The sequence below is a fragment of the Geotrypetes seraphini genome, chromosome 10, assembly GCF_902459505.1.
Source record: "Geotrypetes seraphini chromosome 10, aGeoSer1.1, whole genome shotgun sequence".
NCBI lineage: Eukaryota > Metazoa > Chordata > Amphibia > Gymnophiona > Dermophiidae > Geotrypetes > Geotrypetes seraphini.
The window spans coordinates 56,770,709-56,888,225 of record NC_047093.1 but is presented as its reverse complement, the minus strand read 5'-3'; the positions used below and the strand labels follow the sequence as shown (position 1 = coordinate 56,888,225).

The 117,517-nt window shown below is 42.3% G+C and overlaps 2 protein-coding genes across 2 annotated transcripts; both read left to right on the top strand.

Annotated features, from left to right (window-relative positions):
- The first annotated feature begins 3,917 nt into the window (after window positions 1–3,917).
- SURF6 (surfeit 6) lies at window positions 3,918–16,630 on the top strand. Its single transcript, XM_033960508.1, has 5 exons — window positions 3,918–4,001; window positions 6,390–6,485; window positions 8,761–8,928; window positions 10,012–10,097; window positions 15,754–16,630. Exons 2-5 carry the CDS (start codon window positions 6,392–6,394, stop codon window positions 16,426–16,428), a joined length of 1,023 nt encoding a protein of 340 aa, XP_033816399.1. The 5' UTR covers window positions 3,918–4,001; window positions 6,390–6,391; the 3' UTR covers window positions 16,429–16,630.
- LOC117367697 (histo-blood group ABO system transferase 1-like) lies at window positions 8,888–52,920 on the top strand. The gene is made up of 5 exons (XM_033960509.1): window positions 8,888–8,928; window positions 10,012–10,097; window positions 24,578–24,613; window positions 40,841–40,975; window positions 51,803–52,920. Exons 2-5 carry the CDS (start codon window positions 10,069–10,071, stop codon window positions 52,482–52,484), a joined length of 882 nt encoding a protein of 293 aa, XP_033816400.1. The 5' UTR covers window positions 8,888–8,928; window positions 10,012–10,068; the 3' UTR covers window positions 52,485–52,920.
- Window positions 52,921–117,517: the final 64,597 nt, after the last annotated feature.

Below are 117,517 nucleotides of genomic sequence, written 5' to 3'. Positions count from 1 at the left end.
ATATCTGTAAGACATTAGCTTGTGATATAATGAGCACTAGGCTGTAAAAAGTCCCAGACTCTGAAAAAACAACAGCACTGAAGACTTCCGCTAAGAAGAAACTGGCAGGCCCAGCAGAACCCAGTAACCTAGTAGAAAGATTCTATAGATATGGTAATGAACTTTATCATGGGGCTCATAGTAGAGAATGACATGGGGACAAATTTGTCCCCATCCCTGCAGGAACTCAATTTCTCCATCCTGTCCCCATTCCAGCAAGCTCTGCCTTAACCACACAAGCCTCGAATACTTATGATTTTAAAGTGTTTGAGGCTTGTGTGGTTAAGGCAGAGCTTGCAGGAATGGGGCAGGGACAGGAAAAGAACTTGTGGGGATGGGGAAAAATTTGTCCCAGTGTCATTCTCTAGCTCATAGTTCCACTGGTAGTCCTATTCCTCCCTATATTACCCTACTGCATTAGTTGTCAACTCAGTCCTTGGGACACACCAAGCTAGTCTGGTTTTCAAGATATCTATAATGAATAAATATGAGAGAGATTTGCATGCAAATTTATCTCATGCATATTCATTGTGGGTATCCTGAAATCCCAGCTTGTTAGGTGTGTTCTCAAGACTGCTGAGAACTCTTTCCTACTGTATGCATGCATTCTTCTAGACTAGAACATTGCTTCTCAACCCAGTCATGGGACACAGCTAACTAGTCAAGATTTCAAATTTGCATATAATTGGAGCAGGGCATATAAATTTATCTCATGCTTATTCACCATAAGGATCTAGAGAATCAGACTAGCTTGGTGTGTTCCAAGGACCAAGTTGAGAATCACTAGATACACTTTTCCAGATGGCACATTCTTGCACCAAGTTCCAAATTGGAGTCATTTGAGTAGCTGCCACCTTTTTTTCCATCCTCCAACAACTCTGTCTTTTGCTCATCGGCCATATCAAAAATCTACACTATAGACCCAAGGTTTGGGATTAATACAGATTTGTATCATGTAAGCTTACTCTATACCACAGTACACTAATTTCCTAGTGTTGACCCTTAAGAACCTGTGCTAATTTTCAGCACAGATTTTTTTTTTATTCCTGTAGTTTTGTTGCTTCATCTTTTGAATGTGCTCTTAATAAGTGCAGAAGTTTGAACAAGCTTGATAGCCTTTATATCGGTAGGCTTTTCTTCCTCACCTCTGGCTTAAGGAAAGGCCTTACACTCAATCTAAGAATGAATAAACAAATTTTGGGGAGGAGAGTATGTGTTCAATCTTTAGAGTAGGTGTTCTCAACCTAGTCTTTGTAGTACACAGTCAAGCCCAACACTAGGAAATTAGCTTACTACCTTAACTGCATGCCTATCTATCTAATACATGGTGGTTAGGTATGTGTCCTGAGGATTGGATTGGATGTAAGCACACTGGAGAATTTAGACATAAATAGAAGAGCACTAGCAGTGACCATGCTGTGGTGATGCATGCCCAAGGAGCAGGTTCTGCTTCTTGGAGCGAGATCATGAATGGTAGGAGGTTTTACTTTTTACTTTTCTCCACGGTGCTGTTGATGGACATGTGGAGGGGCATAATCAAAAGATACGTCTAAGTCCTATTCGGAAGTATGGCACTAGATGCCCAAAGTCAACAGCGGGAAAATGTCCATTCTTGAAAAATACATCTAAAAAATGTTTTTATTTTTTTTTTTGAGAATCGTCTATCTGGACATCCAGCCTATTGTTCATCCAGATCACCAGGTCATCTGTCTTTATTCCACATTCTCAACCAAAATTTCATCCCAAATGCCCAGAACAAGACCTTTTGGATGTGGGAGGGGCCAGCATTGTGATGGCACTGTTGTGAACGTCACAAAAAGGCTACCACATAAACATCTCACCAGATCTCCCTTATAGGTTATGGTGAGCCCCCCAAAAAACCCCCACTATACCCATGTGTCTACAACCCCAGTAACTTATGGCTGCTGGAGCCACCTACATGGCAGTACAATAGGGTTTTTGGTGGGTACACATGTTAGAGTGGCTTATGGGCCTGGGTCTTCCTCTCTGTGGTTCACTAGCCCATCCCCCAGACTATTTAAGAGACCCGTGTGCAGCTCTATTAGGCTTTCCTATACTAGGTGCTGATGTTCTGGAGATAGGTATCTACGTTTTTATTCCAATCTTTGTGGGAGGTGAGGGGGGTCAATGAACACTGGGGAAGTGTGTGGCGGTCTTTACTTTGTCTCTGCAGTGATTATCTGGCCACTTTGGATACTTTTTGGGCACTTGTAACTGTTTTTACATCGTCTAACTCACAATGTATAAGTTCTAATATAACATCCCTGCAGGTGATTAAGTCTAGGCCAACCCACATCCCACCCCATCCATTCTTTCAAACACGCTCCTTTCAGCTCTGGGTGCATAGCAGAATTCAGAGGCCTAAAACGTTTGATTATGTCTTTTAGGTCATCCAAGTGACAACTTGGGAGGGTTTTAGACATGAGCCCCATGGTATTCTCATCTGGTGGAGTCATAGACCAGCTTGTAAGACGGTGTTTAGGCACAAACAAGTAGGCCTAAACATAATTAGTATTGGATACCAGAATTCTAGAGGAAATAACATTGATTTTACAAAAAATTAATATTGCTTTATTGAACTGTTGAGCGTTAAAAAAACAAAAACCAAAATCGTTAATCTCAGACTTGCTTAAAGGAGCATAATATTCACATCCTGGTCTTGACAGAGATGTGGTTAAGATCTGGGGAGGACCACTATCTATTGGTTTCTATACTCCCAGGTTACAGTTATATTTCATACTCCAGGAGTTTAAAGAAAGGAGGAGGATTAGCTTTAATCTTCACACATTACAACTAGAGGAGATCTCGGTTGCTTCTTTCCAGTATATAAAATATTATAGGGAAAGTTGGTCAGTACTCAATTAATTTGCCTTTTTTTGATTTTCACTATGCACTGGGTCTACCTGGGGCAACTTGGGACATTGCTTGTCAAACATTGGCAGACTTGGTTGTAACCTTCCCTAAAATAGTGATCCTAGGTACGGTAACTAATTTGCATCTTGAGGACAATTCCAATTCACGTGAGAGATATTTTAATTAATTTCTATTAGATTTAGATTTGAAATAGTGAGTATCTGGCCCCACACATATTGGTGATCAAACTTTGGATTTAATAATGTCCCCCCTGCATGTTTATATTGAAGTAAGGAAGTAATGGCCACGGTCAAAGATCACTGTATAGTTTCAGGGATTTTTGAGCACTAATGCAGAGATAATATAACCTGACAAGTTAGAGATAATACTGTATAACCTGACTAGGAAAGTTAGAGATTGGAATAAAATCAATCTGGATAACCTCCCTCCTCTGGCATCCTTGTTTAATGAGGATTTCTAGACATGGGGAGTTGAGGGTGCCACCTTCCCTGCGCCACTACTGGAAACTAGAGGAATAGCAGCTATGGTAATAAAATATGTTGGATCCTGCCCTCAGGCTGAACTATAATCTGTGCAGGAACAATAACTGCCACCAACAGAGCCTGGCATTTTACTGTTACTATTATTATTTGATAAATTATTTCTGTACCACTAGCCGATTATCTTTATGCTTTATGCTCATATTCAGCGGTTTCATTAATTTAAATTGCTACATTCAGTCTCGATAAAGTGATGTTTGCCCATTAGTTTATTTTAAAGCATGGAAACAGAATAAAAACAAAAAGAAGATATACTTTTTTATTGGACCAACTTAATCCATATAAGTAAAGTTGTTACCATGCATACAAGGTAAATGGCAGATTAGGCGAATCTCCATGCACAAGACTATGCATGCGTTTTGGAGGCGGTACCCAGACGTCTTGGAGGACCCTGGGTACGTACTACGTAGTTAGTCACTGACTAGGAGGCTCCTAAACTCTCGCGGGAATTTCTCCGACGCAACTTCCTGTTTCCAGCAAGGCGGACGAGAGTTTGAGTTAGAGGGGACTGGCGGTGGGCGACCTCAAGTAAGTTTTACGGTAGGATGGGAAAGGAGGGGTACCAGATCTCGGACAGGGAGATGACAGACTACGGGGAGGGGAGACCGGTCCTCCGGCGTCCGAATGACGAGTCGCGCTCGCATGTGAGGGCAACCGAACGCGTATGATTTGGTATTTCTTCTTTCATCGAATCGTATTTTTCACTTAACGTGCGATTTACTGTGTAGCAACTGTTAGTATACAGTCACACTAAGGTGTTTTGCAGTAATATAAGTTACCATAATAAAGTGTGCACTCAGTACTTTTTGTATTAGGGAGTATGCATGGTATGGGTGGACAATGGGTGTGAAATGCATGTGGCAGTTAATGTACTCAGTGGCATAGTAAGGGAAGGAGGCGCCCGGGGCAGTGGCATTCAGCATTGCCCTGGTGTTTCCCCTCCTCCTCCCTCCCCGACAAAGCAGAGCTAATGCAGAACCATTTATTGCCTCCTAAATAACCACCATATTCTTTCTAGGCTGCCCAAATTTGGACACAGATCCCAGAGTGCACCTAAACTAAAAGGGATGGGATTTGATATACTGCCTTTCTGGGTTTATAATAGATACATGAAGGTAGATAAAGGCCAAATGGCCCATCCAGTATGCCCATCCACAGCATCCTTTCTCCCTAAGAGATTCCACGTGCCTGTCCCATGCTTCCTTGAATTCAGACACAGTCTTTGTCTCCACCACCTCTATAGCGAAACTATTCCACACATCTACCACCCTTTCTGTAAAAAATATATTTCTTTAGGTTATTCCTGAGCCTATCACCTCTTAACTTCACCTTATGCCCTCTCATTCAAATGAAAGAGATTTGCCTCATGCGCATTTGTCATGTAGGTATTTAAACATCTCTATCATATCTCCCCTCTCATATTGAGATCTTTAAATCTGCCTCTATATGCCTTACAATGAAGACCACCAATCATTTTAGTAGCCTTCCTCTGGACTGACTCCATCCTGTTTATATCTTTTTGAAGGTGCCTTCTTTAGAATTGTACACAATATTCTAAATGAGGTCTTGCCAGAGTCTATACAGGGGCATTAATGCCTCCTTTTTCCTATACCTCTTCCTATGCACCCTATCATCCTTCTAGCTTTCATCTTTGCCTTTTCAACCTGTTTGGCTACCTTAAGATCATCACATACAATCGCACCCAAGTCCTGCTCTTCTTGTCATGCACAAAAGTTCTTCACCCTCTAAACCAGTGTTCTTCAACCTTTTTACACCTAAGGACCAACAGAAATAAAATAGTTATTATGTGGACCAGCGGTTGAAGAACACTGGGCTAAGTCGTGGGCCAGACCCCGCTGATCTCCACCCAATCTCCACACCAGACCCCGCCCCTGCCCCCATAATAGTACTAATTGTAACACTATTTTTTCCATTCATTTTTCACAGATACACAATATAATCTTATTAACAACACAACACAAAGCACACTGATAGAAGATGTAAATTCTCAAAATTGACATAATTCAATCACTAAATTCAAAAATAAAATTATTCCCCCTTACCTTTGTTGTCTCCCTCCCTCCATGCTATGCCTTGCCTTCTGGCCTGCTCCCGCCTGGCCATTTTATGCCGCCCCCTGTGTTATCTTCAGGCCTGCTCCCTCTTCCTTACTGATGCAGACAGCAGCTCCTTGCGCGTCCCGTGCCTCATTTGGAAGCCTTCCCTCTGACATTGCAACGTCAGAGAGAAGGCTTCCAGTTCAGGCGCAAGACGCGCATAGGAGCCACTGTCTGTGGCTTTGTGCACTGAATCAGTCAGGAAGAGGGAGCTGGCTCGAAGATAACGGCGCATCGATCGCACCGTGGACTGGCAGTTGAAGAACTCTGTTTTGGGCCTGATGCACGTGCTGGCCCTGTGGACCAGCAGGAAATTTCTGTGGACCGGCACCGGTCCACGGACCAGTGGTTGAAGAACACTGCTCTAAACTATACTGTTCCCTCAGAGTTTTTGCATTTCTTAGCATAAAATCGTAGTTGTTAATGGTAGTGTGTTCCATAAAGTGGTGCAGTGGCATCTTGCTTTTTAAGATCATTAAATTAATGCTTAATGGTCCTTCCTTGCCTGAAGTAATTCTTTGCAAACATGATATATGAAAGTCCAATGCAGATACTAAAGGGTAATTTATTACATTTTTACCTGTTCTTCTATTTTGTTTCTATTTTAAAATAGACAGATGCTTTCAACCTGTTGTGTAGTGCTATCCTGGCTGAAACCAACTGTTTGTACAACTAGACTTGTCTCCTACAATTGGAAGTTCTTGCTGACTCCAATCGTTCTTTTGTGGACATTGGGATTAGGAACGCTGGGGCACGCACATACCGTGGTTTCCCTCTCTTTTCTGTTCCTGTATCTAAGGGATGGCCAGTCTAGTAGCCAAAGACTCCTATTTCCAGAGCCTGGCCAAGAAAGTGTGTGCCCAGCAAAATCAGGAGCCAAGAAAAAGAAGACTAGGTAACTTTTTTTTCTTCTTAGTATGAAATTAATACATATGCCAGTTTTTAAAATCATAAAAAAGAACACTTTCTTTGTAATTTCTAGGTAACATTCCAGTGGATATTTATTTAGGGTTAACGTGTCATAAGTCACTACAGATTTGTTAGTTTGGCGATCTAGGGAGAGCGTCTCCTACTGGGCCAGTAAGTAAGAAGCTGCAACTCACCTAACATAACTTAGGCTGTCTGTAAGAGACTACACTACAATACTATATACTGAAGACATAGACAACCAATCACATTCAAACCTAAGTGGTGTTCTTCAGCAGTAACATAGTCACATGTATACAATTTCTGGTTATATATCACTACAAAGTTTAGAACAAAGAAGGATAAGCACTCGCACAACAGGACAGGGGAGTGAGGAGTACCCAAGGGCAGACGCTTCCTCCAGAGGACGTACACCCTCCCTCTCAGCCCTTTTCTTTCTCATTTTCTATCTTTATTATTTGTCAGTGTCACCAGTTCTATTTGCATCTCACAGAAGTTACCACATTCCTTCTCTTGCCCATCCTGTTTAAACAAGTTGTCCTATCAATTAGATCTTGCTACCCCCCTCTTGACTGGCTCTTCATGTTTCACTTCTTTGTTCTATTTTATACCATGGATATTTGGATATTTGCATTTCTGCATGTACACACAGGCCCGGATTCTGTATAGGATGATTGCTGGCAGGAGGGTGCCCAACCTCTCCTGCCAGAGGATGCCCCCCGATCGCCGACAGGAGGGTGCCTGTCCAGCCAGCCAACGATTAAAGGTTAGTGGGGGTCTGCGGGGGGGGGGGTGTTAGTGCGGGTACGGAGGGGGGCGTCCTCCAGCAGGAGGGGTTGGGCACCTTCCTGCCGGCGATCGTGCGCGTGGGCGGACTTCCGGCAGGATGGGTGGGGCACCTTCCTGCCGGCAATCGAAGGCGTCAAGGGCATCCTCCGGCAGGAGGAGTTGGGCACCCTCCTGCCAGCGATTGGGAGGCATTGGGGGGGCATCCTCCGGTAGGAGGGGTTGGGCACCCTTCTGCCAGCAATCATCGGGGGAGGGGGGGGGACAGGCGGCCGCTATACTTATCACGGCAGGGAGATCCTTTGCCGCGATAAGTATAGCAGCCACGTCTTACAATGTAGGCCAGCATTTTGCTGGCCAACTTGTAAGTGTCTCCCGCTCTACTAGGAAGACAAGTAGGGCCGCCTAAGGCGAGCTTAGGCGGTCTTATGGGCCTCCCTAGGCTCCCGGAGGCGCCTTCAATATAGGTGGCCTGCCTGGTGAGCATTTTTTTTTTTTTTAACTGCGTCCCAATTAGCTGATTAGACAGCTGTAGGACGCCTACAGCTGCCTAAAATCAGAACGCATTTTGCAGAATCCGGGCCTCAGAACTCAGCACATTTACCAAATAATCCAAATAGTAAATTGAGTCAACCTGTAAATCACAGCTCCTGTTTGCACAATAATTTTGCCAGAAAGCCTTATATTATAAAATGTGTGACCTCCACTTAATCAGTTTGGGCATGTGTGTGATTTTTTTGCAGGGGTAATTTTTATAAAGGTTTTTACCACATGCAAAGTCGGTTTTGTGTGTGGAAAAGGTTTGTAATAAGTTTGTGCATAGACCTCCCTGGGGTCCTAGTTTTGAGCAGTGGAGCTGCAATATATGTATGTATTTTATAAAATATGCACATTTAGATTGATTTTGGAGCAGGTGTAAATATGTGTCTGCATTTTTTGCACTACTAGAGCTGGTTCTCAAAGCCTTTTTTTTTGTGGCACATAGGCATCTTTTTATAAAATTATTCCTTATTGGACCCTTTTACTAAAGCTTAATGCACGCTAACTGACATTAGCATGTGCTGAGTGCCAAATGGCCCATAAGTATAAAATAGGATGTGCAGCATTTAGTGCTTGTTAAACGTTACTAAAATATTACTAAAAGGTCTAATTCAGCCAGTCTGAGTATTTGATTCAAGTTTTCCTGCTGTATGAATGCCTAAGATATTAAATACAACATTTAAACTTGGTTTTGGTGTCTTTAAAAAATAAGTGTTCTAAATATTTGTGGTAAAAATCATACATATGCAAGGATATATAATATTAGGACCCTCAAGCTTGGGAATTATAGTAATGTTGATCAGTGTTTTGATGGACTGTGGTTGGAAAGATTTCATTAATTCACTGATAAAATATTTTCATGGGCAGTGGAGATCTGCTGGAGACCCTGATTGCTCTCTGCTGTTAATATCTGTCAGCTTTGAAAACCAGTGGGTCTGATCAGTTTGCACAGAAGAAAAAGAAACCAAGAAAGCGATCAGAGAAAATAAAATTGCACCATGATCTACAGCTAACATCATATTTGAATACTCCACGAGCAAGGCCTGCCTTGGGGAAGGAGAGCAAAGACCAGCCAAGTGCTACAGGTGAGAATGGTTGAATTTGATTTAGGTGTGCTGAACAGATTGGGACTAGGTTCCATTCAAGACTATTGCACACTTTAGATTCTCCACATCATCTGGACTACCTCCAGGCCAGAGCCAGCGTGTTTTTAAGTACATGTGCAGGCTGTTCTGCCCAGGCTATCTTATGAGACACAGGAATACTTGCACTTTAGCCTGAAGCAATGACTTCAGGTGGCTTTGAGCCTCCCCCTGTGCAGGAAAGTGGTGGTGGGGGATTGCACATCTGTTTCTCATACTGGTCCGGCTGCCTGATTGGATAGAAAAAAGTTAGTAGAGCCAGTGATGTCAAAGGCTGTGGAATTTAGCACCTTTTATTACCAGTGCCCTGACTGCAGGACTGGTTCAACATATGAACTAGGTGAGTGCTGGTGACATCTCAGGCCAGCATCTTTCCCTCTCTTCCTACCCACTATGGCGCTGGAAGCTTAGGAATCAGGATTACACCCCTATAAAGAAGAAACAAGTATTTTCCATGTGTGCAGAATAGGAAAGAGTTGTCTTTTGGTTCATTTTTAAAAACTAGACTGGAGGGTGGAGGAAAAAAAACATATTTAAAACATTTTAATAGAAATTTTTGGGCTGGTGTATGGAATGAACAGCATTAAAACTAGACTGGAAAATTTTAAATTCCAGGAAATAGTACCCTGTCTTCATGTCCTGTTGTCCCTTCAGCCTTCTAATTATTGTAAGCTGCAGGAGCTGCTGCTTTAGGAAACAAACACTGTGATTGAATTTTGAGAATCACGCATGTATCTCGGAGTGACAGTGTATGCCAGATGACGATATAGTGGTAAGTATGTCCCAATTTCCCAGAAGTGTGGCAGCAGCAAAGCATTGTATAAGATCAAAAAGGGTCAAAATTATCTCTCTATCTGCTCCTGGGGGGAAAAAACCCCCCAGTTCAGGTACATCTTTCAGAAGTAACAGTCTTGATCAAGTTTAGTGTCTTGAGTAGGAGTATGCCAGGTAAATTTTTAGGTTCAACTCCTTACATGAGTTAAACATATGTTTTCCTACTGTTCATCACTTGTATTTCTCTTTTAGAAAGAAAGATTGAAACTGATTCCTTTATTGCTGTGGATCTCCTTCGTGAAAGGTTGCATGAAAAAATCCAGGAAACAAGAAGCCAGGTACTGTCCAGACACTAGTAACCCATCATATGATAAAATCTCTTGCTGGGTGGAAAGTCACTGGATAAAAGTTCAGGCTACTAATGATAAAAGGCTGCTCTATGGACTTCAGGAATTGAAGTACACTTCTCCCTCCGTATCCACGGGGATTAGGGGCAGAGCTGGCCCGTGAATATTAAAAAAACCTCGAATAATATTTGGGCCAGTTCTGCCTCTAACCTCCGCTTCCCCCTGGCTATTTTAAGCCCTGTAAGCCCCCCCCCTTAAGCCTTACCTGGTGTTCTAGCAGGTTTTTGGGGCAGGAGCGATCTTCCCATGCTCCTGCCCCGTGCAGATCGCTCACAGGAAATGGCTGCCTTGAGCTCCCCTAGTCTCTTGAGCCATTTCCTGCGAGCGATCTGCACGGGGCAGGAGCGTGGGAAGATCGCTTCTGTCCTGAAAACCCGCTAGACCACCAGGTAAGGCTCATGGGGGGGCTTAAAATAGCCCAAAAAATTTAAATGGGTTTTTTGGTTTAAAATCGCAAATAATCGAATCTGCGGATGCTGAAACCGCAGATTCGGAGGGGGAAGTGTATTCCTCAAATATAAAATTTTTATTCCAAAGTGTTTTGCAAGGGCAACTAAACATAGAGCTGCCACCTTATATGTGCAACTGGTGATTTATCGACTACCTGTAAATCAATAAAATAATTTTATACCTCTCCAGTGGTATTTATTTAAGTACTTGAAGAAGGACACTTGAAAGGGTCCAGAGAAGAGCAACTAAAATGATTAAGGGGTTGGAAAAGTTGTTATACATCGAGAGATTAGAGAAACTGGGCCTCTTCTCCCTTGAAAAGAGGAGACTGAGAGGGGACATGATTGAAACGTTCAAGATAATGAAGGGAATAGACTTAGTAGATAAAGACAGGTTGTTCACCCTCTCCAAGGTAAGGAGAACGAGAGGGCACTCTCTAAATTTAAAAGGGGATAAATTCCATATAAATGTAAGAAAGTTCTTTTTCACCCAGAGAGTGGTGGAAAACTGGAACGCTCTTCCGGAGGCAGTTATAGGGGAAAACACCTTCCAAGGATTCAAGACAAAGTTAGACAAGTTCCTGCTAGATCAGAACGTATGCAGGTAAGGCTAGACTCAGTTTAGGGCTCTGGTCCTTTACCTAAGGGCCGCCGTGGGAGTGGACTGCTGGGTACGATGGACCACTGGTCTGACCCAGCAGTGGCAATTCTTATTGTCTTAGAAGTGGGCTAGTTTTGGAGAACATCATATCTTTTATGGTGGAAAGGCAATTAGAGTCCATTATGCAGAACAGTGATCAGAAGCTTAATTTTAGTCATAGAGAGTTAAGAACATAAAAATTGCTGCTGCTGGTCAGACCCGTAGTCCATCATGCCCAGCAGTCCGCTCACACGGCGGCCCTCTGATCAAAGACCAGCGCCCTAACTGAGTCTAGTCTAAGTTCTCCAGGGATCTTGTTTTTCTCACTGTTTAATGTTTATTTCCAGCTTTTGGGGGTTTTGCTGCAGAAATTTGGGGTGTCATTTTGGGGGCAATTATATGAGGTAGATGGCACGTGCATGAAAGGCGTCAATAATTGACAGCTAGGTGCCTATGTGCATTAGGCGATGTTTTATTCCATATTGCAAGGGGGGAACATCTGCATAGCTGGGCCATGGGTGCGTGTTCCAGGTATTCTCCTAGTTTACAGAATACTATAAATTAGGCACCTCACTTGACACACCTAAGCACACAAACTTACACATGCCATTGACATGACATAAGAGGACATGCCTACACATGGGCACACCAGAAATAATAATAATAATAATAATTAATTTTTTTTGTATACCTCCATACCTGGGGAGTTCTAGGCGGTTCACATCAGTACTGACCTTGCACTAATATTTTTTTTTTTGTTCAATAGATTTTTATTACATTTTTCCAGAAAAGTAACATCATACAGGTTATGTAATATACAGCCAATTCACACAAAAATCTACATAAAAGTATACCATTTGGAAATGGCAAGTAAGAAAAACACAACTGATATACATAATCAACAATGCTCATCATTCTAAAGCTGCTCCCATATGTTTAGTCAAGCAGTATCCCTTTATCCCTCCCCTCCCCCACCCTCCCTTAAAGTTATCTCCTAGCATTACGTAGAAATCAAAACAGTCAACCATATATATATTGGTTCTCATTCCCCACAATAATATTCCTCCCTCCCCCATCTCACTCTGTCCATTAGCAACCAATTTTTTGTAAAATCAATACCCATTCTTTATTCGGTTTCTCATAGAGTCCTTTGCACTTAGCCGATACACATTCCAGGTGGACCAGAAGTTTTAAACATGCTGTCCACTCTACCATGGATGGCTCTACTGTATCTTTCCAATGTTGTGCAATTACATTACATTACATTGTACTTATAGACCGCTTAGCCATTAGTTCAACACGGTTTACAAAAGATTACTAACAATGGTCACAATGGGAGAAATAAAGTAAGTTAAGTAGTCAGATATTTTGTAAAAAGATAGGTCTTCAGTTGTGTTCTAAACTGTTCATAAGAATAAGCTGTAAGCAGGAATGTTCGGAATTCTTTATCATGAAGAGCTGCTTGGGATGCTAACGTGTGGTTTAGAAATTTCTTACTTTTGCAGCCCTGAACAGAAGGAGAGAAACAAGGGATGAGTTTTTCTGCTATGTCCATAAGAAACTAAAGAAAATCTGTTAACCAAGTAAAAAGGAGCTGTACCATAAAGAGCCTTGTAACAGAAACACCTCAGCTTAAACAACACCCGAGCCTCCATAGGCAGCCAATTTAGCTCACAATAAAAGGGGTGATATGATCATATTTCTTCAAGCTTTAAATCATTCTAACCGCTGTGTTTTGTATTAATACAAGTCTTGCTAGTTCTTTCTTGGTAATTGTCAAATAAATATTACAATATTCAAGAAGACTCGGTAATAGCGGTTGAACCAATAATCTAAAGGCAGTAAATTCAAAATAAGCTCTAATGGTTTGTAGCTTCCATAAAGTAAAATAGCTCTTAAGTACCACTGCATCTATCTGGGACTTCATAGTAAGGTGCTGATCTAAGATCACTCCCAGTATCTTAATTGTTAGATGGATTGTATAAGAAATTGAATTTATACTAATGGAGGATTCAAAAGAGACTTCCCTGGAAAATGCCACGAAAAACTTAGTTTTGTCTGAATTGAGCTTAAGCTTAAATTGTTTCATCCATGTATTCATCTGAAACATTACGGTTCAATTTTAGCAGTGATCTGTGCTAATATTCTATAACAGAATCTTGGCAGCAACATGCATAATTGGCAGTAAGTGCATGGCATTGGAGCATCTAGACTGTGGCGCTGTTTATAGAATTTTTTTATATATACACAAGATGATATTCAGCTGGTGATAGTAATGGAGAGTGATCTTGAAAGTGGGGTGTTTGAATGTTTGGAGGCAGTTAACTTTTGTTTGGAAAGTATTGATTTAATGGTAGATATAGAGGAGACCAGTTTATGTTTTGGGGAGTTACAATAAAATGGATTTTGCATGCAGAAGAGCATGGTTTTGTGGGTAGATTCATAGCTTGCTGGGGTAATTTTGAACAAATATTTTGTTGGGCAGGCCTAATTAAGTAAGATTATGTAGAATGCACTTCACCGGCTACATTTAACGCATGGAGAGATTTCAACCAAACTTGGTATACATATCTCTTACTATCTGGGAAAAAATACTGTGAGGGTGGGAAGAGGGTCACACACACAGATACATCCGATAGATAGATAGATAGATAGATAGATAGATAGATAGATGGAGCTGCTTTGACCAATTGTGTGAAGTTTGGAGAATGATGTCACATAGTCATTTAATAGTATATGTTCCAGCATAACTCTGAAATGCATGGAGAGATTTCAGCCAAACTTGGTATACATATCACTTACTATCCGGGGAATAATAATGGGGGTTGGAAGAGGGTGACACAGTCATTTAAAAGTATATAAGGAAGTGCAGGTGTGGTGTGGTGAAGCCTAAACAGAAAGTAAAAACTGAAAATTTGTGTGATGTTAATCCTCAAATGAATCCTCAAGGGAATTTGAAAGTAAACATAATTGTCAAATACTTCCCGTTTTACCAGGCGTAATCACTAAATACAAGTCTATCGATACCGGAAGATTGGGATAAATAAATATCCGGGCAATGCTGGGTGATAGCTAGTTCATTATAAATTTGCTGGTGAAGTTGGGATGTACACTATAAATTGTTCACAGTGTGGCTGCCAGACTATTGACTGGAACACTGGCTCTCAGATAGAGGGAGATTCTTATTTAAATTTAGTGCTCTCATTTATAGTATTCAAGGAATGGGGATGGGATATGATATACTGCTTTTCTATGGTTACAGTCAGTGATTTCCATATTATTATATACAAGTACTTATTTTGTACCTGGAGCAAATGGAGGGCTAAGTGGCTTGCCCAGAGCCACAGGAAGCTGTAATGGGAATTGAACCCAGTTCCCTTGGTTTTCAGGCCACTGGGTACCGCTTTACGATATTTTCAGGGCCAGCTCCTTGTTATCCCTACAGAGAGGGGAATGTGGAAATAAAGATGCAAAGATAGGGCTAGACAATTGGAATGGGTTTCAGGTAGACCTGAGAGAGATGTCATCTCTTAGGGGTCCTTTTATTAAGCTGTGATAAAAAGTGGTCTTAGTGCCAAAGCAATAAAAATGGCTTTTTTTGTATATTTTGCATTAATCACGCATGTTGCCATTAGCATGTGACATTAGTATGTGGTGAGATCGTGAGCATAACACTGTCATTCTATGAAGATTCAAGCAAGTGGTTTCAACTGCAAAATATCTCAGTCCTCAATTATTTTAAACCTCAACAGCGAGTTGTCATTCTAAGGAAGTTTTTTAGCCAATGATGTGGAGGTGGTGGTTTGAGCTTGAGCTCTGCCAATAAAACCTGAGGCTTTTTCTTCCATTTGAGCAGACTCTCAGCTGCCTTTAAGTGGAGTTTTTTTGCACTACTTCATTAAAAGTTTAACCCACGAGTACTTTCCACAACTCATTCGTAGCCAATAAAGGCTCACATAGTATTCATATGCTAACCAGTTAAAGTGTGGTAAATACGACTGCACACACTGATTAGCACAGGAACATCTACTCTCCTCCCCCTATGTGCCCCTAAGAATAAAAATTTTAAACTTTAGCTTTGGAATTGATAGGATGCCCGAGTGTGTCCTGTGGTATGCCACTTAAGTGTGCGTTAATGCCTAATACAACGTGGTAAAAGGTCCCCTTAACATTCTAGAAAGAACTGAAGACCTTTTTCCTGGGAGTAGGGGAGGGTTTAAATGGAAGAATTTTTTACTGTTTACTGTCTTTTTTTTGTGTGTGTGTGATCTATATTTTTAAGCTACTGCGTAAAACCATCGTCTTGGCTCACACCATTCAAGATGGTATATAAACACTTGCACAAAGAAAAGTAAGTTTTAAACTAGACCTGGGTGATAGAAAATGGAAAGAGGCAATTTACCCTTTCCTGCTGCTTGAATATAAATCTTTTATACTGAATTCTTATTATTTTGCCTTAGATTAAACCTGTGATTTTTTTTTTCTCTTCTGTGGTAAGAGCACCTCCAAAGGACTATTGCCTGAAGAACTGGAAAAGAGAAGACAGCGGAGAAAGCAGGAACGAGAGAGGAAGAAACGTAAAAGGAAGAAGCTGAGAGAAGGGCTGGCAGAGTGCAGTGAAGTGGAAACTAGCAAGACATTAGAGTCACCATATGAGAAGAAAAAGGCAGCTCAAGGCAATGACCAGGGATCATTTGTCTTCAACAGGATAGAAGTCCATGATCAGAAGGAGCTGAACCAGGCTGTAAAGAAGAAGCAGAAGAAACAAAGCCTGAAGGGTAACCTGACTCCTCTTACAGGAAAGAACTTTAAGCAGCTGCTCAGCAGGCTGGAAGCAAGAAAAAGCAAACTGGAGGACCTGAAAGCCAAGGATGGGAAAAAAGCCCAGGAGCTAGAGAACAAAATGAAATGGACAAATGTCTTATACAAGGCGGAAGGCGTCAAAATTAAAGACAATGAAGATCTGCTGAAGGCAGCACTAAAGCGAAAGGAGAAGCACCGGGAGCAACGGCAGAAGCAGTGGGAGAAGCGAACTGAGCAAACAGTGGAGAAAATGCAAAAGCGTCAAGACAAGAGGAAAAGAAACATCCAGAAGAAGAAGAAGAACAAAGTGGAGCGAAAGAAGGAGAGAGCTCGGAAAAAGGGTCGTATTCTGCCCGATGACTTAAAGTAGATACATGAATGAACCAAGATTCCAATTCCAGAACAAATTGAATGAAGCATGATTCCAATTCCAGAACAAATAGAAAGATATCATGTTAAGAAATATTTTTTTAAATTATCTTTTTCTAATGGAGCATTTTAATAATGTTAATACCAGGTTCTCAAGCATCGCATTGTTTTTCAAAAATAAAATGGGTGGTCTGTGGTCATAAGCGTGACATCTCTAGATCTGCACGATAGGCTTCACTTAGATGTAAAAGGTATACAACAGTTTTTTTCAGAGAAGCTGGACATAGGGAGGGAGAGAGAAATATTGGACATGGTGGGAGAGGTGTGAGGTATAGATGCATGGGGAAGAGAGATAAGAGGAAGAAATGATGGATGTGGTGGTGGAGAGGGAACAGTGGGGTGGATAAAGAACGAAAGTGTAAACCTATCTTTTCTTTCTATTTAAACTACAGTACTTTTTATTTTGAGGACTGTATCTTTAATGTTTTTGTAGACTGTACTATACAGGATCCAAGTTGCATAGAAATTCAACTTTAAGAACGGTTTTTAAAAAAAACGGAACTCGTTCTTAAGCTAGGGACTGCCTGTAATAGTAGTAGTCATATCCATCATACATACTCCCACTCTTCCTTCTAGAATACCTTCAATTACAGACTCTAGAATTACCCAAAGTATATACTCTTAACCTTCCTCTATAATGTAACATAGGAGCAATGGTCTATCTTACTGCTCTTTTGAAGAGCCTGGATTTCAAATTTTGCCATTTCCCTCATTCTATATTCCCACTCTGGGGACACCCAGTAGTGTAATATAGTTTTTATCCCAGGACAAGCAGGCAGGTATTCTCACAAGTGGGTGATGTGATCCAACGGAGCCCCGATGCGGACCCCTCACAAGCAGTCTTGCTTGAAGAAACTCGAAGTGATTCTGATGACGGATGTCAGCCTATACAGTTGTGGAGCACATTGTGAGGGACATCTGCTGCAGGGACATTGGTCCTCCTCACAGAGGAAAGGGTCAATCAGCTGGTTGAAGCTGAGAGCCATACACCTGGCGCTGCAGGTGCTTGGAAGCTCACTGCAAGACAAAGCGGTATGAGTTTTCTCAGACAATGCAATGGCGGTAGCTTATGTTAATCAGCAGGTGGTGCCAAGAGTGCTCCACTATGCTCGGAGGCCCAAATGTTGTTTCAGTGGGTGGAGACCCATCTGTTGGCTCAGTGGCACATGTAGTGGAACTAGACAGTGTGCAAGCAGATTTTCTCAGCTGGCAGACTCTAGATCCTACCACTCTTACCCACTGCACCATGTGTCTCCTGCGTACCTCTTGAAATGTTTGCCGGTATGAGAAGCATCTTCCACCTGCTGCTCGCAACAGCATTGGGTCCCTTCTGATGGCACTTCCTAGTGGAAGATGCTGCTCATGCTGGTGAACATTCCAAGAGGGGGCAGAACATTCCAAGGGGGGTGGAGAGCCGCTGTGAAGACGGCACCCGTGGCAGTCCGCCCCCTCCCCTTACTTTGTCACTGTTAAGGACTCATGCAGTAACTTTTTATAATGGCCACATGCCAATGGTAAAAATAGCACATGGCTATTAATTTGGAAAATGGGAAAAACAGCCATTTTGTGGCTGCAACACAAGGAGCCTTAGTGCACGGGAAAGACAAGTGTAAGAGGCACGCTAAGGCCACTTTTGCGATGGCTTTAATAAAAGGGTAATGTATCACACAATACAAAGGAAAAAACAACCCCATGTGCAGGAAATGAGAGTGAAAAAGGAGTGGGGAAGGGACACACAGTCAAACCGGTGTGAGGACAATCATTTTATTAAAATATCATATATTCATATTATATATATGTGTCATGTACATAAGATACGGCAGGCATAAAATCATAACAGGTATAAAAATAGATAAACTGAATTCCAACATGGTCCGTGTTTCAGCAAAGGTAGCCTTCCTCAGGGGTATATAAAATGGAAGCCTATAAAAACAGAACAGCAAAATAAACCATAAACAAATATACAGTCTGGACACACGTATAATTAGACTAAATAATATAAATAATGTGAAGCATGTATATACTAAAATACCAAAATATGCAGATGGATGGCAATATAAACATAGAAATATATAAATAAATACACGATTACACCGTTAAATAATGAAGCATACATAAAACATGTGAATACAGATGCTGCACAAACATGTATATAGTGAACCCAAGCACAATACCGGATAGAGCTTTGGATTCTTGCCTAGAAATAGCTAAGAAGAAAATATTTAAAAAAAATTTAAATTGAATCAGGTTGGGCAGACTGGATGGACCATTCGGGTTTTTATCTGCCATCATGTACTATGTTACCATGCTAATATGGATATAGCAAACATTTATCAATGTGGATGAATACAAATGGAAAACAAAAAAGGAAAAGAAACCAAACCTAACCAGTAGATGGTGCCAGATTACTACTAATCAAAGAAGACTGCTGAAACAATAAAAAGAAACACGAAGGAACAAAAACTGTGCAAACGTAAAAAATGTCAGCTCAAATAAACCAAAAAAGAAAGGAAAAAATATATGAAGATAAAATAAGGCTGTAGAAAACAAAACTCAGGAAGATAAAAAGATAAAAAGAAATGTAAAATACCTTTCAAAGTCTGCTATCTTACACGGTGCCAAAAAGAACTCTGTGCCTAAGGAAGCATTTAAATTAAGCCAGATTACAAGCAGGCTAATTAAAAACTGAGTAAAAGCTAAAAAATCATGCTAAAGCATCGTAATTTAAGGGCATGAAGTTAAAAAAATCACAATTTAAGGGCATGAAGCAGCATCCAGAGTAAAATAAACAGATGACTTACCGATGCTGATAAGAACGCTGCAAAATACCATCTAGAATTAGACTACCCAAGACACAAATAAGAAGCCCACCAGAAGACTAGCTTGTTCAAACAGTAGAACACAGTAGGAAAAGAATCAGAAGTGAGTCAGGCGATACATACAATTCTCCAATGAACAGTCCCACATTTACTACCGTTGTAAGTTTGCCATCTAATCAGGATTCGGTGATTAGACTACAGGCCAATCAAGCATCAGTAGCTGATGGTCCAGCGGTGGGCAGGACAGGAGGAATCCCTTCCATCTCCTGTCCCAGCCAATTTGAAGAATTTTTATCTCCCTCCAGCCTCCCCCACGTACCTTTAGTATCCCTGGTGGTCCAGTGGTGAATCGCGACAGGAGCGACTTTCCTTCACTCCTACCCAAGCAGAGCTGCTAGCTGATTGTCTGCCGCGAATCCTCATAGTTCTGCCTAAGTTGCGCACACATTGGACATGTTCTATAAACTTGTACATAACTTATATCTATGCCCATGATCCACTCTTAACCATTCGTCCTTTTCAGCATCCACACCAGAACTGACACATAACTTTTATAGAGTTGTGCCTACCAAGTTACATGTGTAACTTCCAATTAAAGTCAATGATGTGTTGATTGTCTGTCAATTATCAGCACCAGTTAGGCCTGTTATTCAATTAAGGGCTAGATTCACTAAGGGCACGGATCTGATCCTATCCTTGTCCGGGGGGCTGATTCACGAATCGCCCTCATCAGAATCACACCCCCAACTGCCTGTCTGGATCGCTCTATAGCGATTCCAATGCATACGCTGACCATCTGTAGATGGTCTGTGCATGCGCTGGCAATCCGGGCCCGGCAGAGGAATTTTTTTTTTCTTTTTTTCCACTTTTTTGGAGCCTATGGTTTTTACCTGCTTTAAGCCCATGGGTTAAAACCATGGGCTTGCACTGCAGGGATCGGGGCAGGCAGGAGTTTCTGTCAATGAGTGAAAATAAGAACAAAGGAATAGATAAAACAGTGCTTATAGCAGCAAATAAAGTAAAAAATAAAGATGTTAAAAGCAGCAATAAAGGACTAGCTAAATGAGCCTTAGGCAGAACTGGAAGCAAAAGATAGCTGCTTTTCATTTAATTGGACGATGGAAGGCAAAGTTGAATTATTACATACTTACCATAATCGGGGCAGGCAGGAGATTGGGTCAAGCAGATCGGGGCTGACAGGGCAGAGAGCAGGGCGGCAGAAGGCAGGGCAATCAGAAAGGGCTTGAGCGACTGGTCCTCAGCAGTCGCTTGTTTGTGATCGGTGTTGCAGGGTTTTGGTTAGTGAATCGCGTCCCTGCCTACTTTGCATGCCGTTCCCCTCATTTGCATGCGCAGATCGGAGGATGGTCGGCAGAGAGGTAAGTGAATCGGGCCGGAGGGAAATCGGGTCGCAAAGGGGTCGCAAACCAATCGGTACACGATCGGTTTGCTTAGTGAATCTAGCCCTAAGTTGTGTGTGCACATCAGCTACGTGCACCCATGTATGCTCACAACTTTAGGTGCCATTTATAGAGTTTGGGGGATAATTCCAAAAATGTTTGGTAGTTCAACAATAAACTAAAGGTGAGCAGATCTGAACTCTGATAACTTACCAAAATATTAAGAGGCAAATCATTTTTATGGCTTCTAGTAACCATAGGATTTCTGTTACAGTGCTGCAAAACATCACTTAGCCAATAGGAATAGGTTGAACTAGCGAGGTTAGGGCTGATTGGGAGCACTGGGGTTTTTTTTTTTTTTTGGCAACTATCTTCCATGTTATAAAACTTATTAGTAATTTCCATTTGTTTTCTTCTTAGTATATTTCCTGGGGTTTTGTTTTGGAAATGCTATTGCTTTTATATTATGAGATTACCTTTTTCTTTGTTGTTTTTGTAATCTCAATCTCAATAATTCAATAATGATATAATTGATAAAAAGATTTTTTACCAATTTTCTCAAAATGGATATATCGCAAAAGTAGAAAAGGTTCAGAGAAAGCTGACAAAATAATAAAGGGGATGGAATTAGTGGCTTACTAAGGGAGGGGGGAGAGACAGAGGGTGGACCACCCCAGGTGCCATCTTTGCAGGGGGTGCCAGAACCTCTCCTCCTTTCCGCCCCCCTTGCGTGCCTCCTTAAATGTTCACCGGCATAAGCAGTATCTTCCATTTGCTGCTCACGCTGGCCTCGGCTTCCTTCTGATGTCACTTCTTGATCATGGGACCAGGACATGACATCAGAAGGGTGCTGAGGCCATTGCAAGCAGCAGGTAGAAGATCCTGCTTGTGCTGGTGAACATTTCAAGAGGTATGCGGAGGGGGGGGGGCGCTCAAGTAGTGGAAGAGTGGGGGGTGATCAAGCATTAGGAAAGAGTTGGGGGGCACACGGTGCAGTGATGCATGGCACCACCACCCTGGGAGCTAACCTCTTTCGCTACACCACTGGATGTAATGACTCCATTAGGAAGAAAAGTTAAACAGGATATGAATCTTCAGCTTGGAAAAGCGATGGTTGAGAGAGGTTTATGATAGAGAATTATAAAATCATGAATGGGGTGGAATGGTTGAATAAGGATTAGTCATTTTACCTTTCATACAGCACCAGAACAAGGCAACTGAATGAAAACACGTGTTAGTATGTTCTCATACTCTACCTGATTTAAGTTGTGGAATCTGTTGCCAGAGGATTTGGTCAAGATGATTTAATAAAAAATATTATCCAGATAGACTAAGGGGAAACATTGATTTTCTTAGCCCATTTCCAAGGATAAGTAATCTACTTTTTGGGAATTCAGTATCAGAGGCAAGATGCTAGGCTTAATGAACCTTGGTCTGATTCAGCAACTAATGTTCTTAGGTTTTAGTCAAGCCGCCCTCCCCCAACTTCCCTCCTTAACGCATCAGCAGGCTCATAATCAAAAAACATAGACATCCAAAAAGCATCCAAAAATCGGTACTTGGAGGTCCTAATCACAAGGATATCCAAGTGCCGATAATCAAAACCATATTTCTCTATGTCTAACAAGGTGTTCCAGCCTCTGTATGTTCAGAGCACAAATGGGCATAGTTGAGGCATGTGATAAGAACATAAGAACATAAGAAATGCCTCTGCTGGGTCAGACCTGAGGTCCATCGTGCCCAGCAGTCCGCTCACGCGGTGGCCCAACAGGACTAGGACCTGTGCAGTAATCCTCTATCTATACCCCTCTATCCCCTTTTCCAGCAGGAAATTGTCCAATTCCTTCTTGAACCCCAGCATTCCAGGTGTCCACCACACGCTGGGTAAAGAAGAACTTCCTAGCATTCGTTTTGAATCTGTCCCCTTTCAACTTTTCCGAATGTCCTCTTGTTCTTTTATTATTTGAAAGTTTGAAGAATCTGTCCCTCTCTACTCTCTCTATGCCCTTCATGATCTTGTAAGTCTCTATCATATCCCCTCTAAGTCTTCTCTTCTCCAGGGAAAAAGAGTCCCAGTTTTTCCAATCTCTCAGCGTATGAAAGGTTTTCCATCCCTTTTATCAGATGCGTCACTCTCCTCTGAACCCTCTCGAGTATTGCCATATCCTTCTTAAGGTAGGGCGACCAATATTGGACGCAGTACTCCTGATGCGGACGCACCATCGCTCGATACAATGGCAAGATAACTTCTTTCGTTCTGGTTGTAATACTCTTTTTGATGATGCCTAGCATTCTATTTGCCTTCTTAGCAGCCGCTGCGCACTGTGCCGTCGGCTTCATTGTCAAGTCCACCATTACCCCCAGGTCCCTTTCTTGGGTACTCTCATTTAAAAACATCCCTCCCATCATATAGTTGTACCTCAGGTTTCTGTTTCCCACATGTAATACTTTACATTTCTCAACATTGAACTTGGGGGATGGGTGGGCTTTGGGCAGTCTCAAGGGTGGGTTAGACATGGACGTCTTGCAGCAATAATCAAACATTTATTTATTTCATTTGTTTTCTTTCCGGGTGGCCCCAAAGAGCTCAGAACGGGTTACAGATTTAACATACATAATTTCCATACAAGTTTAGGATACAAGTTTTTATCCTAACGATACATACTAGGGTCTAATATTAATATACATAATATACAGTTTACTGGTCACAATTTGCTATAGTTATCCTTTTAGTGCAAGGTTTTCAGTACAAGTTTGATCCTAATTGAGACATCCTGGATGTAACTTATACGTTTGGAACTAGACCTGTTTTATAAGGAAGTGTCACAAAGGTTGGCCCAAACTGACCAGATGACCACTGCATGCATCAAGGTCAAACACCCCCACACTCCCCCAGTGCTCACTGACCCCCTTCCACCACACATAAATGAAAAGAAAAAGGTACATATCTGTCTCTAAAACAGCAGCATCTGGTATGGGGAAGCTTAGCAGAGCTGCACACAGGTGTCTTAAGTAGCCTGATGGGTGGGCTAATGAACCATAGAGAGAAAGATCAAGGTCTATAAGCCATTCTAACTACTACATCTATGGTAGAACGTGTGAGCCCACCCAGTATACTGCTATAAGTGCTATTGGGGTGGTACACAAGAGAGTATAGTAGGTTTTGGGGGGCTCACCCTAAATTATAAGGGGGTTATGATGAGATATACAATTGGCACCCTTTATGTGAAGTTCACAGCAGTGCCATCTGAGGTGTCCTTTTGCTGTGTTGGATGTCTCTGTGGCCAGTCCATTACTACGCTGGCCCCACCCACATCCAAATGGTCATGATTAGGACATTTTCAACCTGGATGTTTTTCTGATCGAAAATGGGGTATAAAGTTAGATGGTCTGGCGGCCTAGATGTCCCGGTGCCCAAGACATTTAAGTAGACTATTAAAATATATATATTTATATTTGGACATCCAGTAAGCAGTTTGCCATTCGAAAAAGGCCATTTTTATACCTCCAAACCTTGGATGTTTAGCTGGAAATGTCCAAGTTGGACTTAGACTGGGTTTTATTTTTTTTAAATGCCCCTCAAATCTTTTCAGAATTTTTGTCAGTCATTTAATTTTTTTTTTTTTAATTATTTAAAGTTATTTTTGGAAACTGCTTAATAGTTTTGCATTTAGCACTATATAAGATTAATAACATTTTATAGAATTAGTTTGGCAATTTTATAGAATTAGTTTGACAAATATATCACGTACATTCTTTCACACTGAAACAAATATCTTTTCTTACCCATCTTATCTTCTCTTTTATTTATTTCTTTCAAAACTGCTTTTCAGAAACTCTATTTCCATCTAATTGCCTTTCTCCTTTTTAGAATGAAGTTTTCCCAGCCGGAGGTCATGAACCCACCGTAAGTATGTTTTTCAGCTTCTAGGGTGATAAACAGGCGGATGCCTCCTAGAGGAGTCCTTTGTTTGTTATCTGTGTGCAACCAGCCATATGTGGGTAGATGTGTATTAAATAAAGAAGCACCATGAACAAAAAACAGAGGAAGAAAGGAATGCCTTAGGAGCCACATAGTGTACATTGAACTTTTTTTAGAGTAATACCCCAACATAACCTTGTTTCGACAGGGGGGCGTTGCTTGGCAGCTTAACATGTCGGACGCATAATCGCTTCTCCTCTCAACTTCGTGTGTCCTTTGCTGGTAAAATAGAGTTGTGGTTTCCTTTTTCTGATGAAAACATTGAACAGAGTACAAGGAAAAGTGAAGAGTGGAGTATGTTAAAAGGAGAAAGATTAATAACATTCCCTGAGGCACTTGTGGCAGAGAACCGTGGAAGATGAAGCAGTTAAGTGAAATCATTAGTGGCTACATTTGAACAGTGATTCTCCAAAAGGATATTGGGGAAAAGGAAAAAGGACAAAAAAAGCTAATGTTGGCAGTTTTCTGAAAAGTAATGTGGTCAACTAGGGGGAAGGTTTAAATAAAGAAATACGATCTAGCCTGCCTAGTGAGCCGTTGAAGTTATAACGGAAGAGTGTAATAAACAGTGGTTGAACCAGAATAGCTCATCTCCTGAGGGGGAAGAAGAAAAGAGGAAAAAAATGGCAGCTATTGTGGAGGTTTAAGCACGTAAATGCTGTTTGTTATGAATCTACAAATTACATTACATTAGTGATTTCTATTCCGCCGTTACCTTGCGGTTCAAGGCGGATTACAAAAAGGATCTATCTGGCCATTTCCAGAGGAATTATAGAATAGTTAGGGAGTAGTCAACTTGGTTCATAGGGACAAAGTAGTTCTTGTGGCGTTAGGTTGTTTTAGAGAGTGAGGAGGCGTTAGGTTGGTTTCGATTGTTGGGTATCAGGGATTTATTAAATAGTATGGTTTTTATTTCTTTTCTAAATGTTCTGTAGTCAAGGGTTGTTATCAGAAAAGTAGAGAGTTGGTGGTCTAATCTAGCTGCTTGTATGGCCAGGAGGCCATTATACAGTTTTTTCCATTTGACTTCTCTGATTGGGGGGTATATGAATGGAGCATGGGTTCTCCTTTGTCTGGTTGAGGTGGTTCGGATTAGATGGTTGTTTAGGTATATTGGGCTGTTTCCATTCATGGTTTTAAATAGAAGACAGTAGAACTTGAATTGTATTCTTGCTTGAATTGGTAGCCAGTGTGAGTGGAGATACGCCTCGGTGATGTGGTCATGTTTTCTCAGAGAGTAGATGAGCCTCAGGGCTGTGTTCTGGATTGTTTGCAGTTGTTTAATCATGGTTGCGGGGCAGGGTAGATAGAGAATGTTACAATAGTCTAGTAGACCCAGCATTAGGGCTTGAACTAGGATCCGGAGTTGAGTTTTGTCGAAGAATTTTTGCACTTGTCTTAGGTTTCTCATGATTGCAAAGGATTTCTGTATTATTTTGTTGATTTGTGGTTGCATGGTACAGCACCTGTCAATCGTCACTCCCAGTAGTTTTAGAGTGGTTTGCATGGGGAATGTGGTTGAGTTGATTACTAGGTTTGTAATGGATGGTGTCTTATCGTTTTCTAGGAGAATGAATTTTGTTTTTTCTGAGTTTAGTTTCAGTTTGTGGTCTTTCATCCAAGATGTTATTGTTTCTAATGTTTTATGTATAGTGTCTGTCATGGACGGTTTTAGTTGATCAAAAGGGAGAAGAATGGTGATATCGTCTGCATAGCTGTAGGAGATTATGTTTGATTTATCTAGACAGGTGCCGAGGGACACGATGTAGAGGTTGAAGAGTGTGGAGGATAAAGGGGATCCCTGAGGTACACCACAGGGGTTGGACCAGGGTTCTGACTTTTCGTTGCTTGATTTTACTCTGTAGGATCTAGTCTTTAAGAATCCTTGGAACCATATGTGCACTTTATCAGTGATACCAATTGCATCCAGAATTTGTAGAAGAATGTTATGGTCAACCAGATCAAACGCTGTGGATAGATCTAGTTGTATGAGGAATATTTTTTTTTCTGTACTGAGATGTTGTCTAGCTGTGTCCAGGAGGGATCCTAATAGTGTTTCAGTGCTATAATTGGTTCTGAAGCCAGATTGTGTATGGTGGAGTATGTTGGTGATCTTCTAGATAGTCAGTGAGGAATTTGGCTACTAGGCCTTCCATGATTTTGACATAAAATGGTATTGATGCTATGGGTCTGTAGTTGGAAGGTTGATATGTTACTCCTTTAGGGTCTTTTAGGATTATTCTGGCAGCTGGACAAGCTGTGGGAAGAAGGCAGTAAACTGTCAGCTTTAAATAATAACGGAAAGCAAAGAGACAGTTTCGTCAGAAAAGATCTTCCTATTTTCTGTTCTGAATTTAATAAAAGATCGTTGACAAAGAATATATAGTCAATAAACACGGAGCAGGAAAGGAAAAGAAGGAAACCTAAAGAAGCAAAACTGTATTTGAATTTATTAACGGCTGCATTTCAACAGTTTTAGAAGTCAGTAGGCAGAAGGATATACTGACAGTTTTATAAGTAACTAGTTATTAAGCCCGTTACATTAACGGGTGCTAGAATACTGTTCACCCTCTATGTTGCCCCTTCCATTCACTGCCCTCTCTTCTCTTTCCATCCAGTGTCCGCCCCCTCTCTCTCTGTTCCATATGGCCTTTCTCCATCTCCTCTTTCCTTTTCCCTTGGTCTGGCATACCTTCCTCCTTCCCTCCATGCCCTGCCATCTGTTCTTCCCTCCAAGCCATTCTCTCCCCCTCTGCTCACTTTCCTCCTTCAACTACTTCATCGGGCAACAGCAGCATTCACAATTCATTGCTGTTGCTGGCTTCAGGTATTCCTCTCTGGCGAGTCCTGTGTTCATGAAAACAGGAAGTAGGCAGGACCAGCCAGAGAGGAAGGCCTGAAGCCGCAACAGCAGCGAATTGTAAACGCTGCTGCTGCCTGAAGCACCCAAGGCAGACGCTTCTCTCCCCTCCCAGCCCAACCCCCGCTGACTCTGCGACCCTCCCGGCAAGATGACTTTAATAACAAACCTCCCTCCAGCGTTGGCAGCCGCAGCACGCTAAACAGGCTGGTTCGCGGCTTTCTTCTGCCATTGAGTCTCTCTGTCGCATCATTGATGACATCATTAGTGACGCGGCAGAGGGACTCAACTGCAGGAGAAACTCGCGAAGCAGCCTGTTTAACGTGCTGCGGCTGCCAACGCTGGAGGGAGGTTTGTACCGGTATGTGCAGAAGCGATATGTCTCTCCCCCTCCAGTACCTATGCAGCACTTTGCTGCGGCGCATCCTCCCATCCTGAGTCGGCCACAGCGCTCGAGTCTGTTTCTCCCGCTTTGTCTAGCCGCCGCATATGCACTCTGGCCACGGACCTACAGGTCACGGATCAGGGATTACAGATCACGCAGGTCTGAGTGCGCATGCGCGGCTAGCGTTTTATTATATAGGATATACTGAAACTAGCTTTATAGCCCATTACATTAATGGGTGCTAGAATATGTGTGTGTGTATCTGTCTTTATTTCTTTCTCTCTCTGTCTCCTTAGCTGCTTTCTGTATTTCTGTCTTTCTTTCTTTTGGCTGTCCACCATCACCCCTTGCGTGCTCCCCCTGTCCATTCTCCCCTTCCTTTTATCTCCCCTGTGTCCACCACCACCCCTTCACTGCTCCCCTTATCCAGCAGCAGCCCTTCTCCCTTTGTTTTACCTTCCCCCTATCCATCAGCACCTCTTCATGCTCCCCCTGTCCAGCAGTAGGCCTTCCTTCCTTTTTTCCCCCCTGTCCATCAGCACTTCTTCCTGCTCCCCCTGTCCAGCAGTAGGCCTTCCTTCCTTTCCCCCCCCCGTCCATCAGCACCTCTTCGTGCTCCCCCTGTCCAGCAGTAGGCCTCCCTTCCTTTTTCCCCCCCTGTCCATCAGCACCTCTTCCTGCTCCCCCGTTCAGCAGTAGGCCTCCCTTCCTTTTTTCTCCCCCTGTCCATCAGCACCTCTTCCTGCTCTCCCTGTCCAGCAGTAGGCTTCCCTTTATTTTTCCCCCCCTGTCCATCAGCACCTCTTTGTGCTCCCCCTGTCCAGCAGTAGGCCTCCCTTTCTCCCCCCCTTTCTCTATCCCCCCAACAGTCCAGCATCTCCCTTCTCTTTATCTCCCATCAACCAAGCATCTCCCCTCTGTCTCCTCCTGTCAGCCTCTGCCATTCGCCATCTGGTCGAGCCGCTGCCGATAGGCGGTGTCCAGCTCCGGCGCGTTGCTCAAAGGCACAGCAGCGGGAGCAGCACCACCAGCAGCAGCGCCGCCATCTCCGCTTCCGGACACTGCGGGAGCCCTTCTCAAGGGGGCGGGACAGGCTGCTGATGAGCTTCGGGGGCTGCTGCTGTTAGCCCTGGCAGAGACAGAGCGGCCAAGCTGAGCTGGCGGCAGTGCCAGCGGCACTCTTTCTCTCAGCGGGCCGGGCCAGAAAAGGAGGAGAGTTACGGTTGGGTGCAGTCCGTCTGTTGTATGGTGACGTATAAGCGCGCATGTGCACTTTTGTGGCCACATCGCGATGGATCAGGGAACACGGCTTTAGATTGCGCATGCGCGCTTACCATTTTATTATTATAGATTGAAGTTATGAGTGGAAATTTGAATTTACCTGCCTTAGTTCCGTTGAAGAAATAACGGAAGTGCTGAAAGTGATACAGTGAAGTGCATCTCCGGAAGGGTAGAGAGGAGGAGAAAAGGGGATAAAAAGCAAAGGAAAATTACAGATAAATAAATATATTAGCCACATCTTGAGTTTTATTTTACATACTGGATAAACTGGAAATGTAGGCAAAGTTTACTGTCAGCTTTGAAAATTAATGGAAAGTCTAAGAAAAATTGAAGAGAACCGCTGAAAAGTGCCATAGTTAAATAAGTTTAATGTTTCTTTGGAGAGAGAAATAGAGTATTCTGATATACTGACAAGATTTGGAAAGACAGAATTAGCTGTTACTTTTAAGTTTCAAATGGAAATGGAGTGTATTATTATACTGATCTGAATTTTTAAACATTCACTGAGAGTGAAGGAGTAAGGAAAGGAAAAGGAAAAGGGAAAAACATATAAAGCAAAATGGTAGTTAATAGCAAGAGTGGGAAAGATCTACATCTCATCAAGCTAAAATGGATGCAGCAAGTATTAGTGGTAATGCAAAAAGGCTGAAGGCAGATCCTCCGACTCCTTCTAGGGTTCCACTTCCAAGAGATGATTTATTGAAAGATACAAACATAATTACAGAGCTTAGAGACATCATGCTAAAAGAGAGAGAGAGAGGAGATGGCTAATTTGGCCAAACAAATGGAGATGGCAAATGCCAGAACTGCTCAGCTTGAGAAGAGAGTGGATAAAGCGGAAGTAATACTACAACAATGTCAGAAAGACCATAATACAGTACAAGGTCTTGTAAGTCAGATTGAAGATCTGGAGAATAGATCCAGATGGAATAATTTGAGAATTCTGGGGTTACCGAAGGGGATGGAAGGGAAAAATGCAGTGGCTTTTCTTGAAGGTTTAGTACCAAAACTAGTACCTTTAAGCCCCAAATTTAATCTAGAAATCGAACGGGCCCACAGAATTCCTGACAAATTAACTGGAAAAGGATATCAGCGTCCTTTAATATTTAGAGTGTTGCGTTTTTACAAGGCAATTGAAATCTTGAGCCTTGCTAAAGTTACCAGAGAATTATCCTACAAAGAATCAAAACTACATATTGTCCCAGATTTTGCAAAAAATACAGCTAACAAGCACAAACAATTTCTACAACTTCAACCAAAGCTTAGGGAACTGAGGCTAAATATGGCCTCTTGTACCCAGCTGTGATGCGGGTTACACTTGATAATAAAACAACACAGTTTGAAGACCCAGCTAAGCTGGTGGAGTTTTTGGAACAACAAAAAGAACCTATGTCTATCTAGATCTTGGAAATGCCATATAGATAAGTATACAATGCGGAAATATTTTAATGACTTTTGTTTGGAATAAGAAGTAAAGAAGGAAGAGGAAAAGAGGAAATAAGAGAAAGAAAAGGAAAAGGGGAAAAATCAATACCATGGTGAATTTGAAGAAAGTTCAGTGTTTATATATGGTATTCTTATTGGTTTCACAACTGTTTGAGGTCATGAAGGAAAATTGTTGTGCTACCATAATTAGATGAATTTCAACATGGAAATACTTTGAAGCACATAAATTCAAGAAGTAACTGGATTGATTTGCAAAATCTGGAATTTTAACAAGAATGAATTTAATTCAATTGCCTAGACTTATTAGTAAAATAGTTATTGACTGGTTTTATATCATACAACAATAGAATGGTTTGTTATATTCTTTCTTACGACTTGGATAAGTTCAATATGATTTGATGATTTATTATGGTTTTAGTTATATGTTTAACATTGAATTTTTTTTAAAGTGCTTAATTTATTCTATATTTGATGATCAAAATGTCAAGTTGTCATTATATGTTATATTAGTTCATTAGGTTTGAGGATACCGGGATGAGTCATTTACAATAAGTCTTTATGTATCTTAGTATATTTAGAGATGGTATATAATTATCTATTTATTTATTTATTTATTAAAAATGAATAAAAGGGGTATAAGGGTGAGTGATATGATTGATTTAGTTACTTGGTAATTAAGAAGGGATAGTTGATAGAGGATGAAGGGGCATATATTCTTCGTAAGTTTTTCTATTCCTGTTTGTGTAAAAAGGAACTGCTGAAACAGTTATCATTGTGCCAAGAAACCACAAGGCCTTTTCTTTTTGTGTTCTGAGCTCTGTGTCCCCATTTTGTTCTGTTTTGATAAGAAACATTTGTTACAAAAGAAACATTGCTAGACCTTAGACAAGACAGTATTATATGCTATAATGGAAACTTCCCACTATTCCTCCCCTTATGTTTGCTACCTTTTTCTAGTTGCTTTTATGTATCCTGTTACCAAATATGGTCTTTCCTACAGTCATATGTTGAAAAAACTGACCCATGTGAAATGCTATATATATGTTACAGTACGCTGAATAAAGGAGATATATCCCTTGGCATATTGGCATATGCGTTTGTGTGTGTATGTGACAGCTGGACAGCAGAACGAGGCTAATACAAATTGGGACCTGGTCGTTTCAGAGGGAAAGAGATATTAATGTAAAACTGATTTTTAGGAAATGGGGTTCTTTCTTATATCAATTATATAATTTAATTTTTTAAAATATATAATTAATTTGTTCTTTTCAAAATAACACTAAATAATAGGCTTGTCTTAAAGGTATAGATGAATATGTATAGGTTTATTTTTATAATTTTTGGAAGAATACAATATGTATGATCCTTGTGATAAAATAAGTTAAAAAAGGGAACTTTTTACATATAGGACACCTAGAGGGGTTGTATTGTAAATCCACATAAGTGCTTCCAAGCAGGCATTTTGTGTAAAAGGGAGGGTGAAGGAGAGAGGGGGGGGGGGGTTATTTTTGTGTGGAGTTATTTTTATGGGGGGAAGGGTTGGGGTGTATGGTGGGGGGGAGGGAATGGATGTGTAATAGGATTGGTAGCTTAATGCGGATACAATTTATTTTAAGATTGCTAGAATGATACCGTATAGTTAAATAACACTACGTCTCTGAAAATATATTCATCAAATGTCAATGGTCTCAATCACCCTATTAAGAGAAATAAAACATTATCTTTTCTGAAAAGACAGGGGGCGGATATATATTTTATTCAAGAAACTCATTTATCTGCAATAGAACAAAGAAGAGAATTGGGTCAAACATTGTTTTTATGCCTCTGCTGTAGGGAAAAAAGCTGGAGTTGCTATCTTGGTACATAAAAAGTGTTTGGCCACGTTCAACATAATATCTATGGATCCCTTGGGAAGATGGATTCAAGTGAAAATGAGCTCAGGGAAAGATACCTTGTTGCTGTTTAATATTATGTGACAGGGAAGCTCCTGTCACCAGTTTAAACCCGGTTTTAAACCCTGCCATGCAAAGGGCTGCCCCTATTCCTAAGCCCAGGAAGCTGCCCAATAACCCTGTTCCTATCACGAAGAGCCAACAGGCAGGGCAAGGCAGAGAGAGAAGGGCAGAAACCACAATATCTGGTTTAGGGCACTATAATTCCTTTTATAACTCCTTGGGCAGTTCTCCAGTAAAGCCTCTAGTAAAGAAAACTAGCCCAGGAAGGGTTAAGGAAAGGGGCGGAGCTTACAGGCAAGACGAACCCAGAGGGAGAGTGGGAACGAGCCTGCAGCATAAAACCAGCACACCTGGGAACACTCAGGGGAACTCAGGAACTGCTAGAGAGAGACGTGCCGTGCAGAGCAGGAAGGAGCCAGCTAGGAGTTCTCTTTCCCAGTCCAGGGCTAAGGAACCGGCTGTCTTACAGCCCTCCCGAACTAACAAACTTCTGGCTCTTAGGCAGAAGCTCAAGGGAGGAGAAAGGCTTCCAGAGCAGGGCTGGCCAGTAACGGGCCCTGAAGGGAATTCCTATCCAGCCTCAGAGAGCGGAGAGTCCCTAATGGAGATAGAGGGAGAGGTCTCTGAAGGCAGTGAAATGGATTGCAGTCTAGCAGCCTGGGATCTCCTATCTAATCACAGTCAATAAGGTATGAATGGGGGAGGGGAATGAAAGTTAACGTATTTCTGTGCAGAGTTCTTTCTCCCTTAGGCAGGACTGTAAGGAAGTGTGAATGAGTCAATTAGAGCCCGAGAGATAGGCCGTGCAGAGAGAGAGTGAAGGAGGTGGGAACCCTAATTAACTTCCCAGAGAAGCCTGAACGGGAATTCAGTGATCTGACATTACATAACCCTGAATAGGGGAACTTTTGGGAGGGGACTTACACCAGTCAGAAAAGGGTGGATGGTTCCCCAGCCCCTACCCAGGAGCATAAGGGTAGTGGGGGCATTTTACTTCAGGAGGGTCAGGTGGGAAAAGCTTCCTGAAGTATCCTCAGGCACAATTAGTAAAACTGAAGAGAAAACGTTTTTGTTTATTTTGGCTTATCTGCCTGAGTAACAGGCTGGACTGTATGATAAAAGAGAAGCATTGTGGATGTGCTGTTTGTTTTAAGTCCACTCAGCCAAGAGGGACTACTGGAGCCCCAGTGCCTTGAACTGGGGATAATAAAGAGGAAAATTTGAACTTTACCAAGAAAGCAGTGTATGCTAATTATTCTACTGAAATTATCCAGCGGGAGTCCTCCAGGGAGCGCTCCGTCCTACGCCTGGGGCGGGAGCCGGGTTGCCAGCGCTAGGCTTATCCCTGGCCCCCGCCACAATATATATGCATCTAATTCGAATCAGGCGGAATTCTTTAAGAATCTTTAACAGTTGATTTTACCATCATCTGCCTCCAATTTAGTATTGGCAGGGGACTTTAATGCAGTAATAGATCCAATACTGGATAAAAAACCTAGTAAAATATTAAAATCGCTAGGTTTGGATAATTTGGTAAAATCTTGTGGTTTAAAAGATATTTGGAGGATTCTTCATTTCAATGATTGGGAATTTTCATTTTGCTCCCATGTTCATAAATCATTCTCAAGAATTGATTATATGTTTATATCAAATAATTTAGTTCAGCAGGTAAAAAAGGCAACCATAGATCCAATTATTTTATCTGATCATGGGAGTTTCTGGATCGAATGTGATATAGATGGACAAGAAAATAATAGACCTGTTTGGAGATTCAATAATGCAATGCTGGCAGATTACAACTTTATAGAGGAATTTCAATTGAAAATGAATGAATTTTTTCAGATCAATGCTTCAGAAGAAATCTCTATAGAAACATTATGGGATGCCTTTAAGGCTACCATGAGAGGACACATAATTTTGTATTCAGCATATATTAGAAAACAATTAAATAAAGACTTTCTTATCTTGGAACAAAATATTAAGGATTTGGAGTTAAAGTTGAAATCAAATTGGAAACAAAATACTTTTCAAGCCCTTCTAAAAGCAAAATATAGGTATAATGAGATTTCTTCCCAGTTGGCCAGGAAAGAGTTGGTATCTCATAAAGCTTTGTATTATGGAAACTTGAATAAAGCGAGAAGATTATTGACTAATTATCTTAAAGCAAAAAAAGAAAAGTAAACATTGTGGCTATTGCGGATGAGAATAAAGTAATTCAATCTCAAATTGGAAATATTTTTAAACAATTTTTGAACTTTTATAAAAGCTTGTATTCTGAGCATTATTCAACTAAAGAGGAAGAGGGTTTAGAGTTTCTACAGTTGATTAAGGGGCCTAAAATTCCCGATCATATGAAAGGAAGCCTCGAGACACCTTTTTCACAAAAAGAAATACAAATAGCATTGAAATTCCTTAGAGTTGGATCCGCTCCAGGGGGTGATGGATATACGGTAAAGTTTTATAAATCCTTTCAGATTACTTTGTTACCTTATCTATTAAATTTATATCAGGATCAACTGACTAAAAGTTGTATTACAGGTATATAAGAACATAAGAATTGCCATCTCCGGATCAGACCCTGGGTCCATCAAGTCCGGTGATCCGCACTCGCGGAGGCCCCACCAGGTGTACCCTGGCCTAGTTTTAGTCCCCCATATCACCGTATGCTTCTCAAGGGAGATGTGCATCTAATTTACCCTTACCCATATCACTCTATGCCACTCTTAAGGAGATGTGCATCTAGTTTACCCTTAAATCCTAGAACGGTGGATTCTGCAATTACTTCCTCTGGGAGAGCATTCCAGGTGTCCACCACTCGCTGTGTGAAACAGAACTTCCTGATATTCGTCCTGGACCTGTCCCCCCTCAGCTTCAATTTATGTCCTCTTGTCCGTGTCACATCGGACATTGTAAATAACTTCTTCCCCTGCTCTATTTTGTCAAATCCTTTCAGTATTTTGAAAGTCTCTATCAGATCTCCTCGCAGTCTCCTCTTCTCAAGGGAGAACAACCCCAGTCTCCTAAGTTGTTCCTCGTAGTTTAGGTTCTCCATACCTTTCACTAGCTTCGTTGCTTGTCTCTGCACCCTCTCTAGCAGTTTTATATCCTTCTTTAGGTATGGAGACCAATGCTGGATGCAGTATTCCAGGTGCGGTCTGACCATGGCTCTGTAGAGCGGTATTATAACTTTCTCTGATCTACTTGTAATTCCCTTCTTTATCATGCCTAGCATTCTATTTGCTTTCTTCGCCGCCGCCGCAAATTGCGCCGACGGTTTCAGGGTCCTATCTATCATTACACCCAGGTCCTTTTCCTGTTCGGTCTTTCCCAGAGTTACACCTGACATACTATACTTATGTTCTTTGTTTTTTCTGCCTAAATGCATCACTTTGCTTTTTTCCACATTAAACTTCATCTGCCATTTATCTGCCCACTTCTCCAATTGTCTGCTATCTGATTGCCCGACATAGCTTTGTGTCGTCTGCAAACTTGATGATTTCACTGGATGTTCCTTTTTCTAGGTCATTTATGAAAATATTAAATAAGATGGGTCCAAGTACCGAGCCCTGGGGTACTTTTTCTCATTCTGAGAACTTCCCATTTATGCCCACTCTCTGTTTTCTGTTCTCTAGCCATTTGCCTATCCATCTTAGTATATCTCCCTCTCTTCCATGGCCTTGTAGTTTTCTGAGAAGTCTTTCATGTGGAACCTGAATGAAGTTACATTTAGGTTAGGAAGGATATAAAGAGGTTGAAGAGAGTAGGAGAGAGTGGTGAGCCTTGAGGAACTTCACAGGGGTTGGACCAGGGTTCTGATTTAAGATCGTTTGTCTTTACTCTATACGTTCTAGATTTAGGGAATCCTTGGAACCAGTTGTATACCCTGCCTGAGATCCCTATGGCTTCAAGTATCTGTAGTAGAATGGTGTGGTCAACCAGATCGAATGCTGCAGAGAGATCAAGTTGAATTATCAGCATCCTTCTGCCTTTGCTGAGAAGCTGTCTTACTGTGTCTAGTAGGGTTACTAGTAGAGTCTCTGTGCTGTGGTTGGATCTGAACCCCGACTGAGAGGAGTGAAGAAGATTGTGGTCTTCCAGGTAGTTAGTGAAGTATTGTGCTGCTAGACTTTCTATTAGTTTGACATATATTGGTATTGAAGCGATGGGTCTGTAGTTAGCAGGGTTATCTATAAGGCCTTTGTGGTCTTTCACAATTAGGGTGATTATGATTTCTCCTAGGTGCTGAGGGAATTATCCTTCTGTGAGTGTAATTTGGATCCATTGCATGAGGCTAGCTCTAAATTTGGGGGTGGTGTTTGTTATCAGATAAGTGGGACAGTTTGTTATCAGATAAGTGGGACAGATAAGTGGGAAAGGGGACAGGTTTAGAACAAACGCTAGGAAGTACTTTTTCACTCAGAGGGTGGTAGATACATGGAACGCGCTTCCAGAGGCTGTTGTAGACAAGAAAATACTAAATGGATTCAAAGAAGGTTTGGATAGATTCCTAGAAGAAAAAGGGATTGGGGGGTACAGATAGGTATAGACCATTGCTCAGGCAATGGGCCTGATGGGCCGCCGCGGGAGCGGACCGCTGAGCAGGATGGACCTATGGTCTGCCTCAGCAGAGGCAACTTCTTATGTTCTTATGTTCTTATGTAGTTGTTCGAGTCGCATGAGGCTTGGCTGTATTTTTTGTAGAGTCGATTCATGTCAGTCCAGTGTACTACTGGAAAGTCGGTCCAAGTCCTGTCTGCTGCAATGGCTTCTCCTATTGTGGGGTTTGTTATTATTTCGTCGAGGTGGATTCGTGTGTTATTGAAGGTAGTCCTGATCATAGTAATCTTGTGTTTGAAGTAGTCTGCAAGTTGGGTGGCTGTAGGTGGGTGCTTTCCTTGAGCTGCTAGGTAAGGTTTGGTGTCAGTAAGGTTTTTTTTACTAGATTGAATAGTTTTTTAGAGTCTGGAGACTCCAATCCTACTAGTTTGGAGTAGTAAGCTTTTCTTTTTTCCTTGAGTTTGATCTTGTATTGTTTGATTAGGCTTCTCCATGCTATTTTGGATTGATCTTGGTTATTTTTTTCCAGTTTCTTTCCAGTTGTCTGCAGTGCCTTTTGAGTTGGAGAAGTTCGGAGTCGAACCATTTGTCAGATTGTCTACAGATTTTGTGTTTTGATTTTATTGGTGCTAACTCATTCAGGATTGATTCGCTTAGTGATCGCCATTGGGGTATGAATTCTTTGGGGTCTATGGATTCGATTGCGGGGTCTGTTTTGTCCCATAATGAGGTTGGTTCGATTTTTGGACGGGTTTTGATGGGGGATTTGTGGGGTTTATGTTTATAATTACATTGTGCCCAGTTGATGTTGAAGGTGTATTTATAATGATCTGACCAGAGGGAGAGGTGCCATGTCCCGTTTGAGAAGTGAATTTCAGGTGCGTGAGAATGTTGGGTCATATAAGCAGCAATATCTAGTTGATGTCCTTTTTCGTGTGTGGGTTGAGGGTTGAGAATTTGGTAGGCTAGTGCTTTGAGGTACGCGAGTATACTTTCAACTTGATTGGAGGTATGGTCTTCAAGGTGGAGGTTTATGTCTCCTAGGAGCAAGTTGTAGGTTGACGTTAGAGAATTCTGGAAGATGAAGTCTTCAAGTGAATGTTTTGTAGCGTTCCATTTGCCTGGGGCAATATAGCAGAGAATGCAGGTTATGGTGTCTTTGAGTGTGTCGTCGGATAGTTGGCAGGCTAAAAGATCCAGATAGGGGGTAGTGTATTTGTCTAGAACTTTTATGTTGAGTTTGTTTTTGGCTAGGATGGCCAGTCCTCCCCCTCGCTTTTTTTCTCGGCAGATCAGCTCTACTTTGTACCCCTTAGGGCAGAATTCTGTTATGCAAGGGTCTGAGTCAGAGATTAACCAGGTTTCAGCTAGGAATAGGCAACCTAGTTGTTCTTTGACTATCCAGTCCTTTATTAGGTCTGCCTTTGGGCCGTTCGATCTTATGTTCATATACGCACAGGCTATTGAGGTGTATGTTGTATTGTGTTAGGAGTAACATTTTGGGTAGAGGAGGCTTCTTGGCTGAGGATGGTTGTTGTGAGCTGTTGTTCTTGGCTTAGGAGGTGGTCTTTTTCCCCAGTTGGGGGGGATGCTTTTATAGGTGAAAGTTGTGCAGTCTATCAGATTTCTGGATGGTTGGGTTTTTCTGTATAGTTGGAAATGTCTGTTGGATTCAGTCAAAATTGGGATGGGGGAGAAATGGTACCCGGCTGTTTTCCAGTTTGTTAGGAACAGGAAGAATAGTAGGAGGGCGAGCATGAGTTTTGTTGTGCTGGGTGTCATTGTGATTGTAAGTGGGGGACAGTTCTTCCTCAGATTGAGATCTGTATGCTGGGGTGGGGACCCTTGGAAGGGCTAGGTCTTTGGTATGGCTAGGTCTGGGATTTTGGAAGGGCTAGGACTTTAATGGGGATTGGTTGGAGTGAGATGTAGGCGCTTTGGATGGATTGCTGCTGTGCAGTTAATGTGAGTACAAGCATGGAAGTGGATTGGTGGTGTTGGGCCTGATGTGGCTTTTGGCTTTTGAGTTTAAGACTTGAAAGGAGAAGAGCAGAAGTTGTCTCCTTACCTCTCAGCTCTTCTGATGGTGTTGCGATTGGGTTTTCTTGAGAGATTCAGTGCAAGTTGGTGAGTCTGCTGTTGGGGAGATTCACGTTAAGTTGTACAGCGTCTTATGTCTCTTCGCACAGTCGCTTCGCAAAGGTGCGTGCTAAGGCGCACGTGCCTTTGTCATGCGCCTTCGTTGGCATGCCGAACGGCAGCGTGCCATTGTCACTGTGAACTTTGAGCAGGATCCCCTGCTAGTTCTGGGGGAGGGGCGGAGCAGTGCTCCCACGCTCCGTTGCTGGCCCCGAAGTAGTGTTGGTTTCGGTGTGGTTCTGAAGTCTCTGAGCAGGATCCCCTGCTAGTTCTGTGGGAGGGGCGGAGCAGTGCTCCCATGCTCTGTTGCTGGCCCCGAAGTAGTGCTGGTTTTGGTGTGGCTCTGAGGTCTCTTTAAATGATGATATGGTATTTAGTCATCTACATCTACCATGGAATGGATCATTTGACCTAATGCCTTTCTGCTTCTATTAACTGTTGAACTTTGATCTGATATGAGCCTCAGCACCCAGAGGTTGTGGGTTCAAACACACGCCGCTCCTTGTGACCCTGGGCAGGTCAATCCCCCCATTGCCCCAGGTATGTTAGATAGATTGTGAGCCTGCCAGGACAGAGAGGGAAAACTGCTTGAGTACCTGAATAAATGCATGTAAACCGTTCTGAGCTCCCCTGGGAGAACGGTATAGAAAACGGAATAAATAAATAAATAAATGATGATTTGGTACTTTGTCATCTATCGTGGAATGCCTTTCTGCTTCTTTATCAGTTCAAATTTGATCTGATATGCCTATATATGCTGATTTGGTGTATTGAAATCTATCATGGGGGGGATGTTAATGTAGTTGTCCAGTTGTCTGTTTACATGTATGGACATCATAGGGAGCACATGATATTATGTATGCAATATGTAAACTGCTGTTGCTGTGATCTCTGACAAAGAAAATGAGGAGGGATGTTATCAACGTAAGCTACTGTTAAGATAGGTTATTTTACTGCAAGTCCTGCTATTATAGCGCAGGATCTCATTGTATAAAATGGGACCTGTGCTAAAATAGCATGACTTGTAGTAAAATAAAAACAAACAAACGTCCAACAGGACAAAAATCCACGGGTTCAAAATCACACCAAAAACAGTGGGAACGGACAATGAACACTCCACCAAAAATCAAGAATGTGAAAAAACCCCTTGTTTATTCCAAAAAAAAGGACAAACAACTGTGGACCCGACATAATACTGTGGTTCGGCAAATCAAAACGCCTGCATCAGGGGTCATTGTAGTGTTGTAATACAAGGCTGGGTCAATCAAACGCAAAAAAAAGTCAAGCGCTGAAAAGCTATCAAAGGTTTTTTTTTACATTCTTGACTTTTGGTGGAGTGTTCATTGTCCGTTCCCATGTGGTAAAATAAACCATCTTAACGTTAGCCCACATTGATGACTCTCGCTGAATTACTTTAAAATAAGTTATTTTCTTCAGTGCAGTTTTATATGGATTATTGCTGTTGTTTAATAATATGTAATTGCTGTAGTACAATGAAGCTAAAGATGAAATATCTCTCTGCCCTCCAGGAGAACAGATGTTCTTGTCATGACACCATGGTTTGTGCCAATAGTTTGGGATGGAACATTCAACATTAATCTCTTGAACCAGCAATTCAAGCTAAGAGATGTCAAAATTGGACTGACAGTATTTGCCATTAAAAAGTAAGTCCTCCAGAAAATCAAAATATATACCAGCACTGTTAGTTCTGTATGGCATGGACGGAACAATGTGAGTCAGCAACACAAGAGGATGTTGAAGAGACTAGAGTAAGAGAATCCATAGGGAACAGATTCTGCCTCTCTGTTCCATCTTTGCACTTTTATCTCTGCAGTTCTGTGTGGCAGCCTAAGTGCAAATTCTGCCGTGAAGGTCATGGACTTCTGTGATATATAGCTGAGAAGTCTAGCTTCATATGATAATCTGAGGTCTCAGAGTCCCTTTGTCAATCTCAGTGGTAAACAGAAAATACGTAGCTATAGATGTCAATTAATTATTGACTAGCAACTAGATTGTAAGTGTGTTTGTTAATTTATCTAACATCAAAACAAAACTGCTACTTCAGTTGTACCATTGATATCATCAGCAAACAGTGGTTGTCTCAATTATTCAATATATAGGCTTGCAAATGGTATAATATAACCAAAATATTCGTATTTCTTGTATGGACCTTCAGACCACCTAATGGGTACACACCCCAGGCTATTATACTCTTCGTCAGTCCAACTTTATTCAAATTTTATTTGTTTTTATTTTAAATTATGGTCATTTTAAAATCAGCACAACATCACTTAGCTGTAGCTTATAGTGATGCTCTTTAATCTTCACCCCTCCCGACATGCATGTTTCACACACAGAAATTTTCTTCAGGGTTTTAAAATGACCATAATTTAAAATAAAAATAAAAACAAATAAAATTTGAATAAAGTTGAACTGACGAAGAGTATAACAGCCTGGGGTGTGTACCCATTAGGTGGTCTGAAGGTCCATACAAGAAATACGAATATTTTGGTTATATTATACCATATGCAAGCCTATTTATTGAATAATTGAGACAACCACTGTTTGCTGTTAATTTATCTAAACATTTGCATACCTTTGCAGCATAGACAGCAGCTGGATGAGAACCCCTGGAGCTAGGGTTCAAATCCAGCTGATGCTCCTTGTGACTCTGGACAGTTCTCTCACTCACCTTTCACTGCCTCAGGTACAAACTAATGCATAAAGTGAGTAATGTACAAAGCCTGCACAAGACCTGAGCACTAGCACAATTTTGTATGTAGAAAAGGGGTTTTGTGCACAAGCTACCCTGCTCACAGCATATTTCAAACTGTGGTAATAAAGGGTAATTAACCGTCTGCACAATGTGCTGCGGCGGCAAAAAGGGCAAACAGAATGCTAGGAATGATAAAGAAGGGGATCACGAACAGATCGAAGGAGGTTATCATGTCGCAGTACCAGGCCATGGTGTGCCCTCACTTGGAGTACTGAGTCCAGCACTGGTCGTTATACATGAAGAAGGACATGGTACTACTCGAAAGGGTCCAGAGAAGAGCGACTAAAATGGTTAAGGGGCTGGAGGAGTTGCCGTACAGTGAGAGATTGGAGAAACTGGGCCTCTTCTCCCTTGAAAAGAGGAGACTGAGAGGGGACATGATTGAAACATTCAAAATACTGAAGGGAATAGACTTAGTAGATAAAGACAGGTTGTTCACACTCTCCAAGGTAGGGTGAACGAAAGGGCACTCTCTAAAGTTGAAAGGGGATAGCTTCCGTACAAACTTAAGGAAGTTCTTCTTCACCCAGAGAGTAGTGGAGAGCTGGAATGCTCTTCCGGAGTCTGATGTAGGGGAAAACACCCTCCAGGGTTTCAAGACTAAGCTGGACAAGTTCCTGCTAAACTAGGACGTACACAGGTGAGGCTGGACTCATTTTAGAGCACTGGTCTTTGACTTGGGGGCTGCCGCGTGAGCGGACTGCTGGGCACGATGGACAACAGGTCTGACCCAGCAGTGGCAATTCTTATGTTCTTATGAGAGGAGAAATGTGAACTGTGTATTTTTGGGAACAATCTGTATGTTGTTTTGATTGTATTTTAGATCATATTGTTTTAGTTTGATATTATATGTAATTATGTATGTTTATCTTGTTACCCACCTTGGGAAAGGCTGGATTTATATAAATAGCCCATAACAAATAATTAACTATTCAGTGCAGAAGCAGAGAAGTGTGCAGAAGAGTGAAAAGCTGAATATAACACTGGGATTAGCCACCATGAGAACGGGCTACTAGGCTTGATGGACCAGTGGTCTGACCCAGTAAGACTATTCTTATGTTCTTATCTTAACATCGAATCAGAGGAAGAGTAGAGGACCCGCAACTTTTTTCTGGCTTCAGGTGATCTGAGGTAAAGTGCTGCTTTTCACATCAGATCACTGATTCCCACTGAAGGCCCACAAATGACCCCCATCGGGGTCCCACATCCCTGATATCTAAACCAAAAAATTAATAGTGCTCTAGTGCAGTGGTTCCCAACCCTGTCCTGGAGGAACACCAGGCCAATTGGGTTTTCAGGCTAGCCCTAATGAATATGCATGAAGCAAATTTGCATGCCTATCACTTCCATCATATGCAAATCTCTCTCATGCATATTCATTAGGGCTAGCCTGAAAACCCGATTGGCCTGGTGTTCCTCCAGGACAGGGTTGGGAATCACTGCTCTAGTGGACCCTTTCCTTCGACCCCTGACCTCCTCCTTCCTCCATTTCCCCCAACACTAAATAAAATCCATGGTGGGTTAGTGGCTCCTGAACTCCCCAGACCCCCTCCACTGGCATCCTTGAACTTGGGGGACAGGACCAGTGCCCACTGGAATACACTGCATGAGTCTTCTTAACAAGGAAATTTTTGTCTTCTTTGACAAAAATTCCCTTGTTTTGCAGAAACAGGAGCTAGTGGGCATCACTTTTCCTTTCCAAATCACGATGCACGGGAGGAGTCTGGGAGGAGTCGGTATCCACTAAACCATCATGGATTTTATTTGGGTGTTAGGATGTAGGGGTCAGAGGAGGGGAAGGGATCCATTAGATCAACATGGATTTTTTGTTTTGTCAGTGGGTAAGGTTCAGGAGGGGCAAGGGAGTAGAGGGTGTCCACTAGATCACCAGGGATTTTTTTGAATGTTGATGGGGGATTGGGGGCCCACAAGAGAGGAGGTGTTCCATAAGATGACAATAATTTTTTTGGTTTGGGTGTCAGGGTGGGGACTGGAGGTCTATGGAAGAGGACCACTAGACCATCAGGGATTTGGGGAGAGGGGGTTGGGTCAAAATAGAGATGTAGAATCTAGCAGGATTTTTTTCCCCAATGTTTCCTTTCCTGTCAGTATATTAGATCATCCCCACATTTGTACTGACAGAAAGGGAGGCATTTTACTTTAATGCAGCAAACATCTGTATATTACAGTGGCAGTGTGTGCTTTTTTATCTGACATTGTACACTTAACACAGTTGCAATGTGCATTGTAGGAATGTCCCACAATAAACACACATGCAATCTTAGAGTCGAGAGGAGATGCTCCAAATGAATGGTCTCTCCCTCTTTTTATTGAGAATCATATCTCCATTAATTACTTAGTTAATGCTCTACAAGGTTATAATTTCATAATGCATTTACAGTGAGGATTAAACCATTGTTTATCTATATCATGTGTGTCTCAAAGCTACTAACTCACGTGACATATGAATACATAATAACAGTTATAATAAAGCGATTCCCAATGTGTACCTTTCTGATATGTCTCAAATCTTACTATTATAATAAACTCCTTAGTGATTGCCAAAAGGTGCTTCAAAAGATACAAAAAAAGGCAAGAATGTCAATACGGACTCTATGAGTGTGTTAAACAGTCACTCCCTACTAATAAACAGTACCACTTAAATACGGACTCTGTGCTTTTCTGTTGATCAGGTGACGTCATGCACAGTTTTGAATTCTTTATTTCAAGATGGTGATAACAGCGTGGACTCCTCTGAGTTTGTTACGGCCAAAAATAATTGGTGTAGCCTGCAGTGTGAGCTCATTAAATTGGAATTACACAGTATGTCCCTTGTTGAGTATATTAAGAACCATTACATCCCTCGTGGTTTAAGAGTTTCTAAGCCCCCCGGTATGTTTACTAATAAGGAGGCGTTTTTGCATAAATGGGCGGCGATCCTGAATAAGTGCTCACTAGACCTGATGGTTTTGCTGGTGGACACTATTCGGGAAGCGTCTCAGGAAGTGAATCAACAAGCAGAGGTGTTACATACCAAACTAACTACTGATTCTATTATGACACCTTTGTACACCCAGAATTTACCCGAAATTCGGGCATCTCTAGAGCAATACCGCATCAAAATCAAAGCGGGTAAAGTAAAAAAATTTCATAGGGATGCTAATGACTATGCTAACGGACAGGTTTACAAATGGATGTCTACTGTGGATCCTAGCAAGGGGGGTTCATTTAATACCTTAAACACTGAAGATAGCTCTTCTATGAGTGACTCTAGTGCGTCGGGTGCCCGCTCTGGTGCTTCGTGTTTTTTGGGGCGGGGCAGCAGGGCTGGCCGAAGACGTGGCAGGGGGCGCCGGGGTTTATCCGACCGAAATCAGGGGTACGGATACAACCCCGGTGCAGAGTCCAATCAACCGGTTACACGTCTCCAAGCTTCGAGAGGAGGTCAGCAGGTTTAACCGCGTCTTCTCCAGGCATTATTGACGCTAGTTCTACTAATGAGGGGTCCGCTGTTATCAACATTTCTGGTTTTGATCTTTCTTTGGCACAAATTCAGGTATTAAACAAGGGTCTTACTTTTGTTCCTACCACCAATTTTGATTTGTTTACTGCACACAGAGACATTGCTCGGTTTGTGAGGAACCTTCAAATAAAATTGTTCTTTGCTGATAAAATTAATACCAGCGATGGTTCTTTGTTCCGGGCAAAGTCTCATTGGGTCCCACCAGGGAATATGGACCCCCATATCAGAGTGTTTAGGGATTTGATGTTCAGGGATATTGACCATATGGCGTCTGCTGGTAATTCCCGGAGGTATTCCAATTTAACCCGGGTCCAGTATCAGGCGCTTCAAGCGCTTAGAGCAGATCCTACCCTTGACATCAAACCCGCCGACAAGGGAGGGGCCATTGTTGTACAATCTATTACTCAGTACCAGTCTCAAGTACAAGCCCATATCACTAATACGGCATGGTATAGAAGGCTGGAGTCTGACCCCTCCCTTGTTTTACAGGCTGATATTGCCAAAGCGGTTCAAACTGCATTTGAAAAAAACATGATTACCAAAACTGAGGCGAAATTTCTCATACAGACCCCCACTCGCATTCCTCATTTGTATACTGTCCCCAAGATACATAAATCTTTGCACAACCCTCCGGGCAGGCCCATCGTGTCTTTACGCGGGACTGTCCTGGAGCCGTTGTCCAAGATGGTAGACCACTTTCTTAAACCTCAGGTGGTCAAAGCCAAATCGTTTATTTGGGATACCACCCATTTTTTAAAATGTATCAGAGCCCTTGAAGTCCAGTCTAATGATCTTTTGGTAGTCATGGATCTTGAAGCACTTTATAGCAACATCCCTCAGGCAGAGGCTTTAAAGATAGTGGACAAGAATTTGTCTGCTTTACCCATTGACAATAGAATACCTGCTTCTTTTTTGCAGATTTTATCTACATTTGTTCTGCAACGGAATTTTTTTGAAGCCCAAGGAGAGTTTTATTTACAGACACACGGGGTAGCTATGGGTACTGCCATGGCTCCCAGTGTTGCTAACCTGTATGTGTCCAACTTTGAGGAGGGTTATCCATCCAGTTGGATGTCTGCCATTTCGGTGTGTCTCCGTTTCATCGATGATGTGTTTTTAATCTGGACGGACTCCTTGGCTCGTTTTCATTTGTTTTTGGATTGGCTCAATTCAGTGGACACTCATTTGAAGTTTACTGCTACTACAAGTGTTTCTTCAGTGACTTATCTGGATACTGTGGTGACTAAAAATGCGGGGAAATTAAGCACGTCTGTGTTCAGAAAAGCGACCGACCGGAATACCTATTTACATTTCACTAGTTGTCATCCTTCTAGACTCAAACAGGCTATTCCGGTCGGTCAATTTCTTAGAATCCGCCGAATTTGTTCGTCTCTGGCCGAATTCAAAACACAGGCCAGAGATTTATCTCAACGTTTCCTGGAAAGAGGATATCCGGAGTGGACTATAAGATGGGCATATTTACTTGCCCGTCATGCCAATCCTGAATTACTGCTCAATCCTGCTCAGCGTTCCAATCCGGAACGTCCAGTATGTGTGGTATCTTATTCCCCTCGGGCTCAACAAATGGCTGCCCTTATCAGACAACACTGGCAGGTCATGAGTTTCCACTCCATCTTTCAGGAACCCCCCCTCATAGCATTCTCGCGTCCCAGGAATCTGAAAAATTTGTTGTCTACTCATGTCATCAATAGTAGCTCTGGTTCTCATCTTCCTTGTGGACATTGTTCTATGTGTTCTAACACCATCAGTGCGTCTGGCTGGCATGATCCTCATACTCACAGGGATTTTCCATTAAGGAGTCACACCACTTGTGAATCACGGTGGGTGGTGTATATCATTAACTGTCCGGTGTGAGTTATCTTATGTAGGACGCACTTGCAGAATGATTAAAACCAGGCTAACGGAACACAAGAGTAGACTCCATCAGGCTGTTGAGTCAGCTCCCATGGTCTCCCATTGTTTACAAGCGGGCCATGAGTTCCAACATTTAACATGGATGGTGTTGGAACAGATTCCTGAGACCTATAGAGGGGACAGAATGATACAGCTTCAATTGCGAGAACAATATTGGATTTTCCAGCTGGGCACTGTCATACCGGGGGGTCTCAATGAATGTATGGAATGGAACACCATTGTTTGAGTTTTGGAGACCCCTCCTTGTTTTTTTCGTTTTTATTGATTGAAAGTGTTTGACATCACTTTGGATCTGCTTTTAAGCTCGGGGAGTTGCCTTTGCGGGCCCTCCTTCTTTTCTCCCAGTTGGTATCGCTCCTGCTGCATGATCCTGATGAAGGGTTCCACCCGAAACCGGTTGATCCTATGACTATTCTGGTCTTCTGTTGTTGTCATTACCTTCATTTTGGCTCGTTTTAAAAGCTAAGTTGGCTGCGGTTTCATGTTGTATCTTGGGGATCAGGCTGGGTAGGACTCTATGAGTGGGTTTTCAGTTTGTTCACCCTCTCACTAGTTCACTGTTTGTGATTTATTTATTATCATTATCATTTGGCACTGTTGATTTTGCACACTAGGGACGCCCGATGATGGTGTGCAGGCGGGGTGATTCACCTCCGTCTTTGTAAGTGGAAGCGCTGGAGTTTGTTCTCCCGTCGCTAACAACCTCACACTGAGAGCGTCCCTTCTTTGAATTGATATTTAGTATTTAAGTGGTACTGTTTATTAGTAGGGAGTGACTGTTTAACACACTCATAGAGTCCATTTTGACATTCTTGCCTTTTTTTGTATCTTTCAAATCTTACTATGGCATGTGACAGTCCAAAGATTATAATGCATGCTTCTTAAGCTCTCTTGATTAGCCTTGCTCAGGCAAAGTCTGATAGTTGCCCATATAAGGGATGCTTAAACAAGATAAGAGAAAAAGGCTAAATGTATGTCTGGTTAATATATAGCAAGAGTCAGGGAGGGGGGAATGCCTCAGCCTTCTGCTCAAGGTGCAACCTTTGTCCTTGCTTAGAATGTATACGTGGCAGGAGGGAGAGGGAGAGGAAATGAGAAACAGGGCCTCAGAACCAAACCCAGGTCTGGATCCACACACAGGCCCAGATCCGCACACAGGGCCTAGGTCGGTGTGCCGACCTGGCCTGCGTTCAGAACCACCTGCATGTTAACCTTGCCTGTGTTCTGATGCCCTGGATCAGAACTTATAAGATCTCCATCCCTACAGTGCATGCTCGTTCTTTGTATTGGGAATGCTGTTCCCTCTAAACCAGTGGGCTCAAACTCAAACCCTTTGCAGGGCCACATTTTGGATTTGTAGGTACTTGGAGGGCCGCAGAAAAAATAGTTAATGTCTTATTAAAGAAATGACAACTCTGATTGAGGTAAGTACCTACAAATCCAAAATGTGGCCCTGCAAAGGGTTTGAGTTTGAGCCCACTGGTTTAGAGGGAACAGTATTCCCAATACAAAGAACAAGCATGCACATTGCAACCTGAAATTATCAGAAGCAATTAAGGAAAGATTTATAAACTATAGTTAAAGAAGTTAAACATGCAGAAAGTTAAAGAAGTGTAACATGTAGAAAGTGAAAAACTATTAAAGTATCAACTGCAAGAGACAAGATTTTGGACCAACTATTTTGAGGCCCTTGGTATTATAAAGAATGATTCTTTATGGAAAACTTGTGCCTTAAGTGTCCGGCAGTCGTGTCCGCAACCGCCTTCAGCTCTCGCTTCCCTTACCAGACACACGCACAAGCTGCACTGCCTCCAATGGTTACCTTACGTTCTGGAACGTTTCCCGCCTCACTGCTATAACCTCACACAAGCGCTTTCCTGTGTCTGTACGTGATTGTGAGGTGGAGTGGAGAGGACAATCATGTACAGATGCAGGAAAGCGCTTGCGTGAAGTTACAGCAGTAAGCTGGGCAATGTTCCAGAATGCGACCGCCGGACACTTAAGGCACAAGTTTTCTATAAAGAATCATTCTTTATAATACCAAGGGCCTCAAAATAGTACCTTGCGGGCCATGAGTTTGAGACCACTGCTCTAAAGCGAGCAGGAATCCTCCAACAGTATTTCTGCCACTAGGGGGTGTGCTTCCGTACTGTGTTTTCAATTGCTAGGGACAGACAAGTTCCCTGGAGTCTGCAGAGCTTGTCATCTTTCACTGAAAATGTGATAGTGAAACAGCACCCCCCACCGGCAGGATTGTAGGTGGATGACTCCTGCTCAGCTTAGAGGGCAAAGTAATTGGGAAGCTAATATTTTGGTTAGGTTTGTGATAGAAATCCATGTGTTAAGGGGTAAATTCAGAACAGATCGCTAAAAGTTAGGCTCCAAAAAATCTGGGTACCAAGCTAGAATTTTATAAAGACAGATCTGCCCATTAAAACTGTTATAGAATACCAGCTCAAGACCACAGTTTTATGCCAAATTTTAGGCACAATCACTTATGCCATGTCCATCAATTCATATAAAAACAGAATTATCCTATCAATAAGTTTAATCAAGAATTACTGAAGCAAAAATCACTTCTCAGTCCATAATACTATGAATGTGCTCAGAAGTCTGCCCAGAAGGGTGGACAGGATTGTTCCTGCTGCTGCATTCAGGTTACCCTCTTCTGTACCAATACTGATTGGAATGGGGATGGGGAGAAGGGTACATGGTAGGCGGAGAGAAAGTGTTTGGAAGAGAGAAACATATAAAGTGCAAGGGGGAAATAGTGTTGCGATAGGAGAGGGAAGAGTATGTTAGGAGAGATGGGTTGGGGAGAGAAAGTGTGTTGGGGGGCAGATAGATGAACTGAGTGAAAAAGAGTACCAGGCAACAGACTGTGTTTTAGTTAATATGGGTCACTATGAGCACACTTGAGCAACTGGACTGGCCGAATTATTCAAAGTTTCCCCTTCCTCATCTTTGCCCGACAGTCTTGGCTCACATTTTGCAATTTAAATGAGCTTACTGCAGGATGCTTTCAGAGGGCCTGAGGCAAGTTTGACATTTGCATATACAAATCACATGCAAAATAATTTTCTAATTTTATCTGTGGAGGGGGCATGCCAGGGGTGGGTTATTTATTTTATTTATTTAGTTTTATAGCCCATCTTCCTCAGGAGCCCAGAACGAGTTACAGTGTACAATATTTTGGGTACATTCACAGCATACTGATTACAGTGATATGTTTACAATATTCTGGACACCAAACAGCACAATAGTTAAGGTAAAGATCTTCTGTGAGAGTATTTAGCACAAACTTTTAAACGGAACGTGTGCAATTTTAAGACACCTCCAGACACTCTTCACATGGAATATTACATTTACAGATCCTCAGAAGTACCACGTAGAACTCAAGTATATTCATTGTACCAGGATTTATGCATTACTTTCTCACCGGATCTTAAAGCATTTATCTATAACTTTATAAATTATTTTTCCACCTTTAGTGTATAAATGGTTAAAGTACTTAGCTTAAAATTGTGGTCATTCTTTAAGGGATTTTTACCACCAACATATTTCACCCGAAGGGGTTTTTTCAAGGCTCATATCCCTAATAAAACAGAAGAACATTTCTAAATTAATAGTGACATTATTATAGTGCTGTCTTAAAATTAACTCACCATAATATCCCATGATGAGTGACAAAACACATTTTAAAAGGTGACTATGTCATAAGAATGTCTGTGTTAATAGGCACAATGTTCTGGAGACATAGACTTTGGGAATATTCACAACACACTGGAGAATTTGATTAAGGGTTACAGAGGAACATTTACAATTTGATTGGAGACATTAGACTAGTGGTAGGTGTTAGAGGCCATATGTTGGAGGGGTACATTCAGTGTGCATTGAAGGTATATAGAGATATATTACAGAAGTAACTGGAGGCATTGGATTAGGGTACCTTCACCCTATTCTTAGTCATGGATTAAGGGACCCAGCGGTATAAATTCATCTAAACCGAGGATAAGAGACTGATTGGGACCTTGGGAGGTGTTTGAGAAGTGCTCTTATGGAACAATATGCTGCCGTCAGCAATGAGTTTTAGATGAGTGGTTTTAGTTCTAGACCGCTAGAGTCTGGTCTTTAAGGTCTCAAGGCTGGTATGTGAGTGTTCGAGAACAGTATTATTTTTACCGATTTCCAGAAAGGTAGTAGGCTATCTTCTTCTACACTATAGAGTTTTAATGCTATACAACTGTTTTATTTCAGGTATGTAGTCTTCCTTCAACGCTTTCTAGAAACAGCAGAAAAGTTCTTTATGGTTGGACATAAAGTAAACTACTATATCATGACAGACCAACCTAAGGAGGTTCCCAATGTGACACTCGGAGAAGGAAGAAGCATGATAGTGCTCAAGATCCAACGCTATGCCAGATGGCAAGATGTCTCTATGAGACGCATGGAAATAATTAGCCTGTTTGCTAAAAAGCAGTTCATTCATGAAGTTGATTATCTTGTCTGTTTAGATGTACATATGAAGTTTAGTGACTGTGTTGGAGTGGAGATCTTGAGTAACATCTTTGGAACGCTACACCCTGGTTTTTTCAGGATGCAGCGGCAGAATTTCACCTATGAACGCAGGCTTGAATCTCAAGCCTACATTGCTCACGATGAGGGTGACTTTTACTATGCAGGAGGCTTTTTGGGGGGCACAGTAGAGGAGGTTTATAAGTTAACAAACCAGTATCATAATGCAATCATGACAGATAAAGCAAATAGCATTGAAGCATTGTGGCATGATGAAAGCCATTTAAACAAATACTTTCTAAATCACAAGCCAACCAAAATTCTCTCACCCGAGTATATGTGGGACTGCAAGGGAGAACCAAAAGTCCTCAGAAAAAGAAGGTTTGTTATTGTTCCAAAGAACTGCGATCAGATCAAAAATTAACGAGAACTGTCACAGATCTCATTCCATAAAGAAAAATAATGTTATAATGACACCAACGTTCACCTTGGGCTCAATTCAGCCCTAGCAGTCTTGAACCACAGAACACAAATAGCAGCCTAAAATCAAGTTTTCCCAAACAGCTACTGTTAAGAGGGAATATTCAGGTGCTGCATGATGGTTTTTCAAACTCAAAACATATTTGCAAGGCCCTGACAAAAAGATACATGTAATGAGTGCACTGGAAGTGGAGCTCTGTTCTTGGGGTTGGGCTTAAGCTAGAGCAGCTCTATACAGGACTGAAAAGTAGGGGGATGGGCCATATAAGAACATAAGAACATAAGCATTGCCTCTGCCGGGTCAGACCAGGGGTCCATCGTGCCCGGCAGTCCGCTCCCGCGGCGGCCCTCCAAGTCCATGACCTGAAAGTGTTCCCTACCTAACCTAAAATATCCATACCCTATTCGCTCAATGTCCTGTAAGGTAAACCTCTATCTGTACCCTGTTATCCCCTTCGCTTCCAGGAAGTCATCCAGTCCCTTTTTGAACCCCATAGTGCCATGATAGTACCTCTTTGAAGTTTTGCTGGTACATGGCTCTAGAGCAGGGTCCCATTCAGCACAGGTATGTTGTGCCTTCACAATTTAATGCACTAAGCTCTAGGCAGTAGCCTGTTTTTTTAAATCCAGGCCTGATTGCTATGGTTTATCAAGCTTGTGTTACTCACAAATGGCCATTGATTTACTCTGGAATTTAGACACTACTTATGTTTTCCAAGTTCAAAGTGAGTTACATATTTAAATACGGTTGGTAAATTCCCTTTCTGAGGCAACACAGGGTAAAGTCTTATCTGGAACCATTTTTGGTCACTTTTAGAAAGGTGGTTGTCATGCATTGAGATATTTGGCTGTTGAAAAGCAGAACCAATGGTCTAGGACTTGTGCAATTCATTAGAGGCTCTAGACCAGTGTTTTTCTACCTTTTCCAAGTTTCCAAGTCTATTATGAAGTTTGATTAATCGCCTAATCTACCTATGGACTGGTACAAATAAAAGAATTATTTTGTGGACTTGCACCGGTTTGCGGACTGGCGGTTGAAGAGCACTGGGCTAAGTTGTGGGCCTGATCCCGCCCCCCTCCACCCCAGACCCCACCCCCATAATTGTACTAATTGTAACACCATGTTTTCCATTCATTTTTCAGATATACACACAATATAATCTTATTAACAACACATAATGGTTAACCACAAAATTAAACTAAGGGGACCTGCAAAGGAAGTAGAGGTAGTGGGACCGTTGGGAAACAGCGATCATAACATGATCAAATTCAAGGTTGAGGTAGGAATACCGAAAGGAAAGAGAACCATAGCGACAACTTTCAACTTCAGGAAAGGAAACTACGAAGCAATGAGGAAAATGGTAAGGAAGAAACTTAGGAACACTTCCAAAAAATGGCAAACAGTAGAACATGTCTGGTCTTTTCTCAAGAACACGGTGAGCGAGGCGCAAAATCTGTATATCCCCAGATTCAGAAAGGGGTGCAAAAAGAGTCGAACAAGAGACCCGGCGTGGATAACTAAAATAGTGAAGGAAGCGATAGGCAATAAGAAAAATTCATTCAGGAAATGGAAAAAGGACAAAACTGAGGGGTACTGGAAAGAGCACAGGAAGTATAAAAAGAATGTCACCGAATGGTTCGAAAAGCCAAAAGAGATTATGAAGAGAGGCTAGCCAGGGAAGCATAAAATTTCAAACCGTTCTTTAGATATGTTAAAGGGAAGCAACCAGCTAGGGAGGAGGTGGGACCGCTGGATGACGGAGACAGGAAGGGAGTGGTGAAGGAGGAGAAAGAAGTGGCAGAAAGACTTAACATGTTCTTTTCATCTGTATTCACAAACGAAGACACATTCAACATACCAGAACCTGAGCAATTCTTCAATGGAAATCAAGCAGAAAAATTAACATCCATGGAAGTGAGCCTTGAAGATGTACGCAGGCAGATAGAAAAACTAAAAACTGACAAATCCCCGGGTCCGGACGGAATCCATCCAAGGGTTCTGAAGGAATACTGCAGCAAATTTGTAATCTATCCCTGAAAACAGGCATGATCCCAGAGGACTGGAAGATAGCCAATGTTACGCCCATTTTTAAAAAGGGATCAAGAGGTGAACCGGGAAACTACAGACCGGTGAGTCTGACCTCGGTTCCGGGGAAAATGGCGGAAGCACTGATAAAAGAAAACATCGATGAACATTTTGAAAGAAACGAACTTCTGATAACCAGCCAACATTGTTTCTGCAAGGGGAGATTGTGCCTAACGAACTTATTGCACTTCTTCGAAGGAATGAACAAACGGATGGACAAAGGAGACCCCATAGACATCATATATCTAGATTTCCAAAAAGCCTTTGACAAGGTGCCCCATGAACGCCTACTCTGTAAACTGAAGAACCATAGGGTGGAAGGAAACGTGCATAGATGGATCAGAAACTGGTTAGCGGGTAGGAAACAGAGGGTAGGAGTGAAGGGCCATTACTCGGACTGGAGGAGGGCCGCTGCTATTTAATATATTCATAAATGATCTAGAAACAGGGACGAAGTGCGAAATAATAAAATTTGCAGACGACACCAAACTATTTAGTGGAGCTCGGACTAAAGAGGACTGTGAAGAATTGCAAAGGGACTTGAACAAACTAGGGGAATGGGCGACGAGATGGCAGATGAAGTTCAACGTTGAGAAATGTAAAGTATTACAAGTGGGAAGCAGAAACCCGAGGTACAACTATACGATGGGAGGGATGTTATTAAATGAGAGTACCCAAGAAAGGGACTTGGGGGTAATGGTGGACATGACAATGAAGCCGAACGGAAAATCTGGTAACCTTAACTTTGATGAACCATGGGAGGATGGAGCTGAGGGAAGGGAGAGATACTGCAGTGTTCTCCCCAGAAATCTTTTCCAGCCGGGTGGCATGAAAAAGTAGCCGGGCGGGACTGGGAAATTTGGTGGTGGGGAAAATTAAATGTGCATTATTTTTATTAGTTAATTATTATTAATTATTTTCCAATGCTCAATATGACTCCCTTTTTTCAGGTTTGACACTTAGGCAGTGTTCCAGTAGCATTTAAGCCACCCTTGAAAAAAAAAGTAATTCAGATCCTCTTATTCCTAATAACTACTGACCAGCATCAAACATTCCATTTCTTTCAAAACTACCGTACTCGAGAGACTGGTATTCAACCAACTTCAAACTCATGTTGAATCAGTTAATGCTTTGCATCCCCGGCAATCTGGTTTTTGTTTAAGACATAGCACAGAGACTGTAGTTCCTGCCTTAGGGCTCCTTATACAAAGCTGCGATAGCAATTCTGCCACAGCAAATGCACTGAAGCCCATAGGAATTGAATGGACTTTAGTGCATTTGCCATGGGAGAATCACTACTGTGGTTTTGTAAAAGGGGCCCTTACAGAGTGAGCGCCATAGTCATCTAGACCAGTGTTTCTCAACATTTTCAAGCCAAGTACCCCCTAAGTCTAACAAATACCAACCAAGTACCCCAGCCCAAGCTCTGCCCCTGACCCCACCCCCATTATAATAGTATTAATTGTAATGCAATTTCTGCCATTCATTTTTCATGTACACACAATATCTTATTCATAATGGTAACCACAAAATTTTTTAAAAACCCCACAATGCACACTGTATGCAGAGAAAATGTTGATTATCATTTATATTTGTTTTATTTTTCAAAAAGGTCAAGGCAGATGACTTTAAAATATGCAATTTCACCTCATTAACAACTAAAGAAAAATAGACAAATATAGTGCAAAATATAGACAGCAATTATAAATTCTCAAAACTGACATATTTTGATCACTAAATTGAAAATAAAATCATTTTTCCTACCTTTGTTGAATGGTGATTTAATTAGTTTCTGGTTGAACTTCCTTCTCACTGTGCATTCAACATTTTTTTTCTTTCTGCCTCCTGCATGCTTCCTCTCCGCTGGACCGCATGCTCTTCCCCAACCAACATCTCTCTCTGTCCCTCCATGAGTTGAACTTTAATTCTTCTTTCCTCCACCCCTATTGGCAACATGTATCCCTCTAATCTCCCTCCTCTGTTATGATCTTGCATCTCTCTGTTCTTCCTCAGGTCTCTCCCACTCTGTCTCTTCTGTCTGTGCCTCCCATAGTCCCATCTGCTTCTTTCTCAGACCTCCAGGCTGTGAATGCATGGTTGAGGAGATGGTGCCAGGAGGAGGGCTTCCACTTTGTGAGGAACTGGACGTCCTTCTGGGGAAAGAGCAAGCTCTACCGGCGGGACGGCCTGCACCTGAGCACAGCGGGAACTAGACTACTGGCAGCCAATGTGAAGAAGGAGATCGAGAGGGCTTTAAACTGAGGAGAGGGGGAAAGCCGACAGCTGATCTGATGTTGACGCTTCGGACAACAGTATCCAGAACAGATGCTGAATGGGCTGACTGCAGGGAGGAAGCAGAGGGACCGGAGGATCTTATGATCAGACAGCGAGGGAAACATCAGGTAAAGGGAGCTTGCTGGGAGAAGACTAAGGGGCATGGAGACACAGGGGGACTGGGTGGCACGAGGGCGAAAGCTGAGGGCAATATAGAGGTACCACAAGGCGAGGGGGATCAAACAGAGGCTCAAGGGATGATAGCCCAGGAGGGGGCCGGTAGGGCTAGAAAACCCAGAGGAAAAGCGGGGAAGTGGGATGGCGGGAATGTGGGGAAGCTGAAAGCTAAGAGGGTAAAGGCTGAGGGCAAAGCAGAAGCACAGGGAACGGGAGAACTGCCCGAAATCCAAGGGCAGGCGGCCCAGGTAAATGCAGAGGTGGAGGAAAAACGACGGGACCTACGGGACCTGCGGTGCTTATACGCAAATGCAAGAAGCCTCATGGCCAAGATGGGTGAACTAGAAGTCGTGGCCAAGGGGGAGGACCTAGATATAATTGGAATTGCAGAAACCTGGTGGACAGAGGAAAATCAATGGGATGTGGTGCTGCTGGGGTACAAGCTCTACAGGAGGGACAGGACCCACAAGAAGGGGGGAGGCATAGCACTATATATAAAGGACTCTATCCACTCGGTCGGGATGGATATGGCAACGAAGGCAGAGGGGCTGGAATCGCTATGGGTCAAATTGCCGGTAAACAAGGGTGCAGGCATAAAACTGGGGCTGTACTATTTCCCACCTGGTACACCAGAAGGAGTCGAACACGACTTGGAAGCGGAATTGAGACAGGAATGCAGGACTGGAAGTGTAACAGTGATGGGGGACTTCAACTACCCGGGAATAGACTGGAGTACGGGTCACTCCAACTGCACTAGGGAAACAGGATTTGTAGAAGCTGTGAGGGACTGCTTCATGGAGCAACTAGTCAAAGAACCGACGCGAGGGGGTGCTACTCTTGACCTCATCCTAAACGGATTAGGGGGGCCTGCAAGAGGGGTAGAAGTGGGAGGACCACTAGGCAACAGTGATCACAACGCGATCAGATTCACATTAGAAAGGGGGACACCCATAGTAAGGAGGACCGCAACAACTGCGCTCAACTTCAAGAAAGGGAACTATGTTGCTATGAGGGAAATGGTGGGGAGGAAGCTCAGAAACATCTTTAGGATGGAGACTGTGGGAAGCGCCTGGACCCTATTCAGGGACACCCTGCAGGAAGCACAAAGAATGTACGTCCCCAGTTTCAGGAAAGGCTGCAAGAACAAGCGATCAAAGGACCCGGTTTGGATGTCAACTGAAGTAAAGAGGGCAATAAATGACAAAAAAGCATCCTTCCGGAGATGGAAAAAGGACCCAACGGAGGAAAATCACCAGGCACACAGGAAATGCCAAAAGGAATGCCACCAAGAGGTTAGAAAAGCGAAAGGGGAATACGAAGAGGGGCTGGCCAGGGAGGCGAAAAACTTCAAGGCATTCTTCAGTTACATAAAGGGGAAGCGACCAGCGAGAGAGGAGGTGGGGCCGTTGGACGATGGGGATAGGAAGGGAGTGATTAAGGAGGATAAAGAGGTAGCTGAGAGGTTGAACACGTTCTTCTTGTCAGTTTTCACGAGCGAAGACACATCTAATATACCGGACTCAGAGGAGCTCATGAGTGGGGAACAGGCCGAAAAATTGGAGCACATAGAGGTAAGTAAGGAGGATGTCCTCAAACAGATAGACAGGTTAAAATGCAGTAAATCACCGGGCCGGACGGGATCCACCCAAGGGTTCTGAAGGAACTAAGACAAGAAATAGCGGGCACAATCCAGCATGTTTGCAACCTATCCTTGAAAACTGGTGAGGTACCAGAGGACTGGAAATTGGCGAATGTCACACCTATCTTCAAGAAGGGATCGAGGGGTGACCCCGGGAACTACAGGCCGGTGAGCCTGACTTCAATTATAGGGAAGATGGTGGAAGCTATGATCAAGGACGGCATTTGCGAGCACATCGAGAGGAATGGCCTACTGAGAACAAGCCAGCACGGATTCTGTAAGGGAAGGTCGTGCCTAACGAACCTTCTGTACTTCTTTGAGGGAATAAGCAGTCGGGTGGACAATGGGGAACCCATAGACATCATTTACCTAGATTTTCAAAAGGCTTTCGACAAGGTGCCACATGAAAGGCTGCTTAGGAAGCTGTGGAACCACGGGGTGGGAGGGGATGTGCACAGATGGATCAAGCACTGGTTGTCGGGTAGACTGCAGAGGGTCGGAGTGAAGGGCCAATATTCTGACTGGCGGGGAGTCACGAGCGGTGTGCCACAGGGATCGGTGCTGGGGCCGTTACTCTTCAACATATTTATCAATGACCTGGAAAAGGAGGCAAAGTGCGAGGTTATAAAATTTGCAGACGATACCAAACTGTGCGGTAGAGTTAGGTCCAGGGAGGAGTGTGAGGACCTGCAAAGGGACCTGGACAAGCTGGAAGACTGGGCAAACAAATGGCAAATGCGCTTTAACGTGGGAAATTGCAAGATCATGCATATAGGGAAAAAGAACCCATTATTCAACTACAAATTGGGGGGGGGGCATTGTTGGGAGACAGCAGACTTGAGAGAGACTTGGGTGTGCTGGTGGATGCATCACTGAAGCCATCTGCACAGTGCGCAGCAGCCTCGAAAAAAGCCAACAGGATGCTGGGCATCTTAAAGAGGGGCATAACAACCAGGATGCGGGAAGTCATCATGCCATTGTATCGAGCGATGGTGCATCCACATCTGGAATACTGCGTTCAGTATTGGTCGCCACACCTCAAGAAGGACATGGCGGTACTTGAGAGAGTCCAAAGGAGAGCAACGAAACTGGTAAAAGGGCTGGAACACTGCCCATACGCCGAGAGGTTGGATAGGCTGGGGCTCTTCTCTCTGGAAAAAAGGAGGCTCAGGGGAGATATGATAGAGACCTTCAAGATCATGAGGGGCATAGAGAGGATGGATAGAGACAGATTCTTCAGACTGAAGGGGACAACAAGTACGAGGGGGCATTCGGAGAAACTGAAGGGAGATAGGTTCAAAACAAATGCAAGGAAGTTTTTTTTCACCCAAAGGGTCGTGGACACTTGGAATGCGCTACCGGAGGAAGTGATCAGGCAGAGTACGGTACAGGGATTCAAACAGGGATTGGACGGATTCCTGAGGGATAAAGGGATCATGGGATACTGAGGGAGGAGCTGGGATGTAACACAAGTATAGAAAGCTAACCAGGTAATAAGTATAGAAACCCAACAGGTCGTGCATGTGCAAGACCGGAGGGTTAGGACTACGATGGGAAGATAGGACTTCAATGATGCTGGGATGAGCCAATATGCATGACTGACGCAGTTTGTGGGAAGTTTGTATCTCTGGAAATCTTTTGAACAAAGGAAAGGGAGGACTACCTGTGGAGCTGATCTTTTGCTCGGGAGAAACAGTAGGGCCCTACTTTTGGGAATGAGGGATGGGGGGAGCACTCTGGCCTCTTGTGCGGCCCTCGGCCTTGGAGAGGTCCGGCAGCACGGCCCCGGTCATTCATCCTAGCAGATCACGTGCCCGGTCACTCTGCTTTTTGTGGATCACTTCTCAGCCCACCATTGTGAAGTGCTCATGCCTTTGGGTGCCTTGCGCACGTTCCCACGCTTCTTGGCTCGTCTTCTGAAGCGGCCGAGGCTTTGGAGGGTGGCGGTTCCAGCATAGCACACTGACATCTCTCCTGCATTGGGAGGCGGAGGTCGCGGTCCATTGCTCACCCTGTTGACACTGACAACATCGGGACAGTGGGCTGTAGTTAGGCCGCTCGGCGCTTGTGCCTGTCAGCCAGTGGGCCAACTTGGCTGGGGTTTTGTGGTTGTCTGGAGGGCCAGGTTTTGGTGCACCGGCATGTTAAAATCACATATTAGTAAAACTTCCCCTTTTTTAGTTATATTCTGAATGTCTACTATTAAATCTGCCCACGTCTTCTGTCTGTGAAGGTCTGTATATCACACCAATGTAAACATATTTACCATTCCCTCTTTCCAAATTGATCTACAGTGCCTCTTCCTTGTCCTGCAGATCCTGTAATTGTGTGGCTTTAATATGATCTTTATAATGCTACTTCCCCTTTTTTTCTTCCTACCCTGTCTTTCCTGAACAGATTATAGACCACTAGTATAAATACATTCCAGTCATGGTTGTCCTTGAACCACGACTCTGCGATCACCACTATCTCCAACTCGCCTTCTAGATCCAGAATCTTGTTTCCCAAACTTCGAGCATTAGTATATACTGTTTTCCAGACATTGCCGCCTTTTCCCATCCATGCAAGTGGCACCCTCATAAGTCATTCACAACTTGTATTTGCATACCATGGACTATCTTTACCTTTACATTTGAACAGTTTGACAATGCCATGCTGTTAATGCACATTAAAAATCATGCTATACAATTAATAGAGTTTAATAAATATATCATTAAATATTCTGTCATATAATTATGATAAAATGTACCAATATATTGTTTCCTGCAGCAGCAACCCATAAAAGTATAGCGACCATACTATGGTAAATGATACGTGTATATGATACGTTTCTGTTTAGTGCTTGAAGATTTGGAATAAGGTTATGGGCATTAAACAAATTACCTTTGCTGTTTAAGAATGATTTTAGTCTGCATTTAATGGTTGATCTCTTTTGTTATGGATACTTAAAACTATTCTATCCTGTAAAACCAGAGGTTATTTTAAGGATGTGTATCTTAAATGACGGTGCCCAAGTTCTGTGTGTACTTTCATGCTTTTAAAAAAAAAACTGATACTTGGAGGGTTTTATAGTCAAACCTCCCTTTCACCACTTTCTATATATAAAGTAGTTCATACAATTTTTTCCGGCCCTCAGAGGTACCACCAAATGTTCAATTTCTTTCATAACATATGGCTTTATGTACCAAATCGTCACCGGGTCGTTTTTTATAATAGTTTGTATAAATTATTTATATTAGTACTTTAGTTATAAGAGCTATACTTAGCTTGGGTAGTAGGTCTGGAGGGATGGAAACGCCAACATGTTTCACCCATAGGGGGTTTCCTCAGGGCAGTAATCCCTACAATACAAGACTAAGATTATTCTCCTATATAAATATATAAACTGTCTCTCTATCCTTTCATACAATATTAGTATTATCAAACATTTACTCACCTCATTCAACCTATTTCCACGACGCAGCCACCCAAAAGTAAGATCTAAAGATGGCCGCGGCGTGCTACTAAGGACTTTAACTACTACCCAGCTGAGAGCAGTCACCCCAAGCAATCACGTGATCGACACGGAGGCCGCATCAGAGCTGGAAATTGGAAAATATTTAAAGGGCACTCCTCTATATGATACAGGATGGAAATAACACAATCAATATGGGAAACTAACCCCAAATCTCTCCCAGTGGACCTCATAATAAAGATTGCCATTCGAGCTCAAGGTTAAGGCCCCAGGGGATAACTGTATTAAGATGGTAAATCCATTTTTGCTCTAAATAATTCAGTCTGGCTTCAGTATTACCCTCTGCTACCTGCACTGTATCAATAATCCTCCATCTGATTTGGTCTAGTGTGTGTTTTTTTAAAATCCAGTGCTGGACAAGTAGAGCAGTCACATTTTTCTGTACAAGGAAATTGAAGTCGGTATAGTTCTCTGCTTTTGTGCCAATGTTTCTATATGCTTTGAATTCAAGTGAAGGAAAAAGGTAAGAGAAAAAAAACAACTTTGTCAGCTGCAGGTTCCACTTGAAATTTCATCTCTGTGTGAAACATTGTTCACAGTCAGATCACATCAATAGATAAACTGGTGACTAAATCTGATTGTTGTATCGCTTTCTTTTCTGGACGTAACCAGTGAAAATTGCAAGCGTTATTTTTGCATTCTTGGCATGACTAAAGAATGTAAAAATCTCTCAGGGTTTCCGCATCTGGCATTGTGCTTGATGCAGGTTTCTGGGTCTCGCTGCATCTTTGTCGGGTAGAAACCGATGTTTCACCTACCATGACGTGACTTTATTCAGGATATGGAATTAGGGAGTGAGGTATATTATAGGAATGATTAAAACAAACATGAGTATTGAAAAGGTGGACAAGGGCTTAGAAGTTAAAAGCAGCCCCCAAAATATGGGCTTTTAACACAGATATGAACTAGAGAGTTTCAACTGTGCTGAAACTAAGATTCGACATTGAAGGTCAGGCATTCTTGAATCGCATTGTTGCTATTGATGAAACATGGGTCAGAGACTTTGAGCTGCAGCTGAAATCACAGTCCAACGAAGGGAAGCGACCAAAAAAATTTCGACAAGCTCAATCAAGTCAAACAAATGATGATTTTTGCTTATGATCATGAAGGCATCATCATTACAGACAAAGTTCCATGTAGAAAAAGTGTCACAGCAGTGTATTATCGTGATTTTTTGCAAACAATGCGCAAAAAAATGCACAAAACCCAACCTCAGTTGCTCTTGGCTGGGCCACTCATTCTTCACGACAACGCTCGTCCGCACTATAACCACTGGGGTCTCACAGAACAGCCAACAGTATCCCAAGTGGTCATAGGAAAAACTACTGGACAAGGCGTGCTACTCAAGATGGAGTCAGCCCTGCAGGGACTGAAATAAAGTAAAACACAAAACCCTGGTTTTCCAGAAAACTCTTATAAAGGTTTTAACCTTTTCTTATCGTAATAAATTTTATGTTACGCTGGTTCCAATCGTAATTATTTTAGCAAAGTTTTGTATTATTCACCGTTATCATTTATGGCTATTGTAAACATAATGTAAATAAGTCATAAGTCTGTAAACTCAAATATTTTGTGTTACTGGCTCTTTATTAGTCCTTACAGACTGTTTATCCACTGTCTATGTCATTTTTGGAATGTCCCGTCATTTGGGACACACGATAGGAAAAGGTTAATAGTCAGGATAGGCCTGAGCCCTTCAATAAATTCAGGAACATCAAAAATAAACATCAGAGAAAACCCTTGTGAGGCTTTCAGGATTTTCCTGCTCCAAAACAAAAAAAACAAAAACCCTCGACTTTTTTTTAATACAGTTTCTTTTGCAAAGTTCTTTCCCTAGCTTGCTTAATGCAGGTTACAGATACGTCCAGCTTCAAACCTTTATTCCAGCCAACAGTGTAGAAGCCTCCAGCTGGGTACAGGGAGTTTGCCACAAGTTTGCTTTTAAAGCTTTCCAAGAAAAAATCCTTCCCAGGATGTCAGCAAACTTCTCCCCAACAGTTATTGGCAAACTTCAGCTCCTCCCTGGCTTGAGCTCTCAAGTGAAAAGCCGGTGACAGGTCAAAAGCGCGCAAGACAATCGCACGCAGACAAAAACGCGCAGACAACTCAGCGCAATGACAATGGCGCTCACAGACAATTGCGCTAAAGACAATTGTGCGCAACTATATAATAATAATAATAACAGCTTATATACCGCAATACCGTGAAGTTCTATGTGGTTTACAGAAGATTAAGCAAAGGTAACAAATTGAATTGACTTTAAGAGGGGAGGAAGAAAGAGATATATCTCCGTGCAAGACAATTGAGCGCAGTGATAACTGAGCGCGAGACAATTTAGCGCAAGATAACTGAGCGCAATGACAATTCAGCGTGCCCCTAGATGCTGCTTGGCGAACGAAGGACACGCACACGTAGAGCATGTTAACACGTGATCACGTCAACGCGTTTTCAGTATGATTCCCTTGACTCTTTGCGTTTTCAATATAAGTCACGTGAATGCATTTTCGTTATTATGGTTACGTTTCCTCATTATATATGTCCTCCGAACAGCCCGCCTTCCTTTCGCTGCCTGACCGTGTCCGTTATAGATAAAGATCTGGTTTTGCTAGTACTTCATCTATAACAAATATTTGTCTTGTGCGGATTTTTCTCGCCTCTGGTGAGAGCAAACGTACTTCCACATTTCTTCATTTACAGGTATGTTTATATTTTTGCACGTGGACCGTGTTTGTTAATGTCGCTCCCTTTGCAAGCGATACAAGATGCGTGCTACAAGCGAGGGTATAATCATAAAACTCAGCGCAATTGACTATGAACTGTTTATATTGGGTATGTTGATATTATATTTCCGGTTCGCACGCGGACCGTGTTTGTTAATGTCGCTCCCTTTGCAAGCGATACAAGATGCATGCTACAATCGCAAGAAAAGCGAGGGTATAATCATAAAACTCAGCGCATTTGACCATGAACTGTTTATATTGGGTATGTTGATATTTATATGGGTATGTTTATATATCATGGAACACTCAGCGCGCATCAATAGTCATTGTTGCACCCATCTTGCGTTTAGTTTTCCCGCATGGTAAAAGAGCGAGAAGGCTGAGTTATGATATTAAGATTATGTATCATGTGATGTTTGATATTAATTGGATGTATAATTGAATGCAGTTATAGAATTGAAAAGTAATAAAGATGTAAAGAAACATGTTGGCATGAGGTAAAAACTCTTATGCCAGCAAGACTAGTATCTGAATATGTTTAATTTGAGTGATGCATTATCTAATGATACAATATTATTTGGTAAGTCCATGAGAAAAAAAAAAAAGTCAAATATCAGCACATGATAATAAACCTTTATTGATCATGACTGGAGTCGTCATTCAACATATAAGTAATAATTTGAAAGATCATAGTAGACTCAAGTATATAGTTTCGGGTGCAATTCATTATGTCACATTTACAAAATGGAAAGAACAGTAACAATAAAAAAGGGAAGTTGTAATAATTTTAATAAAATTTGGGAGCCATTAAGTTTCAAGTTTCAAGTTTATTCAAAATTTGTTGAATCGCTTATTTAAATTTACTAAGCGATTTACAGAAACAAGAAAAATAATACAAATACAAGGTTAGTTAAACTTTAATACAATGTTAAAAAGGAAAAAAAAAAATAAAAATAAAAATAAAAATTGAGTTAAAATTAAGTTAAAATTATACAGACTAACAGACACATAAGGAAAGAAGGGTAAAATTACATATGTATAATAAAATAAAAGGTGTGAGGTAAAAGAACATGAGGTAAGGAAAAGAAGTAAGGAAAAAGATGGAATTATAAAAGATTAGGGAAATTGTTTTCATACATTATATGCATCCTTAAAAAGGAAACTTTTTAAGCTACTTTTAAACTGCTTTAAATCCTTTTCAGTTCTAAGATACAGGGGCAAATTATTCCATAATTGTGGGGCTATGACAGAAAATATATCAGTACGACGAGTTCCAATTACTGTAATGTAATAGACACTTTTCTATTGAAAGATACACCGTCTTATAGTTGGGAGGGGGGGTCTTTATTAAACTATTATCATTCATATTGGGAAAAGTAAGAGTGGGGAAGTGGGGTGGGAAGGGAGGTACTTATATCTATTATGTGATAATATAGACAAATTGACATGTGATGTATTTCATTTTAATGTTTTGATTCTTGTACACATGATGTGTCATTGAAAATGAATAAAGATTTAAAAAAAAAAAATAAGAGTGTGCTCATGGTTTATAGTTTTATAAAGGCATTGGGTACCATTTTCTTTTGCAGGTATCGTATATAAGAGGATATTCACATCTACAGGTATATGCATAGCTTCATTTTTTGGTTTTGCTAAATCAGAACAATAGGATAGGATCAGTAGTCTGATGGTGGGGCATATTGATATAAACTTTTTGCCTAGGGTGTGTAGTGAGGGTGATTGTATACCATTGTAGTGGGTCCTTTTTTTGGGCCTCTCTGCCTTCCTTCTGTCTGTGCTTAGGTATAATGACGTTCTTAATCCATGATGGTTGGCAAGCCAGATTTCCACTATTAGAGGTATGATTGCAAAGGTAAGTACAGACATAGTGGGTCCTGTTTGTTATATCTATGTGCTAACGATATAAATTCTAGTCTTGCAGTGATGTGCTGAGGGATATGAATTTGCTGAAACCCCAGTGTTGTCAAGAAGTTCAATCTTGGAGGTATAATATGCAAGGTAAGTACAGAGGTATAGGGATTTGTATTTCATATGTATGTAATAACTTCATATAATCTACTATTGAAGCTGACTACAATCAACAGACTACAATCAACAGAGGACAGACATCTTCAGTCTTTTCCTGCCAGGGATCGCACCCTTATGCCATAGTGCTGAACTCTACATATAGGGATTTGTATGTCATATGTATGTAATAACTTCATATAATCTACTATTGAAGGTGACTACAATTAACAGACTACAATCAACAGACTACAATCAACAGACGAAAGACATCGTCAGTCTTTTCCTGCCAGGGATCGCACCCTTGCAGGTATAATGTGTTGTGCCATAGTGCTGAACTCTACATATGTATGGCCTAACCTCACCTATTTTACCTTTGCAGGTTTTTTTGTGTGCTGGAGGTTGGTGGGGGGCGAACACGAAGTTTACATGCATGTTATAACTCTTGCAGGTACTGGTTCAGGGTCGAAGGTCGACTACAGTTCCTGAGGGTTTCATTGATATACTTCCAGTCTTATAGGTATGATGTTCTTTTGAGTAGTGCACTCATGATATAGGGAATTGTATATCAATTGGAAGTCAAAATAGGATAATGTTATTAATTGTATGTTTCAGGAGTGACTTGCCATAGACATGGAAATAATAACTTCACAGCGTGGGAAAGAGCACTGGGTTCATGAGGGCTATCGTTATCGTCGTGACCGAGTGATGGCAGACGGTTCCACGTCCTGGAGGTGTGTGCGCCATGACTGTGTCAGAAGAAGAAAGAGGCACGTCGATGGATCTTCTGAGGAGATAACGGCGCATGTGCATGCACCCAACAACGCTAGAATTCAAGCTGAACGAATGATGGGAGAGATACGCAAAAGAGCTGTGGCCACGGTTGAAAAGCCATGACAGATCATTCATGGGACAACAGCGGGTTCAAGTTTAGAAGAAGCTACATTATTGCCTGCATACACCTCCATGCAGAGAACAATTAATAGAAAGAGAAATGCAGGCCATCTAGCAATGGGTAATCCCAGGTCGATAAGAGAGATACAAATTTCTGAGCAGCTCCAAAGAAGCACACGTGGTGAACAATTACTGTTGTGGGATTCTGGTGAAAATGATGAAAGACGCATTTTCATTTTTACAACACAATCAAATCTTGAGGTGTTGGAGCAACATGGACATTGGTTCATGGATGGGACATTCAAAGCTGCCTCCCATTTGTTTGTACAAGTGTTTACCATCCATGCATTTGTAGACAATCGTGCACTTCCCATGGTGTACGTGTTGTTGAACAGTAAAAGGGAGGAGGACTATGAAAGTGTGTTAAGGAAACTGGTAGAAACCAGAAACACGTTGGCACCATTGACTACCTTGGACTTTGAGAGAGCAAGTCTGCAAGCTGCCCACACAGTATTTCCAAATGCTACAGTTTCTAGCTGCCTGTTCCATCTGGGTCAATCATTGTGGCGCAGAATTCAACATGAGGGATTGACCGCCAACTATAGAGATGAGGAGAGAGTAAGATTGTTCACCAAAATGCTGTTGACTGTTACTACGGAGGTGGATGGCTAAGGGGATTGAGCCTTGAAAAAGCAAGCTAGGCGAAACATGTCGGCTTTGACATCCCTTACTAGTGCTGACATCTCTAACCAAGAAGACTTAGCCATATTTTAAGCTAAGTATATATCTTTATAAGAAAATATAAAATACAAATACAAATAAGATTAAGCTCTACTAAGCAGTAAATAGACCCGATGTCGAGCTGACACATAAAGCTTAGGACAATGAGAAGTTTGAGTCCTGAGTGATGCCAATGAGGGTTGGGTAAAATTGCACAAGGTGTTTTCATAGCCTTAAGAAAGTTTACATTCTGGCTACAATATCAAATCTTACTATGGCATGTGACAGTCCAAAGGTTATAATGCATGCTTCTTAAGCTCTCTTGATTAGCCTTGCTCATGCAAAGTCTGATTGTTGCCCATATAAGGGATGCTTAAACAAGATAAGAGAAAAAGGGTAAATGTAAGAGTCAAGGAGGGGGGAATGCCTCAGCCTTCTGCTCAAGGTGCAACCCTTGTCCTTGCTTAGAATGTATACGTGGCAGGAGGGAGAGGGAGAGGAAATGAGAAACATGGCCTCAGAACCAAACCCAGGCCTGGATCCACACACAGGCCCAGATCTGCACACAGGGCCTAGGTAGGTGTGCCGACCCGGCCTGCGTTCAGAACCGCCTGTGTGTTGACCCTGCCTGTGCTCTGATGACATGGATCAGAACTTATCAGATCTCCATCTCTACAGCCGCTCCACCCGAGATTGTGGGACCAGCCCCGTACCACCAACCACCCCTGTTGCAGCGACCACTATTGTGGCTCATGCTGCCACCAACACCGATCCTCCGCCCAGTTCATTAACAGCGGAGGACATTCATACAGTGGTGGCAACCATGTTAGCGGGTGTGGAACACATGCAAGACTTCGAGGAGGAGACCATCACAACCATCCGTGACATGACAGGGGTACTACGGATCTTGCTAGCAACACTCCGTGGTGCCCCTCCCACACCGCCCACCCCGTGAATGGCTCCCGCTGTTACCGAGGGAGCTGTACCCTCTTGTCACTACTCCTCCCACCCCTTCTTCCTCCCCCTTTCACACTCCCTCCCCTCTCCTACCCTTAGCCCTCGAAAAAAAACAAAAAAAGTATAAAAACAATTCCCACCCTTTCTTCCTCCCCCTTCCACATTCCCTCCCCTCTCCTGGCCTTAGCCCTCCTTGAAAAAAAAACAAAAAAAGTATAAAAACAATTCCTACCCCTTCTTCCTCCCCTCTTCATCCACCCCCCTCCACATTCCCACCCCCTCCACATCCGTTCCCCATTTACCCACCCCTTCTCACTGGTCTCCAGCATCATGATTCACCTGTCTCCTACCGTCTCATGGGATCTGCTATCCTCCTGTGAGTTGCTCTCTCTCTCACTCTCTCTCCCTCTTTCTCCCAGACTGTTGCTTCCTATCCCTGACAACAGTGTTTTCTTTGCCCTCCAGCCTCCTGTGTTGCAGCAGCTGTGACTACAACTTCACAATTCAAGTCTCCAGCATCATGACTCGCCTACCTCCTACTGTCTCGTGGGATCTGCTATCCTCCTGTGTCTCTCTCTCTCTCTATCTCTCCCTCACCCTCTCTCTCCCAGACTGTTGCTTCCTATCCCTGACAACAGTGTTTTCTTTGCCCTCCAGCCTCTTGTGTTGCAGCAGCTGTGACTACAACTTCACAATTCAAGTCTCCAGCATCATGACTCGCCTGCCTCCTACCGTCTGTGGGATCTGCTATCCTGTGAGTGTCTCTCTCTCTCCCTCTCCTTCTCTCTCCCAGACTGTTGCTTCCTATCCCTGACAACAGTGTTTTCTTTGCCCTCCAGCCTCTTGTGTTGCAGCAGCTGTGACTACAACTTCACAATTCAAGTCTCCAGCATCATGACTCGCCTGCCTCCTACCGTCTGTGGGATCTGCTATCCTGTGAGTGTCTCTCTCTCTCTCTCTCCCTCTCCTTCTCTCTCCCAGACTGTTGCTTCCTATCCCTGACAACAGTGTTTTCTTTGCGCTCCAGCCTCCTGTGTTGCAGCAACTGTGACTACAACTTCACAATTCAAATCTCCAACATCATGACTCGCCTGCCTCCTACCGTCTCGTGGGATCTGTTATCCTTCTGTGAGTGTCTCTCTCTCTCTCTCTCTCTCTCTCTTCCTCCCTCACCCTCTCTCTCCCAGACTGTTGCTTCCTATCCCTGACAACAGTGTTTTCTTTGCTCTCCAGCCTCCTGTGTTGCTGCAGCATTGATGCTGCCACTAACTAGTTCCATGAACAATCAAGTCTCCAGCATGAGGTCTCGCCTGCATCCCACCGTCTCAGCTCCCATGTCTGGACTTGGCTTGCCAGCTCTCCTTTGATGATCAGAAAAATGTGACATCATATCTATGATACTTTTAAAAAGACATTTTAATATACAGTTTATTGAAAATAAGGCACAACTGCGTACTGGATAAATGCAAAACCTTATCAAACATAAGTGTTAATTTACATGGCTGTGTCAACTAGGTAGAATTTGTAAAGCTACAAGATTGACAGCTTATCTTGTTTAGAAATCTTTTTAATAGAGTTGAACACTTATCGTTCTTAATCATTTAAGTATAAATTAGATGAAATGTATAGAGGTGATATGTTAGCATCTTTCCTTTCGTGCACACACAATGTGATTGCTGTATAAGGTGTACACCTGGCGTAATTTTAGTCACCCATATCCCTGTATGCCTCTTGTATGGAGATGCGCATCTAGTTTGCTTTAAATCCCAGAACTACTTACCATTAATAAATCAGGGACACTGGTCTCCTGAAGTAATAGCATGAGAATAATCTTCTTCAGGATGTATAAAATCCCACTCCTCAAATGCACTACAATATCACCAATAATGAAGAGATTCAAAGACCTCACAGTGGAGCGTGGTATGTGTTCCCATTCCTATATTTTTTACTATGTAAATGTAATCGGTACTTACTGAGCAAGGGGTCAAAGCACTGGCGGTGAACATTTCCATTTCCCTGTCCATTTCTACAATATCCCTGTGCTTGGCCTTGCAGTCATAATATCTCTGTTGACTAATAACTTTTTTTTAGCATTAACAGTTCTTCATTCAATACATATATTTCAGACACTACATGCCTTTATCTTTTTCTTTCTTCAGATGACAGTGAGGTTTGGGAACAATACTTTCTCATTGAATGAGAAGTACTCTGTTAAAATACTTCCGTGCAACAAACATATATATAAACCGCGCATGTATTTAATACGTACTTCCTGAGCACAGTGTCAAGGCACTAGCATTGAAGAGGTGCGCCAGTTTCCCCCAGGCCTTGTCCATTTGTCCGATATTTCCACGTTTCCCCTTGATAGGGAACAGCAGCTTTGCATTGAGCGACATGTACTCAGTTAATCTGAGTACTTCACGCTCGGAGAATTTGGGCTTGTGCACACAAAATCCATAATAGGAAGCCATCTTCTCTGTGAATCTATGACATTTTTGCAAAGTACTCAGTTAATCTAAGTACTTCCTGAGTGCAGTGTCAAAGCACTAGCATTGAACAGGTGCTCCAGTTTCCCCCAGGCCCAGTCCATTTCACCTATATTTCTACGTTTCCCCTTGATGGGGAACAGCAGTTTAGCATTGAGCGACATGTACTCAGTTAATCAGAGTACTTCCCGCTTGGAGAATTTGTGTTTGTGCACACAAAATCCATAAGAGAAAGCCATCTTCTCTGTGAATCTATGACATTTTTGCAAAGTACTCAGTTAATCTAAGTACCTCACCACCAACCACCCCTGTTTCAGCGACCACTATTGTGGCTCACACTGCACACAGACACACACACACTGACTGAATGAGAGCCAAAGAGTCAGTTTTCTCCACACTCTGTCCATTTTTCAAATGTTCCTGTGCTCGATGGGGGAACAATACTTTAGCATTGAACAAGAAGTCCTCAATATATATATATGGACTAGATTTATGAATGTATCTCTATATATGATCTTTTAAAGTTCATAGCCTTTTACATCCTCCAGTTCAAACACTGAAGCTCAAGGCTTAACTATTTTATACCTAAAGCATACAGAATACTTCTCTTTCTGTGAATTTAGGCTTTCGCACTGGAGTTTCATCCACTCCCTGTCAATTTCTACAATGTTCCTGTGCTTACCCTTGCAGTCGTAATATCTCTGTTGACTAAGAATTTTGTAAAGCATTAACAGTTCTTCATATACTTCTGACACAACATGCATTTATTTCTTCAGATGAGAGTGAGGATGGGGAACAATAATTGTCTTTTCAATTTACAACTGCTTTTAATGTTTATTTCTCCAATATTCCTGTGCTTGCCCTTGATGAGGAAGAATACTTTCTCATTGACAGAGAAGTACTCTATATGTGTATATGTACTATACTTATGTATGTATATAATCTTTTACATCCTCCAGTTCAAACACTGAAGCTCAAGCATACAGAATACTTCTCTTTCTGTGAATTTAGGCTTTCGCCTCATCATCATCCTATTTTTTGATCATGTAATTGTCTTTTCAATTTCAAACTCCTTATAATGCTCTTTATCATTCAATGTTATTATTTGCTGTTCACATCATGTTTACTTGTGTTCAATAATACTTACTTTGCATTTAAATTTGCCCTATGTTATCCATTCTATATGTTCATTGTATTATGCTTTCTTCAAAAACACAGTTACCCAGAAATAAAAACATTATAATACAACTACTGAGTGCAGAATTTATTTTAGCCTGACAAATTACAATGAGATTATGAACTTATAATGACTTATAATGACTAAGGTTGCCATTTAACAAATTGGTTATTATTCTCTTTTAACATATTAAGACACTTCATAAAATTAATAACTAGAAGGCTGCAAACAAATTGTGGACAGTTTTGTTTGGTTTTTATTTAGGGGGGGGTTCAGTGAAGCTTGTCTTTAATCTTTGGAATCTGTTGGGCCTGAAGGCAACTGAGCGTGAAGACACTTGTTGTAAGTTTGAAAATGAATAACGATTTAAACAAACACAGAAAACGAGATATTGACCTTCATAAACACTTAAAACATATATTCTGTCATGTAAAGATCATTAAGCAAATTCAGCTTTACAAAATTTTGAGAATTCATACAACAAACATATCATGCAAGACAAACACAAATAATGAAACTTAGCATTTGACAGATGGATCAGATGAATAGACACTGTAGGCATCAGACTATGGGCATTTCATTATGACCCACTAATACATATACTCTCAGGAAAAGGGTCAGTTAAACTCCAATAATATTACCTCTAAATCAGAACCCCATATGGACAACAAACCTCCCCTCTGCAATACTAACAGGCTTTAATTTCACACACACACACAAGCCAATCACACAACAGGAAGTAACAGGGAAAAAGAAAGGTGGAGAAAAAGCCTCAGTTCAGCTTCATCTGGCAAAAAACTCCACCTTTCAAGGCTAACCCTGTACTCCAAAATATAGAACCAGTAGAAAAAGCTCTATGGTAGCCTGCAGGGAGATGTTTCAAAACACACCGGGACACACAGCCCTCCGTTGTGAAAAAATGGGTAAATCAGCACTGTAGCAAAGTAGTCCAGGATTCAGCGTGGAACACAGCAAAAAAAGAGAACAACTTATCTGCTTTGGCATCCAGGATCTCTCAGTCCTTCACCTCCTGGGCCCTGCAGTCACTGAACCCGACGGGGAACCCTCCGTTTCGCTCTGGTTGCTGCGTCAGGGATTTCAACTTCACTGCTTCTCATACGCTCTATCCAGACCCACCAAGCTCTTCAGGCTCTCACACCACTTCACAGAACAGTGCTAAGACACTCCACAGCCTCCAGCTAGAAATAGCACACAAGCTCCACCTCCAGACACGATCCACCAATCACAAGCATTCAAACACCGGGCACTCAATCCGGGCATTCAGTCCCACAGGCTGAACAGATTGCAGAGTGAAAATCCATTTTTGCTCTTTCTGCCAGAATAAACGCCTCCAATTCCCCCGGCGAGCAGGGTAAGCAATGTGTTCAATTACTGTGCAATGTAGAGCCCCAAATTCATGATTAGCTTCCAAACAGTGTGTCACCAATGGCTCCTCCAACCTCCGAGTGTGCAGACAGGACCTGTGCTCAATTATTCTGGTCTTGAATTGACGATAAGTGTGTCCTACATAGATCATAGAACAGGGACACACTATAATATAAACCACCCCCTCTGTTCTACATGAAGTGGCACTTTGTAGTTTATAAACTTTACCAGTCTTAGGGTGCACAAACCTGTCAGACTCATTAAAAGCGAGTTAAAAACCTTTCTGTTTAAAGATGCATTTGCAAATTAATTAAATTTTATTTTATAGTGTTATTTTAGTGAATTATTCTGCTTTTTCTTGTTTTTCCAACTTCCTTTTGTATTTCCCTTGTATGTTCTTTCTTTACTATAAAAAAAAATGTATTTCATCCCCTCTTTCCTTTTGTTTATATTATAATTAATTAAGTGTATGTAATGTTTTTGTTTCCCTATGAAAGTATATTTTACTGTACATCGCTTAGAAATCCGATTAAGCGATTGAACAAGCCAACTAATAAACTTGAAACTTGAAACTTGAATTACAGGACACACTGAACACTGACCACAACTTCTGTGGCCCCCTGTAGTCCCCATGTCCAGAACAGACAAAGCAGGTCTCAAAACATTAGGGCTAAGTATATCACTAAGGTTCCGATTACGCCCATAAGAAAATAAAATCTGAAGATGTTGTAGGCTCGGATGTACCCTTAAGATGTTGTAATGTCGATGAATGACCCGCTGTGAACTTCTGGACATATGATTAAATGTGGAGACAAAGGGGACCATGTCTTGGGACCCCTGCCCCTGATGGTATTCAAGTAAGGCCTCTCTATGGTTATATAGGGCCCTTTTCCTGGCCCTCGCTACCACATGGATGGGATAACCCCTGTTAACAAATCTCTCCTGTAGTAGGGCAGATTGGTGTCGAAATTCTTCATTAGTGCTGCAGATGTGTCTGTAGCGCAAAAATTGGGCAAACAGGATGCTGGTCTTCATGGCATATGGGTGCATGCTGCTAAATTGCAATAGAGAATTACGATCAGTTTCCTTAACATGTATAGTGGTATGTATCAAGCCACCCTCAATTTCCACAGTAACATCCAAAAACGCTACCCTTGTACAATGGAAATTCATCTCAAATTTCAGCGCAGGATGACAAGCATTGATATAGTCTCTGAATGAGAACAACTCTTCCAAAGATCCACGCCAGAGATAGAAAATATCATCAATAAAGCGGGTCCAACCCACCATCGCTTGACAAAATCTAGAGGGGTAAATAAACCGATCTTCAAAGTACCCCATAAACAGATTGGCTATAGTAGGGGCAAAAGTGGCACCCATAGCAACCCCCGAGAGTTGCATGTAGAACTGACCCTCGAACAAAAAATAGTACTTCTTCATAGCTAGAGCTATAAGCCCCAACAGAAAATCAGGGGGAACCAGCCATGGACGAGTCAGTTAATTCAGAAAATGTTGTAACACCTCCAAAGCCTCATCCTGAGGAATGGAGGTATACAGGGAAGCCACATCAAACGTCACTAGAAATGTCACCTCAGACAGATCACGCTCCCAGCTCCCTAATAGATTCAGAAAATGAGTGGTGTCCTTCAATAAAGATGGCACAAAGGAAAGGCAAGTATGAAGGTGGATATCCACATATTGGCACACTCGTTCTAACAAAGAATCCCTCCCTGAAACTATAGGTCTACCCGGGGGGGGGGGGGGTATGCACATTCTTATGTATCTTTGGGAGTAAATAAAAGGCAGGAACTTTAAAATGTTGAAACGACAAAAAGCTATAGTTTCAAGTTCAAGTTTCAAGTTTATTAGGATTTTATATACCGCCTATCAAGGTTATCTAAGCGGTTTTTACAATCAGATACTCAAGCATTTTCCCTATCTGTCCCGGTGGGCTCACAATCTATCTAACGTACCTGGGGCTATGGAGGATTAAGTGACTTGCCCAGGGAAACCAGCCTTCTTCCCCATATTCAACATCCTAACCAAAACGTCAAAAATTTCCTCAAAAGGATCACTATCCAAGGGAAGATAGTTGTTAGCCTGCTGGAGTTGCTTATTAGCTTCTATCAAATATTGTTCCCGTCCCCATACCACTATGGCACCCCCCTTATCGGCACGCCGTATAACAATCGAGGTCTCAGTTTTCAACCTCACCAGAGCATCACTCTCAGCGCGTGTCAAATTATGGTGAAATTGTCTATCTAACTTTTCCATTGCAGTAATATCTTTCAGTATCGTAAGACGAAAAGCGCTGAGGATCGGATCCAGGGGGCCCGGAGGGGTCCACCCAGACTTATTCCTAACAATGGAACGATCCCTCGAGGAGTCCATAGGCAAAAAAGAAATACTATTCTAATCAAATTTTCAAAGCCAAAAACGTCTCTACGCTCTATGCCATTTTAAAATCTATTTCTCCTACTTATAAAAAACATATCCAAGTTACCAATTCAGTACCTCTGCACAAGAACTTGCCAATTACTTTCTAAAAAAGATTAAGGATATAAGAGAAAATATTTTAAAAACAAATGCTTCAAGTTCAGTCTTTGATATAGAAACTAGATCATCTTTGTCTTCAAAATGTTCATACTTCAATCTTCCCACTTTAGGAGAGCTTGAATCTCTCATAAAAACTATTAATAATAAGGGGACTCAGGCTGATATAATTCCTCCTTTTATTATTAAAAAATATTTTACAATTTTTGGTCCTTTAATACTAACTTTGATTAAAGAAAGTCTGAAGCAAAGTATTATGCCATCAGATTGGAAAAAAGCCACTATCCGTCCTATTTTAAAAGACCCAAAGATTAGCTCTGATGAAAAATCAAACTATAGGCCCATAGCTAATATACCTTATTTAGCAAAGTTAACAGAAAAGATAGTATTCAACCAAATCTCAGAATTCGTAGAAATGACAAATGTCCTCCATCCTAATCAAACAGACTTCAGACAATATCATTCCACGGAACATTCCTTGATAGGCATGACATCTTCCATACTCTATCATCTTGACCATCATTCATCTGTCCTTCTGATTTCAATTGATCTCTCATCGGCCTTTGATACTATCGATCACGCTCTTTTGCTTAATAGACTTCAATCTATCGGTATCTCAGATCAAGTACTTTCTTGGTTTCATTCTTATTTTGATAATTGATTTTCTACAGTTATCTTTAATAATACCACTTCCGAAAGCTTTTCAGTTCCATATGGAATTCCGCAGGGATCGATTCTCTCTCCTCTTTTATTCAACATTTTTCTTGCACCCCTCATGACCCTCTGTCAATCTATCGGTTTTACTGTATTCGCATATGCGGATGATATACAGCTTCTACACTCCTTGGATCCCAACAGTTCCCTTGAAATATCTACTATTAATACCAAACTTGAACAGATTCATCACTGGCTCGAACTAAATAGATTAGCCCTAAACATTGATAAAACAAACGTTATGCTATTTCCATGGAAAGACAGTTGTGCTCTTTCCTGTCCAATCACTATTAAAGGCATTTCTTTGAAACTAATTCATAAGATCAGGATCCTCGGGGTTATTTTTGATGAAAAACTAACGTACCATGATCATGTCAGTCATGTCGTGAAATCTACTTTTTACAGGCTTCGTCAAATTCGTTCAATGAAAAAATTTTTATGCCCAAAATCCTTGAATATATTGATACACTCCTTAATTATTTCCAAGATCGATTACTGCAATGCCTTATTTAAAGGAATAGCTCAAAAAGAAATTAAACGTTTACAAATTATACAAAATGCCTCGATTAAACTTATTGAAAACGCCAAGAAATTCGATCATGTTACGCCTTTACTTGAGAAAGCTCATTGGTTACCGGTTGCCTATCGAATAATGTATAAATTATGTTTGCTCACTCTCAAATCTATAATTTTTAAAACGCCAGCATTTATTTATAAAGTTTTAATTCCCTATAATACTTCGAGAGTATTACGGTCAACAGAACAACATCTATTGGTCGTTCCATCTTTAAAAGTTATTAGTACACGACGTCATTCTATTTTCTCAGTTACGGCTCCCCTAGCTTGGAATGCCTTGCCAATTTACCTAAGAGAAGAAAGAATTCTTGACAAATTTAAGAGCAAACTTAAGGGCTTCCTTTTTAAAGACACTTTTAGTGATTAACTGAATTCTTTTTGTTTTTAATACTTTATATTAAAACTTTTTCCCCCTTTTCCCAATGTTACTTTACCTTAATTGTTTCTTTTATATTTAATTGTATTTCTTCCTATAACTTTCCCTTTATTTGATCATGTATGTCAAACAGTCTTGTTAGTTATGTTTAGTCACGTTATTTTATATTATGTATTTTTATGATATTTTAATATGTTTAATATTAATTTTATTAGTCATGTATGCTTCCCCTAACTTTGTATTTTTAGCTGTACATCGCTTAGAATCTGGAATAGGCGATTAATCAAATCTTATAATAAACTTGGAAACTTGGAAACTTGGAATCAAAAAATAACCTGAACTGTAATTTCCTGATGAAATTTTCCAATTCCACCCGAAATTGAAAAGGGGAATGTTTTTCAGTGGGAACAAATGACAATCCCGTAGCTAACACACTCTCTTCCACATTGGAGAGAATATAGTTTGAAATATTCACCACAATTGATCTGCTCTGGACTGAGACCTCGTCTGATATTTCCTGCGGCCCCTGCGACCACTGCCTCGCCCTCTGGGCTGCTTGGGTTCCCCTTCCTTCTCAACTCTTTGGGGGACATCCTCACTGCCACTTGAACCCTCAGATGATATTTGAAACCTAGTGGTTTTCTTTTGACCCACCTTGCCATTACCAGCATTATCACATCTCATCCATGCATACACAAAACCTGAGGAATAGTTCCTCTGGTCCCTTTGAAATTTTTTAATTTTCTGCTGACGCAATTCTCCTTTAAACCTATCAGCTTTACCCCACATCTCATTCAATTTACTCTCATATGCCTCCGAGGTTTTCAAACCCTCTAGTGCCTCAGTAATGATCTGTTGTTCACCCTGAATCCGACCCTGTGCTGTTTGGATCAGCAACAGCATCAGATCCAGGGAGCAACGATTTAAGATCTTATTTCAATGATCAACAAAAATGGGGTCATCCTCGAATAAACGAGGGGCCCGAGACATTCGGAGCCCCCTCGGGATGATTTCCAACTTACAATAATCAACTAAAGAGGCACTGTGTAACTCAAGGCGTATGAGATCTTTTTGTTTATTGAAGACATCCGTCCACATCCAGAACACCTGCTGCACTATCCATTCACAAAGATGGTGCTGTTAAAATATCTGCTCTCACACTGTCAGAGAATCCAGCTCCAGAATTCCATATATGTGCCATATCCAAAATCAAAAAAATTTTAGTCCCACTAATACATATACTCTCAGGAAAAGGGTCAGTTAAACTCCAATAATATTACCTCTAAATCAGAACCCCATATGGACAACAAACCTTTCCTCTGCAACACTAACAGGCTTTAATTTCACACACACACACAGAAGCCAATAACACAACAGGAAACTAAACTAAACTAAACCTTAGGTTTTTATACCGCGCCATCTCCATGGTCGTGGAGCTCGGCACGGTTTACAGGGATTGTAAAAGAAAGGAACTCCAGGGAAAGGGTTAGATGAAGATCGGAGGGAAGAAGAATGTTAGAGAGCTAGGATGTCAGAGAGGAGGGAGAAGTTAGATTTTAGAGAAAAGCCAGGTTTTCAGATGTTTGCGGAAGGGTTGGAGAGCACTCAGGTTCCGAAGGGGGGAGGTGAGGTTATTCCAGAGCTCGGTGAATCTGAAGAGGAGGGAAGTCCCCAGTTTTCCTGGGTGGGAAATGCCTTTTAGTGAGGGGAAGGATAGTTTCGATTTTTGGGTAGGTCTGGAGGTACTAAGATTCGAGGAATTCCAGGAGAGTGGAATTAATGGAGGAAGGATGCCGTGGAGGATCTTGAAGGTTAGGCTGATGCATTTGAAGTGGACTCTGGAAGTTATCGGAAGCCAGTGAAGCTTGGAAAGGAGTGGAGAGACGTGATCAAATTTACTTTTAGCAAAGATGAGCTTGGCCGCGGCATTTTGGATCCGCTGGAGTCTGTGGAGGTTTTTCTTCGTTAGGCATATGAAGATGGAATTGCAATAGTCCAGTCTGGAGAGGATGATGGATTGGACGAAAACGGCAAAATGTTTTTGATGGAAGAAGGATCTTACTGACCTCAGCATGTGAAGGCTGAAATAGCATTTTTTTACCAGGGAGTTGAGGTGGTCGTTGAAGGACAGAGTAGAATCAATGATGACGCCCAGGACCTTGCTGGAGAATTCGAGCTGCAGAGAGGAGCCAGAAGGCAATGGGATTGAGGGGGGTAGCTGAGCTAATTTTGAGCCAAGCCAAAGTAGTTTTGTCTTGGATTCATTCAATTTCATTTGGACGGTGTGGGCCCAAGATTGGAGGTTTGAGATACAGGAGGATATGTTCAATGGGAGATCAGTGAGGTTCGAGTCAGTCTCGAGAAGGACAAGGATGTCATCAGCATAGGTGTAACTTTTTTCCAGGGGGGATAGATGGAAGTAACAGGGAAAAAGAAAGGAAAGAAAGGTGGAGAAAAAGCCTCAGTTCAGCTTCATCTGGCAAAAAACTCCACCTTTCAAGGCTAACCCTGTACTCCAAAATATAGAACCAGTAGAAAAAGCTCTATGGTAGCCTGCAGGGAGATGTTACAAAACACACCGGGACACACAGCCCTCCGTTGTGAAAAAATGGGTAAATCAGCACTGTAGCAAAGTAGTCCAGGATTCAGCGTTGAACACAGCAAAAAAAGAGAACAACTTATCTGCTTCGGCATCCAGGATCTCTCAGTCCTTCACCTCCTGGGCCCTGCAGCCACTGAACCCGACGGGAAACCCTCCGTTTCGCTCTGGTTGCTGCGTCAGGGGTTTCAACTTCACTGTTTCTCATATGCTCTATCCAGACCCACCAAGCTCTTCAGGCTCTCACACCACTTCACAGAACAATACCGGTGCTAAGACACTCCACAGCCTCCAGCATTCGGAACAACAGACTTCAAGCCCCCATGGTTACTCACTGTTTGGAGTATAACCATTCATTTACAGATTTACAATGTTGTGTGATCGATCACATTAGTGAGAGTTGTATAGACCGACAACAGCGACTCCTGCGGGCAGAACAAGCATGGATTTACAAATTGAACAGTGAGGAACCGAATGGGCTGAACTCAAGATTGGAGTGGAATATATTCTTTTGATTATTTGCATATCCCTATTTCAGGATTGAACTTTGTAGGCTGACAGGATCTCCCACACATTGCTTGAGCACAAGTAGCAATAGGAAGATTAGGTTATCTAAGTAAGTCTATTTATGAAAATCATATATATACATTTTTTTAAACATATATGAAAAACAAAAGATAAAAACACAAAAGTTAAGAGAAAACCCCCAAAACAAAATATAAATAAAATAATATATAAAAAATAAAAAATACACATGACAACAGTGTTTTAATATAATTAATATAAATATAAAAAATTCTTTATGAGCATTCACTGTCTCGTGTTTCTATTTTTGTGTGCATCAGATCCAGTCGCTTTTCAGTTCGTTTTTCAGTTTTAACCACTATGAAAATATTTTTCAATTGTAACGCAGAATATTTTTCAATTGTAACGCAGAATCTTTCAATCGCAGCGCTGATCTTTTATCAGTCAGCAGCTAAGTCAGCATTTTTACTGCACAACCACTTCCGGGTTTTGACGTCACCTCCCGGGAGTTCTTAACCCAGTACAGTCATGGTGCAGCCATCTTTTGATCAGGAGAGACGTTTCGGCATCCCGTTTAAGAGGTATGTCATAGTGGCTTCTGAAGACTTTTTTGAAGTTATGCACAAGTCCAGTTTATTGATGTAATTTTCTTTTCTGGCCCTAGCTTGATCGGATTGTGATACACCCTGAGGTAGCAAGTTTGTGAAACGCTGGCCACCGTCGGTGTACCAATCAACAGAGATAAGTTGAAAGTTTTTCTTCTATCAACTTCGCATAGACAGCCCTGCTTAAAGTTTTTTACACTTGGGAGTGCAATGGAGGTTTTTTGCCAGTGAGGTTATCACCCAACCACCTTTATCCACCATTGTGGTGGTGGGAGGGTCTGTCTGAGGCTTTTCCTCCATTTTTTGAAATACACCCCTTTGAACTAAAGCAGTACTGTCTACATTCATATATGACATTGTTTTTCTTTCTTGTGAAAGTGTGTTTGGTAATATAGAGCCAGACATACATGGAACAGTCTCTTGTTCAAAACGTTCTGAGAGGGTCCTGTAACTGACAGGATCCAAAGCATGGGCCATGACTTGTGACTGCGAAAACAGTCTTCCAACAGTTTTCCTCCATCAGAGTCTGGACCCAGCCAGACCTCAGAGCAAAATCACAGGTGTTTAGCAACAAAGGTAGATTGGCTTATCACAGCCAAGCCGAGTATCTAAGGATTGTAGTCATAGCACATACGGGAATCACCTCTTCCTCCTTCTTTCCCCTGGGCCTTCTCTAGCTAATTCTAGCCTGGCCTCTTATACTTTCTGATTCCTGTCTCCCCAGGGCCAGATTAAAGGGTAGGCCCAGTAGGCAAGGGCCTAGGGCCCGAAATGGTCAGGGAAGCCCACCGCTGGAACCACCCTCCCTATTCTGCCGCCGCTACTTTCCTTAACCAGCAGCAGCGGTAGTAAACTTTAAATTGGGGGTGTCCATCCTTCCTTCTATGCATCCCTCCTGCCACCAGATGCTCCCCCTCATGCCAAACTTAAATATGACAGGAGAGATGCCCACTCCCTCCTGCCATCGGGCCCCTCTGTTGGCCCCCCTATACCTTTAAGTTGGGAGAAGGAGGGGTGCTCAGTCAGTAGGGTGGGGGTATGGGTTAGGGAGGGAGGGATGGGTTGATGACATGTTTCTGTTAGGAAACATAGGTATGTTTACATATGTTTATAATATATTTGTGTGTTGCATTTTTCTCTGTAGAATGTAAAAATTTAATAAAGATTGAGCTACAAAAAAAAAAAAAAGGGGTCATATAAAGATGTTTGATGAATTACAACCAGACAAAAGATGAAAGAAAAAGAATGTGTTTGGAAAAAGAAGGCCAAATAGCCACCTACAAGTGAAACTCCAAAACTTTACATGAAAACACCCAGTGAAAAAGTAATCATCACAAAAATGATATATTGAAAATGGTGAGAGAAATAAAATATAGAAAGAAAAAGACGAATGTGACAAAGGAGACATACTATAACTGAAACCAACCATCTGAATCAAAATGTGGACAAATTCGTGAAGCTAAAATAAACAAAAAATTCATAAGAATTTTGTACATCTGACCAGATTTAAGTTATGCTTAATTGACAAATGAAATGCGATACCTGAAACCAGAGAGAACCACATCATACTTAAAAACACCGGAGCACAGTGGTAATAATCATAGCAGAATAAAGACAGTGATGCTGTGAAAAAATATATATTAAAAAACAACTGTGATATAAGGGACAAAATGTAAACATTATGATCCAAAGAATGGAAAAATGTGAATATAAAAACACGACATCCGTGATAGGACAAAATGATTTAAATGTGAAGCTAAAAAAACCCCGTAGATAGAATTAGGATGCCATCTTCTCTGTGAATCTATGAAGTTTTTGCAAACCTTATATACCAGTCACATGACCGATGGTGTGTGAATATCGTGAGATTTCCCCTTTTCAGCGCTGCTATTGGTTATCTAAAACACGTGTTATATGGTTAATCACCAAACAGATTTTACTACATTGTAGTGATGAAATGCGCTTATTAATTGAGTATGTGTGAATTTTATAGTATATAGTTTTGTAGTACTTGATTGAAACACAATTAGCGTTAGCATGGCGCGCATATGTGTTGAAACGCGTGATGACATCAGCATGTCTCCATTAGTGCATAATGATGACGTGTCATCATATTAAAGTTATAGTACTTTTTCGCGCAATTGACGGGTTAGTTTCCCAGCGCGCAATTGACGGGTTTTAGTATAATGAGCGCAAGTGAAAACCGCGCGGACGAACAGAGTTAATGGGAAATCTGAATAAATGATGACATTTGTAAATGGGGGTGGGGGGCCTAATTGCGCATGTGCATATGTTGTTCAATGTATGCATGTGCTGACCTATTGATCCTAAATATTCAGATGTGAGTTGCGCCGATATGAAAGTGCAGCGTACATGAGAAAAGGCTTTATCAAATACTGGCAATAATCTTTTATTTATTGTATACGCAAAAGGATTGGGTGCAAGTCAAATGCGTGACAGATTGACGCATCCGCGCATGCGCAGCTATAACAGTGTTTGCATATGGGAAACACATAAGAACAATAAAATTATATTAATTTTAAATAGATCAGGGAGTCATGAGCAAATTATTTTAATGATTACACATCATTTTCCACTCATAATATATTAATACAGTCATATTAACCCTGTGAAAGGGTTGCCCCCCCCCTCATTCCAGAGACTGTCTTCTCCCAGGCAGAGATGTCCCAGAAATCCTGGGAACCTCTGTAGCACCATGAAGCTTCAAAAGGCAGATACCCCCACCCCCTTGAAAATAATAAATTAGATGCAGAAGGAAAAAACTGAGGAGTTGAAGTGCTGACCAGCAGTGGCATAGTTAGGGTGAGAGGTGCCTGGGGGATGGCACCCTCCCCCACCCTCTTCTCCACGCCCACCCCAACTGCTCCTTCCCCGGCCCCTCCTGCCATGCGCATGCACCCCTTCCCTTCCCCGATATCTCTTTAACGCTCCCAGTGAAAGCAGCAACCCTAATCTGCTGCTTGTGCAGCATCGGCTCTTCCTTTGATGTCACTTCCTAGGTGAAGGTCCAGGAAGTGATGTCAGAGGAAGAGCCAACACTGGTGCGAGCAGCAGGTTGGGGTTGCTGCTCGTACCAGGATCATTAAAGAGATACGGGGGGTGGGGGGGAAGGAAGGGGCATGCGCGGTAGGGGAGCGGGGAAGGTTCAAGGGGTGTAGAGGAGGATGGGTGCTGGCCCCGCCACCAAGATGGTGTCTGAGGCGGACCACCCCCTGCCCCCTCCTTACCAAACCATTGTTGACCAGTGACACAAGGAGGCAGATTTCAAAAATGTAGATGATGCCTTCTGCAGTCCTCATGGGTGAAGGGAAGAAACCCACTTGTCAAGACTCATGTCTCTTTTGTAATGGAAGTGGGCTTTTAGTCTAGATTTGAATGCTACCAGAGATGGAGCTAGACATATGGACTCAAGCAGTCTGTTCACCCGATGAGCGGAGTTCCCAAGGAGTATAGGGAGAGAGAAGAAAGAAATGCAGGTGAATTGTTAACAAAATTTCTTTTGTTTTGTTTCCTGATACAAATGAAAGTGACTCTCCCTAGGGTACACTTATCCAGTAGAAAGAGAACACCTGTTTCTTGGTTGTTGACTCTTATACCTATTTATTATTAGATTATATAATTGAAATAGTGCTGTATTTCACCACATTGTATTTAAGATAAGGAGCTCTGCACCCTTCGAAGGCAGCCCTGGATTTTGCTTACATTGTTCTTTTTCACTTTATGAGGATATCTGGCTTCTATGATCATCTTAACGCACCACAAGCCTAGCAGCTCAGACTTTGGCAAACTGCCAGGTACAAGAAATATTCAGCAACAGATCTGTCCATAGGGAACAATCTAACCCTAGTCATCCAGGAGCTGGAAACACCACGTGATAGAACAGCTCTACTCTGGTAGTTTCACTGCCAGCCTGGCCACAGAAGGATCTCTCAAAATGGCCATAAATCGGGGTATGTATACTATTCATTAGTTAAAACTATTTTATATGAAATTATGTTTTTAATGTTTGCAAATGTTGTGAGGGTGACATCAAAGGTGTTTCTGTTTAATTTATTTTGTTACTTCTAATTTATTTTTCACTATCTAAGTACTGTCCCCTGGATAATGCTTTTGCAGTGCACAGGTTGCCATGTTGAAATTATTTTTTTTAAAAAATATTACATGTATCAAACCAAAATATTTCACCTTTAAATATAAATATGGGCTAAACAGACCACACTACTAATAGGGGAGCAATTTAATTTTCTTTAAAATAAACAGAGACAAATGCACTGTATAAAGATCATACAGTTTTTTTTATCCAGTCTGTTCATCCTCACCAGCTTTTAAACTCTACAACCCTTTCCTCTTTCTCAAAGATCTTCTATGCTGGTTTCAAACAGGGAGGAATTTAATTTTCTTTAAATAAATTCAGTTTTATACACAATACATCCAACAATTAAAATATTAAGTATTATTTTAGATCAACATCTTATTATGAAAGCTCAAATTGATGCAGTAGTACGTAAAAGCTATTTTACTTTATGGAAGCTACGAACTATTAGATCTTACTTTGAATTTGCTGCGTTCAGATTATTGGTTCAATCACTGTTAATGAGTCTTCTTGATTATTGCAATATTATCTATCTGACAATTACTAAGAAGGAACTAACAAGACTTGTTTTGGTACAGAACACAGCAGTTAGAATGATCTATGGCTTGAAGAAATATGATCATGTTACGCCTTTTTATTGTGAGTTATATTGGTTGCCGGTGGAGGCCCGGGTATTATTTAAGTCGGGTTGTTGTTTTGTTACAAGGTTCTTTATGGCACAGCCCCTCTTTATTTGGTTAACAGACTTTCCTTAGCCTCTTACAGACATAGTAGAAGAGTCCAATCTCTGTTTAACTCTCCTACAGTTTAGGGTTGTAAAAGTATAAAATTTCCCAATCATACTTTAGCATCATATCATGATAAATATTTCCAAACCTTACTCTTAACAGCTCATTCTTATAGATATTTTAGAATACAATTGAAAACTTATCTATTCTCCAAATATGTGACTAATTAATTCATTTTATTTCTTGCATTATGTTTTCTATTAATAATCTTTTTTAAACCTCGTTGAACTAATGGTTACGTGGTTAATAAGTACAATGTAATGTAATGTAATCTTTAAAATAAATAGAAACAAATGCCCTGTATAAAGATCATACAGGTTTTTTTTATCCAGTCTGCTCCTCATCAGCTTTTAAACTCTACAACCCTTTCCTCTCTCTATGCTGGTTTCTTGAAATCTAATACCCCAGGCATGTCCAATTTCAAGCAGATCGTGATCTATTTTTTCCAGCCAAAAGCACCAGTGATCTACCACCATGAAAATTAAGTTTCAAATTAGTTTCAAATTAAATTTTAAACCAATAAAGTTGGAGGATTCCCCCCCCCTATTTTTAATGAACCTTCTGTGATCAGCTATTAAGCAAATTAAGCATAACAAAACTGAGACAAAGATCCAGTAAGAACAGTGAGGGGAAATGGAAAGTACATTTTTTCATAAAGTTTTATTGAGTAATAACTTTCTTTAACTGTCTTAATAACTTTATTTAAACTTTTATTGAGTAATTTGTATTAAATTGAGATCGAGTATTGATCCAGGCTGATCTTGCACAATCCGCTATAATAAAACCCGTGGAGGGGCATAATAAAAAAAACCGTCTATGTCCCCATTTTGGCCTAAGTTCTTAAACGTTGAAAGTAGAAGCAGGGAAAATGTCCATTATCAAAAAAAACGTCCATAAGAAGTTTTTTTTTTAGAATGGCCTGCCTCTACGTTAAGCTGTTTAAACGCCCAGACTACCACATGGGCCCAACCTAGCCCATGTGCCTAAGGCCCCGCCCACAGGAGAGGCCTAAGGCTACTGGGCCAATTCCAGTTGGCCCAGGCGCCTCAGGCTCTACCTGTGGGCGGGGTTTGAGGCACCTGGCCAAGCAGGCCCTAAGGCCTGCCATTCGATGGATGGCGGACCTGCTGGATGGACGGGCTTGGGACCCGTCTGGCCGACCAACTTTTTTACAGGTATGGGGGTGTCGCGGGGGTCAGCGGGGGGGGGGGGGTCTTGCAGGTCAGCGGATGGGGGGTGTTTGGCAGGCCGATCAGGGGTTCGAGGGGCGGTCGTGGGGGGGCTGCGTCAGGGCAGTAGGGCCTGGGATCCCTCCTGCCCTTATCTTAGTGGGGGTGGGGGGTAGTGGGGTCATTGGGGAAGGAGAGGTTGGGCTCCCTCCTGCCCGGATCATTGTTTGGCGGGGTGGGGGTTGCCTGGGCAGGAGGGGTTGGGCTTCCTCCTGCCCGGATCGTTGCTGGGCAGGGTGGGAGTCACCAGAGCAGAAGGGGTTGATTTCCCTCCTGCCGATCTTGTAGGGGGGTTGAAGCATCACGGCAGGAGAGATTGGCTATCTGTCCTGCCGTGATAGCGATTTAAAGTGCCGCAGTTGACGGCACTTCAGGATCATTATCATGGCAGGAGAGATTGGCTATCTCTCCTGCCGCGATGGCGATCACCTCTCTACCTGAACTGCCACAAACCGTGACAGGAGAAATTGAGCATCTCTCCTGCCGCAGTTCACGGCAGTTTGGGTAGAGGGGTGATTGCCATCGCAGCAGGAGAGATGAGCCATCTCTCCTGCCGCGATGGTTGCGGTGAGGGTTAGTAGGTTGCCAGGCCACTGAGCTGATCATGGCAGCCGCCATCAGCTCAGTGGGCCCTTTTTCGGAACTTATACCTGTTTTTGACTTGGTCTAAGTCAAAACATATAAGTGCTGACTAGGCAACCTGCCTAAAGTTTTGGTTATACCAGCTGGACGCCTAGGTTTAGGTTGGCCCACCTCCCCCCCTCCCACCCTTTCCCCTCCTCTAAAAACGCCTCTTTTCGCTCTATGTGTTTAGAGGCAGGGGAAAGGCCTAAGCTGGTTTTAGATACGTCTAAAACCAGCTTTGGTTTTGGGTACTTGGACGATCAGGCTTTTTGATCGTCCAAGTACCCATTTAGGCCACTTTTTAGACTTTTTTGTTTTTGATTATGAACCCCTTAGAGCGCATCCGCACTTCAATCTTTGTGATCCCTGTGTCTGTGATCTGTGCTTCCATGCCACACATGCGCAGTAGAAGGAGCCAGCGGTGGTTTCCCCATTGCCCTCCCTCGGTGATGCTGGCTCCTTCTACTGTGTATGCGAAGGCACCTTAAGCATGGACACACAGAGGCGGCGACTGTGGCGGCGACTCCCACCCTTACTCCGTCTAACAGGACCAAGGAGAGCACTTAAATAATGGAAGCAGTCATATCGATGCTCAGCGTCTGGACTGTGGTTGGCGGTTGGGGAGGAGGCAAAAGAAGTGATTTAAGGGTAGGTGGGAGAAGGGGGCTGGAGCTGAAGCGTCTCAGTGGGTTCATAGACAATTGCGCGCAAGACAATCGCGCGCGGACAAAATCGTGCAGACAACTCAGCGCGAGACAACTGAGCGCAAGACAAATGAGCGGAAGACAATTGAGTGCAAATTATTTTCCGAAATGTGCACGAGCGGGACAATTGAATGCAAGACAACTCAGCGCAAGACAACTCAGCGCCAGCAACTGAGCGCAAGACAACTCGGTGCAAGCAACTGAGCGCAAGACAACTCAGCGCAAGACAACTCAGCGCCAGCAACTGAGCGCAAGACAACTCAGTGCCAGCAACTGAGCACAAGACAACTCAGCGCAAGACAACTCAGCACCAGCAACTGAGCGCAAGACAACTCAGAGCAAGACAACTCAGCGCCAGCAACTCAGCGCAAGACGGAAGCACGCGCCGAAGAAAAAGGGGGTTTTGTTGGGGAAGCCCCACAGTTTACTTAATACATATCGCGGCGGCGTTGTGGGTTTTTTTGGAGGGTTGTAACTTCCCTCATTATATTGGAAACTTAACTGTTTCCCTGTTTTTTAGGGAAAAAGTGAAGTTTTCAGTAAAATGTGTAGAGTTACATTCCCCCAAACCCCCCACAATGCCCCCACAACATGGCGCAATCTGTATAAAGTAAAGTGGGGGGTTTCCCCCTTCCACACCCCGGTTGGAGACCTTAAAAATATTAATTTTGTTCGGTATGTGCCTCCGCGCTGCACTCAGTTGTCTGCGCGTGGCCTTTGTCCTAGCGTGGTCTTGAATTGACACTGTTAAAGCAGAGATGATAGGAATGGGAGAGGGACAAGGACAGCAACATAACTCATAGGGACAGAATGGTGAAATTTAGTTCCTGTGTCCCTGTGTCATTCTCTATTTGGAAAAAGAGTTTAATAAATCAAAGTAACAGGGTGGCCAGGTTACCCAGTTCCAGGCCTGTAATAGTGGAAGGTAAATGGGCATAGTGGGTGTTTGCATTGGGGTCATAATGAAATGCCCATAGTCTGATGCCTGCAGTGTCTATTCATCTGATCCATCTGTCAAATGCAAAGTTTCATTATTTCTGTTTGTCTTGCTCGATATGTTTGTTGTATGAATTGTTAAAATTGTGTAAAGCTGAATTTGCTCAATGATCTTTACATGACAGAATATATGTTTAAAGTGTTTATGAAGATCATTATCTCGTTTTCCTTGTTTGTTTAAATCGTTATTCATGTTCAAACTTACAAGTGTCTTCATGCTCTGTCGTCTTCACGCTCAGTTGTCTTCAGGCCCAACAGATTTCAAAGATTAAAGATAAGCTTCACTGCACCCCCCCCCGAATAAAACCCAAACAAAACTGTCCACAATTTGTTTGCAGCCTTCTAGTTATTGATTTTATGAAGTGTCTTAATATGTTAAAAGATAATAATAATCACCTTTGTTTTACTTCAAGCACAAATTACAACACAAGTTGATGTGGTTAAGTGAACACTCAGACCCACAGCTGAGGTCCGGTGAAACAAGTTCACGGAGCAGCTATTAAGGAGACCATCATTGTTGTTCACAGTCTCCTCCACCAAACAAAGACTAAATAACAGCACATAAACTTGAAGAAAATAAAATAATAAATTTGACAGCAACTTAACTTTGAATGGTGTGGATGATACACATAACTGCTCCGGGCTCCTCCGTTTATTCACAATACCGACCCCCCAACCTAGGTTTCACCCGCTGGCTTCTTCAGGAGGGGTACTACAATTACAAGATGACTCAAATCAACACTACACCACACAGCTTGCTAACTTAATAAACAATACATTTTGAAATACTCAATATAAACACTCTCTCTGCAACTTACCGGCACAAACACTCCATACTGCTCACACACGCACTGCTTACAAGAGGAACTTCCCAGCAGGCCACGCTTTAAATACACTCCCCTTACTATCTATTACATCATCACTCATTACATCATGAGTGAAAGATTAAAGTTGAAACCATTCAATATCATTGTTTAATCCTGCTGGGGCCAAGGTATGCCATTGAAATATAAACTTCTGCTCTAAATAAAGAAGATGTTGAGTAATGTTTCCAGATTTTTTATGAGCACACATAAGGACAGTGTATTGTAATTCCTCAATGGAGTGCTGTTGTTCAATCCAATGACTGACTAAGGGGGCAGTAACACGTTTGCATCTTATATTGCTCAAATGTTCGGCAATGCGAATTTTGATAGCACGCCGAGTATGTCCTATATAATATAGCCTACAAGGGCAAATAATGCAATATATTACTGCAGATGACAAACAATTAGTACCTGTTCTTAAATAAAATTTCTTGCCCCCTGTTTGAGGAATTATCACTTGGTCGGTGTTGAGGACATGAGGGCAATACACACACTGATGACAACATACGTGAGGACCCTCTCTATTCTGTTGGACAGGGTCACGGTGTTTCAAAATCTGACCTAAATTCCGGCCCCTAGTGTGAGCAAATAAAGGGATGTCATTCAAGCTCTCATGTACCTGCAGCACTGGCCAGTGTTTCAAAATAATTTTTCTAATTTGTTGACTTCGATTGGAATAAGGCAATACACATACCACGGCCCCACTGTTCTCCCTTTGTTGGGGATGAAATAGCCACTCCCGCTGGCAAGTTGCGGGCTCTCTTCCATGCCCGTTCACTTAACCACATCAACCTTGACTACACACGCGGATATGTATATCCTTGGATGAATAAAAAAGTAAACACACGGAGGAGTCGTCAGACGGGAAAAAAGGTGCTGTTTAAAATGTCCACTAGTGGGTCCTCTACAGAATCAGATGAGCAAGTAACATCTCAAGGAAAGATTCCAGTTAAATCAGTAGAATTTCAACCTACACTTTCGGATTCTTTTTTACGATTGCCCACTCAACTACCTGCAGAGGCGACGGAGACAGTGGACCCAGTAGTGAGACCCAAGGTCAATCGACCCAAAGAGAAGAAATCAACACGCAAATAAACACAGGCGTGTTTAACTTGTCCTCGAGAGTCCTTACAACAGCGGAGGCCCCAGCAGGATTAAACAATGATATTGAATGGTTTCAACTTTAATCTTTCACTCATGATGTAATGAGTGATGATGTAATAGGTAGTAAAGGGAGTGTATTTAAAGCGTGGCCTGCTGGGAACTTCCTCTTGTCAGCAGTGCGTGTGTGAGCAGTATGGAGTGTTTGTGCCGGTAAGTTGCAGAGAGAGTGTTTATATTGAGTATTTCAAAATGTATTGTTTATTAAGTTAGCAAGCTGTGTGGTGTAGTGTTGATTTGAGTCATCTTGTAATTGTAGTACCCCTCCTGAAGAAGCCAGCGGGTGAAACCTAGGTTGGGGGGTCGGTATTGTGAATAAACGGAGGAGCCCGGAGCAGTTATGTGTATCATCCACACCATTCAAAGTTAAGTTGCTGTCAAATTTATTATTTTATTTTCTTCAAGTTTATGTGCTGTTATTTAGTCTTTGTTTGGTGGAGGAGACTGTGAACAACAATGATGGTCTCCTTAATAGCTGCTCCGTGAACTTGTTTCACCGGACCTCAGCTGTGGGTCTGAGTGTTCACTTAACCACATCAACTTGTGTTGTAATTTGTGCTTGAAGTAAAACAAAGGTGATTAGTACAACAGTGATTTATAAGTATCACCTTGGATAAAAATATTCCCTTGCTGTTTTTTGAAAAGATAATAATAAACAATTTGTTAAATGACAACCTTAGTCATTATAAGTCATTATAAGTTCATAATGTCATTAGAGTTTGTGAGTGTAAAATAAATTCTGGAATCAATAGTTGTATTATAATGTTTTTATTTCTGGGTAACTGTATTATTGAAGAAAGCATAAGACAGTGAACATATAGAATGGATAACATAGGTCCCCCAGGGCAAAGTTAAATACAAAGTAAGTATTATTGAACACAAGTAAACATGATGTGAACAGCAAATAATAACATTGAATAATAAAGAGCATTATAAGGAGTTTGAAATTGAAAAGACAATTACATGATCAAAAAATAGGATGATGATGAGGCGAAAGCCTAAATTCACTAAAGAATTTAAATTCACGAAAGCCTAAAGAAAGAGAAGTTTATTGTTCCCCATCCTCACTCTCATCTGAAGAAATAAATGCATGTTGTGTCAGAAGTATATGAAGAACTGTTAATGCTTTACAAAATTCTTAGTCAACAGAGATATTACGACTGCAAGGGTAAGCACAGGAACATTGTAGAAATTGACAGGGAGTGGATGAAACTCCAGTGCGAAAACCTAAATTCACAGAAAGAGAAGTATTCTGTATGCTTTAGGTATAAAATAGTTAAGCCTTGAGCTTCAGTGTTTGAACTGGAGGATGTAAAAGGCTATGAACTTTAAAAGATCATATATAGAGATACATTCATAAATCTAGTCCATATATATATATTGAGGACTTCTTGTTCAATGCTAAAGTATTGTTCCCCCATCGAGCACAGGAACATTTGAAAAATGGACAGAGTGTGGAGAAAACTGACTCTTTGGCTCTCATTCAGTCAGTGTGTGTGTGCAGTGGGAACCACAGTGTGAGCCACAATAGTGGTCGCTGAAACAGGGGTGGTTGGTGGTGAGGTACTTAGATTAACTGAGTCCTTTGCATAAACGTCATAGATTCACAGAGAAGATGGTTTCCTATTATGGATTTTGTGCGCACAAACACAAATTCTCCAAGCGGGAAGTACTCTGATTAACTGAGTACATGTCGCTCAATGCTAAACTGCTGTTCCCCATCAAGGGGAAACGTAGAAATATAGGTGAAATGGACTGGGCCTGGGGGAAACTGGAGCACCTGTTCAATGCTAGTGCCTTGACATTGCGCTCAGGAAGTACGTATTAAATACATGCTATTACTTCAGGAGACCAGTGCCCCTGTTTTATTAATGGTAAGTAGTTCTGGATTTAAAGCAAACTAAATGCGCATCTCCTTACAAGAGGCATACAGGGATATGGGTGACTAAAATTACGCCAGGTGTACACCTTGTACAGCAATCACATTGTGTGTGCACGAAAGGAAAGATGTTAACATATCACCTCTATGCATTTCATCTAATTTATACTTAAAGGATTAAGAATGATAAGTGTTCTACTCTATTAAAAACATCTCTAAACAAGATAAGGTGTCAATCATGTAGCATTACAAATTCTACCTAGTTGACACAGCCATGTAAATTAACACTTATGTTTGATAAGGTTTTGCATTTATCCTGTACGCAGTTGTGCTTTATTTTCAATAAACTGTATATTAAAATGTCTTTTTAAAAGTATCATAGATATGATGTCACATTTTTCTGATCATCAAAGGAGAGCTGGCAAGCCAAGTTCAGACATGGGAGCTGAGACGGTAGGAGGTAGGCGAGTCATGATGCTGGAGAATTCAATTGTGAAGTTGTAGTCACAGCTGCTGCGACACAGGAGGCTGGAGGGCAAAGAAAACACTGTGGTCAGGGAGGAGAGAGAGAGGGAGGGTGAGGGAGAGAGAGAGGGAGAGCCACTCACAGGAGGACTGAAGATCCCACGAGACGGTAGGAGGCAGACGAGTCATAATGCTGGAGACTGTAGGTGGAGTGGGGTGGGTAAGTTGGGAACGGATGTGAAGGGGTGGGAGTGTGGAGGGGGGTGGATGAAAAGGGGAGGAAGAAGGGGAGGGAGTTGTTTTTTTTCTTTTTTTGTAATTTTTCTGGGAGGGCTAAGGGTAGGAGGGGGAGGGAGTGAGGCAGGGGGAGGAAGAAGGGGAGGGAGTTGTTTTTTTCTGGGAGGGCTAAGGGCAGGAGGGGGAGGGAGTGAGGCAGGGGGGAGGAATAAGGGGAGGGAGTTGTTTTTTTTCTTTTTTTGTATTTTTTCTGGGAGGGCTAAGGGCAGGAGGGGGAGGGAGTGAGGCGGGGGAGGAAGAAGGGGAGGGAGTTGTTTTTTTTCTTTTATTTGTATTTTTTCTGGGAGGGCTAAGGGCAGGAGGGGGAAGGAGTGAGGCAGGGGGAGGAAGAAGGGGAGGGAGTTGTTTTTTTCTTTTTTTGTATTTGTTCTGGGAGGGCTAAGGGCAGGAGGGGGAGGGAGTGAGGCAGGGGGAGGAAGAAGGGGAGGGAGGAGTGGTGACAAGAAGGTGCAGCTCCCTCGGTAACAGTGGGAGCCATTCACGGGATGGGCGGGATGGGAGGGGCACCACGAAGTGCTGCAAGCAAGACCTGTAGTGCCCCTGTCACGTTACGGATGTTTCGGACAGACTCCTCAGCAAAGTCATGCATGTGCTGCACCCCTGCTAAGATGGTAGCCACCGCCGTATAAATGTCCTCCGCTGTTACTGATCTGGGCGGAGGATCTGTGTTTGTGGCAGCGTGAGCCACAATAGTGGTCGCTGCAACAGGGGTGGTGGCCGGTGCAGGGTTGGTCCCACAATCTCTGGTGGAGGGTCGGAGGGGGGCAAAACAGGTGGAACAACGGTTGGGGCTTTGAATGGGGAGGGGGGATGTTGACATAGGCGGGGAAGAGGAGGGCGATGCCAATATATCTGCAATGAAAAAGAGCATTAAAAGCAGGTGGACATTGAAAAGACAATTACGTAGTCAGCATGGTCTTGGCAGATAAAGTGTACAGTGGAAGCATCTATGAGACAAACTTGGTTCTTTTTGTTACATATGAATAAACCTAAGCATTTGATATTATATTAAGAAAATTCAAGTGATGTCTTAAATCATAAATGTGTTTATTAATTGTACACTTGATGTACGTTTTAAAAATGAATAAAAGATTTCAAAATAAAAAATTACAGAATCAATCTCTCAAAAAGTTTCGATTGACCATCCCCCTATTATAGTGGTCTAAGAAAGGAAAATTTATTTATTCCTATAAGTATGAATTATTAATGCTTCTGTATTGTTTTTCTTTCCTGTGTTTATTGTAACAAGATGTATTCTTGTAAAATTTTGTTGAATAATAGAAATAAAATAATTAAAAAATTACAGAATCAAAATATCGGAACACTTACCGGACTGGACAGAGAGGTCGCTAAATCTGTCCAGGATGGGGGTTGAGGGAGGACTCATGGAGGTACGTGGGAGGGCTGGGGGAGAGGTGATGACAGAGGGTCAAATTTCATGGAAAAGTTGAAGGCAGAACTGGGGTTTAGGGGGTGGGAGGGAGGGGGAACTGGGCATTGGGAATGAAGGGGCAGGGCAGGGTGTGGGGCGTTTTCATAGGGGGATCCTAGAGAGTGGTCTAGGGCGTCGGTGGGGGGAAGTGGGATGAGACTGGGCGGAGGTGGAAGGGGGTTGGGACGTTGGACGGGGCCGGGCAGAGGTGGAAGGGGGTTGGGACGTTGGACGGGGCTGGGCAGAGGTGGAAGGGGGTTGGGATGTTGGATGGGGCTGGGCAGAGGTGGAAGGGGGTTGGGAAGTGGGGCGTCTGTGGGGGATAAGGAACGGCCGGTCAGGGATAGGGGCATCTTCCTCTTCCTCCTCCTCCTCCTCCTCCTCTTCCTCCTCACTCGCATCTGAAGACATAAATGCATGTAGTGTCAGAAGTATATGAAGAACTGTTAATGTTTAAAATACATGATTAGTCAACACAGATATTATGACTGCACACCTTATACCCACCCGATATTTTACTGTAACATACCTGGGGTGTTGTCCAGATTGCGCCGGACAGCCCGCACCCATGCAGGGTGATGTAGCCTGAGCTCTCGGGCCTTTTTCTTCAAATCCTCAACCTATTATATAATGGAGAGACATGAGTGAGCCATGATATATATATGGGATATGTTAAAGCAAGGGTAGGCAACTTCAGTCCTCGAGTCCCGTATTCCAGACCGGGTTTCAGGATTTCACCAATGAATATGCATTGAAAGCAGTGCATGGAAATAGATGCCAAGCATATTCATTGTGTAAATTCTGAAAACACGACTGGAATACAGCTATTTAACTCAAATAAATAAATGAGAGACACCATTATCAACTGCGCAATTTTTCAGCAGATGCATGATGATGCAGTGCGCGATTTCATGAGATGCATATCCATTTTTGCCTTCCGCACAAAAAAAAAAAAAATTTATCCGCGCCAATTTGTCAGCGCGCAATTGTCTATTGAGAGGGAAAGGAAGATGGAAAGAAGCAGGAAGATCATGGAAAGTTCTGGTATAAAAATCCTTGTAAATCCTGGTATAAAAACAGGTGAAGCAGGATTAGTCCTTTGAATAATATCAAAAGTAAAGAAGAAACCAGAGCTCACAGAAAACCCCCCCCCCCCTTCTCCTTCTGCAACTGATAAATCAGTAGATTAACTGTAAAAGATATGTCACAAACCACTTACCAGAAGGCACACAATGATGGGGAAATACCCTGTTCTTAAGTTAGCTACAGTGAAGGCGAAACTTGCAAAAAACAGTTTCTAATTCTAATGCTTGGCACCAGGGCTGCACTTGACCGGACATTATGCAAAGATGAACACAGCCTATGATTAGAAAATAGAATTCTCAAGAATTATCAGCTAGCAACTTATGCGAGAAATGTGTTAAGACACCATAGCAGGGGAGGGGGGGGGGGGTTTGATACTCGGAATTGCTTATATGGTATAGGGAAGGGGCATTTGCGGGAAAAGGTTAGGCCTTACGGTAAACAGAACAAACGTATAACATGACACACATGTTTAAACCAATAAAATGAATTTACTTATGTAATGATGTATAAGAAAATCTATATATATAAAATCGGATGTATGTATGTATGTGCCGCGATCACGCAAAAACGGCTTGCCCGATTTGAACGAAACTTGGTATGCCGATCCCTCACTACCTGGGGTGATATGTTCTGGGGGTCTCACGGCCCACCTGCACATGTGGGCGGAGCTACAAACATAAAATCAGATTTCACCCATTCATGTCAATGGAAAAAATGTAAAACAGCTGCCAACGCAAAAACGGCTTGCCCGATTTGAACGAAACTTGGTATGCGGATCCCTCACTACCTGGGATGATATGTTCTGGGGGTCTCACGGCCCAACTGCACACGTGGGCGGAGCTACAAACATAACTTCAGATTTCACCCATTCAAGTCAATGGGAAAAATGTAAAAAGCTGTGGGACCGATTTGAACTAAACTTGGTATGCTGATCCCTCACTACCTGGGGTGATATGTTCTGGGGGTCTCGCGGCCCACCTGCACACATGGGCGGAGCTACAAACAGAAAATCAGATTTCACCCATTCATGTCAATGGAAAAAATGTAAAACAGCTGCCAACGCAAAAACGGCTTGCCCAATTTGAACGAAACTTGGTATGCGGATCCCTCACTACCTGGGATGATATGTTCTGGGGGTCTCACGGCCCAACTGCACATGTGGGCGGAGCTACAAACATAACTTCAGATTTCACACATTCAAGTCAATGGGAAAAATGTAAAAAGCTGTGGGACCGATTTGAACTAAACTTGGTATGCTGATCCCTCACTACCTGGGGTGATATGTTCTGGGGGTCTCGCGGCCCACCTGCACACATGGGCGGAGCTACAAACAGAAGATCAGATTTCACCCATTCATGTCAATGGAAAAAATGTAAAAAACTGCCATTCTCACAGTAATTCCAACTACCTGGGGTGATATGTTCTGGGGGTCTCGCGGCCCACCTGCACACGTGGGCGGAGCTACAAACAGAACATCAGATTTCACCCATTCATGTCAATGGAAAAAATGTAAAAAGCTGCCATTCTCACTGTGACCAATTTGGACGAAATTTGGTATGCAGATCCCTCACTACCTGGGGTGATATGTTCTGGGGGTCTCGCGGCCCACCTGAACACGTGGGCGGAGCTACAAACAGAAAATCACATTACACCCGTTCATGTCAATGGAAAAAATGTAAAAAGATGCCATTCTCACAGTAATTCAAAAACGGCTTGACCGATTTGAACGAAACTTGGTATGCAGATCCCTCACTACCTGGGGTGATATGTTCTGGGGGTCTTCCGGCCCACCTGCACACGTTGGCAGAGCTACAAGCAGAAAATCGGATTTCACCCATTCATGTCAATGGAAAAAATGTAATAAGCTGTGGGACCGATTTGTTTGATTCAAATCGGTCCCACAGCTTTTTACATTTTTTCCATTGACTTGAATGGGTGAAATCTGATTTTCTGTTTGTAGCTCCGCCCACGTGTGCAGGTGGGCCGCGAGACCCCAAGAACATATCACCCCCGGTAGTGAGGGATCTGCATACCAATTTTCGTTCAAATCGGTCCCACAGCTTTTTACATTTTTTCCATTGACTTGAATGGGTGAAATCTGATTTTCTGTTTGTAGCTCTGCCCACGTGTGCAGGTGGGCCGTGAGACCCCAAGAACATATCACCCCAGGTAGTGAGGGATCTGCATACCAAGTTTCGTTCAAATCGGTCCCACAGCTTATTACATTTTTTCCATTGACATGAATGGGTGAAATCCGATTTTCTGCTTGTAGCTCAGCCAACGTGTGCAGGTGGGCCGGAAGACCCCCAGAACATATCACCCCAGGTAGTGAGGGATCTGCATACCAAGTTTCGTTCAAATCGGTCAAGCCGTTTTTGAATTAATGTGAGAATGGCATCTTTTTACATTTTTTTCATTGACATGAATGGGTGAAATGTGATTTTCTGTTTGTAGCTCCGCCCACGTGTTCAGGTGGGCTGCGAGACCCCCAGAACATATCACCCCAGGTAGTGAGGGATCTGCATACCAAGTTTCGTTCAAATCGGTCAAGCCGTTTTTGAATTAATGTGAGAATGGCATCTTTTTACATTTTTTCCATTGACATGAATGGGTGAAATGTGATTTTCTGTTTGTAGCTCCGCCCACGTGTGCAGGTGAGCCGCGAGACCCCCAGAACATATCACCCCAGGTAGTGAGGGATCTGCATACCAAGTTTCGTTCAAATCGGTCAAGCCGTTTTTGAATTACTGTGAGAATGGCATCTTTTTACATTTTTTCCATTGACATGAATGGGTGAAATCGGATTTTCTGTTTGTAGCTCCGCCCACATGTGCAGGTGGGCCGCGAGACCCCCAGAACATAACAATCCAGGTAGTGAGGGATCTGCATACCAAGTTTCGTCCAAATTGGTCACAGTGAGAATGGCAGCTTTTTACATTTTTTCCATTGACATGAATGGGTGAAATCTGATGTTCTGTTTGTAGCTCCGCCCACGTGTGCAGGTGGGCCTTGAGACCCCCAGAACATATCACCCCAGGTAGTTGGAATTACTGTGAGAATGGCAGTTTTTTACATTTTTTCCATTGACATGAATGGATGAAATCTGATTTTCTGTTTGTAGCTCCGCCCATGTGTGCAGGTGGGCCGCGAGACCCCCAGAACATATCACCCCAGGTAGTGAGGGATCAGCATACCAAGTTTAGTTCAAATCGGTCCCACAGCTTTTTACATTTTTCCCATTGACTTGAATGGGTGAAATCTGAAGTTATGTTTGTAGCTCCGCCCACGTGTGCAGTTGGGCCGCGAGACCCCCAGAACATATCATCCCGGGTAGTGAGGGATCCGCATACCAAGTTTCGTTCAAATCGGGCAAGCCGGTTTTGCGTAGGCATTTTTTACATTTTTTCCATTGACATGAATGGGTGAAATCTGATTTTCTGTTTGTAGCTCCGCCCAGGTGTGCAGGTTGGCCGCGATACCCCCAGAACATATCACCCCAGGTAGTGACGGATCTGCATACCAAGTTTCGTTCAAATCGGGCAAGCCGTTTTTGCGTTGGCAGCTGTTTTACATTTTTTCCATTGACATGAATGGGTGAAATCTGATTTTATGTTTGTAGCTCCGCCCACATGTGCAGGTGGGCCGTGAGACCCCCAGAACATATCACCCCAGGTAGTGAGGGATCCGCATACCAAGTTTCGTTCAAATCGGGCAAACCGGTTTTGCGGAGGCAGTTTTTACATTTTTTCCATTGACATGAATGGGTGAAATATGATTTTCTGTTTGTAGCTCCGCCCAGGTGTGCAGGTTGGCCGTGATACCCCCAGAACATATCACCCCAGGTAGTGAGGGATCTGCATACCAAGTTTCGTTCAAATCGGGCAAGCCGTTTTTGCGTTGGCAGCTGTTTTACATTTTTTCCATTGACATGAATGGGTGAAATCTGATTTTATGTTTGTAGCTCCGCCCTGTTCCGCCACTAATTTCTGACAAGTGGGATGATCAGAGATACTCAGGAAAGCACACAGACAATATAAAGCATAAACAATAACACTTTATTATACACATATAAGAATTAAATATAAATTATCCTCACCTTGACCCCAGACCATCCTCACTATTGGGAACCCCTGCAATAGATAGATGGATAGACCAAAGGACTGTCCCGTGAGACGTGGCCAAACGTCATGGATTCTACTGTCAGGGTCAGAATCCCGGTCTTATATAGGATGCACACTGTGGAGTTCATAGTAAAAGCATAAACAGCTGGTCCTGCTGTTACAATTAGTTCTGTTCTTTTGTTATCTGTTTTGACAACACCCAGGTCAAAAGAGGTCAAGATAGCAGATTTCTCAGTTCTTTTGATGTTACTAGCCTCTTAGTAAGACAGCTGGTCCTGGTCTTTTGATATCTGTTTTGACAACACCCAGGTCAAAAGAGGTCAGATACTTGTTTGGTTTCCCTGTCCTCTTTGATGCTACCCAGGAGGTATTCAGAATGTCATAAGGAGGTGTTGCAGTAAACCGGCTTCTCATCTGGTTTCACTCTTTCTTTGATGTGATGTAGGCAACATTCAGGTCAAGAAGGTCAGAATGTCAGATAAACAGACTTGTGGATTCATGTCGGTAGCATGCTGAATTTCAGTTACCCCCCGGCCAGTTCCTTTGTTTGGATAACATTCAGGTCCCATCTGACGTTACTGTCCTTTTGAGGTTATTAATGAGGTGTTGCAGGGACTGGTAAACGGCTGGTCTTGTTCTTTTGTTCTCTGTTTTGATAACACCCAGGTCTGTCCTTACTGATGTTATTTGATCGGTATGCAGGCAACTGAAGTCAGGGAAAAGCTGCTGGGTTCTTAGTAAAGCATTTGATGTTGTCAAGGTAACACTAAGGTTAAGGAGGTTAGGTAAACAGACTTGAGGAGACATGTATGCTAAGTTTATTTACCCCCGGGCCCTAGGCCTAACAGTCCACCCCTGGATCCTCAAGTTTGTATTTCCGAATAAGAAGTCATCCGAATAGAGGGAGAGAGTGTTCGTTTGTATACACAATAGGTAAATCCACAATTAAGAAATGTTAACATAAGGATAACTAAACAAATATAGATTAAGGGATGAAGAAACACTTTTCTTGCTGTAGCACTCCACCCGGTAAAAGCATCCCACCAATGGTGTGCAGTAGTAGCTTCAATATGATCTGCCACTGAATGCAAGTTAGTATTTAAAAATTCAATATCTATTTTATGCTGTAGCAAGGTAAGGTTACGTTGCTGGTTTGCTTTATTTAGAATTGCTATATTTTGCATGGCTTTCTTTACAGAGGGTAATAAAATAATTGGAGTAAGTACATCGGTAAAAGAAAGATTAATATTTACATTTGATATCCAGGGTTCATAAAAATGATAAGTTGCATTATTTGCCCACTTCAACACACTAACATTCTGTAAACATACTGAAAAGGGAGCTTGAATAGCAGGAATCACAAGTTCAACAGTACTGCTAGCAACACAGACATATTTATGTAATATTTCTTGTACAAAGGTGTAACCTTGAGGTTGAATGGTCCATTGGCACAGATTGTAGAGAACATGGTTCATAGATCGCATAAGGAGATGGACAAACTTGTCCATGTTGAATTTGTTTACAATTTTTTAACACGTATGTTTTGTTCTGTTCATCTATTTGTTGCCCATAGTAAGTAGGAAACCATAATTGGGGTCCTAATACCAAAGGCATCACAGTGAAAGGACACATTATGGTAGAGTTCCTTACATCAAATAACGTAAGCAACCCTTCACAGGAGAAATCAGAACATTGTTTTATATCAAAATTTACACCATTTTCTATCTAAGGGTACAGAATGTGATGTGGTTTTTAAATCAATGCGATAAAGTTAGTTCTTTGTGTTATCATTAACGACATGTAACATTAACTGATCATATTGTAGCGTTAGTTCATAATTATGTACAGTATTTGGCACCCATTCACCTTCCCATCTAAATACATCTGCTACTCTGGAGCCAAAATATGCTTGTTTGCCAGCCAGTATTTCAGAAACAATAGTATTTACTATACCTCAGGTACTACATTTAGGTAAAGGTAAAATGGGAAAATTAATTTTCCCTTCATAAATTATTTCCTTATGGGCTAAACCTGGTATTCTTGCATTCCCTAATATTTCTTGCTAATTAGGCATTTTACTTGAAAGTATCACGTATAGGGAATCATGGAAATTAATAATCTTATTAATATTATATTTGTGCTCTTACTCATGGCTTACATACATTTAGGGTAGCTTCATAGTCACCATCGATCACTGCAGTTATCTGGTATCCTGTATTTCTTAGCAGCTTTGGTTAGGGTCTGGCTATGCTCCAGTTTCAATAGGCTTGCTATGCCACTCACATGCCTTCACTCATGTAAGTCACGTGCACTACCCCCAGAGACCAGCCCTAATGTGAAGTGGCAGGATATAGGCTCATTTCTATTCCCAAGTCGGTGCCACATAATAGCCTCATGGCACGGTACTGTATGTCTGGTCATCTTCTCGGTCTGGTGAAATTTTCTCTTGACCCAGCATGTTAGCCAAATCATCAGAATGAGAGAGCAGAGCTGACCAATTTTATCACAAAAGGATGAAAGTCTATATGGAATAACATTTCCCAGTACGTGATTTTTCAAGGAAAATATTTCCTTATTACTGTTTAGCTTCAATGCTTTAGTTACATTAAACCCCCCTAGTGGTAAAAGAGAGTATAAGAGAAAAAGGAGAAAAACCACTTTATGTACAGAAGGTGATAACATGTGACACAATACTTGTGTGTAAGGTAGTATTTGTGTGAGATAAGAGAAACAACACTAATGCACTTAAAGGTATTCTGTAGGACATTCAGAAAATACACTTTTTTATGTTCTGGACATAATTATTATGTCATTTAAGAGAGACCATACACACGTACAGAATGTGATAACATTTGACACAATACTTGTGTGTAAGGTAGTCTTTGTGTGAGATAAGAGAAACAACACTAATGCACTTAAAGGTATTCTGTAGGACATTCAGAAAATATACCTTTTTATGTTCTGGACATAATTATTATGTCATTTAAGAGAGACCATACACACGTACAGAATGTGATAACATTTGACACAATACTTGTGTGTAAGGTAGTATTTGTGTGAGATAAGAGAAACAACACTAATGCACTTAAAGGTATTCTGTAGGACATTCAGAAAATATACCTTTTTATGTTCTGGACATAATTATTATGTCATTTAAGAGAGACCATACACATGTACAGAATGTGATACCAAAATAACTTATGTCAGAGATGTGCACTGCACTGTTTATACCTGGTAAGTTAAATAAAGAGAGACCATTTTTTATTTTATTTAGCAAATATCAAATACCAATGAACACCATTTTACCAGGTATAAAGCTTTCTAATTATTTCTCTTCAGATATCCTTTTATAATATAACCCCTAACTAAATTATCATTGGGCTGTATAGAAACATAGAAACATAGAAAGATGACGGCAGAAAAGGGCCAAGGCCCATCAAGTCTGCCCACTCTATAGACCCTTTGCCCTGACCCACGTAGGGATCCCACATGGGCGTCCCCTTTATTCCCAAAATCTGGCACGCTGCTGGCCTCTATTACCTGTGAGCCATAGCATAAAATCATTGTGAGCATGGTTTTCATAAGATACTTTCTGGTATGTGGGGGAATCTTTTTTGGAAAGGGATATGGTACCATTTGGACTAATAGAAGGGGTGGAATAAACTCTGGAAATGGCCAATGTGCAATGTTGGGGTATCCCATAAGCTAAAACAGACAACACATAACAGAAACAGACAAACACAGAGCTCCGGCATGCTTTCTTCCATCAGTAATGATTCAGGGTTGAATTTAATCTGTAAATAAGCACACTATTAATCAAAGGAGTCACAAACAAATGTGGTATCCATTGGATTCCCACTATCAGGTCACATTGCTGGAAGTATTTTAAATGTGGCACAGTGAAATTGGTTCTCCTGACCATGTCTGGATACTAAGCTTCTAAAAGAAAGAGAGAGATAGAAACTTAAGTTAATTGCTCTATATAGTTTTACTGGTCTTCTTTTCTATTTTCTTCCATTTCAAAGCTCTGTCACACAATCGTAAGAGAATGCACACAGGGAATTTTTAATCTATAAAATATACAAGAGAGGTTTACGTGCAGGTACAGTGGTTCACAATGTTAGTGTTTTAGGTAAAAGACACATTTGCAAAATTACTTGGAGTGCAACTTCCTTATACTATATACATTATAAAGGTCACTTAGCAATATTTCTACTTTTTTATTGTCCAACCAACCCCATATGTTACCCCAGATGTGAAATATGTTGCCTCCAAAATCCAAAAAGGCCCAAGTCTGTTTTTAACTTTGGGGAGAAGGGAAGTTTAGCTTTCTCTATCACCTCTCGGCATCTGTAAATATTTTTTGTGGTAGTTTGGTATATGTATATTGCCTCCCTTGCCAAGTGGATGTAAATGGTTCTGGACATTGCTCCACTATAGGAATAGTACAATTTTTGTGGCGATCAGTACTACTATTGGTTTCTCCACCACTACTGATCTCATAGGAATGTCTGGCAATTTACCAAAACTATAGATTCCATCGGAAAGCTGTCATGTTAACCCTTTTTGGATATCTGGCAAGGAATCCCATAGATTAATCCCAAATTGGTAATTGTCCAATTTTAAAATTTGTTAAATTTTTCTTCCTGCTTGTATAATTTTCCCCCCAATCCTGATATTTATATTCCTACACCCCAGCGTCCACTACAGCTTGTACCTGTTGCTCCCCAGGTTTCTACAAAATATTTATCTCTACCTGCGGACGCTGTTCTAATTTGGTCCAGGCACACACTGAGGTTCGGCATTCACATTATTGATCCTCCCAACACTTCCACCCTTTTAAATCAGGATAAAGAATGGAAGCAGTTTCCTCAGGGGAAGCCGTTGGCACCCTCTCTCCTTTGTTCACTTGTGCTTGAGGCATAGATTTCTTTCCCAGTCCTCTACTTTTGTACATTCCCCATAATGTCCTTGTATCTTTTCCATCTATTTCTTCCCTCTTTACACCATCTTTTATTAATGCCAAAAATATATTCCTCCGAGACACCCGCTTAGCCCTGTTTGAATTGGATTGTCCTGTTCTCTTTTTATCAAAAGTATTTTGAGGTCCCCAGTCCCCCCGATCTCCTAACTGTCGGACCGCTTCTAAGGCTTCCAAAATAGTCCTGTCTATTTGATTGATCAACAAAGTTATCATTACCTGTTTGTATGCCGGTGCAGCATACTTAATAATTTTATTTCTCATGGACTCAGTAAAAGGTAATGACATATATGTGTCAGCGTGACCTATTACTAAGGCTGCCTTCATAGACTCCTCCTTAATTCTCATTTGAGCATCTTTTAATGTATACCAAATCTTATCATTTGAGGGCCAGTCAGATTCAAGTGGATATCGCCTCGTGACACCCCTACTAATTATCTCTAATAAAGACCATTGGGCATTTTTTGCAGGATAAGGATCCTCCCGCAACGCATGTTGCACTGCTATTTCTTGACTAATTTGAACAAATTTAGGGGCATCTGTGGCATCTAACATAATCCCTGCTGCACCCAGCTCCTGCACCCGAACTACCCACTGTATTAGTGGTTCCCCAGGCTGCTGTGTAAAGCGTGCCATGATTTCATGTGGAGTAACATCCTCCCTAACATTATGTCTAGTTAGATTTTCTCCTGTTTGCAAATTTCCCTGTAATCTTTGTCTCCTCACAGGCTCTGCTTCTAAACTTTCTGCCTGTTCTCCTTTAACACATATATCATCCTCACTGTTATTAGAATTTGAATCCCAAATATTCCCATCCCGTTTGTTTGGATTCCAATCATTCGGCAGATGATAAATTAAGATTTTAACTTTTCTGTAACTCACTTTCCACCTCCGTTTCTTGTATTTATATCGTGCATATTGCATAGCTGACTGTTCTATTACATTTTGATAGGTTTCTACCTTATCCATTAACAACTTATTCTGACATTGTAGCATTGTAATGGCATGCTGTTGTTTATTCCTTTTCTTTACAAGCTCTTCTAATTTCAATTGTAATTCCTGTTTAGCTTCATGCAAATTCCTCCAGGCTGACAAAATCATCCTTCCTTGTCTAGAAATTACTTCTTGCTCTTCTCCTTTTGAGATTTTCACCTTTTGTAAGGAGGCACATAATTCATGTGGATCCCCACTTCCAAAAGTACAGGATTCATACAATCCTGCTTCTACAGACCACTCAGTGGCCATTAATTTTCCCATAATTTCATTCCCATTTGGAATGGAGGGATTGGGAGCCTGCTCCTCAACCCCTTGTTGCATAGTTAGGTTTCCTGACATCATTAGATCAACCCCACTTCTGGTACCAATTTGTTCCGCCACTAATTTCTGACAAGTGGGATGATCAGAGATACTCAGGAAAGCACACAGACAATATAAAGCATAAACAATAACACTTTATTATACACATATAAGAATTAAATATAAATTATCCTCACCTTGACCCCAGACCATCCTCACTATTGGGAACCCCTGCAATAGATAGATGGATAGACCAAAGGACTGTCCCGTGAGACGTGGCCAAACGTCATGGATTCTACTGTCAGGGTCAGAATCCCGGTCTTATATAGGATGCACACTGTGGAGTTCATAGTAAAAGCATAAACAGCTGGTCCTGCTGTTACAATTAGTTCTGTTCTTTTGTTATCTGTTTTGACAACACCCAGGTCAAAAGAGGTCAAGTTAGCAGATTTCTCAGTTCTTTTGATGTTACTAGCCTCTTAGTAAGACAGCTGGTCCTGGTCTTTTGATATCTGTTTTGACAACACCCAGGTCAAAAGAGGTCAGATACTTGTTTGGTTTCCCTGTCCTCTTTGATGCTACCCAGGAGGTATTCAGAATGTCATAAGGAGGTGTTGCAGTAAACCGGCTTCTCATCTGGTTTCACTCTTTCTTTGATGTGATGTAGGCAACATTCAGGTCAAGAAGGTCAGAATGTCAGATAAACAGACTTGTGGATTCATGTCGGTAGCATGCTGAATTTCAGTTACCCCCCGGCCAGTTCCTTTGTTTGGATAACATTCAGGTCCCATCTGACGTTACTGTCCTTTTGAGGTTATTAATGAGGTGTTGCAGGGACTGGTAAACGGCTGGTCTTGTTCTTTTGTTCTCTGTTTTGATAACACCCAGGTCTGTCCTTACTGATGTTATTTGATCGGTATGCAGGCAACTGAAGTCAGGGAAAAGCTGCTGGGTTCTTAGTAAAGCATTTGATGTTGTCAAGGTAACACTAAGGTTAAGGAGGTTAGGTAAACAGACTTGAGGAGACATGTATGCTAAGTTTATTTACCCCCGGGCCCTAGGCCTAACAGTCCACATGTGCAGGTGGGCCGTGAGACCCCCAGAACATATCACCCCAGGTAGTGAGGGATCGGCATACCAAGTTTCGTTCAAATCGGGCAAGCCGTTTTTGCGTTGGCAGCTCTTTACATTTTTTCCATTGACATGAATGGGTGAAATCCGATTATCTGTTTGTAGCTCCGCCCACGTGTGCAGGTGGGCCGCGAGACCCCCAGAACATATCATCCCGGGTAGTGAGGAATCTGCATACCAAGTTTCGTTCAAATCGGTCAAGCCGTTTTTGCGTGATCGCGGCACATACATACATACATCCGATTTTATATATATAGATTGAAACCAGTATATAGTGTGTGAGGTCTCCATATTGAGGTAGGCCTGGACAGTGGCCTACTTCACTATGAACAACATGTATTTGATAAATACTTACGGAGAGCGGTTTTTTCCTTAACGGGGAAAAGCAGTTTAGCATTGAGCGTGAAGTACTCAGTTAATGTGAGTATTTCACGCTCGGAGAAGTTGGGCTTCCGCCCACGGAAACCTGCATAGGATGCCATCTTCTCTGTGAATCTATGAAGTTTTTGCAAACCTTATATACCAGTCACATGACCGATGGTGTGTGAATATCGTGAGATTTCCCCTTTTCAGCGCTGCTATTGGTTATCTAAAACACGTGTTATATGGTTAATCATCAAACAGATTTTACTACATTGTAGTGATGAAATGCGCTTATTAATTGAGTATGTGTGAATTTTATAGTATATAGTTTTGTAGTACTTGATTGAAACACAATTAGCGTTAGCATGGCGCGCATATGTGTTGAAACGCGTGATGACATCAGCATGTCTCCATTAGTGCATAATGATGACGTGTGTCATATTAAAGTTATAGTACTTTTTCACGCAATTGACGGGTTAGTTTCCCAACGCGCAATTGACGGGTTTTAGTATAATGAGCGCAAGTGAAAACTGTGCGGACGAACAGAGTTAATGGGAAATCTGAATAAATGGTGACATTTGTAAATGCGGGTGGGGGGCTTAATTGCGCATGCGCATATGTTGTTCAATGTATGCATGTGCTGACCTATTGATCCTAAATATTCAGATGTGAGTTGCGCCGATATGAAAGTGCAGCGTACATGAGAAAAGGCTTTATCAAATACTGGCAATAATCTTTTATTTATTGTATACGCAAAAGGATTGGGTGCAAGTCAAATGCGTGAGAGATTGACGCATCCGCGCATGCGCAGCTATTACAGTGTTTGCATATGGGAAACACATAAGAACAATAAAATTATATTAATTTTAAATAGATCAGGGAGTCATGAGCAAATTATTTTAATGATTACACATCATTTTCCACTCATAATATATTAATACAGTCATACATCACATATTTTAGGGAAGAAGGATGCGGAGGAAATTCATTACTGCTCAATGCAGTAAGTAAGATGCTGCCTTTTCTATTTACACTTATGTTGATTACTAAACATCATGTATTCCATAATGATCGTTGTTGTCAATAAATGGATAGAGGTTTAATGGGATGTGCACAGCAGTTATGGGATGCATTTCTTTAACTGGTCTTTTATAAATAATTGCATTAAAGTATCTGGACAAAAACCAATTACAGAGGATGGGGTATATTTTACAACCTTATATAGGTATCATCACACTAAGGTGTGTATTGGGTCGTTCGTTAATTCTTAGCTTTGTCCTAAAGTTAACTGACCTAATGTTAACTGAAAATGGAATCTAAGTCACTCTGCACTGATAATATGCCACCAGGTCAATTGTACAGGAGATGATTTACATAAAGCATGGAATTGAAAATTCTTATTTTTCTATTGGAATTGTGAACTTATTTTCTCTGCTAATGTCTTAGAAGTTTCAAGCATCAAATAGCATATTCCTTTTCTGCCTTCTGATGCATTCAATTGGACTTTAAACTAGAGTTTGATGTGGCCTAATGGTTAGAGCTACAGCCTCAACACCCTGAGGTTGTGTTTCAGACTCTGCAGTGCTCCTTTTGACCCTTGCCAAGTCACTCAATCCTACATTGTCCCAAGTATGTCAGATAGATTGTGAGCCTACCGGAACAGATAGGGAAAATTCATGAGTATCCATTTGAAAACCACTTAGATAACCTTGAAAGGCGGTATATAGAAACTGGGACTAAGAGCGAAGTAATAAAATTTGTAGATGACACCAAGCTATTCAATGGGGCTAGGATTAAAGAGGACTGTGAAGATTTACAAAGGGATATTTGGAGCATTGAGGTTCAGCATCTCAATGGCCAAGAATTTGTTGTTGGATGAAGAGATGATCAATGTTTGCAACTATGAGACAAACGTGGGTTGTTATTTAACATAGAGCATCTTGGACACCAGTTATATATTATTATTCATTCTAGGATAAAATAGCATTTGAAATGATGGGAGGGAAGGGAGGTAATTCCATGTATCCTAAAAAGAAATGGAAAGATTGGCCAATTATATATTTAATGATGTCAGAATAAATATGATTTGAAGAAATGTTATTCATTTTTTAATCTTACATCAAGTGTTCCAATAATAAAACATTTTAATTTAAATGCATCACTTGCAATTCTTTCTAACAGTTAATTGTTTCCATTGTGTCCTTACTTGTTACTTAGTGGGATAGTACAATAAAAACTTACATTTAATGGCATGGTTATTAATGTCATACTAACATAAAGAAAACAACAAAATGTTTTAACCATTGGTAAATGTTTATTAAAATATTGCATATGTGATAAACATGTAATACACATATGTTCAAATGCAGTGTCAAGAACACAAAATCTTTCAGTTCACCATTCATGATCTTTTATGTACAACATGCTGAATTGTTTATAAATTCTTTATTCATTTTAAATCATAAACAAGTGTGGAATGAGGAAGTGACGTCACCGATGTGAACGGGAGCTTGATCTGAGAGCTCCGTTCGGGCCCGGCGCTAAATTGTCAAATTAGCTGTGAAAAAAGCGCTAAAATATCTTTTCTGGCAGCGGGGTGGAGAGAGCAAGGAGCAGAGACCCCATGGCAACGTGCAAAAAACTCCCGACGGAGAAAACCGGCCAGCGTCGCTGGAACAGGCGCTGAGCCGGACAGCACGTGGCGGCGCGGTCCTGGAGACCAGCAGCGGTGAGGCGGAGCAATTGAGTGGGGCTATAGCGGCGGTGGCTGATATGATAACCGAACCGGTCCCGGAATGCTCCCCCGCGGACCCACTCACAAAGGGAGATATGCAGCGCTGGATTTCTGAAGTCAAAGCCGAGATTTCGGCCGTGGCGGTGCAGGTCCAGGAGGCGGTGCAGGAGTTGCGCACGGACCTTGTGGAGGTGGGCACACGCGTGGAAGTGGTGGAAATGCGTATGGACAGTTGTGAGGAGACAGTGACCGGGATGCAGCGCTCCTTGGAAAGTGCCGCAGCGGATCATCAGCTTCTTTTAGATAAGGTGGAAGACCTGGAGAACCGCACCCGGCGTAATAACCTGCGGGTGCGGGGTCTACCTGAATTGCCGGAATATAAAGATGTCCATGCTACCACTACTACTTTGCTTCGCTGGTTGTTGCAGAATGACACTCTGGAGCCAGGTCTTGAGCGTGCTCATCGGGCACTGGGGCCCCGCACCTCTGATCAACCTAAAGATATTGTGCTGTGTCTCCAGAGCTTTGTGCTTAAAGAACAGATCTTCCGTAGAGCCCGAGAAATGGGCACGGTGACCTGGGAGGGTCACCGGCTGGAATTCTATCAAGATCTGGTGGCAGGTACGCTCCAGAAGCGCAGGGCGTTCCGAGAAGTGACTAAGGCTTTGCAGCGTAGCAACCTGCGCTACCGTTGGACCTATCCATTTGGCGTGGTTATTACTATCAATGGAGTACACACTAGAGTTGCCACAGTTCGTGAAGCCCGGACTCTTCTGCAGCAAGCAGGCATTGAAGTCCCTGAGGAGCCTGCTCCTTCCGTGAGTGCGGTGTCCAGTCGAGTGGGGCTCCCTACCGCCTCTAGATGGCAGCGAGTGGATCGTGGACCCCGGAGTGGGAGGGGAGGCCGTGGTGGTGGCCCCTCGCTTCAGACTACTGCTTCCTCTTCGAGTGGTCTCCCTTGATGGAGGGCTGCTAACTTTGACTTGATATTCATTCCCCTTGTGATAACGAGGGGCTATTCCGCCTGTTGGGGTGTAGTTTACCCCTGGTGACTGTGCTCATATGCTCTGGTTCTGGGGAGGAGTTCAAGGGGGGACATTTATGGAATGGACATGATGTGGAGATGTGGGGGGGTAGGGGAAAAGGGGGGGGGGTCTGGTGGGGAAGTGAGTTGGAGGTGGGGAGAGGATTGTGAGCTGTGGAGGGTTGTTGGGTAGGTATGTTTGATCTGGGGTGGGTAGTGTGTGTTATTTGATAATTTTTGTTTAGCTGTGGAGTGGTGTGACAGGGGCCTCGGGGATTGTTACATTCCTTGTATGCTGGTGGGAGATCTGTGGACTCTCACATGGGGGAGAGGGGGGTGGAGGGGAGGGTGGGTGTGGGGGGGGAGGGGGATGCAGGGGTGACAAAGGTTGGGTAGGGTCTTTCTCTCTTTGGTGTTCTTTACAACATGGGGGGTTTTAGGTTGGTCTCTTACAATGTCCGGGGTCTCAATTCTCCCAATAAGAGGAGGGCCTTCTACAGGGAGCTGATCCGCTTGAAAGCGGATGTTTGCTTTGTACAGGAAACACATCTTCTCCCGACTCATGAATATCTGGTTCGGGATTCCCGCTTCCCTCAGACATTCTGGGCCTCTAGGGTGGGCACATCTAAGAGGGGAGGGGTGGGGATTCTCATCCATAAGGGACTTCGGAGTGAAGTACAAAGGGTGGTTAGGGATCCTCAGGGGAGGTATATTATGTTGGAGATCCTCATTGAGGGGTGTTTATATTCTTTGGTCAATGTCTATGCCCCCAATGAGGGCCATGGGGCCTTCATTCGCGATATGGTGCCTCGCATTCTCCGATTTAAGGGGGGAGCTTTGGTTTTGAGTGGGGATTTTAACCTTACGGTGACTCTTCGTTTGGATAATTCGGGGAGGGCGGATCATTATGGGAGGAGGGAGCGCAAGGCTTTGAAGGAGGCGCTGGCTGCTCTGAATGTAGTTGACTGTTGGCGCTGGCTGCATCCCTCGGATAGGGATTACACGTACTTCTCTGGGTTGCACTCCACTTACTCTAGAATAGATGCTATATTTGTAGAGCGGGGGCTGCTTCATCGGGTTGAGGCGGCGGGGATAGAATCGATTACGTGGTCGGATCATGCTGGGAAATCTGAGCTGCTTAACGTTAATTTACCCCCAGACAGAGTGGATTTTCTTCGGGCTCGGTTTCCATTTCGTTGGGTTCAGCAGTCTATGCGCTATCTAGGGATCTATTTTGGCCCGCCCGGAACGGAGATTTATGATCTTAATTTTCCCCCACTTTTTCGTAGTATCCAGCGCGATTTAGCCAGTTGGAAGGTTCAATATTTCTCCTGGTTGGGTAGGGTGGAAATTGTGAAGATGATGATATTGCCTCGTCTTCTGTTCTTGTTTCAGGTGTTACCGCTCTGGGTGAGTAGGCGTACGTTGGAGGGGGTGCAGCGGCACATTTTTGATTTTATTTGGGCTGGCCGGAGGTCTCGGGTAAGTAGGTCTGCCATGTGCTTGGGTCGGGGAGATGGGGGGTTGGCTGTCCCTAATGTGGTGAAATATTACCAGGCCGCCCAGCTGCGAGCTCTGTTGGAGTGACAAGCGCAAGACCCGAAGCTGTGGGTGGAGCTTGAGCAACGCTTATCTGTTGGAGTTCCCCTGTTGCATCGGCCTTGGGTGCCTGGGAGGATATGGCTCGAGCGAGTCTTATCATCAGTAGATACCGCTTTACGGGTCTGGAATGCAACTCGGAGCTGTCTGTTGTTGATAGGCGCCATTCTTGGTACATGCCGCTGCGTTACAATGTAGCCTTTGAGCGTGGACGGGGAGCGGGTGTATTTGCTAGGTGGGAGTCTCATGGATTGGTGTGTGTGGGTCAATTGTGGGATCCGCTCTCGGGCTGTATTAGGTCTTTCGTTGAGCTTCAAGGTCGTTATAGAAACATAGAAACATAGAAGATGATGGCAGAAAAGGGCTACAGCCCATCAAGTCTGCCCACTCTGCTTACCCACCCCCTGTCTATGCCTTAATGACCCAATTTCCTTATCTTGACCCTCATAGGGATCCCACATGGGTATCCCATTTATTCTTAAAGTCTGGCACGCTGTCTGCCTCGATCACCTGCACTGGAAGCTTGTTCCAATGATCAACCACTCTCTCTGTGAAGAAATACTTTCTGGTGTCGCCATGAAATTTTCCGCCCCTGAGTTTGAGCGGGTGCCCTCTTGTGGCCGAGGGTCCCTTGAGAAAGAAAATATCATCTTCCACTTCGACACGTCCCGTGAGGTACTTAAATGTTTTGATCATGTCTCCCCTCTTCCTACGTTCCTCAAGAGTGTAGAGCTGCAATTTGTTCAGTCTCTCTTCGTACGAAAGACCCTTGAGCCCCGAGATCATCCTGGTGGCCGTCCGTTGAACTGATTCAATTCTGCGCACATCTTTACTGCAATGTGGCCTCCAGAATTGCACACAGTACTCCAGATGAGGTCTCACCATGGCCCTGTACAACGGCATTATGAATTCAGGCTTTCGGCTGACGAAACTTCTATTGATACAATATCTGCCTTGCCTTAGATGAAGCCTTCTCCACTTGATTGGCAGTTTTCATGTCTGCACTGATGATTACTCCTAAATCTCGTTCTGCTGAAGTCCTAGTTAAAGTTTCTCCGTTCAAGAAGTACGTCCTGCATGGATTTCCGCTTCCGAGGTGCATGATCTTCTGGCTCGGGATTTGTTCCCCTACTTGCAGGTGGTTCACTATTTGCGGGCCTCGGGGGCCCTACGGGACTTGCGGGCGGGTAAGACCCCCTTTGAGTTGTTGTTGGGCCTGACTCTCCGGAAGGGTGCATTGTCTGCTATATATCGGTGTCTTAATGGTCAGGGGGTCCGACCCTTGCCTTACATGCTAGCCTGGGAAGGGGATTGGGAGTCTGCTATTTCTTTGGATACTTGGGGGGATATTTGGAGAGAAGTTGCTTCGGCGGGCATTGCAGCTTTGTTGGTCGAGAATGGGTATAAAGCCCTATTCAGGTGGTATTATACTCCTCAGGTTATGGCTCATTGGCGTGGGGGGGCGAATGCTCTTTGCTGGAGGGGATGTGGAGAGGTGGGCACCTACCTACACATGTGGTGGTCTTGTGGGCGGGTGAGTGGCTTTTGGACTGAGGTATTTTCTCGGGTCTCCCAGATTCTTGCATTGCGGGTTCCGGTTGACTGGAGACATGCCCTGTTGTTTTGGCACCAATTGGATCTTGATTGGGGAGACTCTCTATTTTGCAAATTAGCTTTCACTGCTGCCCGGTTGGCTTTAGCGTCCTTGTGGAATCAGGGGCGACCCCCCACTTGGCATATGGTGGAACAGCGCTTGACTACCTGGCAGCTTCTATATCAGCTGACGGCTTTACGACATGGCAAACACCATGGCTATGCCCATGTCTGGTGCCGGTTTCGGGCCTCTATAGGGATTAGCGAGAGGGGAGAGCGGGGGGTTGGATTGGTTGGTTAATTGGGAGTCTGAGACTGGGGGACCCTATTATTACTATTTTTCTTGGTGGGATATGGAGATCCTTTACCCAATGGGTGGTGTGGGCATTGTGCTTTGTCCCTGGGGGGGGGGATTGTGTTGTGGGTTTGCTGATTTGTGGTTAGTTTTTGAGTGGTTGGGGTATAAATTGCTGTTTTACTTGCTAACAGCA

Bases quoted from the DNA above. Each gene is read 5' to 3' on its own strand.
- SURF6 (XM_033960508.1), top strand. From the start codon at position 6,392: ATGGCCAGTCTAGTAGCCAAAGACTCCTATTTCCAGAGCCTGGCCAAG. The intron at 6,486-8,760 runs GTAACTTTTTTT...AATATCTGTCAG, and splicing joins GCCAAGAAAAAGAAGACTAG to CTTTGAAAACCAGTGGGTCT. The intron at 8,929-10,011 runs GTGAGAATGGTT...TTTCTCTTTTAG, and splicing joins AGACCAGCCAAGTGCTACAG to AAAGAAAGATTGAAACTGAT.
- LOC117367697 (XM_033960509.1), top strand. From the start codon at position 10,069: ATGAAAAAATCCAGGAAACAAGAAGCCAG. The intron at 10,098-24,577 runs GTACTGTCCAGA...TCTCCTTTTTAG, and splicing joins TCCAGGAAACAAGAAGCCAG to AATGAAGTTTTCCCAGCCGG. The intron at 24,614-40,840 runs GTAAGTATGTTT...TCTGCCCTCCAG, and splicing joins CCGGAGGTCATGAACCCACC to GAGAACAGATGTTCTTGTCA.